The following is a 144,179-nucleotide window of genomic DNA, read 5'->3' on the forward strand; positions in this document are numbered from 1 at the left end:
CTTGAGACTGTCTTATTGGAAACATTTACAAACACACACATATATAGCTGTGTCACGCTATGAGAATACAACTACCTCAAGCATAACCTCACGCATAATTTGCAACTTTTACATTCACTCATTTTCTATACGTGGGGAAGCTGGAGCCAATCCCGGCTGACATCGGGTAAGAGGCGGGGCTCACCCTGGACAGGTCGCCAATCCATTACAGGGCCAACACAGCGAGACAGACAGCCATTCACACTCACTCACACACCTATGGGCAATTTAGGGTAGCTAATTGAACTGCATGTCTTTGGACTGTGGGGGAAACCAGAGCTCCCAGAGGAAACCCACACAGGCACGAGGAGAATGTAGAAACTCCAAACAGAAAGGCCCCAGTCGGCCATGGGGCTCAAACCCAGACCTTTCTTGCTGTGAGGTAACAGTGCTAACCACTCCACCACCCAACTTTTACATTAATACTATAAAATTAGATCTGCAATCGTTTCACAGCATATGAAACTGTACTGGGGCAACACATTGATGCAGTAGGGAGCAGTCCTGCCTAACAACTCCAGGGTACCTGGTTCAATCCTGAGTGGATTTTTACATGTTCTGCCCAAGACATAGGTCCCAACCCTCAAAAACCATGCCTGTATGTGGACTTGCTATGCAAAATTGCCCCACAGTGTAAATAATCCCATCTTGGATGGGATCCACTGCAATCTTGACTGAAATAAAGCATTTATTCCCCCCCCCAAAAAAAAAAGAATGAAAATGAAGTGTGAAATGCTTTCAATTCATGTTTAAGGGTTAATCCATTCCTCTGAACAGTTTCTTAACCTGCATTTGTACAGTAATGTTGAGGTTAGGAAGTGGTTCATTGCTAATTTGGTGTTTGGCAGCTGGACTAATCCCACAGCGATACCTGTGCACACTGCTTGTTTTGGTGTCTCATGCATCTGAAGCATTGGGATTTAGATTGGTCTCACTGTTGGGTAGTTAGTAGTTGTAGAGTTGGGGAAGGCGGTAGGGTTGGTGTGGTTCCCCCAGTCCGTGGTGAGGTTGCTCTTAAATTGGACAAATGGCTGTGGTAGTGGGCATGTGAGGTGAACCACAACACTGGCGGCCAACAGCAGAACTGCAGCCAGGACAGCCAATCCTCTCCTCAGCACTAACTGTGGGACCGAGAGCAGGGCTTTGTGTTGGACTTCTCCTGCTTCACGGTCCTCCACTTCATCCTGAGCATTCGCACTCTTTGTCAGTTCTTTGGTGTTCACTGGAGCGTAGGTACTTGGTTTAGAGCAAATGTTTACTGAGGATACCTAAAGGAGAATGAAGGAAATGGATGAGTTATAATGTTTTGGCTTTTCAAAATAATAGCAAGACAGAAACTGCAGTAGCATTCAGTGTTTTAATTTTTCCCTCTCAAACTCCATCCATTCATTATCCATAACCACTTATCCTGTACAGGGTGGCAGGCGAGCTGGAGCCTATCTCAGCTGACTATGGGCAAGAGGCAGGGTACACCCTGGACAAGTCGCCAGGTCATCACAGGGCTGACACAGAGACAAACAACCATTCACATTCACACCTACAGTCAATTTAGAGCCACCATTTAACCTAACCTGCATGTCTTTGGACTGTGGGGGAAACCGGAGCACCCGGAGGAAACCCACACAGACACAGGGAGAACACGCAAACTCCACAAAGAAAGGCCCCTGTCACCGCTGGACTCAAACCCAGAACCTTCTTGTTGTGAGGTGACAGTGCTAACCACTGCACCACCATGCCACCCCACCTGTCAAACTATTAAACTTTAAAGAACAGTCATTGATGTCAGTTATGCTCTCTGTTCTTCTTCCAATCTCTGTGCTGGGGCTGTACGATTCAAGTATGGTCTTGATTCATTTTCTGTATTGATTTGGATTTGACTCAGTCTTTGGTGGTGGTTTCTCTAAATATGCACTGTAAAAAATTGGGGTACAGTAGGAGTCCATTTCTGTCCCCCAAGGTCCAGTCTACACTGATGTACACCCTAGGGCTCATTATTGGGCTTCAGGGTAACTATGTGGACATTTATAGGGTCAAAAAGGTACATATATGTTCTCAATCAGTATATAAATAGCACAAATAAGTACTTTAGAGGGTACTGCCCCAGGACAAGCCGCTGTACTGCTAAAAATCCAACAATGTACTTTGTTTTCTGAGAGTGTGGTCTTGGTCTTGACCAAGAATTATAAAAACGATGTTTGTTTTGTCTTGTCGTGGTCACATATCATTAAATCTATTAGTTTGGCTAAAGTAAACCTCAGTCTTGACTCTGCTTTGCTTTTATTTGGACTTGATCTTGACTTGACCTTAATTAAAAGCCTTAAAACTCAGTCTTGAGTCGATCTCAGCTAGTCCAGGTCTTGGACTTGTCTTGGATTTGGCAATGTCAATGTTGACTACAGCTCTAAAACACCACACCACATCATAGGAAATAGAGCTTTTGGATAGAGATGAGGCGACACGATAGTGTAGTGGTTAGCACTGTCACCTCACTGCAAGAAGGTTCTGGGTTCAAGCCCAGTGGCCGACGGGGGCCTTTCTATGTGGAGTTTGCATGTTCTCCCTGTGTCTGCGTGGGTTTCCTCCGGGTGTTTCGGTTTCCCCCACAGTCCAAAGACATGCAGGTTAGGCTAATTGGTGGCTCTTAATTGACTGTAGATGTGAATGGTTGTTTGTCTCTATGTGTCAGCCCTGCGATGATCTGGTGACTTGTTCAGGGTGTACCCCGCCTCTCACCCATAGTCAGCTGGGATGGGCTCCAGCTCGCCCGCAACCCTGCACAAGATAAGTGGTTACAGATAATGGATGGATGGGTAGAGATGAACCCAAAACGCCAGTGGTGCTTGAAAGTTTGTGAACCCTTTAAAATTTTCTATATTTCTGCATAAATATGACCTAAAATATCATCAGATTTTCATACAAGTCCGAAAAGTATATAAAGAGAACCCAGTTAAACAAATGAGACAAAATATTATACTTGGTCATTTATTTATTGAGGAAAATGATCCAATATTACATATCTGTGAGTGGCAAAAGTATGTTAACCTTTGCTTTCAGTATCTGGTGTGACCCCCTTGTGCAGCAATAACTGCAACTAAACATTTCCAGTAAAGGGTCCACAAACTTTCAAACACCACTGTATGCAACACTCTCCTTTGCATTTCCAAGCCTGTGCCTCCATTATTAGCTCATTCGGCTGATGGGCAATGAGTTTATGCCATCATCTGGCGTCTGTCCGGCATCGTTGACATTTCACGAAAATCACTTCTTCTCTCTCAATTCTTCACCGATTTTTATTCTTTTTGGCAGGAAGGTCGGTCTGCCCGGGGTGCATATAGCTTCTACCCAAATTTGCATAATTGCAATTAATAATGAAGATATGGAGTAATTAATCAATCCCTAACGAGCAGTTTCCACACAAATCACTTCTTCTCCCTCAATTCTTCACCAATTTTGATTCTTTCTGGCATGAAGGTAGGGGTCCTAGGGTGCATATAACTTCTACCCAGATTTGGGTCAGAGTGAGCTACGCCATCATTGACGGTCTTGTTATTCAAGTATCATTCAATTTCTTATTATTTAGGAACATCCAGCTTTTGCTTTAATGACAGAACACAGTTGAGCTCTGCATGGATTCTAAGTTTGTGTAAAACCTAATGATCCATGTTGGATCAAATCTATTAGAGTCTCATCTGAACATGTGCTTCAGTAGAAGAGAAACGACTTGAGAAAAAAATCAGTTTTTAAAAAAATTTGCTTAAATTTAAATAATAACCTAGAAATAGTGCTGAATATTGAATATGCAAGATATTGATAATTTATTTTTTAATTTATAAAATTCTAAAAAAAAAAAAAAGCAGATTTTCATGATGGTCTCAGACTCTTGGTGTCACCTGGACATCAAATGTATTGTACCTTTTACTTCTTAATTTTCTTATCTGTTTACTGTCTGTCTTATTTTTCCTTTATTTTCATTTTCTGAATATTATTAAATGCTTTTTATGACTTGTGTGATATCTGTGTACAGTGTCAGTATCCTGATATACCCTGAAAGGAGCTTAAGAATAACATTCTCCTCTTCCTCTGCTTCATGTAATAATAATAATAATAATAATAATAATAATAATAATAATAATCCCCTGCCACGAAGTGCAAAGGGGGATATAGGAATGGAGTCTGTCCATCCATCCGTCCGTTTCAATCTGGACAAGTTTTCTCAGAAACTATATAAGCTACATCAATGAAACTTTGCGTGCTCATACTACTGAAAAAAGCTGGGTAGCGTTTTATGAATGTGTCACAGCGCTTACAACATCATAAGTCAATATTAAAGCAATGGTCGTATAAGGTCATAAGTGTTCAGAGGTCTTCAAAAAAGGCTTGTGGCAGAGGATAGTGATGACCATGTCTTCTTATTATTATTATTGGAGTGTAAATGATCAGGAGCGTCTCACCGAAGTTCCTCCAGCAGGTATTTGCTCACGGGTATCTGGTCCTTCAGGAATCATGTTGTCCATGATTGGGACGCCAAGATGTGTCTTCTGTCCTACACAATCCACTTTCCCAGTTTTTCCAGCACGTCTCTGGGCCTGAAGGTAAAGCATAGAAAGCAGCTAATGGCAAGTTTGAGCTCTATATCAGAATAAAGCTGCTGGGCATGAAGGATAACAGTGATAAATGGAGCTCCAGCATTACAGTCAACAGTCTATACCGCTTTATCTCTTCAGCTCCGTGCATTAGAGCCTTACCTTCACTGTCAGTTTTTGCCAATCGAGTTTAAAGATGACAGTGATGAAAAAGCAAGCTTGGATGACGACGCAGACCAAGAGACTAAGTGTCAGACCTGAGAATTCGAGGAAGACAAAAACAAAAAGTTTCTTCAGGAAGTACGACTTTGACAAACATGTGAAGCACTGGTTTAGAATTCTTTTTAATATCTGATCTGAACTCATTTTAATTAACATGATACTTCTTTTGGGATTGGAAAGAGAACCTGGGAGAACATCGTAGCGTAGGATGGAAATATGATTACCGAGAATCCTCAGCTTGGCAGCAAACATGAGTAATATTCCCAAAGGAAGTCCGATACAGTAGTAAGAGACCAGGTTGGCTATGGCTGCTATCTTCTGATTCCCTGAACCCAGAAGGATCCCAGAGCTCACACACTAGATCGAATAAAGCACCAGAAAATTCTAGTGGTAAATATTTACAAAGACAAACATCATACATTTTACATTTACAAGATCGTAAATACTTAGTTAAAGAAAGAATTCAGGCATATAATAAAGGGATATTAAAGTCTAATCATTCTTAAAGGAATGAGATGCTATTAAAGTATTATACATTGTGGCATTGCTTCAAAAATTGCCTCAATGAGGCTGGAGCTCATACCAGCCACTGTTGTTGAGTATGAGTTTCAAATCTGATCAATCCTGTAGGAGGAGGAGTGATTTTTGTGAAATTGCATATGACCCCTGTGTAGCCACATCCATGACAGGTAGCGCCACCTGGTGAACAATTCTTGTTGGAATATGTCTTTAGAGTCTTCTGGGTGAGTTTTAGTGAAAACGTCCCAGCAGCTTATGAACAGTAGTGTTTGGTGCGAGTGACAAGTCACCCAAATTTTTCAAATGCCCATAAAATCATAAATATAACAGGTGGCGCCACCGTCTTGACAACTTTTACACATATCAACCTGGGGAACATTCCATATGAGTTTGATCAAAATCTGATCAATCCTGTAGGAGGAGTAGTGGTTTTTGTGAAACTGCATATGACCCCTGTGTAGCCTCATCAATGGCAGGTGGCGCCACCTGGTGAAAAAATCTTGTTGGAATATGTCTTTAGAGTCTTCTGGGTGAGTTTCAGTGAAAATGTCCCAGCAGCTTATGAACAGTAGTGTTTGGTGCGAGTGACAAGTCACCCAAATTTTTCAAATGCCCATAAAATCATAAATATAACAGGTGGCGCCACCGTCTTGACAACTTTTACACATATCAACCTGGGGAACATTCCATATGAGTTTGATCAAAATCTGATCAATCCTGTAGGAGGAGTAGTGTTTTTTGTGAAACTGCATATGACCCCTGTGTAGCCTCATCAATGGCAGGTGGCGCCACCTGGTGAAAAAATCTTGTTGGAATATGTCTTTAGAGTCTTCTGGGTGAGTTTCAGTGAAAATGTCCCAGCAGTTTACGAAGAGTAATGTTTAATCTGACGAGTCACCCAAAAATTTCAGACACCCATAAAATCGTAAATATGACAGGTGGCACCACCATCTTGACAACTTTTATGCACACCCACCTGGAAAACATTGTGTGTGAGTTTGATAGAAATCTGATCAATCCAGCAGGAGGAGTAGCGCTTTTTGTAAATTGTGGACAGACAATGATGGACAACAACGGATGAACAACGCATGATCGCATAAGCTCATCCAGATGAGCTCAAAATTACCATAAAATCAGGATGTTCAAATTACAGGTGGAAGAAAGTTTTTAATGTTGAATGTTGAAAGTCAAACTCCAAATGCTTAGCAACTCAAGTCAACTTTATTGTCAAATATGCTATACATGCTCGACATACAGCAGAGATGAAATTTCAGTCCTCTCTGACCCACGGTGCAAACATGCAATGCAATAAATAAAAATAGAATAATTGAAAAAACAAACAATATAAACAGTATAAACACTCTAGATAGGAACTAGACAGACTAAACACTCAAACAAATGATATAAACAGTATAAACACTCTAGATAAGAACTAGACAGACTAAACACTCAAACAAATTATATAAACAGTATAAACACTCTAGATAAGAACTAGACATAGACTAAACACTCGCGCGCACACACACACGTAAATTGGTGCAAATAAACAGACAAGGACACTTGAGGTATAGCAGGTAAACATGAAATAAGCAGTATAAACAATAAACTAATGGCTGTTAAGGTGAGGTAGTCCAGAATAGTGCAAATGAGCGAGGTAAAGTGAAATATGCAGTCCCTGAGTTCAGTGTGTTAATGAACATTGAGAGTGTGTGTGTGTGTGTGTGTGTGTGTGTGTGTGTTGAGGGGGGGGACTGTGAGGGTGACATGTCAGATGCTGAAGGGGGGGCAGGGGTATGTGCGAGCAGAATCTTTGGCAGAAGCCAGAGGGGGGAGGAGTGGCAGAACAGGGAGGGAGTTGAGCCTCCTGACCGCCTGGTGAAAGTAACTGTTCTTGAGCCTGTTGGTTTTGGCCCGGAGACTCCGCAGTTTCCTCCCCAATGGCAGCAGACTGAAGAGGCTGTGAGATGGGTGGGTGGGGTCACCTGCAATCCTGATGGCTTTGCGGGTGAGGTGGGAGTTATAAATATCCATTAGAGAAGGGAAAGAGACACCAATGATCCTCTCAGCTGCTCTCACGATGCGCTGCAGAGTCTTGCAGCAGGACACGGTGCAGGTGCCGTACCACACAGTGATGCAGCTGGTCAGGATGTTCTTGATGGTGCCTCTGTAGAATGTGTGCATGATGGGGGCCGGGACTCTTGCTCTCCTCAGTTTGCGGAGGAAGTACAGATGCTGTTGGGCTTTTTTGGCCAGTGATGCAGTGTTGTTGCTCCAGGACAGGTCTTTAGAGATGTGCACACCCAGAAACTTGGTGCTGCTCACCCTCTCCACTGCAGCACCGTCGATAGATAGTGGAGCACGCTGGGTGTGTGCTCTCCTGAAGTTCACAACAATCTCCTTTGTCTTCTCCATGTTCAGGCGGAGATTGTCGTCCTTGCACCACATGGCCAAGTGGCTCACCTCACTCCTGTAGATTGTCTCATCGCTATTGTTGATGAGACCCACCACAGACGTGTCGTCTGCAAACTTAATGAAGAGATTGGAGCTGGATGTTGGTGTGCAGTCGTGGGTCAGCAGAGTGAAGAGGAGGGGGCTCAGCACACATCCTTGGGGGGCCCCCATGTTCAATGTGATGGTGCTGGAGGAGTTGCTGCCGACCCGTACAGCCTGTGGTCTCCCCGTCAGGAAGTCCAGCAGCCAGTTGCACAGGGAAGTGTTGAGTCCCAGCTGGTCCAGTTTATGAATGAGCTGCTGAGGAATGATTGTGTTGAATGCTGAGCTAAAGTCTATGAATAGCATTCTGACATATGAGTCTTTTGTCTCCAGGTGGGTGAGGGCTGAGTGGAGGGCAGTGGAGATGGCGTCATCGGTCGAACGGTTGGACTGATATGCAAACTGGAAAGGGTCCAGGGCGGGGGGGAGGGCAGATTTGATATGCCGCATGACTAGCCACCTGAAGCACTTCATGAGGATGGGAGTGAGTGCGACAGGGCGGTAGTCATTGAAGCAGGAGGGAGACGGCTTCTTCGGGACCGGGATGATGGTGGTGGTTTTGAGGCATGTGGGGACAACAGCCTGGCTCAACAAGATGTTGAAGATGTCTGTAAAGACATCTGTGAGCTCCTCGGCACAGTCTCTCAGGACACGACCAGGAATGTTATCAGGACCCGGGGCTTTTCATGCATTTGTCGTCCTGAGAGCTCTCCTCACGCTGTTTGGGGACAGTGTCAACACCTGGTCACCAGGAGGTGGTGGGGTCTTCTGTGCCGTGGTGCTGTTGTCTGCCTCAAAGCGAGCGAAGAAGTCGTTCAACTGATTCAGCAGAGACGTGGAGTTGTCACAGGTCTGCAGCGAGGGCTTGTAGTCTGTGATGGTCTGAATCCCCCGCCACAGGTTCCTGGTGTCTCTGCTGTCATTGAAATAGTCACAATGTACCTGGAATACACTCTCTTGGCCACCCTGATGCCTCGTGACAGGTTGGCCCTAGCTGTCCTCAGGCCCACCTCGTCCCCAGCTCTGAAGGCAGCGTTCCGAGCCCACAGGAGCCTGTGGACTTCCCCTGTCAGCCATGGCTTCTGATAGGCAGTGACGGTCTCCGTGTACTCCTGTAGATCTGTGATGTTGTTGTAGGTGGCCGCCTGTCTGAACATGCTCCAGTCAGTGGTGGAAAAACAGTCCTGGAGTGCCTCTGAGGACCCCTCTGGCCACACATGTACCTGCTTTGTAGCTGGTTTGGTGACTTTAACCAGCGGCCTGTATGCTGGCATTAGCATAACAGTGGAGTAATCTGAGGCCCCAAGGTGGGGGAGGGGTAGGGCTTTGTAGGCGTCATTATGCATGGTGTAAACATTGTCCAGAGTATTGTTTCCACATGTGGGAAAGTTGATATGTCCATAGAGTTTTGGAAACACGCTCTTGGGGTTTGCATGATTGAAATCCCCAGCCAGGATGAGGAAGGCATCTGGGTGGGCTGTCTGCTGCTCACTGATGTGCTGATAGAATTCATTCAGTGCTTCACTCCTGTTGTTATTGGAGCTGGGAGGGATGTATAATGCTACCGATAGCAGCAACGTCTGAGAAAGTCCTCAAGCCAAATACGGCGTCAAATACACTTCAACTCCGTGATAATGAACTCCTTAGGGACGTCCAAATAGTTCATTAAACCAAAAAGTTTGTAATACTGAAATGGAGCCACTTCTCACACCAAACACTCACTCTATCAAACAAAACCGAGTGTGTTTAATTTATATTTACTCTTAATTCACTTACATATTTACGAAGTAAAGGAAATAAGTCACGCTCGCCGTCATTTGCTTGCTGCATCTTCTTTCTTTTCAGCCCATCACGTTGATTGCAGTTATGAATGAAGTCTCGGAGGTCTTTCTCTTTTTCTTTAAAAGTTGAAATTGAATTTTTCGGGATACCGTAATCTTTAGACTAATTCATTGCTTTCTCACCACACTTCAGACGCTCCAGAATATGAAGCTTGTCTTCGATGGGGTCATGTCTGTATGTGTGCAGCAGTGCACCAAACTGCTACTCATGTACATGCACACAGCACCATTAGGACTAATTACCATGCACCTGTTCCGGATTAGAGTGCAATCACAGCACATGCTTATAACGACTCTCAATACACACAGACTTTGTAAAGTATACATGCTGTAGCTTGTGTCTCACATTACCAAGCCTTTTGTACCACTGTGTTAATATTCTGGTTTTGTATTTTGCCCTTTATCTCTGCCTTTGATATCCCATCCACGCCTCACTTGACCATTCCCCCTTTCTCAACTCTGATATTTGATCAGTGAATTGGATCTGTTTGCTTGCGTGTTTTTAAATAAAACTCTCCCAGCGATTCCATCCATCTATAGACCCCTTCGCAGTAAACGTCATTCATACGTAAGAGGAAATTGCGCGCGCAGCCTGGACCCAAAAAAGACTCAGCGACGGTAGTGACGAGAAGAAATATTTGGAAGAAATGCCTAGTTGTTGTGTGGTCGGGTGTCAGAATCGTAGCAGTGATGGGGTTAAAATGTACAGAATTCCAGCAGGATCTCACCCATTCCAAAAAAATCGCCGACGTCTATGGCTACAAGCCATCAAACGTGTAGACTGGGATGAAAGCACCATCAAAAATGCGTGGGTTTGCAGCGCCCACTTCATCACAGGTAAGATCAGGCCATTTATTAAATCTTTCTTTTTTATTCTTTCTAGTCTTCGTTTATTGATGTAGCAAAATACTTTGGTAACGTTTGTCTGATTAGCTGGGTCATAGTTACACAATGTAATGAATATTGTTAGCATGTTAACTTAGCTTTGCATGCAATTTTGTTTGTAGGAGAGGTCTCGCTTGACTCAAGCAGTCCAGATTTTGTGCCGTCATTATTTGTGTATGCCGAAAATCACAATTTTAAAGCAAGGATGGAAAGGTAAAATTGTGTGCCCTCACTCTAAATGCCAACTTACGTTGACTGCTCTAACCTAGCTCCCGCCCCCTTCAGTTTCATTTCTGGTCTTTGCCTCTCGCTTTTTACGCAGCTCTGATTTCTCTTAGCTGCACTCTTTACACTATCATTCCTTTCATGCCATTACCTCCTGCAAATTGCTGTTTAGTATTGGTATTTGCTGTTGTAGCTAAAGCCACATTGCCATCACATCACTGGCATAATTTGATTAAAACAAAATGAATATGAATGTCCCATTGTTAATCAAGTTGTAGTCTCGCTGTAACCAGAATGTTGATGGCAGGCTACTTTTGTAAATAGTTTTTTTTTTTGAGTTTGACATTTTTTTGTAAATAGTATGACTGCCTTCAGGTGTCAGAGTAAAACTTACTAACGTCGTCCGTCCACTCTTTAATTAAATACGGATCCGGTAGGCGATGTCCACTTGTTAGAGTTAACTTATTTATGTAGCATTCTCGATCTTGTAACGACAATTGTTTTGCATAATCTGACAGCTCATAATGCCGGTCTATGGGCAGCGCCATTGTTTCTGTGTCCAGGCTGCGCGCGCATCCTGGCAACGGTCAGAACAATACTTATAAAGACTCGGGTAAAACTGTTTTTAGCTCATAAAATAAAGTCCTTTTAAGGGCTATTTTGAAGTCAGTGATCTCCGGTTTCGATAATTGTTAGTGATTGACAACAAATAGCCTATGGCATTAACATGTATTTTTAACTTGACTGCAGACTTGATTACTTATTAGCTCACCGGCTGTATTGCCATCAAGTGGCATCCGTCATCCATTTGTCCACAATTCACAAAAATCGCTCCTCCTCCTCCCTGAGTTTTCAATGGATTTTGATTCTGATTGTTTTGTTTGGAAGATCAAATTCTCCTAATTGTACTCATGAAGAACAACTTAGCTAATTATAAACGTGTCTGGTTTCTTATGGTACGGCCGTGTGAGCTACTGCATCACTGGCACTCTGGCTGTTTATCTCTGGGGGGAAGAGAAGCACATGGCTCAGTGATTTTTTTTTTTTGAAGACGCCAACTCATTATTATTAAAGGTGGGGGACATGAACTAAGTTTGTTATATGCAAAAGTTCGTAGTAAAATAATTTGTTATAGCAGGGTTGTAGTGTACTGGAATGATACTTCCTTGTATTTTGTACTCTTCATACATCAGGAACATCTCAAAACTAATTACAACCCCGATTCCAAAAAAGTTGGGACAAAGAACAAATTGTAAATAAAAACGGAATGCAATAATTTACAAATCTCAAAAACTGATATTGTATTCACAATAGAACATAGACAACATATCAAATGTCGAAAGTGAGACATTTTGAAATTTCATGCCAAATATTGGCTCATTTGAAATTTCATGACAGTAACACATCTCAAAAAAGTTGGGACAGGGGCAATAAGAGGCTGGAAAAGTTAAAGGTACAAAAAAGGAACAGCTGGAGGACCAAATTGCAACTCATTAGGTCAATTGGCAATAGGTCATTAACATGACTGGGTATAAAAAGAGCATCTTGGAGTGGCAGCAGCTCTCAGAAGTAAAGATGGGAAGAGGATCACCAATCCCCCTAATCCTGCGCCGACAAATAGTGGAGCAAGTTTGACAGTGTAAAATTGCAAAGAGTTTGAACATATCATCATCTACAGTGCATAATATCATCAAAAGATTCAGAGAATCTGGAAGAATCTCTGTGCGTAAGGGTCAAGGCCGGAAAACCATACTGGGTGCCCGTGATCTTCGGGCCCTTAGACGGCACTGCATCACATACAGGCATGCTTCTGTATTGGAAATCACAAAATGGGCCCAGGAATATTTCCAGAGAACATTATCTGTGAACACAATTCACCGTGCCATCCACCGTTGCCAACTAAAACTCTATAGTTCAAAGAAGAAGCCATATTTAAACATGATCCAGAAGCGCAGACGTCTTCTCTGGGCCAAGGCTCATTTAAAATGGACTGTGGCAAAGTGGAAAACTGTTCTGTGGTCAGACGAATCAAAATTTGAAGTTCTTTATGGAAATCAGGGACGCCGTGTCATTCGGACTAAAGAGGAGAAGGACGACCCAAGTTGTTATTAGCGCTCAGCTCAAAAGCCTGCATCTCTGATGGTATGGGGTTGCATTAGTGCGTGTGGCATGGGCAGCTTACACATCTGGAAAGACACCATCAATGCTGAAAGGTATATCCAGGTTCTAGAGCAACATATGCTCCCATCCAGACGACGTCTCTTTCAGGGAAGACCTTGCATTTTCCAACATGACAATGCCAAACCACATACTGCATCAATTACAGCATCATGGCTGCGTAGAAGAAGGGTCCGGGTACTGAACTGGCCAGCCTGCAGTCCAGATCTTTCACCCATAGAAAACATTTGGCGCATCATAAAACGGAAGATACGACAAAAAAGACTTAAGACAGTTGAGCAACTAGAATCCTACATTAGACAAGAATGGGTGAACATTCCTATCCCTAAACTTGAGCAACTTGTCTCCTCAGTCCCCAGACGTTTACAGACTGTTGTAAAGAGAAAAGGGGATGTCTCACAGTGGTAAACATGGCCTTGTCCCAACTTTTTTGAGATGTGTTGTTGTCATGAAATTTAAAATCACCTAATTTTTCTCTTTAAAATGATACATTTTCTCAGTTTAAACATTTGATATGTCATCTATGTTCTATTCTGAATAAAATATGGAATTTTGAAACTTCCACATCATTGCATTCCGTTTTTATTTACAATTTGTACTTTGTCCCAACTTTTTTGGAATCGGGGTTGTAAAACTTTTTCAACTATAAGCTCAAAGTATAAATGTAGTACAAATCAAGCAAGATACTGTATTTATGATATCTTTATACTTAATTGCAAATGGCATACTGTATATCATATGACACTGTACTTTTTCATTTTTATACCCCCACTCCAAAGGAGGGGGGGTATACTGGTTTACCTCTGTCCGTATCTCTGTATCTCCATCTGTCTGAAACCCCCTTTTTCTCAGCAACCACAAATCATAGCCACTTGGTACTTGTACCAAACTTCAGCTTGGGGTTCTGTACCGTGTATACCGTTTTCAGGCCTGTCGCACATCAACTTCCTGTTTACCGACTGAATGCATTTACAAAACGTATAGCGTGGATTTACAAAATTTTCATGACACTTTTCTCAGCAACTACAAATCACAACTGCTTGATATTTGATACCGAGCTTCAGCTTGGGGTTCTATACCGTGTATACCATTTTCAGGTCTGTCCTACATCGATTTCCTGTTTACCAACTGAATGTATTTACGAAACATAGCGTGGATTTTGACGCTGTTTCAAGAAGCAAAATGCTATTTCAAAATGACAGTTGACCAGGATGCTGTTTGAAATCCCTGGGGAGAGACACTGCTCTTTACTGACTCGTCTCAAGGTTAATTATTTGTTGACATCAACATTCATAATAAGTGTCCTGTTCCTTCGATTGCTTGCATTCTGATATAAGCGAGTGCAGGGGATACGTAAGTGAGCAGTAGCTCACAGTTGATCTTGTTCATTTTGAAGTTACACATGCAAATGAAAACTCACCACAAGGCCATCGACAAACTGTGAGAAAGTATAGACGGTCAAATTTTCGGACACAATCTTAGCAATGGCTCTGGAGAACAAAAGCAGGAGAACAGCATTGTGAGAATGAGAGTGTATGAGAATCGTCCAATGCTGTTGTGTTTCTTAAATGACAAATCAGACTTACTTATCACTGGTAAAGATGAAGCCCAAGACTGATTTTGTAGAACTGAGGACAATCCCCTGTAATAGTGCTAAAACTCCTTAATTCGAGAACACAAGATGTATGACATATTAGGCACAAAGAAACAAAGATGTCACATACAGTAAATTACGACCACGCAGAGTTTTACCATAATATACAGTACTGTGCAAAAGTCATAGCCCCCCTATTTTTTTCCCATACAAACTTTGCTATAGATTATCGAGTCAGTACAAAAACATTTTAGAGTTCCAAATGTTCGTATTTTTTTCCAGCACAAAATTAAATGTTACAGAAAAAAAAGATTGTAATATTTCTGAGCAGTATATTCCATAAGAGAGCACGTTTCAGATTAAAAAAGAAAACATAATGAAGGCTACTGGGTTTTGGTGCAAAATGAAGAAGCGAGTGTGACAGTCAAAGTGTCCAGAAGAACTGTGGCTGGTTCTGTAAAATGCTCAGGAAAACCTACAGATCATTTCCTTATCAAACTGCACTCACTGGACCTCAGACTACTATTATTTTTTTAAACAAAGGGAATTTTGTCTCATATCAAATATTGACTTTTTCATTTATTATGGCTTAGTGTTTACTGTTTATAGTATTTTTTTATATTGAAACATTTCATTTCATTATTTTTGAAGCCATTTTTTGGTCTACAGCATTTCTTTCCATGTGCCTAAGAGTTTTGCACAGAAATGTATGTCAAATCAAATCATCTAGAAGCTATTATTAACATGTACAGTGTAGACTTTACAGTATCACAATACAAAAGGGTGATGAATTAAAGGAAAAATGTGTCTGTGATCCTGTGGGCTTCTTTCTAGTGTGGTTTGTGTCCACGTAGAGTGAACAGTCACTGCAAATCAATCCTGTCTCATCACCTTCATCTGATAAAGAAACATGTCTATCACCATAGAAGTGGGAGTGGTCTCTTAAAGGATGACTCTGCCCCATTCATCAGGGATTGCTAAATGGTTTGTAGAGGATAAAAATATAAATGTAAGTCATATTCTAGGCATATGCTTGGGTTTGTTTTTTCCTTTAATTTGTCACCTGTCTGTGTTTGTAGGCAGGCTCGTGATATGACAGACGTGTCTCCGTCTCTCTAACCTGAGACCAACAGGGCCACTTTACTGGTGATCAGGGCTCTAGACGTGTCTCCTGCCCCTAAAGCATTGCCCACTCGAACACACGCTGCTGTGTGGACACCTAGAGGAAACTAAAAAATAAATATCCATTAAGAACACATGTTCACAAAAACTCTGAGATTCTTTTTGCTGGTTCTTGGAATCTTTGATTAGATGTCGAAATGAATGCCTGCTGGTCACACCACAAGTTAACCAAACATCATAAATAAACATGAAATCTGGCTGTATATATGTATCTATCATGGGCGATTGCTCTAAGACAACGAGGGAGGCTCAGCCTCCTCTAAAAATGATGAACATTGTGTAGGATGAATTGCGCTAGGCTTATGTTATAGCCGACCTTATAACATTGCTATTTCAGATCCAGAATCATAGAAATATATGTGCTCAACCCAACTACAGTGCGAAATCATTCCGTTATAACTTTCCCCAGTTCGCCTAATGTGTGCGTGAGTTTTTCCCCCTCGTGACAGCGCGATGCAGCCCAGCCTCAGTGGACTTCAATGGCATTTGGGAGCTATGCGCTTTCAATATCAAAATGCAAGACGATTATTGGACAAATACTGCAAAAACGCCCACCCACGGAATCTCACGGACTCCCAGCCTCAGTGGACTTCAATGGCATTTGGGAGCTATGCGCTTTTCAATCTCAAAATGCAAGACGGTTATTGGACAAATACTGCGAAAACGCCCGCCTATGGACTCCCAGCCTCACAGTGGGAGTGACATGGCAGTTTCCGCGAGGAGACTGGTGATTGGTGAAAGCGGCCGGATATTTTCTTTGATTGACAGCTCGTTTCAAATATAGACAGGCAGCGGTGAATCTCAGTTCAGTCCCATGCGGATTCGCAAGTGCTGTGGTGTATTGTAAGAGATCAGCTTACATTTCGATTTCATTCATTACATACGGTTTCTACCAGCTTTTTTAGTTTGTATATATTTTCATTGTAAATAAAGTGTAAATATAGTGTTGTCAAGTTTGCTACCTTAGTTCCAGAAATTTCGTTTATTTGAGTGACTGAACTTGAACTTGAGGGGGCTAGTCAGCTAGCAAGAAAGCTGCGCACGGATGCCAAGCATTGCTGATTTAATTTTGGCGAAGCCATTTGCCAGTCTTCCTTTCGAGGAAAAAATTAAAATTAAAGAGCAGGGTAGACCAACGCCTCAAATTGACTTGGTGAAAAAGGTAGGGAATAATACTCGTTCCTTTCAGCTCTCCTGGTACGAAAAAGTGAATTGGCTAACAGCAAGTGACCCACATCAACAACAGTAAATAGGCTACTTTAGTAATATGTCATGGATGGACCAAAAATATAGAATCTATTTAAAATGTTTATGCTGAGTATATTATATTGGAATATATATTTTTCTGGATATGAATTAAACACAGCTACAATTTGGAAAACATTTTTAAACAAAAACACAGCCGAGAACATTTCACACAACAGACCTGGATTAAAAGTGAAGGGTTATCAAAATTGTCAATAAAACATTTCTCAGTCAAAATAAGTAAAATATAGGGAAAGTGTGTTTGAATGAAATGTGTGGCACCCAGCTCTATGTTTGGCTCCCCAAGGTCAGTGCTTGTGCCTATTCCAGAACACTCTGCTGTTACTGCTGAGGTTCCTGACAAAGAGCTGCTTTCAATAATGATCAATTTTTAAACAACATGCCACATGCCACAATTTTAAAATATAAAATGTTAAAATATACCCCCCCAACACCACCATCATGTATATTGGACAGTAGGCTAATGGGCCAAAAGAACCTGTTATTTCACAGTTTGTGACCCTGCCAACAATCAGCCAGATCAGAGGCAAGAGTATGGGCAAAATTGGTGTGTTTTTTCTTTTTTCTTTTAAAATCTGGAAATATCGTAACCGACCAGCCTCCCCTGTTTGAAAGACTACCAGCCGCCACTGGTATCTATTCTATCCACATTCACTGGATATGACCAATGGCATGCTCTGATTGGCTACTCTACTACTAGGATATCAGCTCATATACCGTGAGTAGAGAAAAATAAAATGGCAGAGCATATTGCTGAACCAAGTGAGGACGAAATAAAAACTCTACTCGAAAACAAAACCCAAAAAATTATCAAGTATTTAAAAGAAACAGAAATAGCTAAAAGAATATAGTTTTTTGTTGGTTTGTTTTTTCCCCCAATATCTCCTGTTCCACACTCCAGCCCAGTAGGGGGCAGTAATGCACCTTTAAGTTGGTTTACCAACTGCCAAAAAAAAAAACCTAAAGAAGAAGGCCCCCCCCAAAAAAAAACAACAAACAAAATATGGAATGAAAGTATTTGATGGTAAGAATGTATCCCCCCCCCCCCCCCCCCCCCCCCCCCCCCCCCCAGAATAATTATTATTGCATTTTTTCACAAATTGCTCCTGTCATTTTGCTGGTTTGTTTACATTCAAAGCGGAAATGATTTTGTCCGACGTTTTGTATAAAGTTTTTATTTATCGAATTTGCTAAAAATAAAAATACTCTTTCTCAAAAATCCAGTGAATGTGGATAGAATAAAATAGTTATTCCACTCAATCTCGTCGTACATGGGTTATAGACAACTTGGTGTTATGCACCTCGTTGGCTATCAGCTCATGTACGACTTGATTTCATGGAGTAACTGTTAAATATACAACTGGCTGTAGAAATGTCATCTTCACAGGATAGATGAATGTTTTGGCATCCTGGCCTTTCTTATAAAGCCTTGCTTTCTCTATTAATTAATGTCTGTTCAGATCAGAAATTGGAAATTGGAGAAATTGGAAACGAGTGTCAGGAGTGTTGTTTGACTGGAGAATAAGTGCGAGAGTGAAAGGACAAGCGTACACGTCAGTGGTTAGACCAGCGACGCTGTATTCAGCAGAAACATGGCCTGTAAAGAAGGTTCATGAGAAGAAGCTGTACCACAGAAATGTGGATACTGAGGTGGATGTGCGAAGTGCATACATGTCAACCTTTGGTCAATCAAACCTGTATAACCAACCTCCAAAATCTGTATTTCCCTTATAAAATCCTTATAAGATGCAAATTAAAATAATTTACCTAAAATTTGAATGATAATTAACAATGATATATCCAAGTTATTTTTTATTCAATATTAATAACAATAAACCTTCAGAATGAATACAAAGCTCCAATGTTTGACAAAAACACAAAGTGTCACTCTAATGTTGTCATGCTTTGTATAACTTTGTATTTAGTTGGGTATTTCTCCACCTGGTGGTTGTTTATGGGTAACACACTCTTTCTTAATTTCTACTAGCTGTTTCTTTTCATTGGTTGTTTTAGTCATGTGATGCAGTCAAGTCATAGCCCAGGGAAAATAAAGAGGGAAACCCTGTAGTTGACAAATTACATGTGACCAGAGTGCAGCCACAGCTATCTTACTTTCCATCCCTCATTTGTGTCCAGGAAAGCATCGCTTGTGAGTACATTTGCAATTTACAACTAATTATAACAACATATAAGTGCTATATGGTGTATTTTTAGTGTGTTACATTTGAATACCCAGTTTATATGCAGTATATGCTGAGACTACTAATGTTAACAAGCTATGAGCAAATACAGCTTTTCAGTTTAATAGTCATTTGATTGTTTTCGGTTGCATATATGTAAGTACTTCTCTTGTGTTTGTGTAAACTGGTGAATTTGGTGTACGTTATTTGCAAGCCATATACAGCTATTAACACATCACTGGAATGTGACATTTGTAATATTGTAGCTGTTACTTGAATAATTTCATGTTGGGCATATATTACGTTACTTAAATTGCATCTAGTAATTATTGTTTTGTATAATTTCAGTTTTACAAAGAAATCTGTTCAAGAGAATGATGACAACAGTAAAGACATTTCAATCTTACTCCAGCCTCTGACTTTCTCTTGGAAGTTTGTTCGCTATCTGTCAATTCGTGTATAGACGCATACACACGTTGAGGACAGAATAGTAAAAAGGTGCCTTTTCACACGGACACAAAAGCAACTGGAAAAAATAAGGAGGGCTGCAATTCATGATGTCACACACCAGTGAAGCTGGATTGGAACGATTGTCCACTGATGGTGGTGTCACAGTACAAGACCCTGCATATGAAGTTAGATCACAGTATTCCAATTCATCAGCCTCTTCATCCTCTTCTGCTAGCAGAGCAGCAGCCAGGGCTCGTGCTAAAGCAGAAGCTGCACGTGCACGTGCCATCTTTGTTCAAAGAGAAGCCGATCTGAAGATAGAAGAAGCACGTATAGCAGCTGAGTTATTAGCATTGGAGCATGAGAAAGAGGTTGCAGCAGCCTTAGCAGAGGCTAAAGTTCTTGAGGCAGCAGCAGAGATTGGGATTGGACAGGGCAGTAGGAGTAATCATGACGTAGTTTCTGTCGCCATTCAACGTACTCGTGACTATGTTGACCAATACTCCCAATCGCACCACGGTGGTGCAGAACTCCCTGTACATCAACCATATACACTGTCTCTACAGCCACTCAGCAAATCTGAAGTTCAACCAGATCTGACAGCCTTCCAGCCTTCATCCATGAACAACCTTCATGTAACAAAGCAGTTTGAGAGGATGACACGGACAGCTCGTCGCCAACCTCCTGACTCACTTCCCATTGGTAAGCTGCACACTTCCCCTTTAAACAGAGGCTCATTACAGCCACATACTGATGACAGGACTGGTATGGGTGATGTTGCAAGGTACCTGGCACGCCAAGAGCTTGTGAATTCTGGTCTCACAAAATTCAGTGATCGCCCAGAAAATTACTGGGCGTGGAAATCCTCATTCCTTAATGCTATTCAAGGACTATACTTGACTGCCAGTGAGGAGCTTGACATCTTAAAGTGGTTAGGACCTCAGTCTTCAGGATATGTTATGAGGATCCGTTCAGTGCATGTTGCCAACCCTACCATAGGCTTAAAAATGGCCTGGGATCGCTTAGAAGAGTGCTATGGCTCCCCGGAAGTAATTGAGAAAGCTCTCTTTGAGAGGTTGGACAACATTCCTAAAATCAGTCACAAAGATCCTTTTAAAGCTTAGGGAACTGGGCGATCTCTTAAGAGAGTTAGAATCTGCCAAATCTGAAGGCTACTTGCCTGGGCTCTCGTACCTGGACACTGCCAGAGGTGTCAACCCTATTGTTGAGAAGTTGCCACTAAGCCTTCAAGAGAGGTGGTTAGCCCAAGGCTCTCAATACAAAGAGCAGAATGGTGTCCCCTTCCCTCCATTCACATTCTTTACAAACTTTATATGTAGTGAAGCACGCAGAAGAAATGACCCAAGTTTTACTCTCTCAACAGTGCCCACAGCTTCAACAAACAGTCCCTGTAAGTTCTCCACAGGTTCAACGAAGCCTGAACGATGGGAAAAGAAATCAGGTTACGTCAGAAGTCATGTCTCTGGCCACAAAACTGAAGTTGCATCGCATCAGCCAGTTTCTCAGTCAGACAATGGAAACAGCAAACAGAGTGACATTGACAAACAATGCCCCATCCACCACAAACCTCACCCTCTAAAAAAGTGTAGAGGCTTTCGGAGCAAGCCACTTGAAGAGCGTAAAGCATTTCTCAAAGAGAACGGTATCTGTTTTAAGTGTTGCTCTTCCACCATGTACCTGGCAAAGAATTGTAAGGCAGTCTTGAAGTGCAGGGAATGTGAGAGTAATAGTCACCTTGCAGCACTTCACCCTGGACCACCCCCATGGAACATAATTGATCCTGCCTCAGAGCATGGCGGGGAGGGAGAAGGAGAGACACCCCAGCCAGCAGTCATGTCCAAGTGCACAGATGTCTGTGATGAAGGTAAAGGGCCCAGATCCTGTTCTAAGATCTGTCTGGTGAAGGTATATCCCAAGATACGCCCAGACCAAGCCACCAAGATCTAAGTTATTCTAGATGACCAGAGTAACAGGTCCCTGGCTAGGTCTGAATTCTTTGACTTCTTCCAAATTAGAGGATTAGATTCCCCATACACTCTTCGCACATGTGCAGGAGTCACTGAAACATCTGGGAGAAGAGCCATAGGGTTTATAGCAGAGTCATTGGATGGAATGATGAGTGTGATGCTTCCCGCACTCATCGAGTGCAACCATATGCCAGACGACCGATCGGAAATTCCTACTCCAGTGGTTGCACAGCATCACCCTCACCTGAAGTCTATTGCTCACAGGATACCACACCTAGATCCAGAAGCACAGATACTTCTACTTCTGGGACGAGACATCCTACAGGTTCATAAAGTCAGAGAGCAACGTAATGGTCCTCATAGTGCCCCCTATGCCCAAAGATTAGACCTAGGATGGGTTATTGTAGGTAATGTCTGTTTGGGCCCAGCTCATAAGCCAGTGGCTGTGTCTTCCTTCCGAACTAATGTGCTTGAAAATGGACGTCCATCTCTCCTCAGTCCATGCCCTAATCGTCTTCAAGTCAAGGAGAAGCTTAGCACTAAAACACAGCACTGCACTTCTCACCTTAGTCTTGCACATAACATCCCCATCCATAATGCTAATAACTTCGGCAACACAGTCTTTGAGAGAACCAAAGATGATGAAAAGGTTGGTCTCTCTATTGAAGACAGGCTTTTTCTGGAGCTCATGGACAAAGAAATGTTTATAGATGACACGAACAGCTGGGTAGCGCCCCTTCCATTTCGATCCCCACGGCGACGGCTCCCGAATAATCGAGAGCAGTCTCTCAGTCACCTCACCTCTCTTTGTTGCACCCTAGAAAGAAAGCCTGAGATGAAATCTCACCTTTTCAACTTCATGCAAAAGATTTTTGATAACAATCAGGCAGAGTTAGCATCCTCGCTGCCAGAGGGAGACGAGCGATGGTACTTGCCCATCTTTGGTGTTTTACCATCCTCAAAAGCCAAATCAGATCCGAGTCGTCTTCGACTCCAGTGCTGAGCATCATGGCATCTCTTTAAATGATGTTTTACTTACTGGCCCGGATCTGAACAACAGCTTACTGGGAGTTTTGTTGCGCTTCCGGAGAGAAGCAGTGGCTGTGATAGCAGACATCGAACAGATGTTTCACAGTTTTACAGTGAGAGAAGATCATCGAGATTTTCTTCACTTTCTCTGGTTCAGAGACAACGATCCCAACAAAGAGATTGTCGAGTATAGAATGAAGGTTCACATATTCAGCAACAGTCCATCACCTGCAGTAGCCATTTATGGGATTTGCCGTGCAGCACAACATGGAGCAAGTGAATATGGCATGGATGCTAAACACTTTGTACAGCGTGACTTCTATGTTGATGATGGTCTTGCGTCAGTTCAGTCAGCTGCTGATGCTATTTGCCTGCTGCAGAGGACACAAGAGATGCTTTCTGCTTCCAACTTGCGTCTCCATAAGATCGCATCAAATGACCCTGTTGTTTTGGAAGCCTTCTTGCCAGAAGACCATGCAAAGGGTCTACAGAACTTGGACTTTGATAATTCAACAGTCATTCAGCGAAGCTTAGGGCTTAGTTGGAATCTGAAACATGACTCCTTCACCTTCAAAGTGGCAGCCACTGAGAAACCCTTCACACATAGAGGTGTTCTAGCCACCGTGAATAGTCTGTTTGACCCCCTTGGACTTGCTGCACCAGTCACTATTCAAGGGAAATCCTTGCTGCGAGAATTGACCAGCAGTGAAACTCTCGACTGGGACAGCCCTCTTCCAGAGGAAAAGGAGGAATGGAGGATGTGGAAAGACTCCTTACAAGACCTGAGTGAGTTCACAATACCAAGAGCTTATACCACTGCCACCCTTACAACTGCTAAAAGGAAGGAGCTCCACATCTTCTCAGATGCCTCTGTGAAGGCCATCGCTGCTGTAGCCTACCTGAAAGTCATCAGTTGTGATGGAGAGAGCCATGTGGGATTTGTCCTGGGAAAGGCAAAACTAGCACCTATGAATGCCCTCACTGTCCCAAGGTTAGAGCTGAGCGCAGCTGTATTGGGAGTGGAAATGGCAGAGCTGATAGAGAGCGAGTTGGACATTATTATATACATGTTGCGATTCTACACAGATAGCAAGGTTGTCTTGGGGTACATATATAATCAAACCAGATGGTTCTATGTTTACGTTTGCAATAGAATACAGAGAATTAGGAAGTCCACCAAACCCGAACAATGGCGCTATGTCTGTACTACCCAAAATCCAGCAGATCATGCTACTCGATCTGTACCTGCAGCTGAGCTAGCCAACACGACATGGCTTACAGGACCTCCATTCCTGTCCTTACCAGAAGGTGTGCCTACTTCAGAAGAGGGGTCATATGAACTTATTGATCCAGATTCTGACACTGAAGTACGTTCTTATGTCACTGCACTTTCTCTTCCGCCATCTGATCTGGGATCTCATCGCTTTGAGCAGTTCTCATCCTGGAAATCCCTGGTACAAGCCATAACCTCTTTGATGCGCATTCTTCAGTCCCGAAGGAGTACAACCAAAGTGAAGCATAAGGACTGCGGAAGCAGTTATCAGTGCAAAGAGCCCCATATGGCAGAACAACTGTCAAAGGCACAATCTCTCATAATCAAGTGTGTACAAAGAGAGACAGCAAAGAGTTTACCTGCTTGACTGCCGGCAAGGACATTGCAAAGGACGGTCCTCTGAGAAGCTTGAGCCCCTGTGTGGATGAAGACGGTCTTCTGAGAATAGGAGGTAGACTTGAACATACCGTAGCACACTCAACACAAAGGAAAAGTTTCCCTTCATCATTCCAGGCCATAGTCACCTTGCAAAGCTGCTTGTGAGGCATTACCATGAAAAGGTCAAACATCAAGGTCGTATTTTCACAGAAGGGTCTGTCCGCATGGCAGGATTCTGGATTATCGGAGCTAAGAAATGCATCAACAGTACTCTTCACAAATGTGTTGTGTGCAAGAAACTTCGTGGGAGAACTGTTGAACAGAAGATGGCAGATTTACCCCCAGATCGTTTGAGTACTGAACCACCTTTTACTTACGTGGGACTTGATGTGTTTGGTCCTTGGACAGTCACTACAAGACGAACCCACGGGGGTCAAGCTAACAGCAAAAGGTGGGCTGTACTATTCACATGCATGAGCACACGTGCAGTGCACATAGAACTCATTGAAGCAATGGATACATCGAGTTTTATTAATGCTTTACGACGATTCTTTGCTTTGCGAGGACCTGTTAAGCAAATCCGCTCTGACTGTGGAACTAACTTCACAGGTGCCTGCAAAGAGTTGCATATGTTCCTCACTGATCCTGAAGAGCTGAATGTGAGGAAGTACTTGGGTGAAGAAGGCTGCTCTTGGGTCTTTAACCCTCCTCATTCCTCCCACATGGGGGGAGTTTGGGAGCGAATGATTGGCATTTCTAGACGTATACTGGACTCTATGCTCAAGCAAACCAGCTCTTCACGTCTAACTCATGAGGTGTTGTCTACTTTAATGGCAGAGGTCACTGCGATCATTAACGCCAGGCCCCTTGCACCTATCCCTTCAGACCCGGATTTGCCCTTCCTCTTGACCCCTGCTTCACTACTGACACAAAAGGGGTGTATTCATCTTCCTCCTCCAGGGATCTTTGATAGCAAAGACCTCTATCGCCAACAGTGGAGACAGGTGCAGCATTTAGCTAACACCTTTTGGAATAGGTGGAGACGGGAGTACCTTCCTACACTTCAAAGCCGTAGCAAGTGGCAGAACTTATGGCCTAACCTCAAGAAAGGTGACCTGGTTCTGCTTAAGGATAACCAGGCAAGATGGAATGAGTGGCCCATGGCTCTGGTGACCAGGACATTCCCTGACCAAGATGGAAAGGTCAGAAAGGTCGAACTGAAGGTCACCAAATCTGGATCAGCAAAGACTTTCTTAAGACCTGTCTCTGAGACCGTCTTTCTGAAAAGTGCTGCGGATACAGACTGAGTTGGTTGTTATTGTTAGACATGTTCTAGTTATTCAGATAATGGTATTTAATCAATACCAGGCAGGGAGTGTCATGCTTTGTATAACTTTGTATTTAGTTGGGTATTTCTCCACCTGGTGGTTGTTTATGGGTAACACACTCTTTCTTAATTTCTACTAGCTGTTTCTTTTCATTGGTTGTTTTAGTCATGTGATGCAGTCAAGTCATAGCCCAGGGAAAATAAAGAGGGAAACCCTGTAGTTGACAAATTACATGTGACCAGAGTGCAGCCACAGCTATCTTACTTTCCATCCCTCATTTGTGTCCAGGAAAGCATCGCTTGTGAGTACATTTGCAATTTACAACTAATTATAACAACATATAAGTGCTATATGGTGTATTTTTAGTGTGTTACATTTGAATACCCAGTTTATATGCAGTATATGCTGAGACTACTAATGTTAACAAGCTATGAGCAAATACAGCTTTTCAGTTTAATAGTCATTTGATTGTTTTCGGTTGCATATATGTAAGCACTTCTCTTGTGTTTGTGTAAACTGGTGAATTTGGTGTACATTATTTGCAAGCCATATACAGCTATTAACACATCACTGGAATGTGAGATTTGTAATATTGTAGCTGTTACCTGAATCATTTCATGTTGGGCATATATTATGTTACTTAAATTGCATCTAGTAATTTATTGTTTTGTATAATTTCAGTTTTACAAAGAAATCTGTTCAAGAGAATGATGACAACAGTAAAGACATTTCAATCTTACTCCAGCCTCTGACTTTCTCTTGGAAGTTTGTTCGCTATCTGTCAATTCGTGTATAGACGCATACACACGTTGAGGACAGAATAAATGTTCTGATTTGTACTCCATGACAGCTTTTTTTTTAGCACTCTCACACCAATACCTCACTAGGCTGCATGTCACAGCAAGTGTCTGTGTTGATCTTGCCAGAGTGCCCATTCAGAATCTTTTCAGTCGCTACTGAAAGTCGCTCAGGTGGAAATACGCGTTTCAAACAAAATGTTACTTCCCGGTTGGCGGGATTCTTGCAATGCGGTGTGCGCATGATCAGAAGTGGAACGAAGTCTCGCTACCACAAGATAACGCACGATTTCATAAGACTCCTTACTGGCTGTTTGTGCTTTCTGTGGTGTACAGTACGTTTGTAAATGTTATGCGCTCTTTTATCATCGTGGGAATTGATTATAGCTCTAAATAAATATTGAAGTTTTTTTAAAGAATCTGTATAACTTTTATTTGTACACCCGTATACTACGTTTATTGAATCAAATCCGTATAAAATACGGACATTCCGTATAGGTTGACGTGTATGGAAGTGACGAGGAGGGACAGGATTAGAAATGAAAGAATTACAGGGATAACAAAAGTGGGGAAGATATAAGAGAAAGTACAGGAAAGGAGGTTGCAGCAGTATGGTCATGTGATGAGGAGAGAGGAGGAGTATGTTGGTTGCAGACTGAAGGACATAGAGGTGGAAGGAAAAAGAAAGCCCGAAATGAAGGCGATTCAAACTTAAATCACTTCAGATAGATTACTTGTGGGATACATGGGTGTTTGAATGAATATTTAAAAGGTCTGCACACTCTCCGTTTCTAAAACAAGTCACATTAGCAAAAAATTGAATGATTCAAGAACTTAAAATGGTGGAATCATGTTCTCATCTCATCTCATTATCTCTAGCCACTTTATCCTGTTCTACAGGGTCGCAGGCAAGCTGGAGCCTATCCCAGCTGACTACGGGCGAAAGGCGGGGTACACCCTGGACAAGTTGCCAGGTCATCACAGGGCTGGAATCATGTTCATATTCAGAATAAATTATGGAGCCACAGAGATGCGACCTCAACCATCATCTGGTTCAATCAGCCAGAATTGTCTTGCTGACTCAAGGACCGAGTCAGATTTGAATAGACTGAAGAGAGAAAGGTCTGTCTGGACAAGGAGTGAGCAACTGCGCAGTATGGAATAAAAGAAACTTGTAAAATCCATCAAACCCACATAGAAGTGGGAGAAGACGTGAGTCGAAGAAGATGTTAGCACACTTCTGTCAAAGAGGACTAAAGCACATCCTCACCATGTACGTGATGGTTCCCAGCTCCAGCAGCACGTGTTGGGCCGCCAGGTCCTCCTCTCCCAGCATACCTATGAGATGAGCAATGAGACGTTTTATTAAAAGTGTTAAAATCATGTCCGATGTCTCACATGGAACTGAATATTGTGTATTGAAATAACAGCTGAAATAGGAAACTAGTTGTAAAGATATTAGCAGCATGTGTATGTTATTCATTAAATAGTGAGCAATAACAAACAAATTACGTCCCATGTTATTAAACAACTTTTACACATGCATAGACAGCGTTATTGTTAAAGGTTGTCTCACTTAAAGGACATACGCAGAGCCATGGCCTCACATTTTGTTTATAAAAAAAAAAAAAATGCCTTGAGACCTCAAGAATGCATACAGTAGGAATAGTTTTAAGCGTTAACAATAAATCTAATATAGTAATTTTTATGATTAAAGAGATTCATATAGGTAGCGGTCTGAGTGAATGACCTTGACATCTGTGATGTCACAGCAGGAAGTCTATTGGTCTCATCGCCATTTCCGCTATAGACCCTTTTCAGTCATGTGACCTTCGTAAACGCGACCACCATTTTGGACATGTAGCGGACTTCGGCTCGAATTGGTTTGAATGCGAGGAAGGCGACAAACGGAGAACATACAAGAAAAAGGAGCGAGATGCAGAAAACACCTTCGCTATCCAGCGACGTAGGGCATTTACAGGGCGAGCAGAGGGAGAAATAACAACAGTAACGACACATTAGCAACGCCGTACAGAAATAACGGTTTATGGCACAGACCCTTTCAGTTCTCGCTCATCTAGCTGCTACAATGACTGCTTAGACTGCAACAATAATACCTAACACACATTTAAGTATCCGTCGTAAAGACGTGAAACTCATCGAGTGACGAGTGTGCTCATTGATAAGCTAACACAATCTAAAAGTAGACATACCATCACACTGCCCTGGCACTGTGTACAGTTTCCCTTCTATGGCTTGTGCACTTGCTATTTGCCATTACTTTCTCCAACCCAGTGTTACAGATTACAGGGAACGGCCTGGATTTAAGAGACAAATACATGCTCCTATTGTTTTGAACACTTATTTGTAGGCAGTGCTTTAATTTGTAAAGTGGGAGGTCCCGGAGCGCAGAGGATGAGCGGCTCCGGTGCGGAAAAAAAGGGGGCGGGGCGCTGCACTGCGCTTCTGGGCATGTTTTGTAATAACACTGCAAATTAAGTTCATCTGCAGATATTTTGTGGATGTCGTTTCATGAGAGAAATCACCAACAAGGCAGATATCAAAATCAGACATTAACACTAAATAAACTTGCATTTTTTTATTTAATTATTTTGGTTTTTTTTTTTTTTTTTTGTTACATAGTCAAAAGAGGTGTCGGATCACCGGATCCAGTGTAAATAGCTGCCGGAGCCAACGCCCGAGGTTCCGGAGTGCGCTCCGGCTTGCTCCCCCTCAAATTAAGCGCTGTTTGTAGGACACTGCCTCTGATCTGTCCTACAGTCTACCAACAGCAAAGGAACACAACGCTAGCTAATGTCGTTAGCTAATAGCTACTACAGAAGAATAAAGAGGTTACAATGGGTTATTTTAGCCTATTTGGTTACACACTCGCCGCCACAGAATGTTAACAGCAATGTAATGCCTTTTCTGGCTAATTTTATTTGACTTACCTCCAACAAAGTGGTCACTACACAAGCGCTGGTATGCCGAGGGCTGCCAATCTGTTAATTTTTTTTAATGGCCGCTATCCATCTTCTCCGTCGGGATCCGATAAAATGATAACCCTTGCCTTGTTTGTTGATGGTTACTACATCCAGGTGCACAACAATATAGTGGTATGATGGAAGTCTTGCTGAAAATAAACACTTTTTTTGCTGCCGTTCCTCAATGCTGGCTGTGGTAAACTACTGGTAGTACATGTCCAAAATGGCGGCTGCGTTTGTCATGACGTCACGTGAAAAGGGTCCATACTACAACACAGAGCTGACTGCAACTTCGAGCCTCCATTTTGAGCTAATTTATTGCCATGCCATGTAGATGTGTTGCTAGTGGGTGCAGCAACATGACAGAAGGTGGATTTATGCTGCATTCATGGTCCAAGAATGTTCAAACTGTAAAGATTTGGATGCATTTTGTGAGAAATTCACGGATTGGGCACCTACAAAGTGGTCTCTCTTCTGCTCTGTATATTTTACTGAAGACTCGTACGCAACCTCTGATCTGTTGAGGAGCATTGGCTATAAGCCCGTATTGAAGGAGGGTGCAGAAAAGAAAACTACAAGAAAAGGAAAGTAAGTTCAGTCACACCAGTTCTCCTGGAGTGTGAGCTGAGCAGTAATGGCAGAGTATTCAGAATGGAGAATGAGTGGACCAGTCGTCAGATTTCTCCACTGGATATGCTTTTTTTTTTTTCTCCGCTGGATATACTTGTCTCAGCAGCAATATCTCGCCCTTATGTGGAAGAAGCGAATGAACAAAGAACTGAAAGTCAGATTGTTTCAAAACAATTGGCCACAAGATCAGCATTCAAGAAGCGAGAACACAGACAGGTAAGATGTGACTCTCATTTGGTTACTGGTACATAACAACAAAAACAACAACACTCATTGTTTACCTGCATTTAGATTAATACTTGTATTGTGTGTAAGTTACCGGTATAAGATTATTTAATTTGCTTCAGAATGTGATTGTCTCAGTTCATCAGATTATTTAATTAGCCTTTTACGTTTTATCAGTGAAAACGCATGCATGTACATTTATGTTACGTAAGTTATAACACCTATCCTGTTTTAATGAGAGTCACATGAGACTGTCAGTTCAATTCCATCCAATTCTCTAGACGGCTTTGTTCTCTGGCTTTATTTCGTAAGGTGGGGGCCTCTGTGGCCGACGTGTTACTATTGGATTCACTTTCCGATGGTTTGAACTGATATGGTTCTACATGTATAGCAGTAGCATGTACACACACTCCAATTTCAGGACTATCACAGTCAGATGTATTACTATCTGAGGAATCCGAAGAATCTCCAATAAATCCGAATGAAGAGGCCATTGCAACCACTCTCACCTGCCGAGTCTGGCTTTGGTCTATAGCACTGGTTCCTGCTGTGACGTCACCCACCCAGGGCTGGCTGGCTCAGCAGGGTAGCTCAAATGCCATCTTTGCGGTCGATTTTAACTCTCAAAAATATCTTTTTTTTTTATTCCTAATTATGCAGTGTACAAGAGTCAAGGATGGAAATACTATCCACTCAGGAAATATATTAAAAAATAAAGGTTATGCATATCTCCTTTAAGGTGTGTATCATACTTTTTAGACTGTATCTTCATTTTCAGAACGTATCCTGGACTTCTTCAGTTTTGTTTTTGTGTTGTGAATAATCTACATACTGCTGTTATTCCATTCCAACACAGCCATGGTTATTGTCGTGGTACAGATAAAGATTAAGCTCACATACCTGCAAGGAAACCTCCGATTTCATAGATCCACCACTCAAAGCAGAGCATTAACGTACTTGGAATGGCGAGCTTCATGAAGGAGTCCCATTCCTGCAGCGAGGCCAAGGACCAGCCTGCAGACAGACACAGACACACAGTCATTCAGAAAACATGTGCAGATCAATCACGGCTCGGCTAATCATCCTGTATTTCCAAGTACAGCTTTAATTTCGTTCCTGGGCTTGTTTCCCACTTTTTTCTTTCTTTTATTGCTGGATCATTGTGCAAAACATACATTATATGGACTGAAAGTTGTCTTAGAAATCCTTAAAGTGACACAGGTCGATGTGCTGGTTCAGGAATCATTTAATCCGATCCCCTTTCTGAATTGTTTGAACTGATACCCATCCCCATAGCTGGTATGCATCATCTTGTTTCAGTACATTTTATTTCCTGATGCGGGGCGTCCTAACCATGTGTTAATCTGTTTACAAACTGATCGCTCAGCAGCCTGTTCGGAAAAGTCACGTGAGGTGATGCGTGGGTCAGAGGTCACGACCACAAAGCCACAGTAAACATAGCAGATCGCCCAGATCGAACAAAGACTCCTAAATTGAGACAAAAAAAAAATATGATTTTAAGGGAATATCTGACATTGTCAGAGGCAAAACATGCCAGAAAAGAGAAAAACACAGCAGGCAAACTGAGTAAATATTGCTGGCCAGCTTTCCCAATGGAGGGCCCAAAAGGCAAAAACAAATGCAGCATCTGATGCCAACTTTGCCAAGATGCTGCTGGACAGGTGACTGACAAAATAGTTAGAACTGAAATATTCCAAATCTAAACGCACCTGTGAGCTTGAAGGCTCTCGAGCACTCATTTCGGCGTCGGAGGCCGCCGGTTCCACCAGGTTTGTTGTGACCTCACTCATTATAATATTAATGATTCTGGAGGACCTGTTTGCCTCCAGAACACTGAGGTGGGCAGGAAAGATTGTGGCTGATCCCTCCCACCCTGGACATAAACTCTTTAAGACACTCCCCTCCGGCAGGAGGCTGCGGTCCATCAAGACCAAAACCTCACACCACAGAAACAGTTTCTTTCCTACTGCTACTGGCCTCATAAACATGACTAGTGACTCCCACTTACTCTGTCCCCCTCCCCGCCAGTACCATACCTCAGACCCCTGGAGCACTCTGCCCCCCTCAGTAAACAAGACCAGTGACCCCATTTACTCTGCCCCCCTCAGTTGTTTACCTGATTTGCACATTTGTTAATTTAATCTTATTGTTTACCTGATTTGCACAGCTGTTTATTTTATCTTGTTTATTTTGGGTTTTTAAAAATATTTTTTATATTTATTTTATTTTAATGTGTTTATTTTATCTTATTGTTTACCTGATTTGCACAGTTGTTTATTTATTTTATCTTCTTTTTATCTTGCTTATTTAGTTCTTATTTCTTAATATCTCAGAATAGACGGTTTTTATGTAGCTCCTTTATTAGAATAGACTGACTTTATTTAGTATTTATTTATTTAGCACCTTAACTCCAAGCCAAAGTCCTTGGAGTTGCAACAATTACTTGGCAATAAAGCTTTTTCTGATTCAAAAGGTCCATCCATCCATTATCCGTAGCCGCTTATCCTGTGCAGGGTTGCAGGCAAGCTAGAGCTTATCCCAGCTGACTACGGGCGAGAGGCGGGGTACACCCTGGACAAGTCACCAGATCATCACAGGGCTGACACATAGGCTACATCCACACGACAACGGCAACAAGATTTTTTTTTTTTTTTTAAATATTGTGTCCACATGGGCAACGGATCAGTAAAATATCAGGTACATATGGCAACGCAACGCTTGCTGAAAACGATGCAATACACATGCCACACCTCTACTTGCGCTGTAAGATGGTCCCATCGGAGACACCAGAACAATAGAAGAAGTAGACGCATGCGCATAAACCCCTTCTTCTGTAGCATCAGCCACATAAAGTTTTGATTATTAATCAGTAGCGTAAAACGAAAGACGCGGAAAGAGGAATGAATGGGGGTAGATGGAAGCCGGTACACCAACATTCTGATATCCTCCAGAATTCTTTAATGGTCCGGAATAAACTGAATGTTACATGTTGATGGATTACTTTGTTCTTCTACGCCCTTTTTGAGGAATGTATTGTCGGACTTAAATCAACATCTGAAGAGGTGAGATCGCTCCTTTTTTTTTTCCTATTTTTGCTGGCGGGATTGTTTTTGGAAAGCGCACGGGCGGTGCGCGGTTTGGTACTGCTTCCGCAGTGTTTGGACTAAAGACTCTGCCCTAAGGGCTATTCTCTCTCTCTCTCTCTCTCTCTCTCACTGCACCATTACACAATAAATATTCACAGTGAAAATATTTTGTAAGCGCGTTTCATGAACCAAGTTATAGGATTTGTTGACAACTCGCATTGAGTTCGTTACACTTCTACCCGGCGTGAAGCACTGACAGTCGTGGTTGTGACGTCATCGTAAACAAATCCGTTCTACTCATCCAGACAACTTCACAACGGCGCCGTTGCCAGATTTTTTCACTCTGGAACCCGTTCTGAAAAGATTTCGTTTGGGGGCACCCAAAACGCCGGTGCCGTGTGGACACCAGGCCGAAACAATAAACAATTTTATCAGATTCACCTGAATCCCTTGCCATGTGGACAGGGCCATAGAGACACACAACCATTCACACTCACATTCACACCTATGGTCAATTTAGAGTCACCAGTTAACCTAACCTGCATGTCTTTGGACTGTGGGGGAAAACGGAGCACCCGGAGGAAACCCACACAGACACGGGGAGAACATGCAAACTCCATACAGAAAGGCCCTTGTCGGCTGCTGGGCTCAAACCCAGGACCTTCTTGCTCTGAGGTGACAGTGCTAATCACTACACCACCGTGCTGCCCAAAGCAAAAGGTCATAAATGACAAAAAATATTTATATAATGAAATAAATAATGTCAATATTTAACAGTCATCATCCATCAGCTTGATGTCTCTGGGCTGGGCCAGGCCATGAAACCTCATCCACGTCACACAAGGGCTGCATTCCAATAGTATTTTTTGCTTAGGAAGGGTCCTAACTGAGTGAAATGACCCGGAAGTATCTAAGCGGCAGCCGTGATCAGAGCAGTACAAATTCTCTAAATGCTAAGAAACGGTACTTCAGTGCTTCCTTTCCGATCTACAGTATTTTAGCATCGTATACACAGGACCATCCTTTACGAAAGAAAAGGATATAATGCCGTCTCACAATGCTGTCCGTGCAGCAGCAATATTTAAAGTGACAAACCATCAGTGCACCTTTCACGCAAATAAATAATTATATCTAAAATAATTCAATAATCTATATAATAATTGGTGTTTCATGTTGATGAATGAGTGGACAGAAAGGTGAGTGTGAGCAAACACTCTCAATGTGACAATCATTTCATTTCTAAAACAATACTAAATACTAAAACAGTTATCCATCTCAGGCTCATTATTTAAATAATACTGGCTGGCTTTTTTTCATGGTAGATCAGATATATTCCATTCAGCTAGCATGATATTGAACGAGTCGCAGACTGGAATATATCTGATATACCACAAAAAAAAGCCAGCCAATATTATTATTATTATTATTATTATTATTATTCAAGCCCTGTGATGACCTGGCGACTTGTCCAGGGTGTACCCCGGCTTTCGCCCGTAGTCAGCTGGGATAGGCTCCAGCTTGCCTGCGACCAGGGGTTAAATTGGGCCGGGGCTGTCCGGGGCTGAGCCCCGGCACATAAGCTCGGAGCGGATGGCATATGATCACGCACACATCAAAAGCAACAAACCCTTTTCACGATTTTCAGTTCTGAATAATTAAATATCGTTTTATTAATCAATAAACCCATGACTTTTATGAGATAGATCATAGTTTTCCTGATAACAAGACGACCTGTCAAAGCTATTTAGAACAGAACTTTTTTTTTTTTTAGAACAGAACTTGCGATCAGAGAGTCTGGTTTCTGGAACACTGCGTGGGTTGCCAATTCCGCTTTTTATAAGCGACTTTGGGGTTTCTTTTTTGTGAGCTCACTTTAAAAAAAAAATCAGAAGTCGTGGTTTGCGGGTTTTGGGGCTTGTGTTTCAGCGTTGTGACTTGTTTATAATTTTCTCCGTACACCGTCTCCCGGGGCGGCACGGTGGTGTAGTGGTTAGCGCTGTCGCCTCACAGCAAGAAGGTCCTGGGTTCGAGCCCCGGGGCCGGCGAGGGCCTTTCTGTGTGGAGTTTGCATGTTCTCCCCGTGTCCGCGTGGGTTTCCTCCGGGTGCTCCGGTTTCCCCCACAGTCCAAAGACATGCAGGTTAGGTTAACTGGTGACTCTAAATTGACCGTAGGTGTGAATGTGAGTGTGAATGGTTGTCTGTGTCTATGTGTCAGCCCTGTGATGACCTGGCGACTTGTCCAGGGTGTACCCCGCCTTTCGCCCGTAGTCAGCTGGGATAGGCTCCAGCTTGCCTGCGACCCTGTAGAAGGATAAAGCGGCTAGAGATAATGAGATGAGATGAGACACCGTCTCCCCTTTTACCTGCATACGATCCTAATCCATCAGAGGTGCTTGAACGAACTGTCTGTGCATTTGGCGAGTTCAATTTCCAGGGGAAAAAATAATACTGATCTAAATATGTTGTGTTTTTATTTTTAGACAGTATGTGTTTAGCAAAACTTTTGCTGCATTCAAATGATTGTGCTTCTATTTTGCTGCTATAATATGCTCATCTTATGTATGTTCTAGACAATACAAAAAGCACCACATGCCAAATAAATAATTGAATACATAATAATAACAATAATAATAAATGCTTCCAATGTTATAGTGTTGTTTGTATTTGGTTGCATTCACTGCATGAATATATTTGATTGACAATTTGACTGACAGTGTTTTGGCATATTTAACATTTATCCTCCAAAATAAATCAACTGTTTTGGTTTAAGATTGTGCAAGCCTTCAAATTTTCTCACTGAACATTTCTCCTTCACATTTTTCACCTGTAGGTATGTGACAAGATTTAACATGATATTGCTCAACCTACCTCTGTAAAGTCAGCTAACAACTTATTAAAATGCACCAGAATTCAGCAAATAACATGTATGATAATAAAAAACTTCTGGGGGAGGACCCCCAGACCCCCCACTAATCATTTCCTTCAAACCAATGTACAACAACCTGTACAATCTGTTACATTGGCCAACCAATCTACATTCAAACTGCCATAATGTGTAGGGGGGCACTACAAGACACACATAGGCCTACAACACACAGATAAGGTGTATATCTCTGTGCAATATGATATGGTTATCAAATTAGAGGGTTATTTTCCAAAAAGTATATTGGGGCAGGGCGGCAGGGGCAGGGGCGGGTACGAGGCAGAGCCCCCCCCCCCCCCCCCCCCCCCACATAACCAATCCCAATTTAACCCCTGCCTGCGACCCTGTAGAAGGATAAAGCGGCTAGAGATAATGAGATGAGATGAGATTATTATTCATACACATTCCTTTTGGGTGTTCAACATGTCTTTCTCTTTCAAAATTCTCTCAAAATCTTCCATATTTAATGAAGCAAACCTGGCAGCCATGTTTGTTTACAAATTATCACAGCTGCTCACTCACTAGCGTGGAAGTTTTACATCTCGGACATGTCTCTTTTCCAGTTTTTCAGCGTCCATTGGTATGTTTTTCTCTTGTAAATATGCATGAAGAATATCTAATGAAGTTTTCATAGCCTTTCTGGTGTTCAGTGTGTCTTTCTCTTTCCTGGCGAACAAAGAAATGCTTCTGCGTATGCACAGCAGAAAACTCTCATTGGATATTCGCATCAGCTCTGACATGTGACGTCATGTTGTCTTGACAACCATGCAATATTGTAAACCATATTCAATGCTCATTCTCCATTGGGTAGAGTGGCATAATACACATAGGATAAGCAATATGCTAACAATATTGCATCCTATCAAACCAAAGGAATGAAACCCATTAGAAGGGAATAGAACACGTTTTTATTAAATTAGGGGTAAAATTAGCTCATGTTTAAAGCTGTTAATTTTCTGTAAAGCTGTTTTGCAACAATGTCTATTGTTAAAAGTGCTATATAAATAAACGACTTATTCCATCAAAAAAGTGTCCTGTATATATAATAATCACCGATATTCACGTCGCCTTCGGTGAATAATTGTGAAATATTGATCTAGTTGGGATATTCGACTGGTCACTACAAGGAAAACTGTTTTTTTTTTTCCTCCACAAAAGCTATAAAAGGTTCCTTTTGTTTGCTGAGGATAAGGTTTGGTTGTGTGTGTGTGTGTGTGTGTGTGTGTGTGTGTGACTCACCTCCCCATGTGCTGACATGCAGTTTTTTCCAGTGTATATAGCCGAACAGCAGGAGACCAATGAAGAACACAGAGACAGAATTGGCTATAGCAGAGCCCCTGCAGAAACACACACACACACAATATCACGGAAACCTCACTCTGGAGAAAAAACACATCTTGTGAACAGCAAATTTACCACAACACAAATAAATGCATCTATAAAAAAGAACTACATTTTCATGACACACATCAGCACTTCATACAGAATACAGAGACTATGACAAAATAACTTCCAATTCATTCAAAAAACACATACACACAGTATTGTGCAAAAGTCTTAGTCCCCCTATTTTCTTTCATACAATCTTTGTTATAGATTTCTATTTTATGACTTCTACATTATTGAGTCAAAACATTACAAAAACATTTTAGAGTTCCAAACGTTCTTTTTTTCCAACACAAAATTAAAGTTAGACTGCCTTTTAGATTTTTCAGGTTTAGGTCATAAAAATAATTTTTTCCGACACCCAATTATTTTTGTTTAGTGGATCGAAAGCTACTGAATTCAAATCACAGACTTCCAATTTTATTTCATCTCATTCTCATTATCTCTAGCCGCTTTATCCTTCTACAGGGTCGCAGGCAAGCTGGAGCCTATCCCAGCTGACTACGGGCGAAAGGCGGGGTACACCCTGGACAAGTCGCCAGGTCATCACAGGGCTGACACATAGACACAGACAACCATTCACACCTACGGTCAATTTAGAGTCACCAGTCAACCTAACCTGCATGTCTTTGGACTGTGGGGGAAACCGGAGCACCCAGAGGAAACCCACGCGGACACGGGGAGAACATGCAAACTCCACACAGAAAGGCCCTCGCCAGCCCCGGGGCTCGAACCCAGGACCTTCTTGCTGTGAGGTGACAGCGCTAACCACTACACCACCGTGCCGCCCCCAATTTTATTTATTTTTTTAAATAGAACAATTAATTTAGAGCCACATGGCCCTAAATTCTCTGCTATTATTTCTTGCTTCACCATGACCCAATTCAAGATATTATGTCATGCATCACGTGGTGGGCTTTCCCTGTTCACGCAAGGCATTGTGGGATACAAATTTGAAACAGGAGAGAAAAATGGAGGACGTGAGTGTGCGAATGAAACGTGAAAGACCGACTACAGTAACGGAAAGGAAGCGAGAAGAAAAGACGTTATGTTCCATATGAAGGAAAGGAAACGCAGGAAATATCAAACTAATAAATATCGGTGGTCAGCGAGCAAGCACCTCGGTGTGATCAGCTGTTCGTTTAGCGACAGAATGATGGAACTGTCAGTGCACAGTCAAAGGTAAACCTGCACATGCGCACACACACACACACACACGGACTTCCTCTGTCTGCTTGACTGCGCGAAGTGAGCGATTTCATGCACATTATTTGCTTTAATCCCCTCAAATTAAATAATTTCCCAGCCACAGAATGGCCTGATATTTTGTGAGATATTACAGAAATAAACATATATCACAATGACCAAATTTCAGAGGGAACTAATGGGCCTTTTCCACTACCCTTTTTCAGCTCACTTCAGCCCAACACGGCTCGCGTTTCGACTACCTCAGAGCAGCACGACTGAGCTCACTTCAGCCTTACTCAGCACCCAAAACTCGCACGGTTTTGGAGTGAGGCTGAAGTGAGCCCAACCGAGCCGAGTGGGGCTAGGGGCGTGAGGAGACACTCCCCTGTGCACTGATTGGTGAGGAGGAGTGTCCTCACATGCCTACACACACCCCACGAGCACGCTGGGATCTGTAAACACTGACTAACACTAACGACAACACTAACAACTCCATGTCCTCCATGTTTATTGTTTACTATCCGAGTCGTGAGACTACCGCTTAAAAGGTCACTGATGTCACTCTTTGCGCTGCCTAACGACATCATGTGACGTCCACCCACTTTCGCTAACTCCACCCAATGTGTCCAACCACTTCCAGCCAGCACGGTTCAGCGCGGTTGTAGTTGAAATGCAACCCCAACAGCCCCACTCAGCTCGACTCAGCCCAACTCAGCACCGCACGGCTCAGCCCAACTCAGCCACGTTGGTAGTGGAAAAGCCCCATAAATTTCACCGATTTTATGAAATCAAAAGGCCTTCTACTTTTAAATGTTACCGAACAAAAAAAAAAAAGTTTGTATCTGAGCAGCATATTCCATAAGAGCGCACTTTTCAGATTAAAAAAGAAAACATAATGAAGGCTACTGGGTTTTGGTGCAAAATGAAGACGCGAGTGTGACAGTCAAAGTGTCCAGAAGAACTGTGGCTGGTTCTGCAAGATGCTCAGTAAAACCTACAGCTCATTTCTTTATAAAACTGCACTCGCTGGACCTCAGACTATTTTTTTTTTTTTTTTTAAAGCAAAGCAAAATTGTTCTCACATCAAATATTGACTTTGTTTCATTTATTATAGCTTACTGGTTACTGTTTATAGTATTTTTTTAATATTGAAAAATTTCATTTCATTATTTTTAAGTCATTTTTTGGTCAACAGCATTTCTTTACATGTGCATAAGACTTTTGCACAGGACTGTACGTCACAGAGGCAGAGAATGAGCAGTTTAGTTCAAGATACACTTACATCACTCCGAGACCCATCCAGGAAATGAGGATGTAGTTGAAGGCTAAGTTTAATACATTGGATACAACTGCTGTGTACATCTGAGGCAAAATAATCCCCTGAAATACAACAACATGACGGACTGATTATCATTCACACACACACACACAAAGCTAAAGGAGGCTCTGTACCTGGTTCTGAAGATAAGTAACCTGTAGTTGGTGCAGGAAAAAGGCCTGAGGAAATGAAAAAGAGTGAGAGAGGGATGAGAAATGATTCTGCTCACAAGCAATAATACATTCCTAACAATCTGTAATCATCAATCGCCGTTGCATTGGAAAGAAAATCATTTGAACGTAGATACTCAGGATACGCATGTGTTAGTCTGCTGTCATCAGAAGCAGCTGCTATAAAACTGAATTCATCGCTTGGATGTGAGACGTCTGAACTTCAAGCTACAAAATGGCGAAAAAAACTTGGACGCCTCCAAGAAAGCGTGTTTTGTTCTTAACAAACTAACCACCTAGCATTCATGATCATATTTGATGATGTTTTACATTCTCAAATCATTGAACTGAATAATCAGCATTATTCTATCCACATTCACTGGATATGAGCAATCAAATGCTCTTATTGGCTACTCTACTATTAGGATATCAGCTCATATACCAAGAGTAGAAAAAAACAAAATGTCGAAGCGTGTTGCTGAACCAACTGAGGATGAAATAAAAACTCTACTTGAAAACAAAGCCCTAAAAAGTACAAAAAATCAACAAAATATGGAATAAAAGTATTTGATGGTAAGAACATATCTTTTTTTATTTTTGAAGAATTATTATTATTATTATTATTATTATTATTATTATTATTTCTCTGGTTTGTTTACGTTCTAAGCGGAAATGTTTTTGTCTGACATTTGGTATAAAGTTTTTATTTATCGAATTTGCAAAAAATAAAAATAACTAGATAGAGACTGTGATTAAAGTCACAGTGATTTGCACTAGCTCTTACAAACCAGGACGTCTGGTCACCGTACCCTATAGATCCGGAACGGTAAAAGATAGAAAATAACAAAAAACTTTGAGTTGAGTGAGCGACGGTTCTGTGGATGAAAACAAACACCTAGTTGATAAGAGAGATCAGAGGAAAATGGACAGATTTGAGGTGGTTAGAACTGTTTTGCCAGGAAGGATATAGTTTCAGAAACTGCTGATCTCCTTCCTGGGGTTTTCACACACAACAGTCTCTAGAGTTTACACAGAATGGTTCTGATTGGTCGAATTCAAGAGTAGAGTTGATTTTTCTTTCTTTCTTTCTTTCTTTCTTTCTTTCTTTCTTTCTTTCTTTCTTTCTTTCTTTCTTCAGGTTTGTTTGTTACACTGCAACAACTTTCTATTTTATATTCCACTTTTCTTTTCATTGGTTGTTTTAAAACACTTGATATAATAAACTGATTACTTTCTTTCTTTCTTTTAGCTTTATTTGTTATATTGCAACAACATTGTTTTTATATTCCACTTTTTTCTTCTTTTCTTTTCTTTTCAAATTCTTGGTTTTACAACACTTGCATAATAAACTGATTTCTTTCTTTCTTTCTTTCTTTCTTGTCATTACTTCCTCCTTTCCTTGTCATTTCTTTCTTTCTTTCTTTCTTTCTTTCTTTCTTTCTTTCTTTCTTTCTTTGTTATATTGCAACAACTTTGTTTTTATATTCCACTCTTTTCTCTTTTCATTGTTTGTTTTACAACACTTGCATAATACACTATTCACTTTCTTTCTTTCTTTCTTTCTTTCTTTCTTTCTTTCTTCAGGTTTGTTTGTTACACTGCAACAACTTTCTATTTTATATTCCACTTTTCTTTTCATTGGTTGTTTTAAAACACTTGATATAATAAACTGATTACTTTCTTTCTTTCTTTTAGCTTTATTTGTTATATTGCAACAACATTGTTTTTATATTCCACTTTTTTCTTCTTTTCTTTTCTTTTCAAATTCTTGGTTTTACAACACTTGCATAATAAACTGATTTCTTTCTTTCTTTCTTTCTTTCTTTCTGTTTTCACACACAACAGTCTCTAGACTGTTACACAGAATGGTGCAAAAAAACAAAAAACACTGAGTGGGCGTCAGTTCTGTGGGTGGAAACAAAAGCCTTGTTGAAAAGAGACCTCGGGGAAAATAGACAGATTTGAGGTGGTTCGAGCTTTTTTGCCAAGAAGGATATAGTAACTCATATAATCACTCTTTACAACCGTGGTGAGCAGAAAAGCATCTCAGCATGCAACAGAAAACAGAAGAACATATTGGGTTCCACTCCTGCAAAGAACAGGAGTCTTAGAATCAAGAACAAGTTCCTATTAAAGTGGCCGATGAGTGTATATGTAAATTTCATACAATTTCTTACATTTATGTAGCTAAATTTTTGCTGTTTGGTTGTTTAATTATTTGTGAAATATAAATAATTCAGACTGTGATGAACTGGCGACTTGTCCAGGGTGTACCCCGCCTTTTGCCCGTAGTCAGCTGGGATAGGCTCCAGCTTGCCTGCGACCCTGTAGAACAGGATAAAGCGGCTAGAGATAATGAGACAAGATGAGATGAGAAATAATTCAGAATTAATGATAAATGAGATGACTTACAGGAACTGCAGGCAGGAATGCAGTCAAATACAACTGTGCAATTCTGAGGAAGAGAGAATGAAGAGAGAGAGAGAGAGAGAGAGAGAGAGTAACTATCCAGGGAGTAACATTTAGATGTTATAAAGATGCCACATTGAACATGAAGATACCAGAGGAACAGGATCTGAAAGCATTGACAAGTTTTGTTTTTGTTTTTTGTTTTGTTTCCTGCCCAAGCAGCCACTAGCTTTGCTCACTGTTAGACATTAATGTGATGTAATTTTCCTGTGAGAAATCCTCCATTTTGACGTTACATTACTGAACAAAATGACCAGTCAGTTGTCTCTTGTTTTCACACTTAATGAATCTCTTGCAGGAGAAATTACAACCTTCTGCAGTGATGTATAAACCTGTCACTTTGCACCTGGGTGTTAATCATTTGCATGAAGCACATCAGTTGCCGAATAAACAGCTGAATAAAGGATTTCTGTCTAAAACATCCTGGTTTTTTTTATTATTATATCGAAAATAATTTACTGTATCTAACCAATGCATTCCTCTACTGTTTAATTAACCCTGAATCACACTCCTTGGAAGTTCAGTTACAGCCTGGATTTTTACATCAGATTTTTGCCTCATCATCATCATTGGTTGAGCGAACTCAGAGAAACTTAACCAGTTCATTACGATCCATCATCATTGCTGGGAGATTGGTGGGTTGGTTGGCACCCAGTGTCTGAACAGAGTCGATCAATATACCTTGTCGCGGGACAACCCACATGAAGATGGCCATGTTGGGGGGTCCAAAGAAGCAATTCACTCACAAGTTCTTGTTTAGCTCTGAAGCAATGCCCAGTGAACCGCAATCTGCGCTCTCTCAGAGTCTCTGATATTGGGGGTAAATCTCCATATAGCTGCGCTTTGGTGGGGTGGTCATGCCATGAGAAGTTTAATATGGCTCGCAGCATGCGTATGTACTGTATGTACCATCGAGCTTTGACTCAAGTGATTTTCTTAGAGTCCAGGTTGTGGCGCCGTACGTCAATACGGATTCAACGGTTGCTCTGAAGAAGCTACGTTTTAGAAGAAGATTGGATTTCCACACAGTATTCATTTTGTTGATGGCAGTCCAGGCTTTAGCCATACAAATGCTGAGATCTTTTTTACTGGATTCTGTTTCACTGCCAAGGTAAAAGAAAGATTTGACGTGTTCAATGGATTCACCTGCTAGCGTTTGCATTAAGCCTTGTTGGTTGAAACACATGTATTTAATTTTTGAGGCATTGACAGTCTCAGAGTTTAAGTCTAGGCTGAAAACATATCTGTTTAGTCAAGCTTTTTGTTAATAGTGTTTATGAGGTAAAAGAGTAGATCTGGAGGGTCCTCAGGCAGAGAGTGTTTTGGTAAACAGGGATGTATGGATGCTGTCAGTCCTCCACTCACTTGCTCACTCGAGTTTGTTGATGGTGTAGTGGCTGCTGCTTTATGTCCCGGGGCTCCCTCATGCCTGTGTTACCTTCTGGCTCTCCCCTTTTAGTTACACTGTCATAGTTAGTTTTGCTGGAGTCCCTGCTTGCACTCAGCGCAAAATGTATACTGTTCCTACTCATCCGGTGACACTGGGCATACCTAACAACCTGTGCCTCTGAGTTACATGTCAATCCTAAGATCGAGATGCTGACCTCTTCTGCTCCTCGGACCTGCCTGATCCATCCTGACGCCCTATGTCTGGTTGGAGTTTCATCTCATCACTCCTGTAGAGGACGGCCCCATATGGACAGTTGAAAGTCACACTTGGAAGACGCTCTGGACACTTACAGTAATGCTTTTATGGCTGAGGACTACAGTTGACTTGCTAACTTGAGGACTGCATTTGTCATGAACAGTTTTGCACTCAAGTCTCCATCAATGAAGAGTTATAACTTCAACAAAACAGATTTCATGTTAAAACTGTTATAATCACGTTGTCTGTTATCACCCAAATGAGGATGGGTTCCCTTTTGAGTCTGGTTCCTCTCAAGGTTTCTTCCTCATGTCATCTGAGGGAGTTTTTCCTTGCCACCATCGCCACAGGCTTGCTCATTGGGGATAGATTAGGGATAAAATTAGCTCATGTTAAAGTCATTAAAATTCTGTAAAGATGCTTTGCAACAATGTCTATTTTTAAAAGCGCTATAAAAATAAACTTGGCTTGACTTGACATACAGTTAGGTCCATAAATATTTGGACAGAGAGAACATTTTTCTAATTTTGGTTCTGTACATTACCACAATGAATTTTGAACAAAACAATTCAGATGTAGTTGAAGTTCAGACTTTCAGCTTTAATTCAGATTGCATAAAAATGTGAGGAACTAAAGCATTTTTTAAACACAATCCCTTCATTTCAGGGGCTCAAAAGTAATTGGACAAATTAAATAATTGTAAATAAAATGTTCATTTCTAATACTTGGTTGAAAACCCTTTGTTGGCAATGACTGCCTGAAGTCTTGAACTCATGGACATCACCAGACACTGTGTTTCCTCCTTTTTAATGCTCTGCCACGCCTTTACTGCAGCAGTTTTCAGTTGCTGTTTGTTTGTGGGCCTTTCTGTCTGAAGTTTAGTCTTTAACAAGTGAAATGCATGCTCAATTGGGTTGAGATCAGGTGACTGACTTGGCCATTCAAGAATATTCCACTTCTTTGCTTTAATAAACTCCTGGGTTGCTTTGGCTTTATGTTTTGGGTCACTGCCCATCTGTATTATGAAATGCCGACCAATCAGTTTGGCTGCATTTGGCTGGATTTGAGCACACAGTATGTCTCTGAATACCTCAGAATTCATCCGGCTGCTTCTGTCCTGTGTCACATCATCAATAAACACTAGTGACCCAGTGCCACTGGCAGCCATGCATGCCCAAGCCATCATACTGCCTCCGCCGTGTTTTACAGATGATGTGGTATGCTTTGGATCATGAGCTGTACCACGCCTTTGCCATACTTTTTTCTTTCCATCATTCTGGTAGAGGTTGAGCTTGGTTTCATCTGTCCAAAGAATGTTCTTCCAGAACTGTGCTGGCTTTTTTAGATGTTTTTTAGCAAAGTCCAATCTAGCCTTTTTATTCTTGAGGCTTATGAGTGGCTTGCACCGTGCAGTGAACCCTCTGTATTTACTTTCATGCAGTCTCGTCTTTATGGTAGATTTGGATATTGATACACCTACTTCCTGGAGAGTGTTGTTCACTTGGTTGGCTGTTGTGAAGGGGTTTCTCTTCACCATGGAAATTATTCTGCGATCATCCACCACTGTTGTCTTCTGTGGGCATCCAGGTCTTTTTGCATTGATGAGTTCACCAGTGCTCTCTTTCTTTCTCAGGATGTACCAAACTGTAGATTTTGCCACTCCTAGTATTGTAGCAATTTCTCGGATGGGTTTTTTCTGTTTTCGCAGCTTAAGGATGGCTTGTTTCACCTGCATGGAGAGCTCCTTTGACCGCATGTTTTCTTCACAGCAAAATCTTTCAAATGCAAGCACCACACCTCAAATCAACTCCAGGCCTTTTATCTGCTTAATTGAGAATGACATAATGAAGGAATTGCCCACACCTGCCCATGAAATAGCCTTTGAGTCAATTGTCCAATTACTTTTGGTCCCTTTAAAAACAGGGTGGCACATGTTAAGGAGCTGAAACTCCTAAACCCTTCATCCAATTTTAATGTGGATACCCTCAAATGAAAGGTGAAAGTCTGGACTTTATGTCCATGTCCATTATATAACTATAACTTGAATATGTTTCAGTAAACAGGTAAAAAAAGAAAATTTGTCAGTGTCCAAATATATATGGACCTAACTGTATAGACCAACATCTTGGGTGGCGGTTTCTAGTTGGTGTAAGAGCATGGTAGCATTGTCGATGACACCTGCCATGAGGGCTAAATCGTCAGCATAATCTACATCAGTAAGTGTTTTTGCTGGAAATCTGCGTGATTGTCTTCTAGTGAGTGTTCAAGCTATTGTGTTTGTCTAAAGATGTTCTTAATACATAATCTAAGATGATGATGAAAAGGAAAGGAGCTAAGATGTCTCCTTGTAGTATGCCAGCTTGTATGTTGAAGAAATCGGTATCCCCATCTGGTAATCTTACAAGTGATTTTGTATTCTTATAGAGTATTATGATGGCTGCAACAGTTTCAAATGGAATACCATATGCTCTTAGTATTTTCTCCATTTTGCCTCAATGGATGGAGTCGAAGGCTTTGGTGAAATCTACAAAAACTAATACAGCCGGAAGATTTTTTGCTCTAAAACCTTCTATGATTCTTCTGACAGTGAAAATCTGGCCAACGGTTGATCTGCTTTTCCTCAAGCCATGTTGGTTTTTGTGTAATATTTTTTTCTATTTCAGGTTGTATACGATTTAGCATGAAGGAGTTATATAATTTTGCAGCTATGGCAGTAAGGATTTTTGCCTAACGATTAACATCTCACTGTTTTAGATCAACAAGACGCATTTGCTCAATAATACAGGTTTAATATACAGATCGCTCATTGTCAGGTTAACACTGTATCCCATCCCATAAAGCCGTTTTGGTTTCCTGTAATTGATGTGTCATTAGTCAGAAACTCGTGCATCTCTAAGAGAAACAGTCTGGTTTTACTTTCCCAGATGTACCACACAGGAAACGGAAAATAATTTTCAAAAGCAGATTTTCCATTCCCTTTTTCCATCTCAGGTCTGTGAGAACCTCAAATTCCCCTGTGAGTTTTAACTCTGCTCTTTCTGTTTGTTCTGTGCTATTTTTTGCTTTGAATGATGCTTAAAAAATCGCCTCAATGAGGCTGAAACTCATACCGGCCACTGTTGTTGTGTGCGAGTTTGAAATCCGATCAATCCTGTAGGAGGAGTAGCGATTTTTGTGAAATTGCATATGACCCCTGTATAGCCGCAGCCATGGTAGGTGGCGCCACCTGGTGAACAATTCTTGTTGAAATATGTCTTTAGAGTCTTCTGGGTAAGTTTCAGTGAAAATGTCCTAGCAGTTTACAAAGAGTAACATTTAATGTGCCGGGTCACCCCAAATTTTCAGATGCCCATAAAATCGTAAATATGACAGGTGACGCCACCATCTTGACAATTTTTATGCACACCTACCTGGGGAATATTGTATATAAGATGATCGAAATCCAATCAATCCTGTAGGAAGAGTAGCAAGTTTTATAAATTTTGGACGGACGATGATGATGGAGGACGCATAAGCTCATCTGGCCTGGCCTACGGCCGGATGAGTTAAAAAAATTGAATGTGGCCTCAACATGTGATTGTTATCGAGCAAGTCATTTATGCAATAAATAGCCCATGAATCTGTGAGTCATTATCTTAACCATGAGTCTTAAATGATGATAAATGACAATGTCTAGTTCTGTTGCGAAATGTAATACTTCAAATTCGAATTTGTACCAATAAATACATTGGTAATATGTTATATTACAGTGAGCTTACTCCAGCATAATGATGTACTAATATACCAACTCATATACCAACTTACATGCCAACTGTGGCTGGTTCTGTAAGATGCTCATTAAAACCTACAGCTCATTTCCTTATAAAACTGCACTCATTGTACCCATCTCATCTCATTATCTCTAGCCGCTTTATCCTTCTACAGGGTCACAGGCAAGCTGGAGCCTATCCCAGCTGACTACGGGCGAAGGGCGGGGTACACCCTGGACAAGTCGCCAGGTCATCACAGGGCTGACACATAGACACAGACAACCATTCACACCTACAGTCAATTTAGAGTCACCAGTTAACCTAACCTGCATGTCTTTGGACTGTTGGGGAAACCGGAGCACCCGGAGGAAACCCACGCAGACACGGGGAGAACATGCAAACTCCACACAGAAAGGCCCTCGCCGGCCCCGGGGCTCGAACCCAGGACCTTCTTGCTGTGAGGCGACAGCGCTAACCACTACACCACCGTGCCGCCCTCATTGTACCCGAGATTGCTATATATTTTTTTAAGCAAAGGGTCATCTCACACCAAATATTAACTTTGTTACTTCACCCGTGACGGAGTAAGCAGGGCGAGGTATTGTAATCAGTGCGGTTTGTTTGTGTGTCTGTCTGTTAACAATCTAGCGTCTAGACGGTTGATACCGATTGACCTCAAATTTTCAGGGTAGGTGGGCAATGGTCCGTGGATTACCTGATTAAATTTTGGGGGTAATCGGGTCAAGGTGAAGGTCAAGGTCACCAGAAAGGTCAACCTTTCGGTCAAAATAGCATATTTTCCATTATAACTCAAAATCGGTTGCCAATAGACAAATGTTTACTATTATGAGCATATAGGAACTCCCATATGGCCTTTCATTTGGCACCATGATCTTTGACCTTGAGTGACCTTGAAAGGTCAAACTTAGGGTCACAGCTTTTCAGAGGGCTGTAACTTGAAAATGTTTGATGGTAGACAGATATTTACCATTATCAACTTATAGGAAGTGCCTCTTCACTCTGCTGACCCACGACTGCACACCAACATCCAGCTCAAATCTCTTCATTAAGTTTGCGGATGACATGACTGTGGTGGGTCTCATCAACAATGGCGATGAGACAATCTACAGGAGTGAGGTGAGCCGCTTGGCCATGTGGTGCAAGGACAACAATTTCCATCTGAACATGGAGAAGACGAAGGAGATTGTTGTGGACTTCAGGAGAGAGCACACCCAGCATGCTCCACTATCTATCGACGGTGCTGCAGTGGAGAGGGTGAGCAGCACCAAGTTTCTGGGTGTGCACATCTCTGAAGACCTGTCCTGGAGCAACAACACCGCATCACTGGTCAAAAAAGCCCAACAGCGTCTGTACTTCCTCCGCAAACTGAGGAGAGCAAGAGCCCTGGCCCCCATCATGCACACTTTCTACAGAGGCACCATCGAGAACATCCTGACCAGCTGCATCACCGTGTGGTATAGCACCTGCACCGTGTCCTGCTGCAAGTCTCTGCAGTGCATCATGAGAGCAGCTGAGAGGATCATTGGTGTCTCTCTCCCTTCTCTAATGGATATTTATAACTCCCGCCTCACCTGCAAAGCCATCAGGATTGCAGGTGACCCCACCCACCCATCTCACAGCCTCTTCAGCCTGCTGCCGTCGGGGAGGAGACTGCGGAGTCTCCAGGCCAAAACCAGCAGGCTCAAGAACAGTTTCTTTCACCAGGCAGTCAGGAGGCTCAACTCCCTCCCTGTTCTGCCCCTCTGCCCCCTGCCACAGATTCTGGCCAAGTTTACATTAGACCATATCTGTCTCGTTTTCTTCGCGGATGCACTGTCCGTTTACATTAAAACGCCGGGAAACAGGAATCCGCCAGGGTCCACGTATTCAATCCAGATCGTGTCTGGTCCGGTGCTGTGTAAACATTGAGGATACGCGGATACGCTGTGCTGAGCTCTAGCTGGCGTCGTCATTGGACAACGTCACTGTGACATCCACCTTCCTGATTCGCTGGCATTGGTCATGTGACGCGACTGCTGAAAAACAGCGCGGACTTCCGCCTTGTATCACCTTTCATTAAAGAGTATAAAAGTATGAAAATACTGCAAATACTGATGCAAATACTGCCCATTGTGTAGTTATGATTGTCTTTAGGCTTGCCATCCTTCCACTTGCAAGTGGTAAGTGACGCGCATGCCCGACATGCACTGGGATCACACACACAGCGGCTCAGTCCCAAATCACTGCTCGTGCGCTATACTCGCACGCTCTGTGAGATGCGCAGGGCCGGAGTGCGCACCCTCCAGAGGGCACTCGCTGTTCAGGGCGGAGTGATTTGGAGCGCAGGATGCCTGCGGAGCCGAGCGTATCTGTGTATTGGCGTTGCTATGTGCACGCAAATCGTGTATTGGCGTTGCTGTGTGCACACTAATCGTTTTAAAAACGTTAATCTGATGATCCGCTGATACGGTCTAATGTAAACCCCACCTCTGTTCACACACACCCCTGCTCCCCCTTCAGCATCTGACATGTCATCCTCACAGTTTCCACCCCCAACACACACACACACACACACACACACACACACACCTCATCGTTCATTAACGCACTGAACTCAAGGACCACACATCTCACTTTACCTCACTCATTTGCACTATTCTGCAACACCTCATCTTAACAGCTGCTAGTTTGTTTATACTGCTTATTTCATGTTTACCTGCTATACCTCAAGTGCCCTTGACTGTTTGTTTATTTGAACCAATTTGTGTGTGTGTGTGTATATATGAGTGTTTAGTCTACGTCTAGTTCTTATCTAGTGTTTACACTGTTTATATTGTTTGTCTGAGTGTTTAGTCTGTCTAGTTCCTATCTAGAGTGTTTATACTGTTTATATTGTTTGTTTTTTCAATTATTCTATTTTTATTTTTATTTATTGCTTTGCCTGTTTGCACCGTGGGTCAGAGAGGACTGAAATTTCATCTGTGCTGTATGTCGAGCATGTATAGCATATTTGACAATAAAGTTGACTTGACTTGACTTGATATGGGCTTTCAGTTGCTGCCATGACCTTTGACCTTGAATGACTTTGAAATGTCAAACTCAAGGTCATGGATTTTCATAGGACTATAACCTGACAACTGATGATTGAGAAATATTACCATTATCAGCATATAAGTATGAAATAAGTGCTGCCAGGCGAGGTTTGTTTTGCCTGGTAACACTTGTTTCATTTATTATGGCTTACTGCTAACTGTTTATACTATTTTTTTTATGTTGAAACATTTAATTTCATTATTTTTAAGCCATTTTTGGTCTACATCATTTCTTTACGTGTGCCTAAGACTTTTGCATGGTACTATACATCACATAATTTTTGGAAATTTGTCTTTAAAAGAGAGCAATATTTAGTAACCAGGATTTTTGAACCAGGCATCACAGATATTCCAACAAGTCTCACCTGGCAACATTGGCTTCCTGCTGCAAGAGCAACAGAATGGACTCGGAGTTGATAAGGATGGCCCAGCATGGCAGGCAGAAGAGCAGCATGATCAGGATACCCCTCTGCACAATCTTGCCAACACGCTTCAGATTTTTACTGCCAAATGTCTACGGACACAAACCAGCACAGATGTGTATGGTACCACGTCTATGAGTCAAAGACTTCCAATAATAATTTCATCGAACTTTGATATTTTGGAGTGTAAAAATGATTTCCAAAGCTTAGTTGTTCAAACTAAAATTAGCTTGGCATCCACTAGCTTGGGCAACAACAACAACAACAAAAAAGAACATTTTAATCATAGCTGTGAATAGCTGTTTGATAAGTTACATGACATTAAAAGGTGCTTTAGGCAAAATTATTCAAAATTAATCAGGATTAAGTATCTAGCAGTTACATAGGAGAAGTTCGATAACATTTGAACAATTATTTGAGCCCACCCCATTCCTTTCCATGTACACAAAGCTCTGCCCCCAGAACCTACAGTGGCTCATTGCAAGGAAAGTGTCATGAAATCATTTTCACCATTCATCTGCTTGAAAGCCAAGTCCTAACACTATAAACACATCAATTCAGCTCATACTGATGTATGATGGTGGTCTAGAGTGTCTGCATTGTCCTTTTCTCTGTATCATGATCTATCATGAGCTTTAGAGGTCTGGTGTTTGCATTGCTAACATTGTTAGCTGCATGGGAGATGGTTAGCATTACATATATTTCTCTGAAGGTGGTTCATCCAAAATATTGCCTTATACAATTATTGTACAGTACTTAATTTGTTATGTCAAGCCAGCTATTCAAAGGGTTTTTCCAAAATCCCTCATTTTGGAAAAGTGATTCTTTGCTAGATTTGCTATTCACTTTTCCAAAAATGCTATTCACTTTTCCAAAATGGCTCATTTTGGAAAAGTGATTCTTTGCTAGATTTTCTCATCATTAGAGGTCCATTATGTAAGTTTATTCTTTTCTTTCCCAAGATGAGGTTTCTAACAGTTAGGTGGGTTTAACAATTGAATGATTCCTGCCCGTGTTCACAAAGCTCCACCCTCAGGGTTTACAGTCCTTGCTCGTGGAGACTTTGTCATAATTGCAGTTGCCATTGGAAACAGTAGATTTTACTTGTGTTTTTCTTTTGCCTAAGTCCTTTGAGATTTTTAACGTTTTAGTAGGAAGGTGCCTTGTATGGGACTTTAGGTCCCATTCGCACCTACCCTTTTGGACCTTCCTTTTTTGCTTTTTTTCGTTGGTTTTGTTTCATTTGCATGTCTTGTAAAGTTGTAGTTTTGTTGTTTGAACGCCAATAAAGTTATTAAAAAAGTGGCTAAGGCCATGGCTTAATCCATTGTGTGTGTGGTTTTATTATTATTATTATTATTATTATTATTATTATTATTATTATGTCATACGTATCTTCCTGGATATTTCTACAAAAACTTTTTACTTTGTTTTTTACTTTGGTCGAGCTCCCGCTCAAACCAGACTTGAAAGCGTCTTCCACTTCACTCTATCCTCCATCAGGGACTTGATTTCCTTCACCTCGGTTAAGTTGGTGTCGGTTCTTAAGTTATCAATGAAGTTGAGCTTTAGTCTCCCTCGATTTCTTTTTCCTTTTGTAGGTTCCCGTAATACTAATTTGGAAGCTATAGTGTCAGGGTGTCTGATGCAATGAGCTGCCAGTTTCATTCTTCTTGTCCTTATTTTCTCTGTGACTAATGGCAGATCTTGATATAGTTGCTCATTAGTGAGTTTTTGCTCTCAGGAGATGTTGAGATACATTCGGAGCATCCGTGTGTAGCATCCATTTAGCCTTCTCATTATGGATTTGGTAAGTGTCCATGTTTCACTACCATATAACAAAATGGATTCTACAGTGGCAATGAAAAGTTTCAGTTTGATTTTCCGTGACAACCCTGTCTTCCAGATTTTCCTTAGCTTATGGCAACTGCTCCAGGCTAGAGCCTTCCTTACTTGAAAGTCCTTTTCTGAGCTTTCCATATTGGAGCCAAGGTATTTAATGTTTTTGACTTCCTCCACTAGGTCTCCACTCCTAGTTCTGATTACAATAGGAGCTACCTGATTGTATGCCATAAGCTTGGTTTTCTTGGCGTTAAGGTGCAGTCCCACTTTTGCTGATTCGTTTTCCAAACGGAAGAGCATTTCCTGTGCTTGCTTGATCTTTTCTGCCAGCAGAGCTATGTCATCAGCAAAATCTAAGTCATTGACTACAACTGGGGGATAACGACTACTTTTTCTGCTTTCAAGTTCGAAACCAATCTCTGTTTCTCGGTCCCCAAGTGTTTGTCGCATGATGAAGTCAAGGACTATTACAAAGAGGTAGGGTGCAAGCGTATCCCCTTGCAAGACTCCTGCTGTGATATTGAAAAGATCAGTTTCACCGTTAGGTGACAGGACTTTGGCACGAGTGTTCTCATATAGTTTGTTGATTACATTTACAAGTTTCTCTGGGATTCCATAAGCCCTTAGGATGTTCATCATTTTTCCCCTGTGGATACTGTCAAAGGCTTTACTGAAATCAATGAAGATGATGATTGCCTGAAGATTTTTACTCTGTACACCTTCGATCAGTCTGGATTTGGGAGCTTGTTGAGCGACCTGGACGAAAACCGTTTTGGTTAGGTCTGAGGAGCTTATCAATCTCTGGTTGTATTCTGTTCAGAATCATTTTGTTGGTGATTTTTGCTGTGACAGAGGTGAGCATAATGCCCCTGTAGTTGGTATATTCACTTAAGTCTCCAGATTTTGGGACAGGAACAAGATTTCCAATTGCCCACTGCTCAGGTCTTTCACCTTCAAACAGTTTGTTGGAGAAAGACAGTATGATATTGTCAAAGTCACACAGTTTTAAGGCTTCTGGGGAGATTCCATCGGGCCCTGCAGATTTCCCAAGTTTTAGCTTACTCTTTGCTGCAGAATATTCTTCCATCGTGAAAGGATCAGACCGGATATTGAGATTCTGATGTATTTGGGGAATTGCTTCATCAGGTGAACCATCCACTACTGGTTCAAAACCAAGAAGTTGACTAAAGTGTTGTTGCCATTTCTTTAATCTATCCTCTTTGCTAGTTCCCTTAAGTACACTCCTTTTCACACTTTTCCTTCTTGTGATACTGTTAATCAGCTTCCAGCTAACACTGTGCCTATTAATTGTTTCAGCTTCTTCAACTTGTTGTATCATTAAGTTTAGTTCTTCCTCAGTAACATCCTTATATGCCTCTTCGAGCTTACTTTTAGCTTTTTGTAGATTTTCACAGTTACTGTTGTTTGGAAGTTTCTGGTACTTATCAAACATACATCGGACATTGTTCCTGGCAGCAATCACCCTGGCATCTTCAGAAGAACCTTTCTTCTTTGACCTCTTTTTCCGAGGTATAAGTGACCTTGTAGCTTCACTGTTTGCCTGTATGAAGTGCTCGTATGCCTCTGTTGTGGTGTGACTGTCTGTTTGCAGTGCAGTAAACCTGTTTTTTACCTCCACTGTGTACAACTGCTGAATATGTTCGTCCCTTAAGATGTTCCAGTCATATGTCACCCTTGGAGGAGTTTTACTTATTCGCATGCTCAACTTCATCCTTGAGGTAATTACTCTGTGGTCTGAGCCTATGCTACTGAATGTACTGTAAACTTCACAGTTTTTCACTGAGTTTATCCATTTTTTGTTCACCATGATGAAGTCAACTTGGGTTTTAGTTCCACTCATGTCTGAGATGAAAGTCCATAGTTTGCCTGGTTTCTTTTGAAACTTGGTGTTGGCAACTATAAGTCCAGCTTCATCTACCAGATCACTAACGATTTTCCCATTTTTGTTGCTACTCTGATGGTATGTAAAAGGTACAATGTCGTTTCCAAGATGTGCGTTAAAGTCACCAATTATCAATAATACATTATGCTTCAGTATTTCTTGTATTACTGATCTTAAGTTTTCGTAGTGATCTTCCGCCTCCTCACTACCTTCAACAGGTGAATAGTGAGTTATGACAGTTAATGATGGATATCCTTTACAGATGAAGTTAGCCACTACAATCCTTTTGTTCCAGGGTTTCACTTCTGACAGTGCGTTTTCCGCTTCTCTGTTAATTAGGAACCCTACTCCACCAGCAGCAGCGTTATTCATGTTTCTCCAGGCAGAGGTAGTGATCAATGAGTAGTTTTCATAAGTTTGAAATACGACTGGCTCATCATTGTTCTTGTATACTATCTTGTGATCAACTACTCCAAGTATTGATATTGCATAAGTGTTACATAAGTTCACAAGTTCATACCGCTTGCTTTCAGATCGAAGGGACCTCACATTCATAGTTGCCATGTTTAAGAAGTGCTTGCAATCAAGCAGTCTGTCTCTTTGGTTACTACCATCGCCTTCCCCCCTTCCTCCTTCCCCCCTACCTTGTCCAGGAGACTTTGGGGGGGGAAGTGTCATATGTTCCAGTGGGGAAACTAGTTTCCTCAGAGAGAGTAGTAGGGGCTCGAATCCTAGTGCTGTAAAGAGCTTTCATGACTGGTTTTTCAGGGTACCGGATTCTACAAAAAAAGGAATTCATTTTGTGTGACCTTGATGGATAAGTGGTATAGATGATGGATGGATGGATGGATTACACCCTTTAAGTACAGACAGAATTATCTGTTTGTACTGGATACTTCCTGGTTTCAGCCATCATTTTTCTTTTCGAACAAACTGAGATGGGGCGGAGCCAAGGGGAGTTGGGCAGTGTCTATTAAACCTGAGAAACTCAGGCATAATTTCCGAGGCTGGTTTTCTCAGCCACATAATACATCATGGCTTAAATAATATTTTTTATCATGTTCTATGTAAGGGTGGCATGGTGGTGTAGTGGTTAGCACTGTCACCTCACAGCAAGAAGCTCCGGGTTCGTGGCCAGCGAGGGCCTTTCTGTGCGGAGTTTGCATGTTGTCCGCATGGGTTTCCTCTGGGTGCTCCGGTTTCCCCCACAGTCCAAAGACATGCAGGTTAGGTTAACTGGTGACTCTAAATTGACCGTGAGTGTGAATGGTTGTCTATGTGTCAGCCCTGTGATGACCTGGCTACTTGTCCAGGGTGTACCCCCCCTTTCGCCTGTAGTCAGCTGGGATAGGCTCCAGCTTGCCTGCGACCCTGTAGAACAGGATACAGCGGCTAGAGATGATGAGATGTTCTATGTATGTATTTTCCAGTTTATTTTTAACAAGTAAGAAATACTTATTTTATAAGGAAAAAAATAAACTCCTGCATCTTAAATTATATTTCAGTTAAGTACCCATGCTCACCTGAGACACCAGTGTGTCACATGTCAAGGCCAGACCACTTCCTAGGGCTGCTGTGGTCATATTAATGGTCTAGGAAGAAGAGAGATTTGATAAAACTGTTTTTGCAACAAGTCATTTCTCTAATCATACACTACTCACTCTCTAATCATTCACACATTGAATTTTCATCAGTTGCTTACTGAGAGCTTGAGTAAAAATCTGCTTAGGCAGGTTAAGGTTTGTGAGCTGAGTGGGAAAGCAAAAGCTGCACAAGTATTGGTATGAAGTCACCACACAGAGCAAAAGTTTTTAATGTAATTACCAGATTGACATTTTCAGAGAAGAATTCTAAACCTTTGACTTTGACATGTAACAGTGTGTACTGTGTGATGATGACAGCGCAGAGAGAGATTGACATTTTTATATCCAAATGATTTATTGACCTTTTGTCTTCTCGTAGGAAACAGTGAACCTTGATCATGCATATAGGAAGCACTACTAAGCAATGATTTGAGGTGATCTACTCTCTAGTTCTATGAGAAACTTTAGAAATCTCATCTCATCTCATTATCTCTAGCCGCTTTATCCTGTTCTAAAGGGTCGCAGACAAGCTGGAGCCTATCCCAGCTGACTACGGGTGAAAGGCAGGTTACACCCTGGACAAGTCGCCAGGTCATCACAGAGAAATCTTTCAAAAATAAATAATATAACATCAATTTGAAAAGGAATTACCGCAGAAGCCAGTGCGTATCCAGCCAATTCAGCATTCCCAAGGTGACCAACAAAAATGGTGATGACAAAAGGCTGAAGGAAGTTTAAAATCCGGGTAATGAGCTGGAAAACACAAAGCCTGAAACATCAACATGTGGTTTCTTTCCCAGTGGTGAAACAGAGAAGAAATAATCAGTAAGCAGGGATGGATATTAACTGCTGATATTAACTCAAAAACACAAAACGTTCCAGGTGCAAGATACATTACATTTTGATTTTATGGAACAGTCAGATTTTTAGAAGGGGTAGGAATTAAATAATTATGGCTGGGTTATCTGCCCAAACTGATTATTGCATCATCAGTTTTTCTTTGGCTAATCAGACACAAGGTACACCACTATACTTGCCAGAGCAGTTGGGCTGGTCCAGGGAATTGAACCAGCAAATTTTGGTCCCAAAGCTAGTTCTCTAACCATTAGGCCATGGTTTCTCCCTAATGATGATCTTGCAGGAATGGAGGTCTGAAGGCAAAAGTTGACCCTGCACCTCATTAGGTGCTTAACATTACTTAAAGGAGATGCACAGAAGCTTTATTTTTAAATACATTTCTGAGTGAATGGTATCTCCATCCTTGACTCTTGTATGCTGCATAATTGGGAATTTTAAAAATATATTTCTGAGAGTTAAAATTGACAGCAAAGTTGGCATTCGAGCTGCCCCACTGAGCCAGCCAGCCCTGGGTGGGTGACATCACAGCAGGAACCAGTGCTATACACCAAAGCCAGAGTGTGATAGTCCTGAAATTGGAGTGTGTGTACATGCTACCGCTATACACGTAGAACTGTATCAGTCCAAACCATCGGAAAGTGAATCTGATAGTAACACGTCGGCCATGGAGGCCCCCACCTTACGAAATAAAGCCAGAGAACAAAGCCGTCTAGAGAATTGGATGGAATTGAACTGACAGTCTCATGTGACTCTCATTAAAACAGGATAGGCATTATAACTTATGCATGCATTTTCACTGATAAAACGTAAAAGGCTAATTAAATAATCAGATGAACTAAGACAATTACATTCTGAAGCAAATTAAATAATCTTATACCAGTAACTTAAATACACAATACAAGTTACATGTATTAATCTAAATGCAGGTAAACAATGAGTGTTGTTGTTTTTGTTATGTAACCAAATAAGAGTCACATCTTACCCATCTGTGTTCTCGCTTCTTGAAGGCTGAGCTTGTGGCTGATCGTTTTGAAACAATCTGACTTTCAGTTCTTCATTCATTCGCTTCTTCCACGTAAGGGCAAGATATTGCTGCTGAGGCAAGCATATCCAGCGGCAGGAGGAAGCAAATCCAGCGGAGAAATCTAACGACTAGTCCACTCATTCTCCATTTTCTCCATACTGAGTACTCCGCCATTACTGCTCAGCTCACACTCTGGGAGAACTGGTGCAACTGAACTTACTTTCCTTTTCTTGTAGTTTTCTTTTCCTTTAATTGTTGGTACTGCACCCTCTTTCAATATGAGCTTATAGCCAACGCTCCTCAACAGATCAGAGGTTTCACATGAGTCCTCAGTAAAATGTGCAGAGCAGAGGAGAGACCACTTCGTAGGTTCCCAATCCGTGAATTTCTCGCAAAATGCGTCCAAATCTTTGCAGTTTGAACGTTCTTGGAACATGAATGCAATGTAAATCCACCTTCTGTCGTGTTGCTGCACCCGCCAGCAACACATCTAGGTGGCATGGTGATAAATTAGCTCAAAATGGAGGATCAAACTTGCAATTAGCTCTGTGTTTTAGTATAGCGGAAATGGTGATGAGACTGATAGCCTTCCTGCCATGAGGTCACAGATGTCAAAGTCATTCACTCAGACCGCTACCTGTATGAATCATTTTAATCATAAAAATTACTATATTAGATTTATTGTTGACGCTTAAAACTATTCCTATGCCATTCTTGAGGTCTCAAGGCATTTATAAACAAAAAGTGAAGCCATGGTTCTGTGTATCTCCTTTAAGTGTTTCTAGTTTACAGGGGGACAGGTAAATTATCCATCCCATCCATAACCACTTATCCTGTGCAGGGTTGCGGGCAAGCCGGAGCCTATCCCAGCTGACTATGGGTGAGAGGCAGGGTACACCCTGGACAAGTCGCCAGATCATCACAGGGCTGACACACAGACAAACAACTATTCACACTCACTTTAGAGCCACCAATTAGCCTAACCTGCATGTCATTGGACTGTGGGGGAAACCAGAGTAAACCCACACAGATGTGGGGAAAACACAAACTCCACACAGAAATGTCTCTGTTGGCTGCTGGGCTCAAACCCAGAACCTTCTTGTTGCAAGGCGCCAGTGCTAACCACTACACCACCATGTCACCCCACAGATAAGTTAGAAACACTTAAGTCATGTTAAGCACCTAATAAGGTGTAGGGTCAACTTTTGCCTTCAGATCACCTTTCCTGCAAGACCATCATTACCTCTGCCAACTTCGTTGGAAGAGGTTTTCACCTCCCTTTGTTTGTCTGTTTATCTGTTCCCAACGTAACTCAAAAAAGTAGTGAACAGATTTTGATGAAATTTGGAGGAAAGGTGAGCCATGGGCCAAGGAACAATTGATAATATTTTGATGCAAATCCAGATACATATGTGAACCCAGGATTGTTTTTTTGCCTGTTCCCAGCATAACTCAAAAAGTACTGAACGGATTTGGATGAAATTTGGTGGACAGCTTTAGTGTTATCCTAGGATCACGTGATTTGATGTTGATAATATGTGGCTTGGAGGAGATACGTACTCTACTGTGTATTGACTTCTCTGGTTCAGGACTACTAAGGTATTTAACTTGTGATAAAGCTTTCCAAAACATTAAAAAATATGCTTAAGTTTCACGTCAGTCATTTTCTTTACAGTTTCAGTGACTGACGGTTGGTTTTTTTAAATATTTTTTTATTATGATTTTCCATTGATTTACACATTGACATTTAAACATAAACATTATACCCCAATCTGGCAGCAGCAATAATAATAATAATAATAATAATAATAATAATAATAGAAAGAAAAAAAACAGATAAACATTAAATAAAACAAACAAAATGATTTTAATGTAAATAAGTAATAATAATTAATAAAACAAAAATACATTTCAGTAGGGTCACAGCAGTGCACAAATTGCAGAACTTATACAATTAATCACAATTCAAGGTTGTGAGTCTCCAGAAAGTCCATATAAGGTCTCCATAAGTGAGCAAAATTCTTTTTCTTTTTTACAATATATGTAAGTCTCTCCAAAGTGAGACAGGACATCAGTTCTTTTGTCCACATTCCAATAGAAGTGTGTCCATATTTTTCCACTATAATGCAATTATCCTCCTGGCTTGCAAGAGTCCAAAGTCAATGAGCAGTGATTGCCGTTGGGACACAACAAAGTTCTCTGAGTATATTGCCAGTAAACATATTTTGGCTCGCAACGGGACTTCCCTACCAGCTATGAGACTGATAGAATGTAATACATTTTTCCAGAATTGGTGTATCTTTGAACATTCCCACAAGCAATGAATTAACGTACCTTTTTCTTCTCTGCATTTCGCACAAATATCAGGTACATTAGGGTATATATGATTCAACCTGTAAGGTGTAAGATAAGTGCGCATTAACCACTTATATTGTAGCAGCTTATATCTGGTGTTAACCGACTGGATCTGAGCCTTAAAACAAGCCCTTTCCCAGTCAATTTCCTGGATATCCTCCTTTAAATCAGTTATCCATGCCTCCAGCTTTTTAGAAGATGACTCTTTTGAATGTTGTAACAGTAAATCATAAAACAGTGAAATTTGTCCTCTACCCTCCATGTGGGATAGAGTCAAGTCCTCGATTTTAGATAGTGGGGGTACAGACAATTGCTTATGTGTGGATAAAATAAAATGTTTCAGTTGGAGGTATTTAAAGAAGTGCTTTCTTGGAATATCATATTTCTCACACAGTTGATTATATGACAACAAGCTACCTTCTGTGTATAAATCCAAAAATTTTGCAACACCTTTGTTAAACCACATCCTAAATCCACCATCTGCTCTCCTCGGTGTAGAACAATTATTGCCCCATATAGGGGAAAACTGTGATAATGCTGGTGTGTCTCCAACCTGTTGGTGTGCAGAGTACCACACTGAAATGGTATTTCAAAGAAAGGGATTTTTTGTTTGTTTAACCAGTCTTCTGACACTTGCTGAATATAAATAAAGCTTGAGAGGAAGCCCTAGTGTTGACGTCTCCTCTATAGTCACCCAAGCAGGAAGGGAAGTTACTGAAAAGTAATACATTGCTGTCCTTAGCTGGGCAGCCCAGTAATAGAGTTTTAAATTGGGGAGCTGAAGCCCACCTCTTTCATATGGTAAATATAATAGTTTTAATTGTAGCCTGGCCTTTTTACCATTCCAGATAAATTGATTCAGTATATTATTAATGTTAAGAAAAAAGATTTTGTGTAAAGGAAGCAGAAGTGATTGAAATTGATATAGAAACTTTGGTAAGACCAACATTTTAATTATGTTTATGCGACCAGTCATAGATATAGGCATCCTGGTCCAGCGATTTAACATCCCCCTCACTCCGTCCACCAGGGGGTCATAATTTAAAGAAACTATTTGTTTCACATCAGGACCGATTTTTCCCCTCCTAGAACTGCCACCTTATTGTGGTGGAGGGGTTTGTGTGCTTGAATGATCCTAGGAGCTATGTTGTCGGGGGCATTATGCCCCTGTTAGGGTTTCCCAAGGCAGACAGGTCCTAGGTGACAGGCCAGACCAAGAGCAGTTCACCAAAAAACCCCTATGGAGAAAAAATCCAGGACCGTGACGTCGCCCGGTAGGACGCAGCCGGGGCCCCACCCTGGAGCCAGGCCCGGGGTTGGGGCTCGTATGCGAGCGCTTGGTGGTCGGGCCTTTGCCCATGGGGCCCGGCCGGGCTCAGCCCGAAGAGGCGACGTGGGCCCGACCTCCTGTGGGTTCACCACCCACAGAGGTAGCAGTAGGGGTTTGGTGCAGTGTGGATTGGGTGGCAGTCGAAGGCAGGGGCCTCGACGACCTGACCCCCGGACACAGCGGCTGGCTGTTGGGACATGGAATGTCACTTCGCTGGGGGGGAAGGAGCCTGAGCTTGTGCGGGAGGTTGAGAGGTACCGGCTAGAGATAGTCGGGCTCACCTCCACGCACAGCTTGGGCTCTGGAACCCAGCTCCTCGAGAGGGGCTGGACTTTCCACTTCTCTGGAGTCGCCCATGGTGAGCGGCGGCGGGCTGGTGTGGGCTTCCTTATAGCTCCCCAGCTCAGCCGCCATGTGTTGGAGTTTACCCCAGTGAACGAGAGGGTCGCCTCTCTGCGCCTTCGGATTGGGGAGAGGGCTCTTGCTGTTGTTTGTGCCTACGGGCCAAATAGCAGTATAGAGTATCCGGCCTTCTTGGAGTCCCTGGGAGAGGTACTGAGGGGTGCTCAGACTGGGGACTCCATTGTGCTACTGGGGGACTTCAATGCTCACGTGGGCGATGACAGTGACACCTGGAGGGGCGTGGTTGGGAGGAACGGCCTCCCCGATCTGAACCCGAGTGGTGTTTTGTTATTGGACTTCTGTGCTAGTCACAGTTTGTCCATAACGAACACCATGTTCGAGCATAGGGGTGTCCATAAGTGCACGTGGCACCAGGACACCTTAGGTCGGAGGTCGATGATCGACTTTGTAGTCGTGTCATCTGATCTCCGACCCTATGTCTTGGACACTCGGGTGAAGAGAGGGGCTGAGTTGTCAACTGATCACCACCTGGTGGTGAGTTGGATCCGCTGGCGGAGGAGGAAGCTGGACAGACCTGGCAGGCCCAAACGTATGGTGAGGGTCTGCTGGGAACGTCTGGCCGAGCACTCTGTTGGGGAGGTCTTTAACTCCCACCTCCGGGAGAGCTTTTCCCAGCTTCCGAGGGAGGCGGGGGACATTGAGTCTGAGTGGACCATGTTCTCTACCTCCATTGTGGACGCAGCTGTTCGGAGCTGTGGCCGCAAGGTCTCCGGTGCCTGTCGTGGCGGCAATCCCCGAACCCGGTGGTGGACACCGGAAGTAAGGGATGCCGTCAAGCTGAAGAAGGAGTCCTATCGGGCCATGTTGACCTCCGGGACTCCTGAGGCAGCCGACGGGTATCGGCAGGCCAGGCGTGCTGCAGCTCGGGCAGTTGCGGAGGCAAAAACTCGGAACTGGGAGGAGTTCGGGGAGGCCATGGAGAAGGACTATCGGTTGGCCTCGAAGAAATTCTGGCAAACCGTCCGGCGCCTCAGGAGGGGGAAGCAGTACTCTGCCAACACTGTTTACAGTGCGGGTGGGGAGCTGTTGACCTCGACTGGGGACATTGTCGGGCGGTGGAAGGAATACTTTGAGGATCTCCTCAATCCCACCGTCATGTCTTCCACTGAGGAGACTGAGGCTGATGACTCAGAGGTGGACTCGTCCATTACCCAAGCCGAAGTCACTGAGGTGGTTTGCAAGCTCCTCGGTGGCAAGGCACCGGGGGTGGATGAGATCCGCCCTGAGTATCTCAAGTCTCTGGATGTTGTGGGGCTGTCTTGGTTGACACGCCTCTGCAACATCGCGTGGCGGTCGGGGACAGTGCCTCTGGAGTGGCAGACTGGGGTGGTGGTCCCTCTTTTTAAGAAAGGGGACCGGAGAGTGTGCTCCAATTATAGGGGAATCACACTTCTCAGCCTCCCAGGGAAAGTTTACTCCAGGGTACTGGAGAGGAGAATTCGACCGATAGTCGAACCTCGGATCCAGGAGGAACAATGCGGTTTTCGTCCTGGTCGCGGAACACTGGACCAGCTCTATACCCTTCATAGGGTGCTCGAGGGTTCATGGGAGTTTGCCCAACCAGTCCACATGTGCTTTGTGGATCTGGAGAAGGCATTCGACCGTGTCCCCCGTGGTATTCTGTGGGGGGTGCTTCGGGAGTATGGGGTTCGGGGCTCTTTGCTAAGGGCTGTCCGGTCCCTGTACGAATGGAGCAGGAGTCTGGTTCGCATTGCCGGCAGTAAGTCAGACCTGTTCCCAGTGCATGTTGGACTCCGTCAGGGCTGCCCTTTGTCACCGGTTCTGTTCATAATTTTTATGGACAGAATTTCTAGGCGCAGCCAGGGGCCGGAAGGAATCCTGTTTGGGAACCACAGGATTTCATCTCTGCTTTTTGCGGATGATGTTGTCCTGTTGGCTTCTTCAAACCAGGACCTTCAGCATGCACTGGGGCGGTTTGCAGTCGAGTGTGAAGCGGCTGGGATGAGAATCAGCACCTCCAAGTCCGAGGCCATGGTTCTCGACCGGAAAAGGGTGGCTTGCCCTCTCCAGGTTGGTGGAGAAGTCCTGCCTCAAGTGGAGGAGTTTAAGTATCTCGGGATCTTGTTCACGAGTGAGGGAAGGATGGAGCGTGAGATCGACAGGCGGATCGGTGCAGCCTCCGCAGTGATGCGGTCGCTTTACCGGTCCGTCGTGGTGAAGAAGGAGCTGAGCCAAAAGGCGAAGCTCTCAATTTACCGGTCGATCTACGTTCCGACTCTCACCTATGGTCATGAGCTTTGGGTAATGACAGAAAGAACAAGATCGCGGATACAAGCGGCTGAAATGAGTTTCCTTCGCAGGGTGGCTGGGCGCTCCCTTAGAGATAGGGTGAGAAGCACAGTCACTCGGGAGGAGCTCGGAGTAGAGCCGCTGCTCCTCCACATCGAGAGGAACCAGCTGAGGTGGCTCGGGCATCTTTTTCGGATGCCTCCTGGACGCCTCCCTGGGGAGGTGTTCCAGGCATGTCCCCCCGGGAGGAGGCCCCGGGGAAGACCCAGGACACGCTGGAGGGACTATGTCTCTCGGCTGGCCTGGGAACGCCTCGGTGTTCTTCCCGAGGAGCTGGCCGAGGTGTCTGGGGAAAGGGAAGTTTGGGCTTCCATGCTTAGACTGCTGCCTCCGCGACCCGGTCCTGGATAAGCGGAAGAAGACGAGACGAGACGAGACAGGACCGATTTTAATCCCCAAATATGTAAAGCCTTCTTTAGTGGCTGTGAACGGTGTATCTATAATAGGTTGCAGTCTTTCATTTTCATTCAAAAACATTAATGCAGATGTGGAATTATTTATTTCATACCCTGATATGTTTCCAAATGTCTCCATCAAATTTAGTAATTGGGGAATACTATCTTTTAAGTTTGTTAAAAAAAGAATTATGTCATCCGCATATAAAGCTATGCGATGCTCATATCCTCCAATAGTTACGTATACCCGTGATGTCTTTATGAGCTCTTATGGCCATGGCCAAGGGCTCAATAGCCAACACAAATAGCAAAGGCGATAATGGACACCCTTGTCTCATTGTCTCGTTGGCTTAGAGACATTACATCAATATTTCAGCAGTTGGGCTTGTATACAAGAGCTTTATCCATCTCAGGAAATTAGCACCAATTCCAAACCGCGGAAGCACATTAAAAAGGAAACCCCACTCGATCCTATCAAAGGCTTGACGCGCATCTAAGGATAACACAGCTGTATCTCTAGAGTTGTGTTTTACATACAATATGTTCAGAACACGCCAAATATTATGAAATCCATGTCTATTTTTGACAAAGCCATTTTGATCATTGTCAACAAAATAGGGTAGATAAGACTCCAGTCTTCTGGCCAAAGCCTTGCAAAGTATTTTAATGTCACACCCCATCAAACTAATAGGCCTGAAAGAGGAGCATTCATTTGGTGGTTTGTTTGGTTTCAGGATTAAAGTTATTATTGCAAGTCTCAAAGACGGAGGGAGTATTCCCTTTATATAGGATTCCTTTATATAGGATTCTTTATAATAATGGGACCAGAAGTTTCTCCCCAAATCTCTTGTAAAATTCAATTGGAAAGCCGTCCGGCCCTGGTGCTTTCCCACTCTGCATACTTTGGATGGCTTCTGCTAATTCTTTTGTTGTTAGACTACAATCCAACTCCTTTCGCTCATTTTCTGACAGAGTCCAAAACCTCAATTGATCTAAAAAAGAATTTTGACGGTGTAAATTATCTAAATGCTCTGATGTATACAAGGCCTCATATAAATCCCTAAAAATGTTATTGATCTCCATTGGTTCTGAGGCCACATCGCCTGCAGGCGTCTTGATGCTGTTGATTGCTCTGTCCAACTGCTTTTTTTAAGTCGCCAAGCCAACAGTTTACCACATTTTTCTCCCTGATCATAGTAAGACTGTTTAAGCCACATTAAATTTTTTGCGACTTTTTCTATGGATAATTTGTTATATTTGGCTCTAATAATTTGTAAGTCCTTTGCTTTCTGCGGGCAGTAATTATTATACAATTCCTGTTCCAACAGTCTAATTTGATTTTCAATTGTCTCCATTTCCATACGTTGTTGTTTCACTTTAGATTTCGTAAAGCTAATAATTTCCCCTCTGATATGTGCTTTGAATTGCCTCCCATCTAACACAAGCATCAGTCTGGTTGCGATTTATTTCAAAGTAATTGTTAATGCGTTCTTCAGCAAATTTTATAAACTTTGCATCCTGCAGTAACTCAACAGGAAATCTCCATCTCTTAGGGATATGGATAAATGTATCTATATGCAGGTTTAATGATACAGCTGCATGATCACAAATGACAATGCTATCATACCAGCATCCTTTAATTTTTGAAAGAAGTCCAAATGAGACCAAAAAATAGTCAATTCGCGAGTGGGTGCCATGTATACTCGAATAACAGGAGTATTCAACTTCATCCTGCACTGTTCTCCGAATCGAAATTATGGAGCTGATCAACTGGTCACTTCACGCAATTGACACAATCTTCTCGACTAGGAGTCTGGGTTCGGGGGAACCTGTCTGTCCTGCCGGAACGTTTGCAGCCGGATACACCATGGATGCCTGGGAGAAGTGGCGTGTGGTGTGCTTGGCAATTCTTTCTGTGGAGGACATTGAGGACATTACCTATTCGGAACCATGATCACAGGATTTTTGCTGATTGGACTTGGCATTGCCCTGGTGTATTGAGGAAATCAGTTAACGGTGGCAGCTGTTCAAAGCCCCACAAAGCTGCCCGACATGATTGAAGCGGTGGGCAGAGCTGTTAGCACTCAGATTGTAGCTATTCAGAACTTGAGTCACAACATTGATAACATCATGGAGAAGCTGATGGCTTTGCAAAGAGAAATGGATCATTTTGGTGGCCAGAATGGACAAGCGGGTTAAGTGAAAAAGGACACGTCTACCCATCTTAAAGGTCCCACGGCATGAAATTTTCACTTTCTGAGGTTTTTTAACGTTAAAATGAGTTCCTCTGACCTTCTTAAGTCACCCCAGTGGCTAGAAATTTCATAATGTGTAAACCTGCCCAACATTTGAGAATGGCACGTCAAAACGGCGCATTGATAAACTCTTCCCTTTACTACGTCAGCAAGGGAGATGATCCCCACGCCCCCCCTCTGAATTCCCACCCACTGTATGAATTGCCCGCCCAGTTGTAGTGAGGAGACAACATGGCATCACCTAAGCGAGCGAAACATGGAAATTGCGCTGTACATGGATGTGATAACACAGAAAAGAGTCTGTTTTTACTGCCGATGGGAGAGCCCCTGAAGACGCAGTGGATTAATTTTATTTACTTCAATAATACACCGTCGAGTCTACCTAAGACGGTGTATGTTTGTCGGAAGCATTTTCCTGATGAATGTTTCCACAACTTGGGACAGTACAGGGCAGGTTTTGCACATCAACTGTCACTGAAGCTTGGGTCCGTACCAAGCATCCCTGCCGCATCAGCCACAAACAGCGAACAAGTAAGTGTATAACTGTTAAGTCGTTTTGCCATGTTTTAAAATCGGTGCGTTAGCCTTGCAATGGCTACATTAGCTGTGCAGCTAACCACTTCCTGCAGTTAGCCAGGTACTCTGCGCTACAAAACCAAAAAGCATGCAGCATGCTCTGTTAAACTGAGTTTAGTCTGGAAATTGACTGTAACTTATGAGCTTATGTTTTGCCGTGTTTTAAAATCGGTGCCACGTTAGCCTTGCAATGGCTACATTAGCTGTGCAGCTAACCGCTTCCTGCAGTTAGCCAGGTACTCTGCGCTACAAAACCAAAAAGCATGCAGCATGCTCTCCCTTAGCAAAAAGAAGTTTATTCAAGTGTACTATGAGTATACTTATTTTTTACTAAAACTGCAGAAGTATACTTGAAGTTGACTTTTTATAAACTATATTTTATATACTTAAGAATAGTATAGTGAAGTATACTTGGCTTATACTGAAAAGTATAAATAAAAGTCTAAGACTAAGTACATTAATACTAAGACTTATACTTTAATACTAAAACGTATACTTTAGTATACTTTTCACGTTTTTCTGCCACAAAGTACTAATACTTAGTATATCTTGCTCCAAGTGCATAATAAGGTCAAGTCATTGACTCATGCTTAACATTTAATTTATATATTAATATAATATAATGCTGGAGGGGCGGCACGGTGGTGTAGTGGTTAGCGCTGTCACCTCACAGCAAGAAGGTCCTGGGTTCGAGCCCCGGGGCCGGCGAGGGCCTTCTGTGTGGAGTTTGCATGTTCTCCCCGTGTCCGCGTGGGTTTCCTCCGGGTGCTCCGGTTTCCCCCACAGTCCAAAGACATGCAGGTTAGGTTAACTGGTGACTTTAAATTGACCGTAGGTGTGAATGGTTGTCTGTGTCTATGTGTCAGCCCTGTGATGACCTGGCGACTTGTCCAGGGTGTACCCCGCCTTTCGCCCGTAGTCAGCTGGGATAGGCTCCAGCTTGCCTGCGACCCTGTAGAAGGATAAAGCGGCTTGAGATAATGAGATGGGAATGAGATAATGCTGGAGTTTAAAACTTTACAGTATATAGTATGTGTGCTCAATTGCATTATCTTTATGTACCTTAAAATCATACACAAAAACAGAAAAACTTTTGACGTGACTTTACTGATCAATTTCTCCAGTAAGGAAGGACTTGATTTCATAGGTCTTTATTTTTGAAATGTTTGAAAATATATCAAACTTGTTTTCAACATTCTGTCTTGTGATTTTGTAAATGCATCACACTCTTGTGTACATACAGTATGAGTAAACTTTAAGAATACATTAAGGAGTATATTTCCAGTATATAAATAGTAAGCTACAAGTAATATGCCAAGCAAACTTAAAGTATAACAAGTAAACTAGTGAAATAACCAACGTTTATAACAGTATACTTAAAGTATACAATAATAAACTAAAAATAGGGACTTGAAGTATGTAACTAAGGGGTGTTGTGGCTCAGTCAACTAAAGCGCCATACCATAAATCTGGGGACCTGGGTTCGATTCCAACCCAAGGTAATTTCCTGATCCCTCTCCTGCTCATTTCCTGTCTCTACACTGTCCTATCCAATAAAGGTGAAAAAAGCCCAAAAAAAGAAGTATATCGATAAGTGTACTTGTGGTATACTTTAAGCATGCAAGAGGGATATACCAAGTACATTGGTAGTATATAGATGAGTGTACTTGTTGTATACTTTAAAGTGTACTTTTGCAAACTTAAAATGAACTTTAAAGTATACTTTTATAAACTTGAAATGTTCCAATTTACTCCGAAAAAGTATTAAATTTGTATACTTTCTAGTACACTAAAAGTACATGGTCTGTAGTATACTTGCTATACTTATACTGAAGCATACTTAATAAAATGAACTTTAAGTATACTACTTTTTGCTAAGGGCTGTTATAATAGCCAATCAAAACAGTTTTTACAAAGACACCCACATTCTTTTTTTTAAGTCACTCGTTCATTTTATTTGTTTGTTTGCTCAGTAAAAACCCAAACATTTGTTGAATTTATTTTATTTCCTCGCGTCGCACCTTAATGACGTCAGCGCGCGGTATTTTTCCCTTCGCGGTTTGTTCCTTCTCTCTCGCCATAGTAAGACACCCACATCCGCTTGTTCTGACCCACTGGAGGTAGCGTCACAGTGCTGTTAGCCAATCAGAGGTAACACGTTTACATGTCATGAATATTAATGATAAGACCTGCCCCCACCCTCTACCCTTCCCCGCCTCCATGCTTCTCATTAGCAAAACGACGTACTGGGAAAAGGGCTGAAATGGGGCTTTCTTCCAGGAGGCTATATCTACGTGCCGAGAGTTCATTTCGAGAAAGGCTGTGGATATAACATCCGGAAACCTCCACGAGCCCGTTTAAAGCATCAACAAACCACCATGCCATGGGACCTTTAAGTCTAAACAAATTCCAATCTTATCTTGGCTCTCCTAGCCAGCACTGCCTTCAAGGCCGTCGCTGTAGAAACGCGATTCTCCCCCTGGAGTTCACTGCAGTGAGACTCTCTCTTTGTGTGTGTGTGTGTGTGTGTGTGTTTTTCCTATACTTTTTTCTGTCTGTACTATGAAAGCTAAGTCAAACCAGAGTCAAATTCCTCGTGTGTGTAACATACCTGGCAATAAAGTGCTTCTGATTCTGATCTGGGTGTAGTTCCCTCCATACTTCAACCAGATTCAAATCTTTACAAGACTGCAATAATATTTTCCTTGTTCGTACATGAGTAGAGTCAAGATTAGTAGAGCGATCTTTTGTGGGTACTAAAGTACAATTAAAATCACCACCGATAATGTACATACCTTGCAAGGTGGACAGAGTGAGGAAGAGATTCTGAAAAAATGTTGGATTATCATCATTCGGACCGTAGATGCATACCAAATTTATTCCACATGTGGATATGTTACCTTGAATAATGACATACCTGCCATATTGATCACAAATAACATTAGTGGTTTGGAACGGTAGAGATTTATGTATAAGTACACCCCTAGCATGATTACTATATGGAGCACACAAGACCTGACCTGGCCATCTCTTTTTTAATCTATCAATTTATGTTGCCTTTAAATGTATCTCTTGCAAGAAAACTATTTGGGACTTAAGTTGTTTAATTCTGTTTAAGACTTGCTTCAATTTAGTCATTTCTCTCAGCCCCCTAACATTCCAACTAGTGATTTTTATCTCATCTCATTATCTCTAGCCGCTTTATCCTTCTACAGGGTCGCAGGCAAGCTGGAGCCTATCCCAGCTGACTACGGGCGAAAGGCAGGGTACACCCTGGACAAGTCGCCAGGTCATCACAGGGCTGACACATAGACACAGACAACCATTCACACTCACATTCACACCTACGCTCAATTTAGAGTCACCAGTTAACCTAACCTGCATGTCTTTGGACTGTGGGGGAAACCGGAGCACCCAGAGGAAACCCACACGGACACGGGGAGAACATGCAAACTCCACACAGAAAGGCCCTCGCCGGCCCCGGGGCTCGAACCCAGGACCTTCTTGCTGTGAGGCGACAGCGCTAACCACTACACCACCGTGCCACCCCGTAGTGATTTTTATTTCAGACATATTCGTATTTTAGTCTCATGAGCAAGATGCAGTTCTGTCCTGCCAATTAGACTAAATAAGTAAACAAAGACACTGCTGATAGGAGCCTTGATAGTGTGTAAAAAACAAACACAAAAAAACAAAACAAAAAAAAGAAAACAAACAAACAAAAAAAAAAACACATACACTGTAAAAAAAAAAAAAATCTGTTGTTTTTACGGAAAAATACTGGCAGCTGTGGTTGCCAGAATAATCCTGTTAAAAATACAGTGAAATGTAAACAACATTACAGAATAACTTGTACATTTCACTGGGATTCCATGTACAATTAATGATAACTAAATGTAAAGTTTACAGGTATTCAATGTACAATAATCAATACATAACTGTTAATTTTACGGATATTCATTGTACAATAAAAAAGCATCTAGGAATGAATTGCAAGTGTTCTCGATTATTGGTTTTTGTGGCTCCAAAATGATGGTTACAAGCAATGATCTACTAGACAGATATTTTATTTGATTTAGAGTTTTACGAAATGTGCCGGAGAGCCTCTACTGACATTTTTTAATTTTTTTAACAGGGCAATGATGTAATTTTAACTATCACATTCTGTTTTAGTATTACAGTTTGTCTGTGTTTAAACTACAACAATTTGTAAATTCTACAAAAAAAATATGATCAATTCAACATATTCTTACTGTTAAATTAACAGTGGTATTTGGTTAGGAGTTTTACAGTATATTGATGTAAATTACACACTGCTTCATTGTTTTTGTATTTACAGTTTTTTTATGTCATGATTTTACATAAATTCACTGTTAATTCTACGGACATTTTTTACAGTGTACCATGCCAGATATCCCAACTTCCTGCCCCTACACTTCCCCAACTGAAGTGTTTTAAGACCGGAACACTGAACATTGTTCCCGTCATTTCCATCTTTGCTAAAAAATGAGGAGCACTGATCCACATTTACATGAGGAGCAGTTAATTAGTCAACGTGTGTCTTTAAGTTCATCACCAACCCTGCACAACGCTTACAACAATCAAAATTATAGTTTTTCCCCGGATGTTCAAAAAGGGATGGATTTGTCTATATTAGAAAAAAAAATTAAATAAATTGAAATTAAATTTACTCAATAGGCGGCACAGTGGTGTAGTGGTTAGCGCTGTCGCCTCACAGCAAGAAGGTCCTGGGTTCGAGCCCCGGGGCCGGCGAGGGCCTTTCTGTGCGGAGTTTGCATGTTCTGTCCGTGTGGGTTTCCTCCGGGTGCTCCGGTTTCCCCCAAAGATATGCAGGTTAGGTTAACTGGTGACTCTAAATTGGCCGTAGGTGTGAATGGTTGTCTATGTGTCAGCCCTGTGATGACCTGGCGACTTGTCCAGGGTGTACCCCGCCTTTTGCCCGTAGTCAGCTGGGATAGGCTCCAGCTTGCCTGCGACCCTGTAGAAGGATAAAGCGGCTAGAGATAATGAATAAATTTACTCTCTTACCTACCCCCCCCCCCCCCCCCCAGCAATCATTTTGCATAAATCAGCTTCAATAGCAAAGGAAGAAAAAGAAACTTTGTCTTTGTCACAATGAGACTAACAACTTTAAGCTCAAAAAAAAGAGAAGAAAGAAAAAAACGGGGGGGGGGGCTCAATAAGACCATATCCAGTTCACACTCTGTATGGATTATTCATTATAAACAATTTACAATAAACTTACACCTTCACTGACTGACGGTTGGTTATGAGATTCTACCTCTTTGAGAGATTACTCAATAACTGCACTGAGAAGCTGTGTGTCCCTGTGGGACAAATGAAGAGTGCACCATCCAATAAAGGTTTGTATGTTTCAGATGTTTTTTTTTCTTTCTATGCAAATCCAACCCATCTACACATTTATTCACACCCAGAGACTCACATGTACAGGCATATACAGTACCAGTCAAAAGTTTGCACACCCCTACTCATTCATAGGTTTTTCTGTGTTTTTTTTATTTTTATTTTCTACATTGTAGAACAATACTGAAGACATCAAAACTATGAAATAACATCTGGAACATATATGGAATTATGTGGTAAACAAAAAGTGTTAAAAAGCAAAATATATTTCATTTTTTTTAGATTCTTCAAAGTAGCCAGCGTTTACCCTGATGATGCTTTTCAGACTATTGGCATTATCTTAACCAGCTTCATGAGGTAGTTACCTGGAATGCTTTTCAGTTTACAGGTGTGACTCATCAAAAGTTAATTCGTGGATGAGTTTCTTGCCATCATTACTTTAAGACACATGAAGTATCTTTTAATTAATAAAAATAAAGAAAAAACATTGAAGTAGAAGGTGTGTCCAAACTTTTGACTGGTACTGTATGTGATGAGGTAACTCACCAGAGGTCCCGTTAGTCGCAGAACTTGATAAAGCTCCTCTCTGTAGGCCAGGGGTACCCAGTATCGTACAAAGCCACAGCGAAACACCCGAGAACTGGGTGCCGTTTCTTCAGTGATCTGACTGATGCTTGCCAGGGGGCTCGCAGCCTCTGAGGTGCCGGCTTTGTCCATTTAACCATGGAAAGTGAAAGGAGAGAGAGTAGAAACAGAGGAAACCCAAGCACGAGAGATCCTGTCCCAGAGTGAGTACTAGATCTGTACTGGAGGCCAAGTTGCAGCGAGAGAGAGAGAGAGAGAGAGAGTTACTTATTAAATAACCTGCTGCCTTCAGTCACCCAGTGAACCCACTATAAAGCTTTGTAATAATCATTCTGTGCACGGAAGGGGAGGCGGAAGAGTTGAGCTGCATGTTCTTGCTTCTTAAACACAGCAGTAATCTTATTAAGAATGCCTGGGCAAATAACAGCTGATTGCATCAGTGCTAGAGTCCTTGCCTGTGAAAATCCTCATTGTAAATAATTGGGGAAATGGGGTAGAAGTGACTGAGGGCCATAATATTGACCCCTGAGGTATCCCATAAACATTGTACACTGTCTCAGGCACCTGAGCATTCATTTCCCACCTGGGTCAGACTTTCGTCCTGGGACTGTAGCTTATTAATTGTACATGTGGTTCTATTTTTACTGCTTCAACACCACCAGATTTGTCCCAGTGTCATGTTTTAATGACGAGGGGGTATTTAAACTGTTACAGGATTTAGTGTCATTGACACAGTCATGAATGATTCAACCTTGCATATCATATATATATAAACTTTAAGCATAACCAGTTAAACGGTGATTTTTCCATCCAATATGTATTGCACAACTCCAATTGATCCGTAATGTGCTGAACAGTCCTTTTTTTCATTACAGCATTACAATGTGTTGCATGAATAAGTCTGTCACTCACACATTTCAATTTTTCTCAACCATATTTTCACTTTCTAAAATATAACTAAGACAACGAATGCTATTCTTGGATTAAAAAAAAGTTTTTATTCATGCATTTCTTGCACACAGTTTAAAATGATGACATGCAATGGGGCAAAGTATTTGTCTTTCAGATGTGTTAGCAATTCGAGGTGACCTTTGCTCATCATGTCCACGCAGGACTCGCGGTTTATCAGAAGCATTGTACGGAAAAAATAAAAAAGCAATAAAAGGAAATCGAGTGTGTGGTAAGGGAGAGGTGACAGAACAGCTAGTCTACACACAGGATGTAATCTATTTTTTTTCATCTCTGAACACATCCATCCATCCATTATCTGTAGCCACTTTTCCTGTTCTACAGGGTCGCAGGCAAGCTGGAGCCTATCCCAGCTGATTATGGGCAAGAGGCGGGGTACACCCTGGACAAGTCGCCAGGTTATCGCAGGGCTGACACATAGAGACAAACAACCATTTCTCTGAACACATTCAATTAAAATTCATTTTAATTCAATGTCCTTTTCTTCCCGCTTTGTTTTCTTAAGTAAACATTCAATAAAATCACTCAATACTTAATAAGGCATCTGGTGATAACAAGTTGAGTAATTGCTTTACAAATTACTTTGTTTACATGCCTAGAGTTGACACAACGAACCTGAAAATGTTCTAAAATGTTCTAAGGAATGAAGAAACTATTTTATTAACTAACCAAGTGAGCTATGATGAAGTGAACATCACCTCCTTTATCAACAGGATAAAAGGAAAGGTAACATTAGCCAACTAGCTAACTTAGCCAAATTGGTCTTTTGTTAGCTTGCTAGATTTGTTATTTAGATGTTATCTAATGTATCTAGATACAGACATACTGTAGTTAGCTGTCTTGCACATACCCCCTTGCACATTATCATATTGGCTGTAGCAGTATTTAGATATTTAGTATTTAACACAACAGGCGATCACTACTGAACATGAAAGTGACTTCTTAAACTTCTTGCGTTTAATATCTTCCAGAGCTTGCTTGTCTGAGTTGCTTGTGATTTTGTGCTAGTAGGAGTTCCTGAACATTTCTAGAAATACAGCTTTCATAGTGAAAATGTAAAAACATCTGGCTAGCTAGTCTAGCTCATAGAGCTAGCTAACATTTTAACCTGTATATGTTTCCACAGGTCGGATGTTGAGGTGTGAAATGTTAATATTGCCACAGGATTTGGTTGTAGACAATTATCACAATGTATCCTTTGAAGAATTTGAAACTGAAGATAGCTGATACATTGGGTCAGGGATGCTCATCTGTGTCCTCTGTCTCAGGCACTGCTGCTAAACATTTGGTGCCTGAAGTGTCGGCTTTCAGAAAGCTTTATTTTGATTGGGTCTCTCAAATGAATTATATAAAATTGGCTTTTAATTTATAGTGGGGGGTTTTCTTGTTTCATGCTGTCTTTAGGGGAAGCCATGACCAAATGGTTAGAGAAACAGCTTTAGGACCAAAAGGTCACTGGTTTGATTCCCTGAACCAGCAGGACTGACTCAAGTGCCCTTGAGCAAGAGTGATGGTGTACCTTGTGTCTGAGTAGCCAAAGAAAAACTGATGATGTGATATCTGTTTCGGCAAGAACTCAACCATAACTGTCTTCTAATTGGCTTGCAGTTATTCCAACCTACGATGTGCAGGTTGGTCTTTTCCAGGCTTTCCTGCTCTGCCTCAGCTGCACCTCCATCATCTGTGTGTTACCCATGCTGCCCGAAGATGATGATGATGTCATCACTGGGCAATAGTATTTAGTGGCCTAATCCTGACTATGAGCTTGTTCTGTCCCTTGGTTTTGTTGCTGCTAAATTTGTATATCCACCTTTTGTGTATACTCACTGGTAGTAGGGGTGTGACTGCCGTTTTTGTTGGAAGTGGGTTTTGATCTTTGTTTTTAATAAAGGAGTTGAGGTAAACATATTGTCTTTGGTTTGTTTCTTTACTTTTGTAGGTATGTTACATTCCCTAAACAGTGGTTTATGTTTATTGTTTTGGCCGTGGTTCACTCTGACGTTGTCCCTGGTGTTCTTGTATATACAGGAACTCACGAAATGTAATATATCACTTTCGAGCTACTTGTGTGTGCGTATTATTCCTGGCTAACTTCAGGCACTAATACTCACTATTCCTCAACCTTGCATAACCCTGTACCTAGAATTACACTGTGCGCCCCAACCCTGGACTGGGCTGTAACAGAATGGTATTAGGAACTCTGTGAAATCAGCCAACCATATGTATATTGACCTTGCTCATGAAAAATCTGCCCTGTTTTGAGCAGAGTTTTGAGCAGCTTAAAGAGCTGATTTTATCGGAAAAATAAAATGTCTTGTCTTCCCAGACAGTTATTAGTGTACCTGAATGAGCAAAAGATTAATGTTCTGTCCAAAGTTGCCATCTTAGCTGATGAATTTGTGTTAACCTACAAAACTGTGTTCAGTGTCGCTTCTTCTCATAAGGATGTGCCCTTGTGCCAATTAAAGTCTTCTAATAAACCTCCCCAGACTCACATGTTCACTGGTTACCCTTCTGAAACTTGCAAGTGCTTTTAACCCAAGACACCTTCCGGCAATTGTTATTTGTTAACACTCATGTACTGCCATTCTGTTTCCAGAAGCAATTCCTCTGCACAAGCTCAAGTCTAAGATGGTCATTAAAGCACTTGTAAAATTCTACACTACCTTTGTCATGCCTAAATTTATCCAAACTGATTGTCGCTCTAACCTCATGTCACATTTGTTTTCTCAGGTGGGTAGAGAGTTGCAAATTAACCATCAGATCTCTCATACCTATCATCCTAAGTCACAAGGTGCTCTTGAGTGTTTCCACCAGACATTTAAGAACATGCTGCACTTGGGATGAGGGTGTTCTCGTTTTGTTGTTTGCGGTCTGTGATGCTGTACAGGAGTCTCTTGGTTTTAGTCCATCTGACCTTGTGTTTGGTCACACCATACAAGGACCATTGAGGGTTCAACAGGAACAGTGGTTGTCACCAGCACCAGTCCACCAAAATAAGCCCATTTTGAAGCATGTTTGTGGCCTTTGTGAACAAGGGATACTGCTCAGAAGGTTTTAAGTTTCTCTCAGAATGACATGAAGAAGCTCCTCCTAGAACTGCCACCTTATTGTGGTGGAGGGGTTTGTGTGCTTGAATGATCCTAGGAGCTATTTTGTCAGGGGTATTACACCCCTGTTAGGGTCTCCCAAGGCAGACAGGTCCTAGGTGACAGGCCAGACTAAGAGCAGTTCACCAAAACTCCTTATGGATAACAATCTATCAAGGACCGTGACGTCGGCCGGTATGGCGCAGCCGGGGCCCCACCCTGGAGCCAGGCCCGGGGTCGGGGCTCGTATGCGAGTGCTTGGTGGCCGGGCCTTTGCCCATGGGGCCCAGCCGGGCTCAGCCCGAAGCGGTGACCTGGGCCCGACCTCCTGTGGGTTCACCACCCACAGAGGTAGCCGTAGGGGGCTGGTGCAGTGTGGATTGGGCAGCAGTCGAAGGCAGGGGCCTCGACGACCTGATCCCCGAACACAGCGGCTAGCTGTTGGGACATGGAATGTCACTTCGCTGGGGGGGAAAGAGCCTGAGCTTGTGCGGGAGGTTGAGAGGTACTGGATAGAGATAGTCGGGCTCACCTCCATGCACAGCTTGGGCTCCAGAACCCAGCTCCTCGAGAGGGGCTGGTGTAACCAATTTTACCAATGTAAAAGTGAATTACAGTATAATAATGACTTAGAATAGTAATGAAACCTGGACCAGTATCAGAAGATGCTAAATTCGACAGGAGCCATAATGCTGAGCAACATTAATGAGACAGACACAGAAGTGAAAGTTGAGTAGCCACTCTTATATTGTTTACAAAGTACAAAATACCCCAAACAATTAGAAAAATAAAAGGTAGTGTGCACACTAGAAAAATAAAATATTGTCCCTGGGCCCTTAAAAATAAAATGGAATGGAAAGTTCTCTTCAGGTGCTCTGTTTCAGAGTTACCGCAGTTCAGTTCAAATTCCAAGGTTCCTTGTATTGTAATCTAACTGTTCAATGAGAGTATGAATGGGTACGTGTATATCCTGGTGCTTGACTTTCTTCAGGGAACTTGGCTCGCCATCGGTTTCAGCCAGAAGGTTGTCCTGGACCACAGTCGAATTGCTCTCAACTAAAAAAACCTGACCTACAAGCAAGGTCAAAAAGCATACATTCAATACCACTCATTCGTAGATGCATCATTCGGAATATCTAAATGTCAAAAGATGTACACCGTTAACATCTAATTCTGACATGAATTATCTCTACTCAAATCTTATATCTCTTCCTTATATAGTTGCACAACATTCAGTCTTAAGTGCATCATCTTTGAGAACTGTGTTAAAGTGCTCACATATTTACTTGCTGTTTGTGTGAACAGTGCCTCAATAATACTTGTGTTAGCAACCATTAACACTCAGTGTTATCAACATTCAAAATGTCATTTATCATAACCATAACAGAACTATGTGCAAATAACACAAAAGTACCCTTCTGGTTTAAAGGAACAGTCCACCGTATTTCCATAATGAAATATGCTCTTACCTGAATTGAGACGAGCTGCTCCGTACCTATCCGAGCTTTGCGCGACCTCCCAGTTAGTCAGACGCAGTCCAACACGCTGTCACTCCTGTTAGCAATGTAGCTAGGCTCAGCATGGCCAACGGTATTTTTGGGGGCTGTAGTTAGATGTGACTAAACTCTTCCGCATTTTTCCTGTTTACATAGGTTTATATGACCAATGACATGAAAAAAGTTCAGTTAAAAAAATTGAAACGTAGTGATTTTCTATGCTATGGAAAGTCCGCACTATAATGACAGGCGTACTAACACCTTCTGCGCGCTTCGGCAGCGCATTGATACGGAGCTCAGATATCAATGCGCTGCCGAAGCGCGCAGAAGGTGTTAGTACGCCTGTCATTATAGTGCGGACTTTCCATAGCATAGAAAATCGCTACGTTTCAATTTTTTTAACTGAACTTTTTTCATATCACTGGTCATATAAACCTATGTAAACAGGAAAAACACGGAAGAGTTTGGTCACATCTAACTACAGCCCCAAAAAATACCGTTGGCCATGCTGAGCCTAGCTACATTGCTAACAGGAGTGACAGCACGTCGGACTGCGTCTGACTAACTGGGAGGTCGCGCAAAGCTTGGATAGGTACGGAGCAGCTCGTCTCAATTCAGGTAAGAGCATATTTCATTATGGAAATACGGTGGACTGTTCCTTTAAGACTTAGAGGTATTACAGAAGTGTGCTTAATTTACTCTTACATTACAATAAAGGCCTATTCATTCATGAAAGAGAAATGCACCAAAAATTACCCTCTAGATACTTTACACACAGCTACTCAGCTGAGTAGCATTAAAGCTTTCAATACTGTAGTTACATAGTGCAAATAAACATTATATTCATCACAACATATGAAATTACTCTCTCCTCTCTTTAAATTGGCATTAGGAAGAGTAAACACTTCTCTCTTTAAATTACATATACACATCAGCATGAATTCAGCTACCACATTGTAAATATGTTCAGAAACATTGCACCATCATTCAGCTTCAGTTCACTCATAAAGTTAACATAACCACTACTTTGTTTCAGCACTCAGTAAACAAGGGGGTAAATAGCACCAGAGCAACTGAAATGGCACGTTTCTCACCGTTGCTCTGTGAATATCAAGGTGGAACACGCTGGTATCACGCTTCGTAACAGCTCTCCAGACGAAGGGTAAACGATTAGCCTGTTAGGTACAGAACTAGCATCAGCATGGAGGACGACGGTAAACAAGCTTTTTTCCTTCAGATATTTGACTCGTCTTACCGATGTAACGTTTCTCCTTTGTTCAGTCACACGGCTCCGTGCCTCCAGTGGATGTGTTCCGACCCTCTTTATTCTCCCTTTTCACAGGTTATGTCCGCGTTTTCTACCGTTTTTGTTCTCTTCTCACAGCATGCAGCTGCTTCACTTCTCGGCTGAGCTTGGAAAAGACCGGAAGAAGCACACGCTTGCTTTTCGTTCCCGTGGCAAAAAGCTGAGCGTGACCCACGTAGCTTCTGATTGGCTGCTGAGACTAAGCACCCCTACTACATGTGGTTATGTGAACTGAATGGTGCATTTAATTGCAATAGAATAATTAACAAGTTGCTGATGTGAAACCAATAAAGATATAGGAAATAAAAAGTCTCTTTTCTTTTAGTGTATTCAGTTAACTGTGTGGGTATTTTTCAAACACCTGGTTACACTGGACTCTCCACTTCTCTGGAGTCGCCAGTGGTGAACGGTGGCGGGCTGGTGTGGGCTTGCTTATAGCTCCCCAGCTCAGTCACCATGTGTTGGAGTTTACCCCAGTGAACAAGAGGGTCGCCTCTCTGCGCCTTAGGATCGGGGAGAGGGCTCTTGCTGTTGTTTGTGCCTATGAGCCGAATAGCAGTGTAGAGTATCCGGGCTTCTTGGAGTCCCTGGGAGAGGCACTGAGAGGTGCTCAGACTGGGGACTCCATTGTTCTACTGGGGGACTTCAATGCTCACGTGGGCGACAACAGTGACACCTGGAGGGGCGTGATTGGGAGGAATGGCCTCCCTGATCTGAACCCAAGTGGTGTTTTGTTATTGGACTTCTGTGCTAGTCACGGTTTGTACATAACGAACACCATGTTCGAGCATAGGGGTGTCCATAAGTGCACGTGGCACCAGGACACCTTAGGTCGGAGGTCAATGATTGACTTTGTTGTCGTTTCATCGGATCTCCGGCCCTATGTCTTGGACACTCGGGTGAAGAGAGGGGCTGAGCTGTCAACTGATCACCATCTGGTGGTGAGTTGGATCCGCTGGCGGAGAAGGAAGCTGGACAGACCTGGCAGGCCCAAACATATGGTGAGGGTCTGCTGGGAACATCTGGCCGAGCACTCTGTCGGGGGGGTCTTTAACTCCCACCTCCGGGACAGCTTCTCCCAGTTTCCGAGGGAGGTGGGGGACATTGAGTCTGAGTGGACCATGTTCTCTGCCTCCAATGTCGACGCGGCTGTTCGGAGTTGTGGCTGCAAGGTCTCCGGTGCTTGTCGTGGCGGCAATCCCCGAACCCGGTGGTGGACACCGGAAGTAAGGGACGCCATCAAGCTGAAGAAGGAGTCCTATCAGGCCATGTTGGCCTCCGGGACTCCTGAGGCAGCTGATGGGTATCGGCAGGCCAGGCGTACCGCAGCTCGGGCAGTTGCAGAGGCAAAAACTCGGAACTGGGAGGAGTTCGGTGAGGCCATGGAGGAGGACTATCGGTCAGCCTCGAAGAAATTCTGGCAAACCGTCCGGCGCCTCAGGAGGGGGAAACAGTACTCTGCCAACACTTTACAGTGCGGGTGGGGAGCTGTTGACTTCGACTGGGGACATTGTCGGGCGGTGGAAGGAATACTTCGAGGATCTCCTCAATCCCACTGTCACGTCTTCCATTGAGGAAGCAGAGGCTGATGACTCAGAGATGGACTCGTCCATTACCCAAGCCGAAGTCACTGAGGTGGTTAGCAAGCTCCTTGGTGGCAAGACACCGGGGGTGGATGAGATCTGCCCCAAGTATCTCAAGTCTCTGGATGTTGTGGGGCTGTCTTGGCTGACACGCCTCTGCAACATCGTGTGGCAGTCGGGGACAGTGCCTCTGGAGTGGCAGACTTGGGTGGTAGTCCCTCTTTTTAAGACAGGGGACCGGAGAGTGTGCTCCAATTATAGGGGAATCACACTTCTCAGCCTCCCCGGGAAGGTTTACTCCAGGGTACTGGAGAGGAGAATTCGGCTGATAGTCGAACCTCAGATCCAGGAGGAACAATGTGGTTTTCGTCCTGGTCGCGGAACACTGGACCAGCTCTATACCCTTCATAGGGTGCTCGAGGGTTCATGGGAGTTTGCCCAACCAGTCCACATGTGCTTTGTGGATTTGGAGAAGGCATTCGACCGTGTCCCTCGTGGTATTCTGTGGGGGGTACTTCGGGAGTATGGGGTTCGGGGCTCTTTGCTAAGGGCTGTCCGGTCCCTGTACAAATGGAGCAGGAGTCTGGTTTGCATTACTGGCAGTAAGTCAGACCTGTTCCCAGTGCATGTTGGACTCCGGCAGGGCTGCCCTTTGTCACCAGTTCTGTTCATAATCTTTATGGACAGAATTTCTAGGCGCAGCCAGGGGCCGGAAGGAATCCTGTTTGGGAACCACAGGATTTCATCTCTGCTTTTCGCAGATGATGTTGTCCTGTTGGCTTCTTCAAACCAGGAGCTTCAGCATGCACTGGGGAGGTTTGCAGTCGAGTGTGAAGCAGCTGGGATGAGAATCAGCACCTCCAAGTCAGAGGCCATGGTTCTTGACCAGAAAAGGGTGGCTTGCCCTCTCCAGGTTGGTGGAGAAGTCCTGCCTCAAGTGGAGGAGTTTAAGTATCTCGGGATCTTGTTCACGAGTGAGGGAAGGATGGAGCGTGAGAGCGACAGGCGGATCGGTGCGGCCTCCGCAGTGATGCGGTCGCTTTACCGGTCCGTTGTGGTGAAGAAGGAGCTGAGCCAAAAGGCAAAGCTCTCGATTTACCGGTCGATCTACATTCCGACTCTCACCTATGGTCATGAGCTTTGAGTAATGACCGAAAGAACAAGATCGCGGATACAAGTGGCCAAAAAGAGTTTCCTTCGCAGGGTGGCTGGGCGCTCTCTTAGAGATAGGGTAAGAAGCACAGTCACTCGGGAGGAGCTCGGAGTAGAGCTGCTGCTCCTCCACATCGAGAGGAATCAGCTGAGGTGGCTCAGGCATCTCTTTTGGATGCCTTCTGGACGCCTCCCTGGGGAGGTGTTCCAGGCATGTCCCCCCAGGAGGAGGCCCCGGGGAAGACCCAGGACACGCTGGAGGGACTATGTCTCTCAGCTGGCCTGGGAACGCCTCGGTGTTCTTCCTGAGGAGCTGGCCAAGGTGTCTGGGGAAAGGGAAGTTTGGGCTTCCATGCTCAGACTGCTGCCTCCGCGACCCGGCCCCAGATAAGTGGAAAATATGAGACGAGACGAGACATGAAGAAGCGGTATGACCTGAAGGCAGTTCCCCATTCATTTTGTGCTGGAGATCAGGTTTTAGCTTTGTTACCAGTGTCAGGATTAAAAAAAAACCTATATTTGTCACATGCACACTTCAAACAGTGAAAATCATCCTCTGCATTTAACCCATCTGAAGCAGTGAACACACATGCACTCAGAGCAGTGGCCAGCCACACCAGAGTACCCAGGGAGCAGTCAGGGGATTGGTACCTTGCTCAAGGGCACCCCACATCAACCTAACTGCATGCCTTTTGGATTGTAGGGGAAACCAGAGCAAACCCACACAGACACAGAGAGAATATGCAAACTCCACACAGAAAGGCCCTCACCAGCTGCTGGGCTTGAACCCGGAACCTTCTTGCTGTGAGGCGACCATGCTAACCACTACACCACCGTACCGCCATGGAGCTTCACTCCAGTTGAGATTTGTTGGGCCTTATGAAGTTTAGCAGAAACTCAGCCACACTGATTACGTAATCAGTATTCCTGATCACAAATGTAAGACTCAAATCTGCCATATAAACTTGCTGAAAAAGTACCATGCTTGTACCTCATCTCCTGAGTCAAAACCTGAGTCTTCTGTTGTTGTTCTGTCTTCAGGTGGTAATGTTACACCTTCTGAATACTTCTCAGAGGTAGATGGTCTACATCTTGAAAGAAATTGTATGTCCTCTGATCACCTGACTAATTCTCAGGTGTTGCAGCGCTTGCCTGAGACATTGGCAAATTTGCCCACATCTTTTCAGGAGGACATCAAAGCCCTGATTAAGAGGTTCCCGAGTCTGTTTTCTATCATGAGTTGACCTCCTGGTTAGCATGTCTGCCTCTTGACCAGGAGATCACAAGTTCAACTTGTGGTCAGATCATACCAAAGACCATCATAAAAATGGTACTTGCTGCCATCTGGCAAGGCACACCACAATACAGATGCAAGTACAGAGTCAAACTCTTGTGGTTACCAGAGGACCATATGTATATATAATAGGCAAGAAACTGAGGGCTATCGGTGCCACATCCATGCGCCTCAAGAGCTGGTTAATAGACTGCCTGGGAAGACCAGATCCTGGCATGGGAAGGACTTTGACTTGACTTGACTAGTCTATTTTCTGATGTCCCATCTTGCACAGCATTAATAGAGCATGACACTGATGTAGGTGATTACACCCGTATTAGGCATCATCCTTACCCAGTTAAGCAAGCAACCATGAAGCAAGACACAGAGTATTGGCTTAAACATGGATGAGCTGTCCCTAGTGTGAGTCCTTGGTCTTCACCCTGTATTTTAGTGCCCAAGGCAGATTCTTCATTTCGTTTTTGTATTGATTACAGAAAAATAAATGCTGTAACTAAACCAAACTTGTTCCCTCTTCCTAGGATGAAAGATTGTATAGATAGTGCTGGCACAGCTTACTAGTAAGCTGGACCTTTTAAAAGGTTATTGGTAGGTACCCCTCACTCCATGGGCATCTGAAATTTCTGTCTTTGCTACCCGAGACAACTTCTTCCAGTATATGGTTATGGCTTTCAAGCTCTGGAATGCACCCTCCACTTTTCAGAAATGCATTTAACCTTGCATTGAAGAAGATCCTGAATTTTTTAGCTTGCCTTGACATGGTGGTGTACTCAGATACTTGAGAACAGCATCTAACACTTCTGGAGCTGGTATTCATATGCTTCTCTGATGCTTCTTTAGTATTACATTTGGATAAATGTGAATTTGGCAAGGAGGTTGTCTCTTGCCTTGGGAAAATTGTTGGACAAAGTGTAGTGAAACCTTTGGATGCTAAAATCCAAGCTATTTGTGCATTTTCTGTTCCCAAGACAAGACGAGACCTCTGATGTTTGTTTTCTAGTTATGGCTAGCTATTATCGCTGCTTTTGCAAGAACTTTTCTGATGTCATTTTACCCCTCACTAATCTGTTATGGCAGTATCCTATTCAAGTGGTTTCCAGAGTGTCAATCTGCCTTCAACTCAATGAAACTCCTACTAACCAGCTCTCCAGTTTTTTCTGCATCTGATCTGAGCAAGCCATTCAAGCTGGAAATAGATGCCAGTGCTTATCCAGGAAGATAGGGTGGACCACCCTGTGTGCTGCTTCTTCAAAAAGTTCCTGAAATGCCAACTTAACCACAGCACCATTGAGAAAGAAACCCTCACCCTGTTGATGGTATTACAGTGTTTTGAGTTGTACCTCGGTGAAAGTCCTACTCTAGTCCATGTTTACACGAACCACATCCCACTAGTATTTCTGGGAAAAAATGTGTAACACTAACCAGTCTGATGTACTCCCTTAGCAAAAAGTAGTATACTTAAAGTTCATTTTATTAAGTATGCTTCAGTATAAGTATAGCAAGTATACTACAGACCATGTACTTTTAGTGTACTAGAAAGTATACAAATTTGATACTTTTTCGGACTAAATTGGAACATTTCAAGTTTATAAAAGTATACTTTAAAGTTCATTTTAAGTTTGTAAAAGTACACTTTAAAGTATACAACAAGTACACTCATCTATATACTATCAATGTACTTGGTATATCCCTCTCATATGCTTAAAGTATACCACAAGTACACTTATCGATATACTGCCATTGTACTAGTTATATACTTCGAGTCCCTATTTTTAGTTTATTATTGTATACTTTAAGTATACTGTTATAAACGTTGGTTATTTCACTAGTTTACTTGTTATACTTTAAGTTTGCTTGGCATATTACTTGTAGCTTACTATTTATATACTGGAAATATACTCCTTAAAGTATTCTTAAAGTTTACTCATACTGTATGTACACAAGAGTGTGATGCATTTACAAAATTACAAGACAGAATGTTGAAAACAAGTTTGATATATTTTCAAACATTTCAAAAACAAAGACCTATGAAATCAAGTCCTTCCTTACTGGAGAAAATGAAAGGAAAAAGTGCACATTTGCATGTAAAAATGTAAACATAATGGTCTCTCTAAGATCAAGTACTTATTTGTAAAAAGTGGTAAAGCAAAACTTGTGCATATGCTTGTAAAAATGTAAACATAGCGTCTTCAACTGAAAACTAAAGTCCTTCCTTGTCAAAAAAGGTAAAAGAAAAGTGTGCACCTTTGGAACCAAAAATAAATAACTAGATAGAAACAAAATCTGTACTTTTATGATCAGACAGGCCTGTATGTAAAGATTCACAAATCAATGTACAAAGTACTTTCCTATATGTTGTTAAAAAAAACTGAAACTGTTAATGCTGTCTGGCCTGATATGATCAAAACAAAATGTGTTCTTGTTGAAACAGCTGACGCTATGTACCATAACACCATTGCCAAACCTTTATGAAAGGGACTAGTTTGATCAATAAAGTCAAGTCAAAAGTTTTTCTGTTTTTGTGTTTGATTTTAAGTGTTAGAGCCAAATTATAGAAAGTAATTTTGATGAATAATTTTGAATTTAAATAAGTCAGAATAATATTTAGTAATGTCTAGACCAGATATAATGTAAATGTGGAGATTTAGAACCGTATTATTAATGCTGAATTTTGATTGGTTAATAGGATTCTATGGGATACGTGTGATTTAGAATAAGAGGCGTGCCGTTCAGTAGACGTGCGCGCAGTAATGAAGGCACATAGCTTTTTGACCGTGTCCGTCCCGTGCCTTATGAGAAGATGAATATTTGACTATAGTGATATGGCTGTTTTTATTTTTACCCTTTTGTGTTTGTACTAAGAAGATACTTTTGTGTTACCAAGACGTTCAAGAATTAAAGAAAACAAAAAGAAACTCAACTGGTCCGTGAGTACACTGAAGTAACATGGGTAATGAAAATGCATTGGATATGGATATGAGTCAGAAACCTTAGGCTGCCCACACGAAGAAGTGGTTGAATTAATGAACACCATTACTGAAATTTTGCCACTACAATAAGTCAAAAAGCTGTCTAAGCTTGCTGTGGAAGTAAGAAGATTTCTAACTACGGGAGCGTTTGCAAAGTGAAGTTTAACGAAGCTAGCTTGGATGACTAAGCCGAATTGGAGCTAACAAAGAAGCTAAGTGACTTGCAATGTACTGAGCTAAGCTAATTAAGCTAATTGGATGCTACGTTTGCTAGCTGTGGAATGCTAAATGAAGGTGCTTACTACTCGTTCTGAATGTGAAGTTCATTTTGAATAAGATTGCAGTCTTTTGTGCTATACCAAAACTGAAGACAGTTGGGCTCAACTGAAACAAGGCCGTGTAGTGGATTAGCTGAGTGAACCCGTGTGGATAATGGCGGATGAAAACCAAGACGTTCCGAGAGATGTGCGTCGTGACGACCGACAGAGGGCGTTGACAGCTAAAGGACTGGAGGAAAGGTTACACCGTTTGATAACAGCCAGAAGAGGTAAAGTAGGACAAATGACAGCAAAATCAAACGAAATAAAGAAGCTCTTGCAAGGTGAAAACGTTCCAGCTCTGAAAGATGTTAAAAAAGAACTGAAAGTTTACAACAGGCTGTATGAAGAGTTTATTGAATGCAATCAGGCAGTGTTGCTGTATCTTATTAATGAAGAGGAAAGGGAGGCTGATCAACAGCTCTGGTTTCAGCCAAAGTCAGAACAGTGCTTACAGTTTATGACTAAAATAAAGAATTGGATTGAAGCACAAGAAGCTGACCAAGAAATAACACCAATGGACAGTGTTTCTCATGTTTCAAGAAAATCAAGAGTGTCAACTACATCTTCTGCACGAGTTAAAGAAGAAGCCAACAGAGCAGCTCTCATGGCACAAGCAGCTGCTTTAAAAGAAAAACAAATGTTAGAGATGAAAGAAGCTGAAATTAAAGCTGCAAAAGAAAGATTGGAAATTGAAACTGCTCTTGCAGTATCTACTGCCAAAGTAAAAGTATATGAAGAATCTGAAGGGCGACTGTCTCATGTGAGTGAGACCAAAGCAGTACCAACGCAGCTTATTGATTTCAATACTGAAGATGGATATGGCGATATGCAAAATATTTCAGTCACATCAACATTCACTGACAGTGTAAAGCCATTCACTGAAAGACCTACAGACCAGATGTCTGCTGGGTACCTAGGAGCATCAGCTGGCGCCACACCGAAGCAACCTAGAGCGCCACAGCCGCTACCTAGAGCTACACTGCAACTGCCCAGAGCTACGCTGCAGCCGCCTATGCAATCCAGAGGTACTTCACACCAAGGCATTGCAACCAGTGAGATGTATCGTATGATGCAAAAACAGACAGACATTGCAGAGATGCTTGCTAAGAACCAACAGCTGTTCCGGTTACCTCAAAGAGACGTGCCAGTGTTCCAGGGAGACCCGCTGGAGTACAGGTCGTTCATGAGAGCCTTCCTTCATGCTATTGACTCCAGAGCAGACAGCGATGCTGACAAACTGTATTTCTTGGATCAGTATACTAGAGGTGAACCTCGCGACCTAGTGAGGAGCTGTCAGCATATGCCTGAACATCGCGGCTACGCCAAGGCTTTGAAGCTGCTTCAAGAAAAATATGGAAATGAGCTGAAGGTGGCTACAGCGCTAATTGAGAAGGTAACCAAGTGGCCTCAGATTAAGGCTGAGGACGGGAAAGCATTGAGTGCATTCTCCATGTTCCTGGTAAGCTGTTGTAATGCCATGGAAGATCTTGATTATATGGAAGAGATGGATAATCCCACTACTATGAGGGCCATCATTTCGAAGTTGCCGTTTAAGATACGTGAAAGATGGAGAGTTCATGCATATGACATCCAAGAGCAGCGCAAGAAAAGAGCAAGATTCACAGAGTTGGTGAGCTTTGTGGAACGTCAGGCAAAGATTGTGTCCGACCCACTTTTCGGAGATATTGACGTCACAGCCACAGATAAGGTCACAAAGAAACCACAGCAAGGAAATAAACCAAAGAAAGAAGGAAAGCAAGGAAGTAGCTTTGCTACTAAAGTTGACCAAGTTGGAGGAAGTGAAAGCGACACAAAGTCGAAGTCAGATGTGTCACTCAGCAGTGCCTTTACGAAGCCCTGCCTGTTTTGTGAAAAGAATCACACATTGCAAGAGTGTCGTAAGATTAAAGAAAAGGCTCATAGTGACAGAGTGGATTTCTTAAAGAAGAATGGACTTTGCTTCAGTTGTCTAGTGAAGGGTCATCTAAGTAAGGAATGTAAGAAGATGATGACATGCGAGGTTTGCGCTCTGAAGCATCCAAGTCTGCTGCATTTCTCTAAGGAGAAAGATGTAAAGGAGAAGCCAGTTGGAACTGGGGTCAACAAAGTCAGTGCTGCCAGTGAACCAGCAGAGGTGTCAGAAGAGAAAGAGACTAGTGCCTGTACTGGGGCTGGAGACAGTTGTGTGCTTGCCATCGTTCCTGTGCGAGTGAAAATCAGCAAGAGTGACAAGACTGTTGAGGTCTATGCATTCATGGATCCCGGCAGCTCTGCGTCATTTTGTACGGAAGCTCTGGCAAGGCAGCTGAATGTGCAAGGCAGACGCACTGAGCTCATGTTGAGCACCATTAATTCCAAAGGCAAGGTAGAAAGCTACGTTCTCACAGACTTGGAGGTCAGCAGCCTTGAAGACAATAACTTCATCGCATTGTCAAAGGTCTACACACAGAAGAGCATTCCTGTGTCTAGAGAGAACATCCCGCTTCAGAGAGAGATTGACAAGTGGCCATACCTCAGTGAGGTGAGACTGCCTCAGATCAATGCTGGAGTGGAACTTCTAATTGGAACCAAAGAATACATCATCTTGGAGCCATGGAAAGTAATCCCAAGTAAGGATGACGGACCATATGCTGTGAAAACTGCACTTGGATGGATCCTGAACGGGCCACTTAGAGAGATAGACACCGCAGCTGATGATCGTGCACAATCACATGCTGCTGTGAACAGGATAGCCGTCGATAGTGTGGAGCATTTGCTTATACAACAGTATAATCACGACTTTCCTGAACGCCACTGTGACGAAAGATCTGAAATGTCTCTAGAGGACCACAAATTCATGGAGTCTGTGTCCAGCTCTGCCCGTCTTATGGATGGACATTACTGCATCAGTCTGCCAACAAAGAAGTTGTGCGTCCAGATGCTGAACAACCGCAGTTCAGTGCTACAGCATGCGCTGAACCTCAAGAGCAAGTTGATAAAGAATCCTGAGTTCCATGTAGAATATACAGCCTTTATGAACGACATGTTGAGCAAGGGATATGCTGTCGAGGTTCCTAAGGCACAACTGAACCGCCATGATGGAAAACTGTGGTATATTCCCCACCACGGGGTATATCACCCACAGAAGAAGAAGCTCCGCGTCGTCTTCAACTGTGCGGCCAGCTACCAGGGAGTCTCACTAAACAGTGAGCTGCTTCAGGGACCGGATTTAACGAACTCGCTGATTGGAGTGCTTCTCCGCTTCAGGCAAGAACCTATTGCCATGATTGCAGACATCGAGGCCATGTACCATCAAGTCCGCATTCCTGAAGATGATACCGACCTGCAGCGCTTTCTGTGGTGGCCAGCAGGAGACCTGAATCAAGACATCATCGAGTACAGGATGACAGTCCACATTTTCGGTGCGACTTCTTCTCCTAGTTGCGCGAACTATGCACTTCGAAGAACAGCTGAGGAGAACCGCAGTAAGTCATCACCAGAAGCTGTGAACTCAATCCTGAAGAACTTCTATGTCGACGACTCTTTGACATCTGTTGCCAATGAAGATCAAGCAGTCAAGCTGTACAAAGACCTCACAGCATTGTGCGCTAGTGGAGGGTTTCGTTTGACGAAGTGGACAAGCAACAGCCGTGCTTTGCTCTCCTCTATCCCTGACCATGAAAGAGCGAAAGACATTAGAGACCTGGACTTGACTCATGATGCACTACCGATGGAAAGAGCCTTGGGTGTTCTATGGAGCACTGAGTCTGACGCCTTCAAATTCAGGATCAATGTCAAAGATAAACCCATGACAAGACGAGGAATTCTCTCAATCACAAGTTCCATCTATGACCCGCTTGGGTTCCTCGCTCCGGCCATTCTTCCAGCTAAGTTGATATTACAGCAGCTGTGCAAGGAGGAACTTGCTTGGGATGAGAAGATTCCAGAACAGCTAGGTCGAAAATGGAACAATTGGCTGAAAGAACTATGCCAGCTGTCAGCTGTGACCATACCAAGATGCGTGAGACCAGCGGACTTCGGGCCTGTCACAACAGCACAGCTCCACCATTTTTCTGATGGAAGTGAAAGCGGGTACGGAACTGTCTCTTACCTACGGTTGACTGGTGAAGATGGATGTGTTCAATGTGCCTTTGTGAAGGGCACATCCCGCGTGACTCCAATAAAGCAGACCACTATCCCGCGCATTGAGCTGACAGCAGCTATGGTTGCTGTGAAGACAGACAAGATGCTGAGAAGCGAACTCCAGATGGATCTTCTCGATTCATTGTTTTGGACTGACAGCACAACTGTGCTAAGGTACATTGAGAACGAGAAGCTTCGCTTCAAAACATTCGTTGCTAATCGCATCGCTGTTATCAGAGAGCTAACCATGCCTCAGCAATGGAGATATGTTGCTACATCAACTAATCCCGCTGATTGTGCATCCCGAGGGCTTGCACCAACCAAGTTCATGAAGAACTCAAGCTGGTTTCAGGGTCCAGTTTTTCTGAAAGAACCAGAACAATACTGGCCTAAAAGACCTGATAAAACAGAAAGTGATGAAGATGACGATGAGGTGAGACACACCGCCACAGTTCATCTCACAAACGCAGCTGAAGATGTTCATGCTATGAACAAACTGATCAACCACTACTCAAGCTGGTACTGTTTGAAGAGAGCTGTGGCTTGGGTTCTCAAGCTCAAAGACCTGCTTCTGCAACGCTGTAGAAAAAAGGAAGAACAGACAAACACAGACAATTCAAACAGACAAGATAAGACACCAATGACAACAAGCACAATACTTACTTTAGAAGATCTGATTCGAGCAGAAACAGAGATCATCAAGTTTGGTCAGAACCAATGTTTCCAAGAAGAGATCTCCATGCTGATGAAAGGCAACAGCGTGAAGAAGACCAGTTACTTGCGGAAACTAGATCCAGAACTTCATGAAGGTGTGCTGAGAGTCGGAGGTCGTCTCTCTGCTGCTGCTATGCCAGAGCACACGAAGCATCCAGCAATCCTCCCGAAGGACCTACACATCACCACATTGATCTTGCGAGACACTCACGAAAGAATTGGACACTGCGGAAGACTTTACATGCTCTCCCAGTTACGCCAAAAATACTGGATCCCCTCAGCCAACTCAGTAGTGAGGAAGTTTCTGTCAAGGTGTGTGATCTGCAGAAAAGTTAAAGGCAAACCCTTGGAGCAGAAGATGGCAGATTTGCCAGAAGACAGACTTCTGCCTGACAACCCCCCTTTCACTAATGTAGGGGTCGACTACTTTGGGCCTTTTGATGTGAGACAAGGTCGCAGTACAGTAAAAAGATATGGTGTGCTGTTCACCTGTCTCACAACGAGAGCAGTGCACATAGAAATTGCGCACACATTGGACACTGATTCTTGTCTGAATGCCATCAGACGTTTTGTGTGTAGGAGAGGACAGGTGTCAATCATGCGCTCAGATAATGGCACAAACCTAGTGGCCGCTGAGCGTGAGCTGCGTACAGCAATTCAAAGGTGGAACCAGTTCAAAATATCAGATTCCCTGATGCAAGACGGAATACAGTGGGTGTTCAATCCACCCTCAGGTTCTCACTTCGGGGGAATTTGGGAAAGACAGATTAGATCTGTGAGAAAGGTTCTCAGGTCTGTGCTCAAGCAACAGACAGTCAGTGACGAATGCTTGCTGACACTGATGTGCGAAGTGGAGTCAGTACTGAACAATAGACCACTGACTACAACGACGGACGATCCAACAGATCCTGAGCCGTTAACCCCTAACCACTTGCTACTGATGAAGAAGCAGCCGATTCTTCCCCCTGGATTGTTCCAGAAGGAAGACTCGTACTCCCGCCGTCGATGGAAGCAAGTACAATATCTTGCTGACTTGTTTTGGAAGCGGTGGGTGCGTGAGTATCTACCCATGCTCCAGGAGCGTCAGAAATGGACCCGCATCAAGAACAACTTGACTGCCGGGGACATCGTCATGATCGTTGATGACACTGCACCACGAAGCTCGTGGGTACTGGGAAGAGTTCTTCAGGTGATTCCAGACGCCAAAGGACTTGTACGGCGTGTGGTCATCAAGACAAAGACCAACACCTTAGAAAGGCCTGTTGACAAACTCTGCCTTATTTGCGAAATGGACACGTGAGCAAAAAAAAAGGGAAGAAATGTGAATATTGTAGCTTTCAGAATGTTATCTCCGAAAGTGATGTGAGTTTAACTAATAGGTAATGCTTAATGTTTGGATTGTTTGGCTCTATAGTCAGTATTGAGTAATTGTCAGCCTTCATGTCTTACAATTAGGGGCTGGAAATGTTAGAGCCAAATTATAGAAAGTAATTTTGATGAATAATTTTGAATTTAAATAAGTCAGAATAATATTTAGTAATGTCTAGACCAGATATAATGTAAATGTGGAGATTTAGAACCGTATTATTAATGCTGAATTTTGATTGGTTAATAGGATTCTATGGGATACATGTGATTTAGAATAAGAGGCGTGCCGTTCAGTAGACGTGCGCGCAGTAATGAAGGCACATAGCTTTTTGACCGTGTCCGTCCCGTGCCTTATGAGAAGATGAATATTTGACTATAGTGATATGGCTGTTTTTATTTTTACCCTTTTGTGTTTGTACTAAGAAGATACTTTTGTGTTACCAAGACGTTCAAGAATTAAAGAAAACAAAAAGAAACTCAACTGGTCCGTGAGTACACTGAAGTAACATGGGTAATGAAAATTGTATTGTATTGTTTATTTTTGAATAGGGACAGATACAAAGACATAGATATCTGGAACAGTTATCTGATGTATGCATCACAGTATTTGTAGCCAAAGCTAATTCACAACACTGGATTGGATATGGATATGAGTCAGAAACCTTAGGCTGCCCACACGAAGAAGTGGTTGAATTAATGAACACCATTACTGAAATTTTGCCACTACATTAAGGTACATAAAGATAATGCAATTGAGCACAAATACAACCCCGATTCCAAAAAAGTTGGGACAAAGTACAAATTGTAAATAAAAACGGAATGCAATGATGTGGAAATTTCAAAATTCCATATTTTATTCAGAATAGAACATAGATGACATGGCAAATGTTTAAACTGAGAAAATGTATCATTTAAAGAGAAAAATTAGATGATTTTAAACTTCATGACAACAACAGATCTCAAAAAAGTTGGGATAAGGCCATGTTTACCACTGTGAGACATCCCCTTTTCTCTTTACAACAGTCTGTAAATGTCTGGGGACTGAGGAGACAAGTTGCTCAAGTTTAGGGATAGGAATGTTAACCCATTCTTGTCTAATGTAGGATTCTAGTTGCTCAATTGTCTTAGGTCTTTTTTGTCGTATCTTCCGTTTTATGATGCGCCAAATGTTTTCTATGGGTGAAAGATCTGGACTGCAGGCTGGCCAGTTCAGTACCTGGACCCTTCTTCTACGCAGCCATGATGCTGTAATTGATGCAGTATGTGGTTTGGCATTGTCATGTTGGAAAATGCAAGGTCTTCCCTGAAAGAGACGTCGTCTGGATGGGAGCATATGTTGCTCTAGAACCTGGATATACCTTTCAGCATTGATGGTGTCTTTCCAGATGTGTAAGCTGCCCATGCCACACGCACTAATGCAACCCCATACCATCAGAGATGCAGGCTTCTGAACTGAACGCTGATAACAACTTGGGTTGTCCTTCTCCTCTTTAGTCCGAATGACACGACATCCCTGATTTCCATAAAGAACTTCAAATTTTGATTCGTCTGACCACAGAACAGTTTTCCACTTTGCCACAGTCCATTTTGAATGAGCCTTGGCCCAGAGAAGACGTCTGCGCTTCTGGATCATGTTTAGATACGGCTTCTTCTTTGAACTAAAGAGTTTTAGCTGGCAACGGCAGATGGCACGGTGAATCGTGTTCACAGATAATGTTCTCTGGAAATATTCCTGAGCCCATTTTGTGATTTCCAATACAGAAGCATGCCTGTATGCGATGCAGTGCCGTCTAAGGGCCCGAAGATCATGGGCACCCAGTATGGTTTTCCGGCCTTGACCCTTATGCACAGAGATTCTTCCAGATTCTCTGAATCTTTTGATGATATTATGCACTGTAGATGATGATATGTTCAAACTCTTTGCAATTTTACACTGTCGAACTCCTTTCTGATATTGCTCCACTATTTGTCGGTGCAGAATTAGGCGGATTGGTGATCCTCTTCCCATCTTTACTTCTGAGAGCTGCTGCCACTCCAAGATGCTCTTTTTATACCCAGTCATGTTAATGACCTATTGCCAATTGACCTAATGAGTTGCAATTTGGTCCTCCAGCTGTTCCTTTTTTGTACCTTTAACTTTTCCAGCCTCTTATTGCCCCGTCCCACCTTTTTTGAGATGTGTTGCTGTCATGAAATTTCAAATGAGTCAATATTTGGCATGAAATTTCAAAATGTCTCACTTTCGACATTTGATATGTTGTCTATGTTCTATTGTGAATACAATATCAGTTTTTGAGATTTGTAAATTATTGCATTCTGTTTTTATTTACAATTTGTACTTTGTCCCAACTTTTTTGGAATCGGGGTTGTACTATATACTGTAAAGTTTTAAACTCCAGCATTATATTATATTAATATATCAATTAAATGTTAAGCATGAGTCAATGATTTGACCTTATTATGCACTTGGAGCAAGATACACTCAGTATTAGTACTTTGTGGCAGAAAAACATAAAAAGTATACTAAAGTATAAGTTTTGGTATTAAAGTATAAGTGTAAGTCTTAGTATTAATGTACTTAGTCTTAGACTTTTGTTTATACTTTTCAGTATAAGCCAAGTATACTTCACTACACTATTCTTAAGTATATAAAATATAGTTTATAAAAAGTCAACTTCAAGTATACTTCCTCAGTTTTAGTAAAAAATAAGTATACTCATAGTACACTTGAATAAACTTCTTTTTGCTAAGGGCTGGTCTCTGATTGATTGTCTGGGGGTTCAAACTGATGATGACCCAAAAAAAAGGCACATTTTACATCATTGCTGACACTCTATACACTGGAAAAATGATATCTTAACAAGTTAGAATATCTTGAATATAGTTGAAACAATCTAGCATTTCCTATTAGAAGAACACAAGACACCAGCTTTGAGATTATTAAAACTAGTTCTAGATTGTAACCAACTTATTCCAAGATATCTTGTCAAGTTAAATTATCTGTCCATGCAGCAAGATGATTGCACTAGTATTAAGGAATTTTCTCCTCAAATTCAGTTTTCATTTTTTTTGCAGCGTATCATTGTTCATGGGTTACTATTATGTGTTTTATTTGCAGTGAACCAGTACGGGAGGTTCGCACTTGTTTCGGGGGGGGGGGGGGTTACAACCCACAATGTGCAGGTATGTTTGTTTTAAGTGTGTCCAGTCTGTACAGGTTCATCTGTTCCAGACTCCAGTTAAGATCTTCCGAGTGTTTCCTGTTCTGCTTCAGCTGCTACTCCATCAGCCGTATGTTATGTCTGAAAATGATGTCATCATTGTGGGACTGTATTTATTGGCATCAAAAGCCAGTATTGACAGCTTCGACTTGTCCCTGCTGACCTCACTACGTTTGCTAAGTCCACTCCATGTTTTCGTTTTTGATTTGTGTTTATCCTAAATCTGACTATGAGCTTGTTCTGAGCCTCGGTTTTCTTACTTCTAGGATTGTAAATAGTCACACTATTTTTATAAATATCCACCTTTTGTGAATACTCACCAGTAGGGGGGCAACTGCCATTTTTGTTGGAAGTGGGTTTTGATCTTTGTTTTTGGTAAGAGACTTTAGGTAAGGATATTGTCTTTGGTTTGTTTTTCTTTTGTAGGTAATTAGGTCCTCTAAACAGTGGTTTATGTTTATTGTTTTGGCCGGGGTTCACTCTGCCGTTGCCCCAGTGTTCTTGTGTATACTGTCCATCCATTATCTGTAGCTGCTTATCCTGTTCTACAGGGTCACAGGCAAGCTGGAGCCTATCCCAGCTGACTATGGGCGAGAGGCAGGGTACACCCTGGACAAGTCACCAGGTTATCACAGGGCTGACACAGAGACAAACAACCATTCACACTCAATTTAGAGCCACCAATTATCCTAACCTGTGTGTCTTTTGGATGAAACCAGAGCACCCGGAGGAAGCCCATGCAGACACGGGGAGAACATGCAAACTCCACACAGAGAGGCCCTCGCCGGCCACTGGGCTCAAACCCAGGACCTTCTTGCTGCGAGGCGACAGTACTAACCACTACACCACCCTGCCACCCACTTGTGTATACTGGAACTCACTAAATGTACTATATCATTTTTGAGCTACTTGTGTGTGCATCTGATTCCTAGCTAACCTTAGGCCCTAATACTCTCCATTTTTTTCCACGGGGAAGCCATATTCTAATGGTTAGAGATGCAGTTTTGGGACCAAATGGTTGCTGGTTTGATTCCCTGGACCAGCAGGAATGGCTGAAGTGCACTTGAGCAAGGTACTTAACCCCCAACTGCTCTGGGAATGTTGTTCTGGATAAGAGTCTGTAATGTAATGCTCATTATTCCTTCACCTTGCATAACCCTGTGCCTTTTTTACGCTGTGCACCCCAACCCTGGACTGTGCCATAGCACAGTCTTCAATTGTTAGTTTGCTTTTTTTTTTACTTTGTAACAGTGATAAAAATTAATTGTAGTGAAGTCGAAGATTTAAAAAATCTGAAGTAAAAGTACACTACTCTGATTTAATTACACACACAAAAAAAATGCTTTTAGAGTGAACCACATACTCAAGTAGTGTAACAAGAAAAGATATAGTTTGTTCCTCTCCACCTCTGTATACAGGTAATAATAGATAACTTACATAATGTAAGTGATATAGAAAACATGTACGGTGTGACAGAAAAAAATAGAAAAACCCATTCTAAAACACATCCAAATGTAATTGCAAACAAACTGAATCTCTCTCAATGAAATATATTACCCTAGATCTAAACATTAGATATATAGAATAACAAATATTCTGATAAATAATTTGGTTTTATTATAATCATGCATAAATAGAGTGGTTGTGTTTTCAAGGTTTCTATCCTTATGAAAGGTCAGAAACCTTCAGTTTGAGATGAGAGCGTTTGTGCAATATAAAGTTATTCTTTCTTATCTCTTCTATCTCTTTTCTTGAGCTCACAAAGAGCAAGCTGTACCATCTGATGGACAAACAGAACAAGTGGCTGGTTTCATAATGAATTTTAAATGTAGGGCAAAAGGAAAGCACTCACTATACACTCCAGGTTCCAAGAGGGTTATTGATAGAAATAAGGATGGAAAAAAGGATGTTACCAAGGTTTACTGATTTATATTTTTTCCCAGAAAAGAAGGCAAACACGGCATTAAAGGTGCAGTATGTAATGTTTTTAAGTGTTGAAAGATCTATAATAATAACTAGACTGCATTTCCGCAGAGAAAATGCAAAGTGTGCTTGCTGAGCTGTAGCAGAACAGCTATCGCATGCTAAAAGCTAGCATGCCACCATGCTAACATGCTAACAGTTAGCATACTAACATGCTAACAGCTAGCATACTAACATGCTAACATCTAGCATACTAGAGTGGAGGAGCTCCTTATGACATCATCACTCCAAAGTTCTACCCATTCATTTCAATGGCATGGAATTTTGCCGAAAAACGGGAATACCGAACGAACGACAAGGGGTAGTGCAACCATTTTAACAAGCATGCCATTCCAGATCGGGCCCTACGTTTCAGGGTTGGAACGGTGTCTCTATCTCGAAAGCCCTAGGAGGAGTAGTGGATCCAAAAAACGGGTGAAACGGAATAAAAATAAAACTTAAGAAGAACAATAGTGTGCTTTTGCAAGCACACTAATAACATCCTTTCAAAAGCCGTGATTCACTGTATGTATTAGCATTAAATTCTGTGCACGTGGGTCATGTTAAACGTCATTTTAACAAATAAGAAAAGAAGGCAAACATGGCATTAAAGATGCAATATGTAATGTTTTAAAGTGTTGAAAAATCTATAATTTCATTTCATTTTACTTGAAAGGAACCATGTGCAATTAAAAACATAAATGTTGCCATTTGATGCATTGCACCAGAGTTTAACCTTAGGCTAATTTACATCTGCAGTTCCGGCGGCACGGTGGTGTAGTGGTTAGCGCTGTCGCCTCACAGCAAGAAGGTCCTGGGTTCGAGCCCCGGGGCCGGCGAGGGCCTTTCTGTGTGGAGTTTGCATGTTGTCCGCGTGGGTTTCCTCCGGGTGCTCCGGTTTCCCCCACAGTCCAAAGACATGCAGGTTAGGTTAACTGGTGACTCTAAATTGAGCGTAGGTGTGAATGTGAGTGTGAATGGTTGTCTGTGTCTATGTGTCAGCCCTGTGATGACCTGGCGACTTGTCCAGGGTGTACCCCGCCTTTCGCCCGTAGTCAGCTGGGATAGGCTCCAGTTTGCCTGCGACCCTGTAGAAGGATAAAGCGGCTAGAGATAATGAGATGAGATGAGACATCTGCAGTTCCTACTTAATGGCACAGATAAAATCACTCAGCAAGTGTTGACATGAAGAATACAAATAAAAACAATATAGATAAAACATCATATATCACTCAGCAAGTATTGACATAAAGAGTACAAAAAAAACCAACAGATAAAATGTCACTTAGCAAGCGAAGACAATCCAATAAGGAAGTACCCCTCACAGGTACGCATACACGCACACAATTAGTGGGTATATTGTTGCGAGAGTTTTAGGTGGTTTTTTTATGTTTGCTTTAAAGTCACCAAGCATGTCACAGTTTTTTTAAGTTGTCTGAAATGGTGTTCCATTGTGTGATAGCTTTAACAGAAAAGGCTGCCTGTCCAAATGCTGAGTAGCGAAAGGGTACAGTGCAGCTATGTACAGAAGCTATTCTAGTGGACCTTACAGAGCCACGGTAACAGACAAACTTTTGCAAACAGGTGGGAGCCAAGCCATTTAGGATTTTGTAGACTGTACATACGTTTGAAAAAAATCTGAAATTATCAAAAGTTAGGAAATTGTGCCTATGTAGTATGTCATGCTAGCATGCTAAAAGCTAGCATGCCACCATGCTAATGCTAACAGTTAGCATGCTAACATGCTAACAGTTATTATTATGCAGCAAATAATAATAACATCATTTCAAAGGCTGTAATTCACTGGAAGTATTAACATTAAATTCGGTGCACATGGGTCATGTGAAATGTCATTTTAACAATGTAATGGTGAACAATGTAGTGATTTCAATCCATTCATCGAAATGGCTTTTAGAGAGTGTAACCACTTGCTATATTTACAAACACATACAATTCGGTTCCATTAAAATTATAAAATGGAGTCAGATATTTCACTCACTTTCGGGTGTCCGTGTTATCGTCACCTATAATGGGAATGTTAGGTGTGAGGTAGGAAGATATCCTGATAGAGACCCAACTCGGACATGGGGAGACAAATTAGGACACACATTTTACTTTGCCTGTGCTAATTTTCACCACAGGTTTCAGATTAGTAAAGGGCTTCCTCTACAGCAATTGATGCGCCTGCAGGGCTCTATAAAGCAAAGCTGTTATATTTATGATTATTCTATCCACATGCACTGGATATGAGCAATCGCGTACTCTGGTTGGCTACTGTACTACTAGGATATCAGCTCATATACCGTGAGTAGAGAAAAATAAAATGGCGGAGCACATCAAGTCAGCTATATTAGTTTGTTATCAAGTATTTAAAAGAAACAGAAATAGCTAAATAAAAGAATATAGGGTTTTTTTTTCCTCCCCAGTATCTCCTGTGGCGGCATAGTGGTGCAGTGGTTAGCGCTGTCGCCTCACAGCAAGAAGGTCTGGGTTCGAGCCCCATGGCCGGCGAGGGCCTTTCTGTGCGGAGTTTGCATGTTCTCCCCGTGTCCACATGGGTTTCCTCTGGGTGCTCCGGTTTCCCCCACAGTCCAAAGACATGCAGGTTAGGTTAACTGGTGACTCTAAATTGACCGTAGGTGTGAGTGTGAATGGTTGTCTGTGTCTATTGGCCCTTTTCCACTACCCTTTTTCAGCTCACTTCAGCCCGACACGGCTCGCGTTTCGACTACCAAAAACCAGCACGACTCAGCTCGTTTCAGCCCTGCTTAGCCCCTAAAACTCGCACGGTTTTGGAGTGGGGCTGAAGCGAGCCGAGCCGTGCCGAGTGAGGTTGGGGGCGTGAGCAGACACTCCCCTGTGCACTGATTGGTGAGGAGGAGTGTCCTCACATGCCCACACACGCCCCGCGAGCGCGCTGGGATCTGTAAACACCGCAAACCCGGAAGGAGAATAATTACGAATTACGAGAATTTCTGAAGCCTTATGCGCCTCGCCTCATCTATACGCTCTTGCCAGTATCTGTCCGCGTTGTCGGTGACAACAAGCCACAGCACCAAGACCAGCAACACTAACGACTCCATGTCCTCCATGTTTATTGTTTACTCTCCGGGTCGTGAGACTACCGCTTAAAAGGTCACTGAATCAGTGACATACAGAGCATCGTGGACGAGTTCGCGGAGCGCAAGGCTCGTCGTATGCCCTTCAAATAATGCGCGCAGTAGGCTATTGATGTTTTATTATGAGCCATGTACAGTATGTCGCCTAATGTTTTTTTGTTTCTGAGTTACATGTTCGTTTGAAGGACTTAATGTACAAAATAACATAGTTGCACCCCGTAGTGTTGAAATTGGTAAACACAGTGCATTCAGTGAGGTTTGCACCGCCCTCCTTTTATTTCTGACTCTTCCTGTCACCGTTGCAACCTCTGAGCGCTCATTCGTATGCCCTTCAAATAATGTGCGCAGTATAGGCTATTGATGTTTTATTATGAGCCATGTACAGTATCCTAATGTTTTTTGTTTCTGAGTTACATGTTCGTTTGAAGGACTTGATGTACTAAATAACATAGTTGCACCCGGTAGTGTTGAAATTGGTAAACACCGCAGTTGCGGACATTTTGTAGCCTAAAATGATGTTATGATAAGCTTTAATAAAGGGCCCGGTCATTTGCCCCGCCCCCGGCCCGGCTCTGACTTGTTCCGCCACTGTCACTGATGTCACTGTTTGCGCTGCTTAACGACATCACGTGACGTCCACCCACTTTCGCTAACTCCACCCAATGTGTCCACCCACTTCCAGCCAGCACGGTTGTAGTCGAAATGCAACTCCAACAGCCCCGCTCAGCCCGACTCAGCTCGACTCGGCACGGCACGGCTCAGCCGCGTTTGTAGTGGAAAAGCAGCATATGTGTCAGCCCTGTGATGACCTGGCAACTTGTCCAGGGTGTACCCCGCCTTTCGCCCGTAGTCAGCTGGGATAGGCTCCAGCTTGCCTGCGACCCTGTAGAACAGGATAAAGTGGCTACAGATGATGAGATGAGATGAGATGAGATGAGATGAGATGAGATGAGATGAGATGAGATGAGATGAGTATCTCCTGTTCAACACTCCAGCCCAGTCAGTGGTGGTAATGCACCTTTAAGTTGGTTTGCCAACTGCCAAAAAAAAACACTAACTTAGAGAAGAAGAAAATGGTGGAGCATGTTGCTGAACCAACCGGGGACGAAATAAAAACTCTGCTTGAAAACAAAACCCCAGAAAATACAAAAAAAGCAACAAAACATGGAATAAAAGTATTTGATGGTAAGAACGTATCTTTTTTATTTTTCAAGAATTATTATTATCGAATTTTCACAAATTGCTACTGTCTTTTCACCAGTTTGTTTACAATCTAAGTGGAAATGATTTTGTTGTACGTTTTGTATAGTATGTATTTATTGAATTTGCAAAAAATCTAAATAAAAATGCTCTGTTTCTCAAAATCCAGTGAATGTGGATAGAATAAAACAGTTATTACATTCAATCTTGTCGTGCACGGCTTATAGACAACTCAGTGCTACGTGCTGTAGAGTAAACTTTTTGGTTTGGGTGAGAAGCGTTGTGTTTGGAGAGGGGAAAACACTGCATTTCAGCATAAGAACCTGTAGAGTAAATTTTAGTGTCATACTGTTGTGAGGGAATTTTAATGAATGAACATTATTATTCTCTGTGTTTCTGTATGTTGAGCTCAAGTGACTTAATGGATGAACATTATTATTCTCTGTGTTTCTGTATGTTGAACTAAAGTGGCTTAGTTACTGAGAAGAGATGTTTTTCCTATGTTGTAATCGCTTTTCTGTGGCCTTGGTGGTAATGAGCAGGGTGCTTGAGTTCGCCCTAACTACGCATCTTCTCATGATGTAACCACCTTTTCCTGACCTCGGTGGTGATAAGGAGGGAGCTTGAGCTCTCCCTAACTCGCATCTGCCTGCACATACCAGAGCACGCCAGGTGCACTCATTAGTAAAACTTCATAGAAAATCTTGAGCCAATCACGTGAAGACACAAGCAGTGAGCGAATGCTTTCAGAGTATTGAGGTATTTCACCTGACGTCACAGGGTCACGTGACGCCCCGGTGTCCGCCATTTTGGACGGCAAGCTAGCTAATGTCAACATCATAGTACCTAGTATGTTGCTGTAGCAACGTTTACGTTCAGTCATTTGGATGACTGTTAAAACCTTTCAGTCTCAAGTTTTTCCTTTACTGTATTTACTAGTTTACTGAGCCAGCCAGCCCCGGAGCGCTAGCTAGCGCCGGCCAGCCCCAGAGCGCTAGCTAGCCCCGGCCAGCCCCGGAGCGCTAGCTAGCCCCGGCCAGCCCCGGAGCGCTAGCTAGCCCCGGCCAGCCCCGGAGCGCTAGCTAGCCCCGGCCAGCCCCGGAGCGCTAGCTAGCCCCGGCCAGCCCCGGAGCGCTAGCTAGCCCCGGCCAGCCCCGGAGCGCTAGCTAGCGCCGGCCAGCCCCGGAGCGCTAGCTAGCCCCGGCCAGCCCCGGAGCGCTAGCTAGCCCCGGCCAGCCCCGGAGCGCTAGCTAGCTAGCCCGCCCCGGCCAGCCCCAGAGTGCACTCAGTAAACTAGTAAATACAGTAAAGGAAAAACTTATAACGGGCCATGTCTCAACAGACTAAGAAGTTATTTCAATGACATTTAATAACATTTTGTTTATCCTGAGGACCGAAAGTAAATGAAAATGTGAACAAATCTTAGCTGTCAGTGAACAGTCCTGGTGGAAGCAGGTAAACGTCGTTCTCTAAGCCTGCTAACCTCAATTTTTGCAAATACCTCTCCCTCTGCTCGCCCTGTAAATGCCCTACGTCGCTGGATAGTGAAGGTGTTTTCTGCATCTCGCTCCTTTTTCTTTTATGTTTTTCGTTTGTCGCCTTCCTCGCATTCAAACCGATTCGAGCCGTGCCGTCCAAAATGGCAGCATCACATGACTTGGTCACGTGAGTGAAATACCTCAATAATAGATAACATTCCTAAAACGCAACTCAGAGTGCGCGTACTCTCGGCATCATCAGAAGTGGTGTCTTCTTCTATTCTTCTCTTCCCTTTCCTTTCCATTCTTATTTTATATATCTTTATATGATCTACTATAATAAATGACTGAAAAGACAACTGTTAGCGTTCTGAAGTGTTTATTAGAAATTTCCATTACACTGTTTTGTAATTTTCCTCTTCTCTGAGCGTTGCCTCTTCAAGGACTAATGAGAGAACATTCTGCACTGAAACATTTTTCATCTTATCATGTTCCTTACGTGTGTAGCAGACGTATGTAGCAGATGTGCATACGAGACAGCGATTAGACGAGATCCAATCAGCTTTAGAGCTGATCACGCTCTCGGTGCGTGATCAGGGCATGTAATTCCAATGATGGAATGCAAAGATGTAATGTCTCCTTTTTATCTAGTAAAGAATATATATACAACCCCGATTCCAAAAAAGTTGGGACAAAGTACAAATTGTAAATAAAAACGGAATGCAATAATTTACAAATCTCAAAAACTGATATTGTATTCACAATAGAACATAGACAACATATCAGATGTCGAAAGTGAGACATTTTGAAATTTCATGCCAAATATTGGCTCATTTGAAATTTCATGACAGCAACACATCTCAAAAAAGTTGGGACAGGGGCAATAAGAGGCTGGAAAAGTTAAAGCTACAAAAAAGGAACAGCTGGAGGACCAAATTGCAACTCATTAGGTCAATTGGCAATAGGTCATTAACATGACTGGGTATAAAAAGAGCATCTTGGAGTGGCAGCGGCTCTCAGAAGTAAAGATGGGAAGAGGATCACCAATCCCCCTAATTCTGCGATGACAAATAGTGGAGCAATATCAGAAAGGAGTTCAACAGTGTAAACTTGCAAAGAGTTTGAGTATATCGTCATCTACAGTGCATAATATCATCAAAAGATTCAGAGACTCTGGAAGAATCTCTGTGCGTAAGGGTCAAGGCCGGAAAACCATACTGGGTGCCCGTGATCTTCGGGCCCTTAGACGGCACTGCATCACATACAGGCATACTTCTGTATTGGAAATCACAAACAGGGCTCAGGAATATTTCCAGAGAACATTATCTGTGAACACAATTCACCGTGCCATCTGCCGTTGCCAGCTAAAACTCTATAGTTCAAAGAAGAAGCCGTATCTAAACGTGATCCAGAAGCGCAGACGTCTTCTCTGGGCCAAGGCTCATTTAAAATGGACTGTGGCTGTTAGGTTTATATAAGTATTATTCTTGACCAAGAAGGCAGTAATTTATTAAAATGGTGACAAAATTAAGGATTAACTTAAGGTTCAGTTAAAAATGACCTTCTGTCTCGGCTGGACATTGTTTGGGAACATTTTGTTTATTTTTTGATATGAATGTGTATTTTCATTCAGAGAGGTGTCTGAAAGATTCACCAAGGTCTGTTTTGGTGTCAGATCGACCCACACACACTCTGAAATGGTAGAATTAAGGTTCATGTTTATGTTAATTCATGTTTAGTTGAAACTTAGGTTTATAGCTTCTTAAAAGCTTGAAATATACTATGGTAGTGATTTGGATCCCGTAATTAATGAATGCATTCCGTGATTAATGTTAGTTTTATAGTTTTAGATTAGTTTCATAATGACATTATAATTATAGTTAAGATCTTATGATTCTAAGGGTTTTTAGTTTAAAAGCATTAACCTAATTTAGTTATGAGTTTAATCCTGTTAGTTGTTTAATTGTTCTCTCTCTTTCAGACATATTCTCATTGTTCTTATGTTTAAGTTGTTCTTATTTTTTATGTTTATTTTCTTATAACATTCTTTGTTTTAGCATTATTAAAGACATATTGTTATTTGTTATTTTGCTTATGTTGATGAAATCAAGATGTAATTTACTGACTTAACACACACATTCATGTGTTAAGAAATTATGTTAAATTATTAGATCCTTTCTGTGCAAACTAATGTCTTTGACCTTCTCTGAATAGACTCCGTAGACTAGACATTATCTGTGTTTAGATATTCCATGCTCTATGTAATGAATATTAACCATAATATTGATCATAAGCCAAGACTCTGATATCTATCTGTACCTTACTGTCATCAGAAATATGTTTTTATATTATGATTGATTCAAGATCATTACCCACTTCTACATAGACACACACCCATTACACACACACACACACACATGAAGACAAAACCTAAACACAGAGATACTATAAGATGTTTCCAAGAATGTTTCCATTTTGACGAAGTGACTGTGCGAATAAACTGGCATGTGAACTCTCTGGTGTTCCCCTGTCTGTTTCTATCGACCTGTTTCATTCGTCCTCGGATCCGAGGGGGGGCCCACGAAGGAATCGGGGTCTCTGACTGGGTTGAACCCCAACAATTTGGTGTCAGAAGTGGGATACTGCCAACCAGGTGAGTAAATTATTTTAATTTTTAATTTATAATTGATTGTTTAGACTTTCGCCTGGTTGGTAGTAATTTAAAAAAAGAAAAGAGACCCAGTTGTTTATAATTCTGGTTATGTTCTTGGTAAACCTCGTGTAGAGGCACGGGACGTTTGGGGAACCTCGTAGACTCTTGTTTACGGGACGTTACGGGGCTTGGTAGAGCCACGAGAAGATTGGTAAACCTCGTAATTTGTTTACGGGAAGGTGACCCTCGTGAAGTGAAAGAGCTGTCACGGGAAGAGCATGCTTTTAATCTTTGATTCCTTCGTGCAGCCACCATGGGGGGAAAATTGTATTATATTAATTGTATTATTGTATTAAGGTACCCGGACCCCGAGAAAAAACCCACGGGATTGGATGTGGTTTTGCATTCTACACAGATTCTAGACAATTTGGCCGGCTCAGTTTTGATTTATCCTCATTCAGGTATTTGCAATCTCTAGGAGCTGTGTAATGTATCTTTAATTGTTTTAGCATTTATATAAGGCATTACTGGATATGCACAAAATAATGAAACAATAAATCAGTACTCTGGACATGAACAGTCAGAACTGTGTTCTTGGTGTGCATAAATGTCAAACCTTTGGTGAATCAAACCTGTATAACCAACTTCCAAAATCCTTATTTCCCTTATAAAATCCTTATAAGATGCAAATTAAAATGATTTACCTAAAATTTGAATGATAATTAACAATGATATATCCCAGGTACTTTTTATTCAATAAACTTTAAGAATGAATACAAAGCTTCAGTGTTTGACAAAAAAAACCACAAAGTGTAAATGTTATGTGCTCTTTTATCATCGTGGGAATTGATTATAGCTCTAAATAAATATTGAAGTGTTTTTTATTAAAAAGAATCCGTATAACTTTATTTGTACGCCCGTATACTATGTTTATTGAATCAAATCCGTATAAAATACGGACATTCTGTATATTGTGCATTTTAATCTCAACGAAAGCTTCACTGAATCGATTCTTTAGAACAACTCGCATGCGTGTGAATCAATTTACTTGATTCACTCTTGATTCTTCAGAAACTACGGAAACCTTATTTGTATTCCTGTTTTCAAATTGTAAACAATAATCACACTTTCATCCTGCATGAAATTAAAGTATGAACTTTCCTCAAACCATTACGTGTGCATGAACTCAACAAATGCAGCGTCTGTATCGATTCTCTCGATCGAGTCATTTATGTTTCGTCCCGAAGAAGATCCGAATCGTCTGTGAATCTCATCACTGTTAGAAATCCTTTTTTTTTTTTTTCACTGTTAGAAATCCAAGAGAAGAGATCCTCTTCCCTTAACATCATCAGAGGAAAAATCTGCTTCTTAATCAATTAGTTTCAGCGTTTGGTGAGTAGATCATCTGCATTTTATTTTATATTCATTGTGTGTTGATAGTCCGAAACTTGTAACTGGAAAGTTATCAGGAAAGTCACGAGTGGTCTGCGAGGTGATCTCTGAACAGGTCCGTGAGGACTCTACAAGACTATTAATGTGTTTTAATAATTAATAGTGCAGCTATTAATGCAGTTTCATGTCTAGATCTTATAAATGATGAATCCGAAGTATGTGACGGCAAAATAACATGAGAACTCCAGTTCCCATGATGCTTGTGAACTGGGCATGCGCACTGGATAAAAGAAAAAGCAGCTCTTTAGGGCAAAACTCTCGTCTCATCAGATTTGGGCAGTAATTCTATGCGTTCAGACCTTAAATAATGAAATAACTGTACAAGCAAATACAACACAAAAACCATTTTAAAACATTCACTTAAATTAAACAGACATGGTAAAAACAGAAGAAATATATTTAAGGCTTAGAGTTTGATTAATTCAGCCAAATCAAATATCACTTTCAGATTTGAAGATATTTATCAGGAATCATTTTTAAAATATTGAGTATTATACCACTTCCTGTTTAAAGGCATAATAAAAGGCATCAAATATATTTACCTTACGTATGAATGGAAATGCCGAAAAGTTTAATGTTTAACCTAATGTTTAATGTTGATCTAAAACATTTTAAAACTGATCGTGTGGTGGTCTAGTGGTTAGGATTCGGCGCTCTCACCGCCGCTGGTGTAGTGGTATTTTTATTCATTATATGTAATTCTAACCTTTAAATATCCTATATACTCCTATTTCTAACGCGTTTTAGCGAAATGTGGACTTGTCTTGTCTGGGAAGCATGCAATTAGTTCAACAGTGAGCTAACCCGCTTTTTACTTCATTTTTTGACATTTTTTGAATAATTGTCGTCATAATATTTAATATAAATATAATATTTTGAATAATTGTTTCGTTTCTATAGTCTCTCTGTCTCTTTCTCAGTCAACATTGAGATAAGACTCCCAGACTGTTACAGATAGCTATAATATAAACAACTCATGCAAGAACAGCAGGCAAGGACAGCCACAGAAATCTGCAATGAGCAGAGAAAATCATTATTTTTGGCACTTTCTCACAATAATAAATTTAATAAGTAATCTCTTTATATTATTAGGTAAATTCCATATACATAACGTCAAAATGTCCAAGACAACCAATTCTCATTAATACTGTTAATTGAATTAAAAATGTATTTTGAGTCTCTGTCACATATCGAATCCAACAAAGAGTGCTTATCAGCTATTCAATTTTATTCAAATTACATTCAGTGAAACTGTTTGTCATTTCAATTTGCCCTGTTTTTTTTAACTTATTGCTACTTATGAGGCTCAGCTTAACCATGTTCCTCCTAATTTCGAACTATTGATATGAAATGCTTTGATTAATTGTTTGCTGAAGTTTTAAACCTCCATACTTTTGCCTTTAAAAACCACAGAGGATATGGAATGGATAGGCTTTTAATGTATTTAGTTAACCATAATTTTTTTCAGCAAGAAACAGAGTTAACAGAGTTAAGTTGTTTATGTTAAGCAGTACCTCTCTCTCTCTGGATCCATGTCATCCTACAGTCTCTTCTCGAGCAAGGCATGGCGAGACACTTTACACAAGATTTACGTAAGATTAATGAATTGATTGTTTCTTCTGTAATGTCACAGGTTCCTGCTCATCATTGCTGTTTTTCCATTAATGAAAATTAATAATCTCTGTTCTGCCTTTTTCCACGCACATGAGGAGACAGCGTATAGACTCAAGGTTTCATTTGACTCTCCTGCTGTTTTTTTTTTCAGCTGTAATTCATAACGTGCTCTGTGACCTTCTCCCTCCCTCAGGACTCTGTGGTCTGTGTGTTCTGGTATCTGCTGAGTCACCAGATATCTGCCAAGACACTGACACTTGCGCCTGCTCCAACATCTGGCGCATAAGGGCTTTAAGGTTTCCAGAACCAAGCTGCAATATTGTATGGACACTTAAGTATTTGAACTTTTGAAGTTTTGAACTTTCTCAAGGCTGACATTCTAGACACAAAACGCCCTGCTGGGTCAGAAAATGGATCCCTGACTGCTCTTTATATGACAAGCTTCTCCGTTCCGCAATCTCTCATCACGATCCACTGCAACATCCTTTGACCTGGACTGACGCTATGGTGGTCGCTTATCACTCCCTCAAAAGCACCCTTTGTTCCACCCCTGGGTTACCTGCTCACTTCAAGCCCTTCCACCTCTATGCCTGTGAACACCAAGGCACAGCCTCTGGGGAGCATGAGGGGGGGAAATGCATCATTGTGCGTTTTTATCCAAAACATTAGACATTGTTGCTCAAGGCTTACTTGCGTGTCTGGGGGCTGTCTCCGCATGTGCTTTGATGGTTTGATGGTTGTAAAATTGACAGACCCATTAAATTAATTAATCAGTAATTTAATAGATAATTAAATTAACATATGACTATTTATTCTCTGTTCTACTAACAATCTCGAAATTCGTGTCACATCCTCTTTTGATAATGCAGGTCGCGCTCTCGCACGCCTCCTTAATTCTCGGGATGATACTTGGGATGACATTGATATTGTCTGTCTAAAAATCGTACATACTACTAGTATCAGGTCTGATCTCTTCCCTCCAGCCCTCTAGGGATCTTTTGCCGCTTTTCCACTACATACGCGGCTGAGTCGGACTGAGCCGTGCCGTGCTGAGTCGGGCTGAGCGGGGCTGTTGGAGTTGCATTTCGACTACAACCGCGCTGAACCGTGCTGGCTGGAAGTGGGTGGACACATTGGGTGGAGTTAGCGAAAGTGGGTGGACGTCAGGTGATGTCGTTAAGCAGCGCAAACAGTGACATCAGTGAGCTTTTAAGCGGTAGTCTCACGACCCGAATAGTAAACAATAAACATGGAGGACATGAAGTCGTTAGTGTTGCTGGTCTTGGTGCTGTGGCTTGTTGTCACCGACAACGCGGACAGATACTGGCAAGAGCGTATAGATGAGGCGAGGCGCATAAGGCTTCAGAAATTCTCGTAATTCTTCTCCTTCCGGGTTTGCGGTGTTTACAGATCCCAGCGCGCTCGCGGGGCGTGTGTGGGCATGTGAGGACACTCCTCCTCACCAATCAGTGCACAGGGGAGTGTCTGCTCACGCCCCCAACCTCACTCGGCACGGCTTGGCTCGCTTCAGCCCCACTCCAAAACGGTGCGAGTTTTAGGGGCTAAGCAGGGCTGAAACGAGCTGAGTCGTGCTGGTTTTTGGTAGTCGAAACGCGAGCCGTGTCGGGCTGAAGTGAGCTGAAGCGAGCTGAAAAAGGGTAGTGGAAAAGGGCCATTTGTTGGTGGTTTTTGTTCTAAACCCTCAGACGGTTCTTGTTTTATAATTTATACCTCTGTGGTTATTCTGTGTGTTCAATCAATATCAGCCTGATATTCTGCATGAGACATACGCTCTTTCTTTCTCATTTGATTTTTGTCATCTTGATTGTGGACAAATTCTCTAAATGGGTAGAAGTTTTTCCCTGTTCTCGAGAGAACACGAAGGTAGTTACTCGTTTTGATACCTAGTTATAATAATAATAATGATACATTTTATTTATAAGTGCCTTTCAAGGTACCTAAGAACACTGGACAGTAAAAAAGAAAAACAAACAATAAAAGGAGAACAATAAAATAACAAAAATAAAATAATAAGAAATCAATAATAATTATTGTTATAGTTATGGGGTTTCAAATGCCATAGACTCAGACAAGGGTACCCATTTTACCTCAAAAGTCACACAAAACCTTTGTAAGTATCTCTAAACTAAACTGGTGTTTTCACATTCCTAAATCCTCTGGTATCGTAGAACGTACTAATCGAACATTGAAAGACAAATTAATTAAGGTCATGCAGGACACAGGTTTGGTTCTGTAATCCATAATTCATTCTGGCTGAAATTCATGTGACACCAAGAAATTATTCTCCCCTGGAAGAAGGGAACTCCGGCTCTGGGTACCTCTGATTTGAAAATGCATATGGATGAGTATTCTGCAGCCCTTATAGATAAGTTGCATAAAATTTGTACCAAGGTCAATAATACAATATTATCTCCACCACACACCCCTTTCACGTAGGAGACAAGTGCTGGTGTGACTTTTTAAAGTAATGATTTGGACAATTGGGAAAACAATACAATGGGCCTGCAGACATAGTCGCCATTACTTTTGTTGCTGTTTTAACTGATCTTTTTCCACAGTGGATCCATGCCACTCGATTGAAGAAGGCTCCATAACAAAGTTGTGTTACAATAACAAGTTTGCTGCTATTAACGCTTTTTGTGTCCCTATCTAGTCTCCCTCTGGCCAGTTTTCTCTCTCTCTCTCTCTCTCTGAGCTCAACACAGATTCGACTGAGAATCCTCAAGACGTGAACAAAGAGGGGAAGAGACAGTCAAGACTGTCATCAGAAATATGTTTTTATATGTTACGTGGATTTGTTATGTTTTTGTTAATGCCTTGAAATGCTTTTGCCATTGGCTTGTGCTGCGCTCTCATTGTTTCCAGGTAGCCTATCCTGACTTTCCATGATCGGCTTTCCTATTGGTCTGCTGCAGCCAAGCCCCTATTTAAGGCCGCCCTTGTCAAGATGGCGGGGGCTCTCTCTGGTCGTTCGTTTGGGCAGACGCACACACACACGTTTCTCACCTTTTCTAATATTGTTTATTGTGTTAATTATTGCTTTAGTGTTGTTAGTTCTATTTTTGTTAGTCTTGTTACTTTGTATTCTTTGTTCCGTCCCAGGTGACTACTTTCCTCACGTTATTAGATCAGTTAGTGAGAGCAGGTAAGGTAGTGGACCGGAAGACCACATTTTTCTTTGCATCACGGCGCCTGTGCAGTGATGACTCGCGAGCGAGGGTATACTCTAAAATCTAGTCAGATAAATTGAGGTTTTCTTTTACTTTTTCCTGTATGCTCTGTCGTTAGTCACCTGGTCCTTTTTCTTTAGGGGTTTTTGCTTCTTGTTAATGTGTAACCATCTTTGAAGTAAAACAAAAGCTTTTTCCCCCTAAAGCGTGTCTTTGGTGTCTTTGGTCTTTGTTGTAGTGTCCATATTATTTCTTTCAAGTTGGACATTGTAACATATATTATGATTGATTCAAGATCATTACCCACTTCTACATAGATGCATACCCATTACACACACACACACACACACACACGAAGACAAAACATAAACACAGAGATACTATAAGATGTTTCCATGAATGCTTCCATTTTGACGAAGTGACTGTGCGAATAAACTGGCATGTGAATTCTCTGGTGTTCCCCTGTCTGTTTCTATCGACCTGTTTCATTCGTCCTCGGATCCGAGGGGGGGCCCACGAAGGAATCGGGGTCTCTGACTGGGTTGAACCCCAACAGTGGCAAAGTGGAAAACTGTTCTGTGGTCAGACGAATCAAAATTTGAAGTTCTTTATGGAAATCAGGGACGCCGTGTCATTCAGAGTAAAGAGGAGAAGGACGACCCAAGTTGTTATCAGCGCTCAGTTCAGAAGCCTGCATCTCTGATGGTATGGGGTTGCATTAGTACGTGTGGCATGGGCAGCTTACACATCCGGAAAGACACCATCAATGCTGAAAGGTATATCCAGGTTCTAGAGCAGCATATGCTCCCATCCAGACGACGTCTCTTTCAGGGAAGACCTTGCATTTTCCAACATGACAATGCCAAACCACACACTGCATCGATTACAGCATCACGGCTACGTAGAAGAAGGGTCCGGGTACTGAACTGGCCAGTCTGCAGTCCAGACCTTTCACCCGAATGTAACCGGTATCTTTCGGTAGGTTGTCCTCCTGCAGCCACCGTAGGTCTGCACCTAGCTGACACACCCCCAGGTAGCAGGTCAGTGGCTATTCATTCATGATTAGCATTACATCTATAAAACTGCACTCACCGGCAGGTCACACACAAGCCTTGGTTTTTCGCATTTCTGCTTCGGTCCTCGCTGCTTTTATTGGAGGTGATCCGCAGTACACCATCTAACGCTTCCGGGTAGTGTTGAACTACCGAAGGTTTGGTCCAGAGGACGCTGGGAGCACTCTGCCGCTTGTGGTCTTGACAAAAGTTCCGGTAGCACACTGCGAACATTGTGACTGCTTGGGATGCCTGATGCCATTGTTTGTGCCTGAGTCTGATGCATGGAGAGTGATGCCACTGCTGCTTTGCCTAGCTTAACTTTGTGCGTGTGTGAGTCCAGTTATTGCCCTTAGTATTTGACCTTTTATGTATAGGGGGTGATGAGTTGGAGTATAGAGCCACTGTGGATGACTTTGTGGAATGGAGCGCACACAATCACCTGCTGCTGAACACCACAAAAACCAAGGAGATTATTGTGGATTTCAGGAAAGGGAGGAAAAGGACTCAACCAACACCAATCACCATCAGAGGCACTGAGGTGGAGGTGGTTGCCAACCATAGGTACCTGGGAGTGCAGCTGGATGGTGGGCTGGACTGGAGGAGTCATATGGAGACTGTGTATAGGAAGGGCCAAAGCCGACTTTATTTTTTAAGAAGGCTGCGATCTTTTAATATCTGTCAGCCCTTACTATGCAGTGTCTACCATTCAGTGGTGGCAAGTGCCTTCTTCTTTGCTGTTGTATGTTGGGGTGTGGGAGTCTGTGCTGCTGACAACAAAAGGCTGGACAAGCTAATTAGGAAGGCGGGATCAGTGGTAGGGACTGTTTTCCCAACAGTTCAGCAGGTGACAGAGGCTAGATCACTGGGTAAATTGAGGGCAATTTTGGACAACTCTCAACACCCACTCCATGCCCTGAAAGTGGTTAACAATAGCAGTTTTAGTCAGAGACTGATTGCACCAATATGTAAAACAGAGAGATTCAGGAAGTCCTTTATACCAGCTGCTATAAGGTTCTATAATGCACAAAAGTAACTGCACTCCTTCTGCTTTAGTATTATTATTTTTTTATCTATTTTAACCTATTAATAGTAGTATTCAATTATTAGAGTTATTGGTGAGGTAATGTGTGATGTGATGTCTGAATGTTGTGCTGCTGTGACACTAATTTCCTGTAAAGGATTATTAAAGGATCTATCTATCTATCTATCTATCTATCTATCTATCTATCTATCTATCTATTACTTTGGATTTTATTTATTTTGTGTCTTTCTGACTCCACTCCAGCCTATGCTTAGGCGTGCCTTTTTTTTGTGTTTGCTGCTGCTGTAGACGTGTTGGTCTAACGCTGTTGGCCATGGGGGAAATACTGGCTGCCACCACTAGTAACTGAGTTGGCTATTTTCAGCTGCTGTTTGATTCGAACTGTTGGTTTTACCTTACCCTTCTTGATCTTTCTATAGCCTGGGCGGTTCCACAGGGCAGGTTGCCGGATCTGAGTCTTCCTTTTCATGCACCTCACCTATTTATAGTGGTAACAAGCACCTCACTGTTTGCTGTGATCACCTTTTTGCAGTATCTGTGCTGTGTGTGCGGTTGAGTATCTTCCCGTGTGTGTGTAGGTAGGCACAAGAAACCCAGAGCACGTTGGTGTGTCAGCCTCACCTTTCCAGGACAGGTAACCAACCTTTGAAGCTGCTTTAGTCTATATTGCTAATACATAGTATTGTTAATCCAGGTGGCAGCCCTTACTTTCCCCCTCGTGTGCTATATATATTTTTTCTTTTTTTACTGTCATTATAACTTGCCTTGTCTGTTTTATTCAATAAATCAAAGTGTATTTTAATACTGTTTTACTGTTTATTTTTCAATAAATATTGACATTATTTAGACTGAAACCTCACGTCTCTGTATTCACTTACTTACCGGTGTGGGAGAGCCCTCTTGTCTAAAACCTGGTCTGGGGAAATACTGTGGTATAATTATCTCTTGTGGTGCAAGGCCACAGGTGGCATAGTTAAACACTTTAGCCAAGACCCTTCAATTCACCCTCCGGGGTCACAAAGTGGCATAGTCGGCAGGATGTGTTAAGAGACGTGGGTTTCAGTTGTTTTTCTTTTTTATTTCTGTGTGAAAGGGCAATAACTTGGTAGTTTTATTTGAAGGCAAAGCAGCAGTCGGCGCGTCGTGGGATCTTGCAGCTCACCTGGAAGGCTATACTTCACCTGGAAAGTCTCAGCTTGGCGCCGACCCCTCCTTTTCCTCCTCCTCTTCTCTAACATCACTTGACTTTCTTGCCTTTCAGTGATGTCTGAAGAATTACAGGAGCTAAGGGAGTTGGTGCGCCAGCTTCAAGCAGACAAGGAGCGTTTGACCCAGGAAGTAGCCTCCAGGCCAGCGGCGGCAGCCTCCACTGCCATGTCAGAGCCCTCCAATGGAAAGACTGTACGTTCTGGTAATGCTGGCTCTACAGAACGAGTCTTGTACCTCCCTAGGGAGCATAAATGTCCCATATTTCGGGGTCAGGTGAGCATTAGTATCGATGAATGGGTGGAAAAGGTAAATGCTTGTGTTCGAGTAAGACATCTAGGTTCACTTGAGAAAGCATATCTCATGTTTGATCACTAGGAGGGTGAGGCCAGAGATGAGATAAAATACAGGCCTCGAGCAGAGCATGAAGACCCAGTTAAAATTGAGTCTGTGCTTAAGGAACTGTATGGTTGCTCAAAATCTTATGTTGCCCTTCAAGAGAATTTTTTTTTCAAGGAAACAACTAGATGGTGAATCTTTACAAGAATACTCTCATGCCCTTCTCTCCCTTATGGACAAGGTTAAGCAGTGCTCCCCTGATTCAGTGCCCCAGTCTGACCAGCTGTTACGTGATCAATTTGTCGAACAGGTTCTTGATTCTGATCTGCTCAGAGAATTAAAACGACTGGTTCGCCAGACCCCAGGGCTGTCCATGTTGGAGGTGCGGGCTGCAGCCATTCGGTGGGAGCGTGAGGGCAGACCTAATGAGCTTGAGGTAGGAGTCATTCAGTTCCTTCCCTTTGTGCGATGCAGTGTGCCAGGGCCCAGCAGAGTGCTCCTGTTCCTCCAGCTAGTTCGGAAATGGCAAAGCTGAGGGCCATGTTGTTGAAGCAGCAAGAGCAGATAAATCAACTTACCAATAGTTTGAGCATGTTACAGGGTCCCCCACGTCCAGCAAGGCCTAGTCGTCCTTCTCCTGTGATCTGTAGGCGGTGCCAGAAGCCTGGTCATTATGCCAGAGAGTGTGACAATGAGCGAGTGATCCCGACACGTAGTCCAGCCCCCCAGAGCAGGCACGATGATTCCCCCTTTGCACCCCCAGCGGGAAACTAGCTCCCTCCAATGTGCTGAGTCACACATTGGAAGGGGATACCATTGGCTCACCTGGCCTAAATCCAGCACATCAAGCCGTATCCTCCCTCCTTGGTCAGTGCCCAAAGGTAGCTGTCAGGGCAGGCAGTGTAGTGGTAAATTACCTGTTAGATACGGGCTCCATGGTGTCCACCATGGTAGAAAGCTTTTTTTTGCAGAACTTCCAAGATCAGCTTCAGCATTGTCATTGGCTGCAGCTCCGTGCCGCAAATGGTTTAGAGATACCCTATACTGGCTACGTTGAGTTAACCGTTGAAGTACTTGGTAAGGTCATCCCCCACCGAAGTTGGCTAGTTGTAAAGGATCCCTTAGGTCAGTCGTCCCAACCTTCAGTGCCTGGAGTATTAGGGATGAATGTCATCCGTGAATGTTACGATGAACTGTTTGGGCAGCATGGTCCAGCCCTTTTCAATCTCCCACCGGTGGTCCATGCCTCACCTCCTTGGCAGCAAGCCCTGCAGCATTGCCATAAAGCCCAGTCACGATCCCCTAAGGCTAGGATAGGCGTTGCTAAAGTGAGGGGCCGACGACCGGTTCACATTCCTGGTGGCACCCTTAAGCTGGTGGCTGCCACCTGTTCTACTCAGTTCGGTGCAGCCTCAACCCCTGTCCTGTTAGAGCCAGTAAGGGACTCCCTCCCCGAGGACCTTCTCATTTCTCCTTCCTTGGTCCAAGTGCAGAGAGGTACCGTCTTTATCCCTGTAGTCAATGTGGGTAGGATGCGTGCAACACTCCCTCCTTGTCACTTTATAGGTCAGTTAGCACATGTCACTGTTGAAAGCCTGCCAACAGGAATCATTGAAGTGGTAGCTAAGCCTTACACTCACACATTCGCAGCAAGCCTCCAGACACACACAGGCCAGATTAGCTTGGTGTGGGAGCAAATCCAGAGCATTGATCTCTCCGTACTTACAGTCTCTGAACAAGAACAGGTTAGGTCTTTGCTTTTGAAACATGAGCCTGTCTTTTCTGCTTTCGAAGGTGACCTGGGTTGTACTAATCTTCTTTCACACGACATTCCATTGCTCGATGACAAGCCTGTTATACAGAGGTATAGATGTCTCCCGCCCTCAGACTACGAGGCAGTTAAAACCCATCTGCGGCAGCTGCTAGACAGCCAAGTCATCCGGGAAAGTAGTAGCCCCTATGCCTCTCCTATTGTTCTGGTCAGGAAGAAGGATGGAAGCCTCCGAATGTGTGTGGATTACCGGATGTTGAACAGCAAGACCCGGAAGGACGCTTTTCCGCTTCCCCGCATTGAGGAGTCCCTCGATGCCCTGTCCGGTGCGCGGTGGTTCTCCACACTGGATCTGGCTAGTGGCTACAACCAGGTCCCGGTGACTGAGGGAGACCGCCCAAAGAATGCCTTTTGCACGCCCTTTGGGCTATTGGAATTCAATCGAATGCCCTTTGGGCTGTGCAATGCCCCAAGCACCTTTCAGCGACTGATGGAGAGGTTGTTTGGGGATCAACATTGCCAATCACTGTTGCTATATTTGGACGATATTATTGTTTTCTCTTCCAATGTAGACGATCGTGTAAGCCGCCTGGACCTGGTCCTGAACCGTCTCCATCGAGAAGGTCTAAAAGCCAAGCTGGAGAAATGCTGCTTCTTCAGGGAAGAGGTCCAATACCTGGGGCACATAATCTCCCGTGATGGTGTGGCAACAGATCCCAGCAAGCTCTTCGCCGTGAGTAATTGGCCACACCCCACCAATGTCTCCGACCTCAGGTCGTTCCTGGGGTTCGCAGGTTACTATCGACGATTTGTCCCCGGGTTTTCCTCGCTTGCAGCCCCCCTACATCGCCTGGTGGCTGACCTATCTGGGACCAAGACACGTAAAGGGCAGGGGCCAAGACTGGAGGGAGCCTGGACAGATGCCTGTGAGAAAAGCTTCCAAGAGCTGAAGAACAGGTTGGTGAATGCACCCATCTTGGCTTTTGCTAACTTCAATCTCCCTTTTATTCTCGAGGTAGACACCAGCCACATCGGGCTCAGAGCAGTCTTGTCTCAGGAACAGGAGGGGAAGATCCGACCCACTGCCTATGTCAGCCGAAGCCTCAGTCTTTCTGAGAAGAACTACAGCTCTATGAACCTTGAGTTCCTGGTGATGAAATGGGCAATGTCTGAGAAGTTCCGGAAGTACCTGTGGGGTCAGCAGTGTACCGTCTGGACTGATAACAACCCGCTGAGCCACCTGGACACCGCAAAGTTGGGCGCCACTGAACAGCGATGGGTAGCTGAGCTCGCCGCCTTTAATTACACCATCCGATACCGATCTGGATGCCTGAACCAGAATGCAGATTCACTCTCTCGCTAGCCCCCCACTGCGGTCTGCGAAACCACCAGTTCGTCCACAGCCGGTACGGTCCTCCCAGTCCCTGTTCAACAAGCTGCCCACCGTGAAAAGCCCCTCCAGGTGATACAAGCAAGCATGTCTGTCCTCCCCTTTCTGACTACAGATGATATGAGGGCCCTGCAGGCTGCTGACCCAACCATCAGTGCTGTCCTCCCCTTCTGGTGTGCACAGAAGCCACCAAACTCTGTTGTGCGCAATGGGTTGTCGGGACCCGCTAAGGTGCTCTTGAGGCAGTGGGACAAGCTGGTAGATGTCCATGGGCTCCTGCATCACCGGATCCAACGACCTGATGGGGGAGAGGATGTCCATCAGCTTTTGTTGCTGGATTGCCTGAAAGAAGATGTGCTGCAGGAACTCCATGATGGACATGGGCACCAGGGCATTGATCGGACCACAGAGCTCATACGGCAATGATGCTACTGGCCTGGCATGGGTGAAAATATCAAGCGATGGTGCCAAAGTTGTGAACGTTGCACCTTGGCCAAAGCGACCCAGCCAAAGCTCTACGCGCCTATGGGGCATCTACTAGCGGCCCGCCCTAACCAAATAGTGGAAGTTGACTTCACCCTGCTGGAACAGTCTCGTGATGGTAAAGAGCATGTGTTAGTCATGACTGATGTGTTCTCTAAATTCACACAGGTGGTACCCACCCAAGACCAGAGGGCATCGACGGTGGCTAGCGTGCTGGTCTGGGAGTGGTTTGTTTGGTATGGGGTCCCGGCCTGCCTCCATTCTGACCAAGGCGGTAGCTTCGAAAGCATGGTCATCCATCAGCTGTGTGATCTATATGGAGTCCAGAAGACCTGAACCACACCCTACCACCCACAAGGCAATGGCCAATGTGAGCGGTTCAATTGCACAATGCATGACCTACTCCGCACGCTCTCCATTGAGCACAAAAGCCACTGGCCCGAGTACCTACCTCAGCTTGTGTTCAGTTACAACACCACCATTCATCAATCAACTGATGAGTCTCCACATTTTTTAATGTTTGGTCAAGAACCTCAATTATCCATTGACTTTCTTCTGGGCAGGGTGCAGGAACCCGAAGCTGGCAGGGTGAGCGAGTGGGTGCAGGAGCACCAGAGGCGCCTTGATGTGGCCTTCCAGGGCACCAGGGAACGCATGAATGCTGCCACAGGCCAGAGGAAAGCGCGACATGACCAGAAGGCCCAAAGTGACCCGCTGGAGGTGGGACAACTGGTCTATGTTCGAGACCACACAGTCAGAGGTCGTAACAAGATTCAGGACGCCTGGAGTCCAATCATTCATCAAGTCCTCTGAGCACCACCCCTGGGAGGGGTGGTGTACTCCATAGCACCAAGGCACGACCTAGCCAGGACTCGACCGGTGCATTGGACCATGTTGAAACCAGTACCCCCAAGTCAGGATGGGGAGTTGCCCAGCATGCCTGTAGAACCTCACAGCCTACCCACTGTGAATGAGGAAGATGAGCTCGGACGTTGGGTTTGTGTCGATGCAGCTGGACCCTCGACGGAACCTGACCAAGGGACTCTAGCTGTTCCCCAGGCAGAAGCCCCAGAGGTTGCGCCACCTGCAAGTGCCGAATCCTTCCCCAGTACTTCTGTCCAACCTTCTACCTTGACAGACACTGACCCTGTGGATGGCACACCAGCCCTCCGGAGAACCTCACGGACCACCGCCGGGAGACATGGGAACCCATACCACCTGCCGGTATCAGCAGTGGGTAAGGTAGATGGGGCTACGAACTCCCGGGTGCTTGGCTCTAGCAGTAGAGTTACAGTAGTCTTCCAACCCTGGTGCTAGAGCTGTTGGGGTTTACATTAAGTTGTTCCTCTTTCATTTTCTTTTTTTTTCTTTACTAGACCCTCCTTTATTAGGAGCTGACTTAATCGGCGGGACGCTGACACAAAAAGGGGGGGGGTAGAATGTAACCGGTATCTTTTGGTAGGTTGTCCTCCTGCAGCCACCGTAGGTCTGCACCTAGCTGACACACCCCCAGGTAGCAGGTCAGTGGCTATTCATTCATGATTAGCATTACATCTATAAAACTGCACTCACCGGCAGGTCACACACAAGCCTTGGTTTTTCGCATTTCTGCTTCGGTCCTCGCTGCTTTTATTGGAGGTGATCCGCAGTACACCATCTAACGCTTCTGGGTAGTGTTGAACTACCGAAGGTTTGGTCCAGAGGACGTTGGGAGCACTCTGCCGCTTGTGGTCTTGACAAAAGTTCCGGTAGCACACTGCGAACATTGTGACTGCTTGGGATGCCTGACGCCATTGTTTGTGTCTGAGTCTGATGCATGGAGAGTTATGCCACTGCTGATTTGCCTAGCTTAACTTTGTGCGTGTGTGAGTCCAGTTATTGCCCTTAGTATTTGACCTTTTTTGTATTACTTTGGATTTTATTTATTTTGTGTCTTTCTGACTCCACTCCAGCCTATGCTTAGGCGTGCCTTTTTTTTGTGTTTGCTGCTGCTGTAGACGTGTTGGTCTAACGCTGTTGGCCGTGGGGGAAATACTGGCTGCCACCACTAGTAACTGAGTTGGCTATTTTCAGCTGCTGTTTGATTCGAACTGTTGGTTTTACCTTACCCTTCTTGATCTTTCTATAGCCTGGGCGGTTCCACGGGGCAGGTCGCCGGGTCTGAGTCTTCCTTTTCGTGCACCTCACCTATTTGTAGTGGTAACGAGCACCTCACTGTTTGCTGTGATCACCTTTTTGCAGTATCTGTGCTGTGTGTGCGGTTGAGTATCTTCCCGTGTGTGTGTAGGTAGGCACAGGAAACCCAGAGCACGTTGGTGTGTCAGCCTCACCTTTCCAGGACAGGTAACCAACCTTTGAAGCTGCTTTACTCTATATTGCTAATACATAGTATTGTTAATCCAGGTGGCAGCCCTTACTTTCCCCCTCGTGTGCTATATTTTTTTCTTTTTTTACTGTCGTTATACCTTGCCTTGTCTGTTTTATTCAATAAATCAAAGTGTATTTTAATACTGTTTTACTGTTTATTTTTCAATAAATATTGACATTATTTAGACTGAAACCTCACGTCTCTGTATTCACTTACTTACCGGTGTGGGAGAGCCCTCTTGTCTAAAACCTGGTCTGGGGAAATACTGTGGTATAATTATCTCTTGTGGTGCAAGGCCACAGGTGGCGTAGTTAAACACTTTTTAGCCAAGACCCTTCAATTCACCCTCCGGGGTCACACATAGAAAACATTTGGCGCATCATAAAACGGAAGATACGACAAAAAAGACCTAAGACAGTCGAGCAACTAGAATCCTACATTAGACAAGAATGGGTTAACATTCCTATCCCTAAACTTGAGCAGCTTGTCTCCTCAGTCCCCAGATGTTTACAGACTGTTGGAAAGAGAAAAGGGGATGTTTCACAGTGGTAAACATGGCCTTGTCCCAACTTTTTTGAGATGTGTTGTTGTCATGAAATTTAAAATCGCCTAATTTTTCTCTTTAAATGATACATTTTCTCAGTTTAAACATTTGATATGTCATCTATGTTCTATTCTGAATAAAATATGGAATTTTGAAACTTCCACATCATTGCATTCTGTATTTATTTACAATTTGTACTTTGTCCCAACTTTTTTGGAATCGGGGTTGTAGATTTGAGAACAAAGGGATGGTGTGAGGGGTGTGCCGAACCCTCATCACTTGTCCGTTTCTGCAATAAACCTTCTTTCTCTTGCAAAAGGACGAGACTGGTGTTGGTGTTTGTCATTTTTCCATGACAAATCTTGGCGTCCCTGTGTTGGCTGCACGACTTCTGCGGTCTTCTGGGCGGCAAGCGGACCTGAGGACGCTTGTGGAGAAACAAACATCCATCCTCAAACCTCATATTCTTCAGAGAGGAGGCGGTACGCCCTTTGCTGCACAGAGGCCAGAAATGCTGCAGTCCACCATTAAATAAGTAGGAACCACTAATTCTGTTTGACCTTATTTAAAGGTTACAAAATTAAAGGAGTACTGAAATTAATGATCAGTGAAGTTTAATGTCTGTGTCACAGCAAATATGTATCAGTGAGGAATCAATGATCTAGAAACTGGGTTTCTAAGATAAGAAGTTCTTGTCACAGTCTGGTCCAGTCCATCCATGCCTTAGATTGTGAGACTTCCAGGCCGGATCCAGGACAGGAATTCAGTCCTGCCTTGCTGAAGGCCATTTCCTGAAGCGGCACTCCCACACCTGCTACCACTCCTCTCCCATCAGCCAGGGCTTTTTAAGAACTGTTTGGAGCTACTCCATTTGCCAGACTGTCTTTTGTAGACTTTCCTTGCCTCGCTACAGCTCATTGGTATTGTGTCTTCTTGATTCCCCCTGCCTGAATTTATCCTTGTTTTTTTCTGTCCAGTTTTTTGTCCCTGTTTTTTTGCCTGCCTGTTCTTTTGAATTGTGTCTTTTGCTACCTCTGCCTGGATTTCCCTTGTCCCTGTGTTCATCAGTTTTTGTGAAGATTTTTCTGTCCTGTTTTTTTGTCCCTGATCGTGTCTACCTGCTCCTCTGTGTTTTTGACCTCCTGGCCTGTTTTGTGACTACCGATTTTTGCCTGAGCCCTACTGTACCTTTGCCTTTCTGCCATCTACTTCATTAAAGAAGTTTTCTCTTTACACTACCTGTTTTCTGAGTCTGCTCTTGGATCCTCACTTCACCTCAGCTCGCCACTCCTGACAGCACAGTCTGGCCAACATGGACTCAGCAGATTTCGACCAACTAAGAGCAGCAGTGCAGAAACCGGGAGCTCTCCTTGGGACCCACCAACAGGACATCCAACAGGTGAATCAAAACCTTGTCACCATCTCTGACACTCTCAATCTTCTTGCCACTCAGCTACAACAGCTTCAAGTAACATCTGCTCCTACACAACCCCCTCCACCTACCACTCTTCCAGCTCCTGCTCCAGCCCTCTTCAGAGAGCCGAGACTTCCCACCCCACAGCCATACGATGGAGAACCAGGTACCTACAGATCATTTTTATCTCAGTGCTCACTAACCCTTGAGCTTCAACCACTAGCCTTCCCTACAGAGTGTTCCTGAGTGGCCTACATCACTCTCCTCACTGGCAAAGCTAAGGAGTGGGGAACAGCTATGTGGGATGCCAATGCACCATGCTGGGCCAGCTTCAAGGATTTCACAGAGGAGATGAGGTGAACCTTTGATCGCTCTCTGTCTGGCAGAGAGGCAGCAAGAGAAATCATGGGGCTGCAGCAGGGTGCCCAGTCCGCTTTTGACTATGCGATTGAGTTTCACACTTTGAAGGCATCTTGTGGCTGGAATGAGTGTCTTGTTTGATGCATTTTTGAATGGGCTGTCAGACTCCATCAAGGATGAGCTGGTCTCATGAGAACTGCCACCTGATCTCCCCGGTCTCATGGACCTCGCCAGTCATATTGACTCCCAGATCAGACAGCGGGTGAAAGAGAGAACTCTGACTAGTCTTGCTCCCCGTCAGACTCCCATTCCTTCTGCTGAGCCAGTGCAGGTAGACCAAGTCCGCATCTCACCTGAAGGATGACAGTGCCATCGGGATATGAGGGCATGTTTTTATTGCGGACAGCTGGGGCATTTCTGCCAATCTTGCCCTTTAAAAGGAAGAGCCCACCAGTGAGCTTAGGGGCCCTGGTGGGCCATGTCCAGAATCAGACCCCTACCAATTGACCGCTACTCCCAGTGGTCGTTATCCATGGCAATCAGCCCCACGACCTCCAGGCACTCATTGATTCAGGGGCTGACAGAAACCTGATCTGCTCGACCACTGCCAAGTGCCTGGGGATTCCACTACTGGCTCTGAACCTGTCCCTCACTGTCCTGACCCTTAACAGTACTGGTCTGACCACCATCACCCATAGAACAGCCCTGGTCACCTTAAGAATTTCTGGCAACCATTCTGAATCCATCTAGTTTTTTGTCATGAGTAATCCCCATGTGCCCATAGTTCTTGGTCTGCCCTGGCTAACTCTACATAACCCCCATGCCAACTGGACTAACAACACCATTTTAGGATGGAGTCAATTCTGTTTATCGTCATGCCTGAGATCTGCCCTCCCTCACACCGAGCTGCTCTAGCCCACCATTGGTGAATATCCTGACCTCTCTAACATGCCTCCCAAGTATAATGACTTAAAACCTGTGTTCAGCAAGTCTCAAGCTGTTTCCCTTCCTCTCCGTAGGCCCTATGACTGTGGAATTGACCTTCTCCCTGGGACTGCACCACTTAAGGGGTGATTTTACTCTCTCCTTCTGAAAGGCAAGCCATGGATAAATACATCACTGAGTCCTTGCAGCTGGAATTATTCGTCCCTCCTCTTCTCCTGCAGGGGCAGGATTCTTTTTTGTGGAGAAGGACAAATCCTTGCGTCCTTGCATTGATTACCATGGGCTAAATGGCCTCACCATCAAGAACAGTTTCCCCTACCTCTCATGTCTACAGCATTTGAGTTACTCCAGGGAGCCCAGATTTTTACCAAGCTAGACCTGCATAATGCTTACCACCTCATGAGGATCAGGGAAGAGGACGCATGGAAGGCAGCGTTTAATACCCCCACAGGCCACTACAAATATTTCGTGGTTCCATTCAGTCTGACTAATGCTCCCGTGTTTTTCCAGGCCCTCGTTAATGATGTCCTGAGGGACTACCTTAATGTTTTTGTTTTCATTTATCTGGACTATATTTTTCTTTCCCGCTCCCTTGATGAACACCACATCCACATCAGGCAGGTCCTTCAGCGACTCCTGGAAAATGAACTCTTTTTGTTAAGGCCGAGAAATGTGAGTTCCATAGAAGTTCTGTCTCCTTTCTGGGCTTCATTATCTCCCCTGCACAGATTCAGGTGGACCCCCTGAAACTCAAGGCAGTTGCTGACTGGCCCACCCTGTCCTCTCAGCGAGAACTCCAGTGGTTTATTGGGTTTGCGAATTTCTACATGAGATTCATCAGGAACTTTAGTATGGTGGCTGGGCCCCTCACAGCTCTAACTTCCACCAAGGTCCCTTTCAGCTGGGAAGAAGGGGCCAAGAAGGCATTCTCCAAGCTCAAATGAAGGTTGACGTCACCACCTATACTCACCATTCCAGATCCATCCCGGCAGTTTGTGGTTGAGGTTGATGCTTTGGAGTCAGGGGTGGGGGCCATATTGTCCCAAAGATCGGCTAGTGACTACAAGCTTCATCCTTGCTCCTTCTTCTCTCGTCGGCTTTCCCCCTTTGAGAGAAACTATGACATTGGCAATAGGGAACTGTTGGCTGTTAAACTGGCCTTGGAAGAATGGAGACATTGGTTGGAGGGGTCAAACCTTCCCTTCAACATATGGACAGATCACAAGAACCTCGTATACCTCAGGACTGCCAAGCCCTTCAATTCTTGTCAGGCCCGATGGTCTCTTCTTTTCTCGCTTCAAGTTCACACTTTCCTTCCGCCCAGGCTCTAAGAATGGTAAGCCCGATGCCTTGTCCAGAATGTTTTCTCCCCACCAGGAGGAATTGGCCTCCCTTGAGACCATCCTTCCTCCACGGTGCCTGGTGGGGGCCACTCTGTTAGAGGTGGAAACCCTGGTCCAGAAGGCCCATGAGCAGGACCCAGGGCCCAGTAATGCACCTCCTAACCATCTTTTTGTTCCTGTTTCTGTGTGGGCACAGGTGTTGCAATAGGGTCATGGCTCCATAATGGCGTGCCACCCAGGAGCAGCCCGGACTCTGGCACTCATCCGACAATGTTTTTGGTGGCCATCCATCAAGGAGGATGTCTAGAGATTTATGGCAGCTTGCGACATCTGCACCAGGAACAAGCCTGGTAACAGACCCCCTGCTGGCCTGCTGAGACCCCTTCCTGTTCCCCACCAGCACTGGTCACACATAGCCCTGGATTTCATCACAGGACTCCCCAATTCAGGTGGCAATACTTGTATCCTCACTGTTGTTGACCGTTTTTCTAAAGCTGTTCATTTTATCCCTCTGTCCAAGCTTCCCACCACCAAGGAAACCACCGAATTGCTGATACTCCATGTTTTCTGTCTACACGGACTCCCCTCAGACATCGTATCAGACCGTGGACCCCAATTCTCTGCCCAATTCTGGAAGGCTTTCTGTAAACTCATTGGTGCTTCTCACAGTCTGTCTTCAGGTTTTCACCCTCAGACCAATGGACAGACAGAATGAGCCAACCAGGAGCTGGAAGTGGCTCTCAGGTGCATGGTGTCCAAGGATGCTGCCTCCTGGAGCAAGACCCTTCCTTGGATAAAGTACGCTCACAACTCCTTACCCACCTCTGCTACAGGTCTTTCCCCCTTCCAGTGCTCTCTGGGTTACCAGCCACCACTCTTCCCCATCCAAGAAGAAGTCTCCGTGCCCTCTGCCCAGATGTTTGTGCACTGCTGCAGGAGAATGTGGGCATTGACCAGGAAAAAGCTCCTAAGTTCTGTCAAGCTGTTTAAAGAGCAAGCTGACAAACACCGCTCAGCAGCTCCCATTTATCGGGTGGGGCAGCGGGTAATGCTCTCCACTTGCCCCTCAAGACAGTCTCCCGCAAATTGGCTCCCAGGTTCATAGGACCTTTCCCCGTCTCCAATGTAATTAATCCCTGTTCTGTAAGACTATCTTTCTGCCCATAACCATGCACCGTATTCACCCATCTTTCCATGTCTTCCAAGTCAAACCCCTTGTCTCCAGTTCCCTACAGCTCATTGGTATTATGTCTTCTTGATTCCCCCTGCCTGAATTTATCCTTGTTTTTTGTCAAGTTTTTCTGTCCAGTTTTTTGTCCCTGTTTTTTGCCTGCCTGTTCTTTTGAATTGTGTCTGTCTTTTGCTACCTCTGCCTGGATTTCCCTTGTCCCTGTGTTCATCAGTTTTTGTGAAGATTTTTCTGTCTTATTGTCCCTGATCATGTCTACCTGCTCCTGTGTTTTTGACCTCCTGGCCTGTTTTCTGCCTGAGCCCTACTGTACCTTTTGCCTTTCTGCCATCTACTTCATTAAAGAAGTTTTCTCTTTACACTGCCTGTTTTCTGAGTCTGCTCTTGGGTCCTCACTTCACCTCAGCTCGCCACTCCTGACAGTTCTGGGAACTTTGACCTCCGTGACAGCCGAGGATTAAAAGTTTCCCTTAGTTTTTGAGAAAAGCTAAGGATTTATACCTATGGGTATATCTTATGGAACTACAGCAAGTTTGTTAAACTAATGAAAGTAAGTTGGTTAAGAGGTAGTTTGGTTGAATGGTGTAACTTGTGATGGGTAGTCGCCAACAAAAGACGGATCCGCCATTGACTCTCAGTCATTGAATAATCGCCCATGACATGTTAAATTGTTCCTACATAGATAATAAGAACACCAGGCTCATCCTATATACACCGGTGAGCACTCTCTCTTTGCTTTCTTCTCTCACACACCTGCAAGGTCCTGTGTGTGTGCCCACAACAGAGAGAGATATCTCTTGTGTATGTGTGTATTTCTATTTTTAACACAGTGTGCTTGGTGCAAGTTTTATATACCATGAATGAATGAATGAACCGTTTATTGTCACTAGTCAGTGCCAGCGAAATTAACCATCAACCCGTCCTTACATATACACATACATACAATTGACAGAGGGGGAGTAGACAGGACAGGAAGACAGGGATGAAAAGAAAAAAATACGGAGAACATGAGGAGAGGGGAGGAGAAAAAAGCAACCCCCACACTATGGTCGTGTGGGGAGTACAGTGTGGGAACATTTAAAAAAACACCTCAGCACATAAGCACAAATAACACAGTGCACTTTACAACATGAAAACTCGAGACTTGAGGGGGGAGAGGGTGGGGGCGATCGGGGGGGAGGGGTAGAGGTAACCCAGCGCAAGCAAGCAGCAAGTTCCTGCGGCCACGACGGCGCTGGTTGTGCACCCGCTTGTCACACTGGGGGTAAAAAGTGGCGACCGTGGAGACTGGGGGAAGAAATGCAAGAGTGTCTCACTGCAATGATCTTCAGGGGGAGTTGTTTTCCCAGCAACGGCCTTGGCCAAGGCCAGTGCTGTCTGAGGGAGCCGAAAGCAGATAAGATTGGGATTGTTTGGTCTTAGGGCAAGTAGACACATTCTTTTACACAACTACTCTGTTTGTCCATTCTGGTCTCCGAATCGATCCATTTTCCTTTGCAAAGCCAAAAGCTTCTCCATGATGTTATCTATGTTGCGGTTCATGTTCTGAATAGCCACAGTCTGAATACCGACAGCTCTGCCCACCACTTCAATCATGTCGGGCAACTTTATGGGGCTTTGGACAGCTGTCACCATTTTCTGATTTCCTCAATAAACCAGGGCAATGCCTAATCCAATCAGCAAAAGTCCTGTGATCATGGTTCCAAATAGGTAGATATCTTCAATGTCCTCCACAGAAAGAACCGCCAGGCACACGACCCACCACCTCTCCCACGCATCCATCGTGTAGCCAGCTGCGAACGTTCCAGCAGGACAGGCCTGTTCCCCCGAACCCAGGCTTCTCATCGAGAAAATTGTGTCAATTGCGTGAACAGACCAGTTTATCAATTCCATGATTTTTAGTTTGGAGAGCAGTGCAGAGAGAGTCTCTCAAAAGTATAGACCCTTACCACTGATGTCACCGGAAACCGGAAGTAAACAAACCCTGCGCCATATTGGAAGACCAAATCGGGTTTTCAGAAAAGGAAAGAAAATAAATGCACGGTCGAAAATACAAAAAAGGAGGCAGAAAAAGCAAAACAAGTTAAGGTAGGACAAATGGTTACTTTTCTGAGGCAGCCCGCTGTGGCTGCAGGCTTTCAGTTGTGTCATTGAATGGTTACTTTTCTGAGGCAGCCCGCCGTGGCTGCCTGCAGGCTTATTTATTATAGCCCATTTAGTTAAAATAGTTGATATAAAATGTTTATAGTTATAGTTATGTGATGGTTGTCCTCAGTGCTCGAACTATGCCGATATTTTTGGGGGGTCCCTTTTTTTCCCTGGGGGGTGCTTGCGCTTGTCTCGGAGCACGGATCTCCAAACACGAGAAGCCTATCTTACACCTATATCACGCGGACTCCACACCTCCACACACGCATCGCGTCTGAAGTCATAACTCATCAGGGGAAATCATGTCCGCATTGGCATGTTCAAAAAACAACCTCGCGTCAACAATGATACCACACGCAAGAACAAAAAAAACAGTCAGGCTACTCAACAACCAACCTGGCAGCAGCAGTCGTTGTCATATTGGTTTATTTTATCTTTGATGTAAACACAACACTTCGGATATGCAAATGCTTCCCGTTACACACGATTGCTATGTCAATAAACATTATTTTGCCAATATTTTAGAGACCCCCCAACATTTCCCAAATCATGTTTTCAAGGGATCTCATGTCTGTTTCAGGGGATCTCGGATCCCCCGAGTACCCCCGTAGTTCGAACACTGGTTGTCCTGATTTAGACTGGTGTGGGGTTTTTTTTGGGGGGGGGTTGCGCGATGTTGCACCCGGGTCCAGATTAGGGCAGAACTGGCCCTGGCTACATTTCAGGTGTAGTTTGTTTTATGTATGTATGTACTTGCATAGATGTGTACTTGGTCTTCCAATATGGTGACTACCGAAATCTCGCGGCGCGGTGACGTCATGCGGGAAGGGTCTATAGACAATAGACAGATGAGACAGAGAAGCAAAAGCAGGGAAGATAAGGGGGAGGAGAGGCAGAGAAATGCGACTGCCTTCCATGAGAGCACGGAGAGAAAGAACCATAAGTTTTATTTCATTATTCTACACATACAGTTGTAATAAGAATTTCCCTCTGTAACAAAGAGTTAAGTAATTTGAAGTAAAATGGGTTCGTGCCATAACAAAGACATCGAAGGCACAACACGGCACACAATAAGGCACTCTGGTTGTTCATATGATAGTCCTAACATAACATTCATGAGAGTTAACTATGGAGAAGGTTCTCTAGCACAGTTTGATATCTGGGTAAAAGAATGCAGGTTTCCTGAAAAGGAAAGTTTTAGTATGAGGCAGTTGGAAGGCTTAAAAAAGGCTTTAGACAAGAAAGAGAAGGATGAATTAGACAAAAATAAAAAAAAAGAAGAATGAGGCATTTTTAGCTAACCGGAAAGCATTTGGAGAGTAGCAGAGTGAGGCACATAAGAGAGAAAAACGGCAGGTAGGACCTTCATCTGTTTCTCAGTGTTTTAAGTTGCAGGCTGATCCTGACCTCAACTCCACCCCGCCGAGACGACAACTACCACAGCCAGATGAGAATGACCCAACACTTCCTGTTACAACACCACCAGTAGCAGAGGGAGGAGCCCCAGTCCTCACATTGCCTACGCCCAGCACACCTCCCCTGCAGGCCCCAGCACAGTGCCTACTCTACCCAAACCTGGCAGAGGTCACAGGTCCACCACCCAGATATGAGGACCGCTCCACAACACCTCGTCAGAGCGAGCCATCGCCACTGATGACAAGGAAACAGAGAAAAGCTAAAGAGCACGCAGCAGGCTCACATCCAGAGGATGATGGCGACGAGGCGTTGAATATGCCGATGGTGGAAGTGGCAGGGACAGATGGGCCTATGCTGGTTCACCGCCCATGGACTCTGGCAGATATCAAGGAAACCATGACACACCTCCCTAATGTGCGTGAAGTGGGAGGAAGGAAGTTTGGGGAAGAGCTGTTGATCTTTTGCAGAGAATTCAGACTTACCGTACATGAACTGAGATGCTTACTTAGGGCTAAGATGGGCATAGATTAGAGCAAGGTCTCTCAAGAGTACCCAACTGAGGACCTCAGACTTGTGGAGCCCGAGTGGACTCAGGCAAATAATGCAGCATATGTGGGAGCCATTAACATGCTCAAGACACACCTAGAACAGGCCTTCCCAGTGCGAATGGACATGACAAAGATTGCAATGTGTAGGCAAGATGAAAATGAGACTGTGAGTCAGTATTTAGCTTGCCTCATAACAGTACACGATGCCAATTCGGGACTGGAACACCCTGGCCAGCTGTCCACAGGCGAAACCCTGACAACTGCCTGGGAGGCCCACCTCAGGAACAGCTTTCTTAACAGTATGAAGCCTGAGATAGCAGCAGCAGTGAAACGTCAATCCCCAGCCTAATCACACACACAACATTAGACAGCTACATGACCTCCAAATGCAGCAAGGTGATGAAAGTGTATCTTTCCTTAAATATGCAGCCTTCCCATTTACCCAGCTTCTGTGCATACCATTGACAATATGGGGAAAGAAGTTTAATTTCCTGGTAGATTCAAGAGCTACCCATTCAGTCATTAAACAGGGGGAATTGCATTTACCATTTGAACTAGTGTTTGTCATTTTTCCATGACAGCGCCAGGCAGTCTCCCATCCTACTACTAACCAGGCCCTTAAGGTGCATTGAGTGGCGCTCATCTCCAACTCTATAGCCCTCAGCCTCTCGCCTAAATATATGGCTAGGGTTACAGTAGGAGGGCTGGTCCTCTGGTAACCACGAGAGTTTGACTCCCCACACGCATCTGTATTTTGCAGCATGCCATGGCAGCAGGTACCATTTTTATGATGATCTTTGGTATTACCCAACCGCAAGTAGAACTTGTGATCTCCCAATTGAGGGGCAGACACGCTAACCACTAGGCCAGCTTGTGGTTAGGAGTAGCATAGGCACAGTTTAAATACTTATTTCTAAAGGTGGTGGATATACTGTAATTGCCCCACTCAGACAAATCAGGGTAAAACAAAGATCTATACCTTGCTTGGTTTGATCATTCAGTCATTCAATCAGGGACATGATAAAGCAACATGAAGCAGCTCTGGCCAATGCCTTGCACGAACAGGGAAAGCCCACTACGTGATGCATGACGTAGTATCTTCAGTTGGGTCATGGTGAAGCAGGAAAAAATAACGGAGAATTTAGGGCCATGTGGCCCTAAATTCATTAATTGTGCTATTTAAAAAGAACTAAAAAAATTGGAAGTCTATGATTCAAATTCAGTAGCTTTCAGTCCACTAAACAAAAATAATTGGGTGTCTGGGAAAATTATTTTTATGCCCTACACTTGAAAAATCTGAAAGTCAGTCTACCTTTAACTGTTACAACAAGGTAAAGTGCCAAAGCAGGCTCAAATAACCCTCTATTATTTATTTTTTAAAAAGGGAACAAATCTGATCCTGTAATAACAGACCAGTTTTGATATTAAACATAATTTCAAAGGTATGGGGGGGGGTTGGAAGGTGTTTGCAAATAAATTTACAATTACGTCTGAAAAAATAATTACTTGTGCTACAGGAAAAGTTGTTCAACTGACACTGACACATGTCTCTTATTTCTGACCAACATTATGAGGAGGGAAATAGATGCCGGGAACATGCAGGGACTCATTCAATAAAAAAAGCTGTTTGTCCCAGTTCTCTCTTTTGATATGCTGATGGCTCAGCTATTCTTGTATCATATAGAGATAACTCTAGAATACAGGACAACTTACTGAGAATTAAAACCTGATGAAGTGCCTTCTGAGGTGTCCGAGAGAATGTAATGAAGTGCTCTCTAGTGGAGAACACATGATACAGTGTCTTGTAGGATTTCCCAACATACAAGAAAATGAGATGCTCTCGAAGAGAAATGGGAAAATGTGCCCTCTATGGTGCCTTATTTACTCTGGACCTGCCTGATTTCTGTTTCAGTCTGTATTCATTTTCAGCAAGTTCATGAAAGGTAATTAATATACAGTTGAAGGAAAGGTTTACCACATTTCATTGTAATTGCAATTCACCTAACAGGCAGCAGAGGGCTCTAAACACTACAAAGTGCTGAGATGACCAGAATAAAAAATAAGTCCAAATGTCTATTAGACTGGTTTAGTATTTTAGCAGTGTGCTTCCTAACAAACACATGATTCAGAGATGTGTTTCATAAAGAACTGAAATAATACTATACTAAGTTATGCTCAAATCTACACTCACCAGCCACTTTAATAAGAACTTGTTCTTGATTCCAAGATCCCTGTTCTTCGCTGCAGGAGTGGAACCCAGTGTGGTCTTCTGTTTTCTGTTGTATGCTGAGATGCTTTTCTGCTCACCACGGTTGTAAAGAGTGATGATATGAGTTACTATATCCTTCCTAAACCAATCTGTCCATTTTCCTCTGACCGCTCGTATCAACAAGGCGTTTGTTTCCACTGACAGAACTGTCACTCACTCTGTGTTTTTTGTTTTCCGCACCATTCTGTGTAAACTGTTGTGTGTGAAAACTCCAGGAAATCAGCATTTTCTGAAATACTCAAACCAGCAGTCCATCTGGCTCAAACCAACACCCATGCGACAGAGAAAGAAAGTCACACTTTGAGATCAGTTTTTCCCATTCGGATGTTTGAAGTGAATAACATTGCAGTGGTTATTGGGCAGTACGCTGTTCTAACTTGGCCGGATTCCACAGATGATGCTGTTGTGCGTCGTGAATTCCCACAGCTCGTCGATTCTCTGGTTGAATATGGTTCTCCTGATCATCAGCTTAACTTTGTACCACCTTCTGAGAACTACGGTCCTGTGTGTCAGAACATGTTCAAGTTGTTCCAAGAGTGATGAATGTAGTGATGGAAACTTTGATGCTGAGTTACTTCATGGTGTTGAAAACTTTCTTTTGTGACCTTCTATCAGAATCAGAAAAAGCTTTATTGCCAAGTAATTGTTGCAACTACAAGGAATTTGGCTTGGAGTTAAGGTGCTAAATAAAAGACAGTCTATTCTAATAAAGGAGCTACATAAAAACAGCCTATTCTAAAATATTAAGAAATAAGTACTAAATAAACAAGATAAAAATAAGATAAAGTAAATAAACAACTGTGCAACTGTGCAGATCAGGTAAACAATAAGATAGAATAAATAAATGTGCAAATCAGGTAAACAACTGGGAGGGGCAGAATAAATGGGGTCATTGGTCTTGTTTATTGAGGTGGGGGGCAGAGTGGATCAGGAGTCTGAGGTATGGTACTGGCTGGAAGGGGGGGCAGAGTAAGTGGGGGTCACTAGTCATGTTTATGAGGCCAGCAGCAGTAGGAAAGAAACTGTTTCTGGGGCATGAGGTTTTGGTCTTGATGGAGCACAACCTCCTGCTGGAGGGGAGTGTCTTAAAGAATTTATGTCCAGGGTGGGAGGGATCAGCCACAATCTTTCCTGCCCACCTCAGTGTCTTGGAGGCGAACAGGTCCTCAAGTGAAGGCAGGCTGCAGCCGATCACCTTCTCTGCCGAGCGAATGATACCCTGCAGTCTAAACTTGTCCCTGGCAGAGGCGGCAGCATACCAGATGGTGATGGAGAAGGAAAGGATGGACTCAATGATGACTGTGTAGAAGTGCACCATCAATGTCTTTGACAGGTTGAACTTCTTTAACTGCCGCAGTAAGTGCATCCTCTGCTGTGCTTTTGAGATGAGGGAGCTGATGTTCAGTTCCCATTTCAGGTCCAGGGTAATTATGGTGCTCAGGAAGTGGAAGGACTCCACAGTGTCCACTGGTAAGCCACGCAGGGTGATGGGGAGAGGAGGGGTTGGGTTCTTCCTGAAGTCCACAATCATTTCCACTGTTTTTGCAGCCTTTAGCTCCAGGTTGTTTTGGCTGCACCAGGTCACCAGATGGTTGATCTCCCACCTGTAGGCGAACTTGTCCTCACCAGAAATGAGTCCAATGAGGGTGGTGTCATCCGCGAACTTCAGGAGCTTGACAGACTGGTGGGCGGAGGTGCAGCTGTTTGTATACAGGGAGAAGAGCAGAGGAGAAATAACACAGCCTTGGGGGGATCCGGTGCTGATTGTCTGAGTGTTGGAGACATGCTTCCCCAACCTCACTTGCTGCTTCCTGTCAGTCAGGAAGTCAGTGATCCACCTGCAGTTGGGGTCAGGCACATTTAGCTGGGACAGTTTGTCCTGTAACAGAGCTGGAATGATGGTATTGAATGCAGAGCTGAAGTCCACACAAAGGATCCTGGCATATGTTTCTGGAGAATTCAGGTGCTGGAGGATAAAGTGGAGGGCCGTGTTGACAGTGTTGCCCACAGATCTGTTGGCTCCGTAGGCGAACTGCAGGGGGTCCAGAAGGGTATCTGTAATGGCTTTGAGGTGGGAGAGAATAAGGTGCTCAAAGGACTTCATCACCACAGAGGTGAGGGCGATGGGTCTGTAGTCCTGTGGTCCTTGCTTTTTTGGGGATGGGTATGATGGTGGAGAACTTGAAACAGGCTGGCACATGGCATGTCTCCAGTGAGGTGTTGAAAATGTCTGTGAACACTGGAGACAACTGGTTGGTGCAGTTTCTCAGAGTGGATGGAGAGACAGAGTCAGGACCAACTGATTTACAGGGGTTCTGTCTCTTGAACAGTCTATTAACATCTCTCTCCTGAATAGTGAGAGGTGCAATGGGGGAGGAGGTGGAGGGGTCCTTTGATATGGACAGAGATGAGGAGGCACAGGCTCCTGAAGAGAGGGGAGAGGTGGGGGTGTTGGGATGAAGGTGGTGATTGTGGAGGGAGGTATCAGGACTGTCCCATTGTTTTTCAAAATGGCAGTAGAAGGTGTTAAGATCATTTGCAAGACAAATGACATTAATCGAATGTTATCTTTTATTTACAGTCGATAAGAAGTGAGACAACTGTTATCCATGTTCATCTCATGTATGTAAGATTTCTAGCAGTCATCTGCATAGGCTTGATAAGAAACAGAAAGGAGGATCGACTCTTAACTTTAACTCAGAGATGCCCTGTGCTTATGTAACATCTAAACAAATATGATGAGTGAAGATTAAGACAGATAGCTAAACATGTCAATAGAAGCTTACAGTATATATGATGAATCATGCTTAGAATGTAACCAGTGATAGGAAGTATTGGAGGTATACTTTGGTTGGTATGTGAGACTACGTGGGCTGGTGAGCTAGTTTTGCAGTCAAGAGCACCTAAACCAAGACCAAGTCATGACTGAGACCAAGACAAGACCAAGACATTGAGGGGTTGAGGCTAAATCAAGACCAAGGCAGGGCAAGACCAAGTCAAGACCAGAACCAGACCAGTGTGTGTGAAGGAGGGTGGGGGAGGGGTGACAGCCATTAACAGTAACGAAAATTTCAAATTAGCAATGAGTCACGTTATTGGTCACATTTGAAGCAGGAAGTTTTACATCCAATCACAGTAACGATGTTAACAAATAAACAAGTGTTGCCAGGCAAAACAAACCTCACCTGGCAGCACTTATTTCATACCTATATGTTGATAATGGTAATATTTCAAATCATCAGCTGTCAGGTTATAGTCCTATGAAAATCCATGACCTTGAGTTTGACATTTCAAAGTCATTCAAGGTCAAAGGTCATGGTGGCAACTGAAAGCCCATATGGCATTTCCTGTAAGTTGATAATGGTAAATATCTGTCTACCATCAACCGTTTTCAAGTTACAGTCCTCTGAAAAACTGTGACCTTGAGTTTGACCTTTCAGGGTCACTCAAGGTCAAAGATCATGGTGCCAAATGAAAGGCCATATGGGAGTTCCTATATGCTCATAATAGTAAACATTTGTCTATTGGCAACCGTTTTTGAGTTATAATGGAAAATATGTTATTTTGACCAAAAGGTTGACCTTTCTGGTGACCTTGACCTTCACCTTGACCCAATTACCCCCAAAATTTAATCAGGTAATCTATGGACCATTGCCCACCTACCTTGAAAATTTGAAGTCAATCGGTGCAACCATCTAGATGCTAGATTGTTAACAGACAGACACACAAACAAACAAACAAACAAACAAACAAACAAAACACACTGATTACAATACCTTGTCCCACTTATTCCGTCGTGGGTGAGGTAATCAGACAGTTTAGTGAAATCCCCAAAGCTGTGGTTTTGACCGGTCTTGAAAGGTCTTGAAATAAAATCCCAAGTCCTCTATATCCGAGACAAGACTGAGTAAAAATGTGGTTGATTCCAAGATGAGACCTTCAGAGAGTGGTCTTGAGACCAGTCTCGAGTCTTACAACACTATTGTGAGCACACAGCAGTTGGGAAATAAATAAACCTTAAATTTGCTTGGGCAATTCACACATCTGTCTTTGCATTTATTTAAGATTAAGGTCATTTACATATCTGAGATTCATTCGAAATCCACACTGAATATAAGTAGAACTGTATAAATGTCTCACAGGAAAGGAAATGACACACAAACCATTTCTGAGTGTGGAATATTTACGATCCAAAATGCCCCTGTTCATGACTTAAGTATCGCATGTTATTTTGTGGCCCTAGAGCTTCCCGACTGGTTCTTCTGTTCGTCAGACTTGCCTGATCTATCCTGATGCCCTACGTCTGGCCGGAGTCTCATCATATTGCTCCTGTGAAGGACGGCCCCATATGGACAGTCGAAAGTCACATTTGGAAGATGGTTCTGGACACTTACAGTAATGCTTTTATGGCTAAGGATGACAGTTAACTTGCAAAGGCTACTATCACAATGTCTCATATCTTGCCACATAAGCGGCATGTAGGTCAAACATCAAGAAATGAGGCATATTTTGTCCAAAATTAAAGTCCTGTGATGTAGTTGGCGTATGTGTGACATTTCTGTGGCGTTCCTGTGGCGTATCTGGGGTTTGTGTGGGGTTCAAGGGACATAAAGTTATGGCGTACTGATATGCATGCGTGGCGTATAATGCATTGCCGTGGCGTAACCGTTTTGTTGCTTTCATTGGCGTGGCCTTTCTCTGGGCAACTAATCTGGCATGTCTCAGCCTGGCTATTTGTCTTCTATTCTCCTCTTCTTCAAGTAAAGTCCACACCAAACCCACGACAGCTACTTGCACTTCAGGTTCTTCTAGGTCCATGACTGTGGAATGAATGAGAACAAGCAGAGAATATTGGTCTTTTATAGGTACACATCATGTGACCTGTTATGGAATGCCACAAAAACCAAAAATCGCTGTATAGACGTTGTAGGTCACGGGCGATTGCTCTAAGACAACGAGGGAGGCTCAGCCTCCTCTAAAAATGAAGAACATATAACATTGCTATTTCAGATCCAGAATCATAGAAATATATGTGCTCAACCCGACTACAGTGTGAAATCATTCCGTTATAACTTTCCCCAGTTCGCCTGTGTGCGTGAGTTTTTCCCCCTCGTGACAGCGCGATGCAGCCAATGTTGCCAGATACTGCTAACATTTTCCAGCCCAAAATATGTTCAAAACCCGCCAAAATGCACTTAAAACTGCCCAATCTGGCAACACTGGATGCAGCCCAGCCTCAGTGCACTTCAATGGCATTTGGGAGCTATGCGCTTTCAATCTCAAAATGCAAGACGATTATTGGACAAATACTGCAAAAACGCCTGCCCACGGAGTACCACGGACTCCCAGCCTCAGTGGACTTCAACGGCATTTGGGAGCTATGCGCTTGTCAATCTCAAAATGCAAGCCGGTTATTGGACAAATACTGCGAAAATGCCCGCCTACGGACTCCGAGCCTCACATGGGAGGGACATGGCAGTTTCCGCGAGGAGACTGGTGATTGGTGAAAGCGGCCAGATATTTTCTTTGATTGACAGCTCGTTTCAACTATAGACAGGCAGCGGTGAATTTTAGTTCAGTCCCATGCGGATTCGCAAGTGCTGTGGTGTATTGTAAGAGATCAGCTTACATTTCGATTTCATTCATTACATACGGTTTCTACCAGCTTTTTTAGTTTGTATATATTTTCATTGTAAATAAAGTGTAAATATAGTGTTGTCAAGTTTGCTATCTTAGTTCCAGAAATTTCGTTTATTTGAGTGACTGAACTTGAACTTGAGGGGGCTAGTCAGCTAGCAAGAAAGCTGCGCACGGAGGCCAAGCATTGCTGATTTAATTTTGGCGAAGCCATTTGCCAGTCTTCCTTTCGAGGAAAAAATTAAAGTTAAAGAGCAGGGTAGACCAACGCCTCAAATTGACTTGGTGAAAAAGGTAGGGAATAATACTCGTTCCTTTCAGCTCTCCTGGTACGAGAAAGTGAATTGGCTAACAGCAAGTGACCCACATCAACAACAGTAAATAGGCTACTTTAGTAATATGTCATGGATGGACCAAAAATATAGAATCTATTTAAAATGTTTATGCTGAGTATATTATATTGGAATATATATTTCTCTGGATATGAATTAAACACAGCTACAATTTGGAAAACATTTTTAAACAAAAACACAGCTGAGAACATTTCACACTACAGACCTGGATTAAAAGTGAAGGGTTATCAAAATTGTCAATAAAACATTTCTCAGTCAAAATAAGTAAAATATAGGGAAAGTGTCATTGAATGAAATGTGTGGCACCCAATAATGATCAATTTTTAAACAACATGCCACAATTTTAAAATATAAAATGTTAAAATATACCCCCCCCCCACACACACACACCACCATCATGCAGGGGCGCAGATAGGATTTTTGAACTGGGGGGACTGAGCTGTCAGCAAATGATTCCATTTTGTGTGTATATATATATATATATATATATATATATATATATATATATATATATATATATATATATATATATACACACACTACTGTTCAAAAGTTTGGGGTCACTTTGAAATGTCCTTATTTTTGAAAGAAAAGCACTGTTCTTTTCAATGAAGATCACTTTAAACTAATCAGAAATCCACTCTATACATTGCTAATGTGGTATTCTAGCTGCAAATGTCTGGTTGTTGGTGCAATATCTCCATAGGTGTATAGAGGCCCATTTCCAGCAACTCTCACTCCAGTGTTCTAATGGTACAATGTGTTTGCTCATTGCCTCAGAAGGCTAATGGATGATTAGAAAACCCTTGTACAATCATGTTAGCACAGCTGAAAACAGTTTAGCTCTTTAGAGAAGCTATAAAACTGACCTTCCTTTGAGCAGATTGAGTTTCTGGAGCATCACATTTGTGGGGTCGATTAAATGCTCAAAATGGCCAGAAAAATGTCTTGACTATATTTTCTATTCATTTTACAACTTATGGTGGTAAATAAAAGTGTGACTTTTCATGGAAAACACAAAATTGTCTGGGTGACCCCAAACTTTTGAACGGTAGTGTGTATACATGTTATTTCACCTCCCTCACTGCCATCACCAGGAACTACCTGCAGGCCAGGACAATGATAACATTTTAACATAGCCTATGGAAATCCAAAGTTTACACATTATCATCACGCACAGCAACTGCAAAACTAGTTTTAAAACTGCTAAGTTCCAACTGTTAAACATAGCGAGAGGCTGGGCTACGTGTCATTGACCTCCATGATATCACATTTCTATGCATGAAATTAGAAAAGGCTGTATCTTAACATCTAAATGTGATGTAAATGTAAAATAAATGTGTTTTTCCATGTGCCTGGACATGAAAAAAATCACATATAATACTGATATTCCTCTTAGGTGTAACTTCAGGGGTCAGGTAGAGGTCATTGACCTTTGAAATTTGAAGTTTCTATGCATGAAATTCTAGACGGGTGTATCTTAGGATCTAAATGTGATAGAAAT

The 144,179-nt window shown here is 43.0% G+C and overlaps 2 protein-coding genes across 2 annotated transcripts; one reads left to right on the forward strand and one right to left on the reverse strand.

The window, feature by feature from the left end:
• Window positions 1-959: 959 nt before the first annotated feature.
• LOC132895054 (multidrug and toxin extrusion protein 1-like) lies at window positions 960-74,715 on the reverse strand. The gene is made up of 17 exons (XM_060935232.1): window positions 74,545-74,715; window positions 57,739-57,840; window positions 57,028-57,096; window positions 51,703-51,851; window positions 42,795-42,837; window positions 40,347-40,391; window positions 40,177-40,274; window positions 37,560-37,657; window positions 31,190-31,303; window positions 27,721-27,788; window positions 15,700-15,808; window positions 14,572-14,647; window positions 14,406-14,475; window positions 5,069-5,201; window positions 4,785-4,879; window positions 4,491-4,625; window positions 960-1,307 (listed from the first exon to the last, which is right to left on the reverse strand). The coding sequence occupies exons 1-17, from the start codon at window positions 74,713-74,715 to the stop codon at window positions 960-962; spliced, it is 1,923 nt and encodes a 640-aa protein (XP_060791215.1).
• LOC132895759 (uncharacterized) lies at window positions 19,765-26,272 on the forward strand. Its single transcript, XM_060936595.1, has 2 exons — window positions 19,765-20,359; window positions 25,819-26,272. The coding sequence occupies exons 1-2, from the start codon at window positions 19,765-19,767 to the stop codon at window positions 25,824-25,826; spliced, it is 603 nt and encodes a 200-aa protein (XP_060792578.1). The 3' UTR covers window positions 25,827-26,272.
• Window positions 74,716-144,179: the final 69,464 nt, after the last annotated feature.

This window comes from Neoarius graeffei, chromosome 12, assembly GCF_027579695.1.
Source record: "Neoarius graeffei isolate fNeoGra1 chromosome 12, fNeoGra1.pri, whole genome shotgun sequence".
NCBI lineage: Eukaryota > Metazoa > Chordata > Actinopteri > Siluriformes > Ariidae > Neoarius > Neoarius graeffei.

Bases quoted from the DNA above. Each gene is read 5' to 3' on its own strand.
- LOC132895759 (XM_060936595.1), top strand. From the start codon at position 19,765: ATGTCACACACCAGTGAAGCTGGATTGGAACGATTGTCCACTGATGGT.
- LOC132895054 (XM_060935232.1), bottom strand. From the start codon at position 74,715: ATGGACAAAGCCGGCACCTCAGAGGCTGCGAGCCCCCTGGCAAGCATC. The intron at 57,097-57,738 runs GTAATTCCTTTT...TCTTCTTCCTAG, and splicing joins GATACGCACTGGCTTCTGCG to ACCATTAATATGACCACAGC. The intron at 31,304-37,559 runs GTGAGTCACACA...GTCTGTCTGCAG, and splicing joins GCATGTCAGCACATGGGGAG to GCTGGTCCTTGGCCTCGCTG.